We start from the raw sequence: 134,255 nt of genomic DNA on the forward strand, positions 1-134,255 counted from the left end.
GTTTGTTATGGAGAGTGGAGTGGTGTCCGTTGTCACGACTTGTCAGAGAGTGGTGGGGCCACATGAAATCTGTTACAGAGAGTGGAGTGGGGTAGTGGCCATTATCGTGACTTGCCAGAGAGTTCGGATCTGATGGCTGAAGATTGGTTGGGACGTCTGATGGAGCAGAATGGCTCTCTGTCTCTGCAATCTAAGAGAGACCGAATATTTTTGAGGTTGCTGACGAGTCCACTGTTGTCGGGTGCTTAGAGCGCTGATGCTGCAGGTAGAAGTCATCTGCGGTAGAAGCTCAGATGGAAACTTTCTGTTGGAGAAGTCCGATTTCATGAGGAATCCGATAGAGGGTCGACCGACAGTGGAGTTCGGATGGTGTTGTGGAGGTTCGTCTGCTGGAGGAGTCTTGAGGACACTGTGGAAGGTCGAACGTTGGAGGAGTTCGGGATACGGTTCTATGGTAGAAGTTCGAACGGAGTCCAGCTCTCGTAGGAGTTCGAAAGGAGGTCACTTATGGTAGAAGCTCGATCGAAGATCAGTTGTCGTGGAAGCTCGGATGGAGACTTCTCATTGTAGAAGTCCCGCTGCTGGAGAAGCTCGGTCATCGACGAGGTCCGGAAGAAGTTCAGAGTAGAGATCTGGTGGAGTCCATCCGTCGTAGAAGTTCGTCTGGGATCTGGCTCTTATAGGAGCTAGGATGAAATTAGCTCGGATGAAATTTGAAAGGCGGTCGACCATCGTAGAAATTTGGATGGAGTCTGGTTACTGCAGAAGTCCTGTTGTTGGAGAAGCTCGAACATCGACGAAGCCCGAAAGAAGTTCGGAGTAAAGTCATTCGTGGTCGGAAGAAGTCTAGGCTGAGATTCGGAGAATAGTCGATCACTGTAGAAAATTGGTTGATAGTGGAGCTCAGAGGGCGTTTGGAGCAGTCCAGTAGATGAATGAAGGAGCCCATTATTGGAGAAGTCCGGATGGTATTATGGAAGCTCGGACGGTCGGGGGAGTTCGCAAAGACGCCACACAAAGTCGGAAGCCGGAAGAGCCCTGAAAGGGTCGGTCTTTTACGAACTTCGGCTGGGGTTATTTTATACCCAACACCAGTCTCCTTACTTTCGAGTTCGGGCTCCGAATGAAAAAAGTACAGAAAAATTTTCACAGTCGAAGTTGCCTCCCTTAATTTTTGTACTCGGATGTTTTCAGATATTTTGGCGTTTGGCGCGCCGGTGCTGGAGCCTTTTCAAATCGAGGCGATCCGAAAAGATTTTTTCGAAATTTCTGCTGGAGCATTGCTCTAGGTGCGGCGCAATAATGGTTCTGTCAGTGGCCAGCCACTTTTAACCGCCTGCCAAGGTGAGTGGGACATGTGGCGGTCGTAGATTGGTCAGAGGAGATCTGCAATCATTATTGCGTCGGACCTCATCACTTATTTAAACCCGCCTCCCTCCTTCAGGGGTCTCACTTTGCCTGAAAGTTTCTTCGATCCCTCTTTCTTCCTGAGAGTTCCGTTCTTCCCCAGCATCCTTCTCAGCCTTAGACGTTCTTCGAGTCGTCCCCATCTCTGCACCTCTGCCTCCTTCAGACCAGCCTAGGTTAGTTCCAAAACTCTTCCTATTTTCGTGGCTCTATTTTTAAGCCGTGCCGATCTTCTTTCGTTGCAGGTATAGATGCGGATGCAGCTTGGATGCTAGCCAAGAGTCTCAAGGCCCACAAGAGGAAAGGCGCTGCAACTTCTGGGTCGGCGAAGAAGGTGAGGGTAGAAGAGATAGATCCGACCGTGCTTCACCTTGATCATCTAGAGCCCGCGCTCGTGGTACATCTTCGACCGTGAGTACTTTCTGATCTCACGGAAGGGGGAAACAAAAAAAAGAAACTGGAAGAAGAAGTTAAATACCTAAAGCAATCCTCGATGATGGCTGGAACCGAGAGTTCGAAGTTTGAAGAAGCCGAGCTTCTTTAGAGCTTTTTACCTTTTATTCTATGTATTCCTTTCTTTTCTTATTGCTCTTTTTTTTTTGACCTTCAAAGGCTTTGTAACGCGCACTTTACTAATGAAATGAAAAGAAAATTTTTCATTATCTTGTCCATTCTTGCATTAAGTTGTCGTTTACTGAACTTCTTTTGTCTTCTGTCTTATTTGATGTCGATGTTGTTTAAAGATTTCTGGTCATCGCCGTATTGACTCGCCCTTAGGGACTGGAGATTTTCGATAAGGGTTTTCTTTCTCGTTGAGATGAGGTCCCTAGAACCTTGGATGTAGTTCATTTCATTTTTTTTATCTCTAGTGTACCTCGTCACTTTTTTTTCTTTTTTTTTTTGTGTTAGGGCGAGGGTTTTCCTTTTGCTTCTAACGGGATTGTAGGGGTGTAGAGGAGTTGCTGAGGGACTTTTCCCTTCATCCGATCTCAAACGATCAGATCTTCATTTGTGTCAGGATGAGGTTCTCCTCCTGTTCCTGACGTAATCAATTTCAGCTCATGTTAGGACGAGATCTTCCTCCTGCTCCTAACGGGGCTGTGGGGGCACATAAGGGTCGTTGCAAGGGCCTCTCCCCCCATCCGGTCTCTAAATAATCAGGCCTTCGACTTTGCTCATGTTAGGACGAGATTCTCCTCCTATTTCTAACATGGCTGTGGGGGCACATAAGGGTCATTGCAAGGGCCTCTCCCCCATCTGGTCTCTAAATAATCGGATCTTCGACTTTGCTCATGTTAGGATGAGATTTTCCTCCTATTCCTAACATGACTGTGAGGGTACATAAGGGCCTTTGCAAGGGCCTCTCCTCCCATTCGGTCTCTAAATAATCGGGCCTTCAACTTTGCTCATGTTAGGATGAGGTTCTCTTCCTGTTCCTAACATGGCTGTGGGGGCACATAAGGGCCGTTGCAAGGGCCACTCCTCCCATCCGATCTCTAAATAATCGGGCCTTCGACTTTGTTCATGTTAGGACAAGATTCTCCTCCTATTTCTAACATGGCTGTGGGGGCACATAAGGACCGTTGCAAGGGCCTCTCCCCCCATCCGATCTCTAAACAACCGGGCCTTCGTTTGTGTCAGGACGAGGTTTTCTTCTTGTTCCTGATATGCTTAATTTCGATTGTCTGAAGGAGCTACTCCCTGTCATTATAAGCTCATACCAAAAGAAAAGATATGCGAATATGAAAGAAACTTTTATTTAAGGCAAAGTTATCGGTAATACATTCGTAGATTTTTCGAATTCCATGGTCGTGGAAGGTCTGCTCTTCCGAGCTCCTTTAGATAGTATGTTTCAGGCCGACCCACTTCTCTGACTTAATACGGGCCTTCCCAGTTAGGGACAAGTTTTCCTTGATTCTGAGGTTGTGAGGCAGAGGCTTGTCGAAGTACCAAGTCCCCCACTCTGAAGGCCTTGCTTTTGACCCAAGAGTTGTAGTAGCGGGCCACTTTCTGCTTGTAGGCGGCCATCCGAACTTGAGCTGTCTCTCACTTTTCTTCTAACAAGTCGAGGTTGGCCTTGAGATCCTGTGATTTGCACTGCTCATCGAATGCCACAATTCACGCCGACGGAAGCTTGAGTTTGATCGGGATCACGACTTCTGTTCCAAAGGCTAAGGCAAAGGGGGTCTCCCCCGTGGGCAGTCTTTGGGTAGTTCGGTATGCCCACAACACATGATAAAGTTCATCCGCCCAAGTCCCCTTTGCTTTTTCACGTCTCGCCTTGATTCCTTGCAACAGAGTCTTGTTAGTAACCTCGGCTTCACCGTTTACTTGTGGATGGGCTACTGACGTGAAGTTATGGGAGATGTTTAAGTCCTCACAAAATTCAGCAAATCTTGCTCCAGCAAATTGCCGTCCATTATTGGTAACGAGGGTTCTGGGTAAGCCGAACCTACAGACAATTGACTTCCATACGAAGTCCTGTACCTTGGCTTCTGTAATTTTTGCCAAAGGTTCAGCTTCGATCCACTTGGTGAAGTAGTCAATTGCCACCAAGAGGACTTTCATTGCCCGGATGCCATGGGAAAAGGTCCGAGGATATCTATCCCCCATTGTGCAAACGGCCATGGGGCACTCAAGGGTGTAAGTTCGGAGGCGGGTTGCCTTTGGATATTTGCATATCTCTGACACCTATCACACCTTCTGACATATTCGATGGAGTTGTGGTACACAGTATGCCAGTAATAGCCTTATCGGAGCAGCTTGTGGGATAAAGATCTAGCCCCCAGGTGACTTCTGCAGACTCCCTCATGTACCTCCCACAAGGTGAAGTCGGCTTCAGAAGGCCGAAGATATTTCAGAAGGGACAAAGAGTATGACCTCTTTGTACAGCTTGCCTTCATAAAGAATATATCGGGAGGCCTGGTTCCTAAGCTTCCGAGCTTCTTTTGCATCAGGAGGAAGAACCCCGTCCTTGAGGTACGCAACCAGTGGGTCAATCTAGCTGGATTCATGGTTGATCTCCATCATAAACTATGGCTCTTCCATACTTGGGCACTTTAGAACTTCGAAGAAAACTTCCTTGGGCAGTTCAGCCAGAGCCAGTGTAGCTAACTTGGAGAGAAGGTCGGTCCTGGTATTTTCTGCTCTTGAAATCTGCTTGATGTCAAAGCTACTGAAGACAGGGACGATCTCTTTTACCTTTTTGAGATACTTGGCCATACTGTCCTTCCGAGTTTCATAGTTTTCGCTGACTTATCCCACCACCAATTGGGAGTCACTGTAGACTTGAAGCCGATCTACTTCTAACTCTTTGGTGATCCTCAGTCCTACAATCAGAGCTTCATATTCTGCTCCGTTATTCGTCGCAGGAAATTCGAAGTGCAGTGCGTACTCTGCGATAATTTCTTCCGGATTGACCAAGATCAGGCCCACGTCCGGGCCCGACATGTTGGAGGAACCATCCACATAGAGAGCCCAGAAACCATCAGGAAGATCCATTCTTTCCTCAGGGGGGTTCAACTGAAACCCTGAGTTGTCAACTTCACCCTGTTCAAGTTCGACCTCTTCCGGAATAGTGCACTCCACTATGAAGTCTACTAATATCTGAGCTTTAATCGTTGGCCGAGGTTGATAGTTGATGTCGAATTCTGTGAGCTCAACTGTCCATTTCACTATCCTTCCGGAAGCATCCACTCGATGCAGAACCGTCTTAATCGGTTGGTCGGTGAGCAGTGTTATGGTGTGCCCTTGAAAGTAAGATCGGAGCCTTCGAACTGCAATCAACAAGGCGTAAGTTAGTTTTTCTAACTTAGTATACCTGGTTTCGACATCTCTCAGTACTCGACTTATGTAGTAGATCGGTCGTTGAATTTTTGCTTCTCCCTTAACCAGAACTGCTGTGAGAGCCACAGGGGAGACCGTCAGGTGTAGGAACAACTCCTCTCCGGATTCGAACTTTGTCAATAGCGGAGGTGAGCCGAGGTAGTTCTTTAATTCTTCAAATACTTGCTGACATTCAGTAGTCCAACAGAAGTTCTTCGGCTGCTTGAGAGTCTGAAAGAAAGGCAGGCATCGTTCGGCCGACTTTGAGACGAAGCGACTCAGAGCTGCTACTCTCCCAGTAAGGCGCTGAACTTCTTTTATCGACTTTGGGGTGGTCATCTCCTGGATGGCACGAATTTTTTCTGAATATGCTTCGATCCCGCGCCCCGATACCATGAAGCCCAAAAATTTTTCTGAGGTTACTCCAAAAGTGCACTTGGTCGGATTCAGCTTCATCTTATATTTTTGGAGGGCGCTGAAGGTCTCCTCAAGGTCAGTGACGTAGTTCATTGAGGATTTACTTTTTACGAGCATATCGTCCATGTAGACCTTCATGTTGCGGCCGATCTGCTCTTTAAAGATCTTATTCACCACCCGTTGGTAGGTCGCCCCTACATTTTTTAGGCCAAAAGGCATGACCCTGTAACAATAAAGATCACGGTTAGTAATAAAAGTAGTTTTTTCTTCATCTTCTGGTGCCATCCTGATTTGGTTGTAGCCGAAAAATGCATCCATGAAAGTGAGAAGCTCGTGGCCCGAGATTGTATCCACTAATTGATCAATTCTGGGCAGAGGATAACTGTCCTTCGGGCAGGCTTTGTTCAGCTTTTTGAAGTCTATACACATTCTTCACTTGCCGTTCGCCTTCTTGACCAGAATCACGTTGGAGACCCAGTTCGGATAGTTGACTTCTCTGATGAATCCGACTTTCAGGAGTTTATCAACTTTCTCTGCTATTGCCATCTGCCTTTCCGGTGCATGGCTTCGAATTTTTTCCTTCGCCGGCCGATGTTTGGGATCAATAGCCAGACGGTGTTCTATGACTTCAGCATCAATCCCTGGCATGTCCGTCGGAACCCAAGCGAAAACATCCGCATTCTTTTATAGAAAATTGATGAGCTGTGCCCGTACCTTTTCTCCCAAGTTGGAGCCGATCTTCACCACATGCTCCTCATTTCCATCATTCAAAGGAATTGAGACAAGATCTTCAATTGGCTCACCCCGTTCTTCAGCAAGATCATCGCAAGTGTCCAATCCATTAACGGGACAGGGGTCAAACTGACCATTTCTTTGCAGGTCTATATTGTTGCAGTGTCTTGCCAGGGCTTGATCTCCTCTGACCTCTTTGACCCCTTAGCTAGTAGAAAATTTTAGCTTCAAATGGTAGGTCGATACCACAGCTTGAAGGGCGTTGAGGCCAGGTCGGTCGAGTATTGCGTTGTAGGCAGATGGCGCCCTTACTACCAGAAACTCCACTTGCACTCTTGATTGCTTTAGGTACCGGCCTGCAACCACGGTCAACGTTATTACTCCTTCTACTGGCATGGCATCGCCAGTGAACCCCACCAATAGGGAGCTTATCGGCCCTAATCGACCATCCGAAATGGATATTTTTGAGAATGCATCATAAAATAAAATATCGATCGAGCTTCCACTATCAACAAGAATACGGCGTACATCATAGTCAGCAATATTTAAAGAAACTACAATCGCATCATTATGGAAGAATGGAATCTCCCGGGTATCTTCTTCAGTGAAGGTTATAGACTCTTCAGTCCTCTGCCGCTTGGGCGGTCCGGTCGATCCATTGGTTGCTCCCTGCCAGGGACCTCTAGAGATGGTGTAGATGATCCCGATGGGGGCCCGATCCTCAGACTGTTCCTCCTTCCTTGGCGGCTCTGGCTGTGGTAGGACCCTCGATCAATCTTTCCTATCTTCAGGTCGACGTCGGATAAATCTGTCAAGTCGACCTCGTCTGATGAGCTCCTTGATCCGTCGGTTCATCTCTTGGAACCTTTGATCCAGGAGATTTTTTTGACTACGAGTCTCGAGGGTCTCCTGGTGGAACGGAGGTAGGGACCCTCTGGAGGTAGAATCGTGATCGGACGGAGGGCTCTCCGCCTTCTGCTTCCCCTTTTCGGGGAAGACAAGGCGACTGGCCCAAGTGGCCCCCCCGATCGTCAGATTCTGAAACTCTGGTGATGCTCTTTCCAGCTATACTGATGCCTGTGGCTGTTGCGACTGCTGCTTCATGGCCTGCACTGCTTCGGTGAGGCCCCTGACCTGCTGAACCAGCAAGTCGAACTGCTCCATGCCGATTGTCATTGTCGGAGGAGGAGCCTGAAAAACTAGAGACGAGGTCGGAGCTTGCGGGTCTCATTAAGATCTGGCCGCGGAGGTCGTGGATCGCCTGGTGGATGCCTTTCGGAGAGGCATCAGGTAGAGATCTGACGGGAGAAGAAGGAGAAAATGTCGAAGAAGATGACCGAAGACAATCCCGTTGAGTACTCCTTTAAGAATAAGGGTACTGTGAAGACACAGTCCTCTTCCTCTAGCACCAATTCTATTGGTGCAGAATTTTGCCAATGCCGGAGAAGCTGGAGTCGAGGGGATCGCGTCCGCTGCCGGAACCTGCAAGAAAAGTCTAAACCCGAGTTGGAGGTGCTCCGGCAAGATCCTTCGACGCTCAAGTCAGTACTCTGCCTCAACAGAAATGGAGCATTCAAACAAAATTTTAGCAGAGTTTCGAGATATAATTTTTAGCTTAGAGAAGAACATATCTAGGGATCCCTTTTTATAGACGAAGAGCGTAACTGATCGACAGCGACATTTGTAACTGCCTGGTAGTGGGATGTTCATGACCACGTGGAGTTTGTTGCGGAGAGTAGTGGCGTCAGTGGGCTGTTCAGAGTCACGTGGAGTTTGTTATGGAGAGTGGAGTGGTGTCCGTTATCGTAACTTACCAGAGAGTGGTGGGGCCACGTGGAATCTGTTACAGAGAGTGGAGTGGGGTAGTGGCCATTGTCGTGACTTGCCAGAGAGTTCGGACCTGACAGCTGAAGCTCGGCTGGGATGTCTGATGGAGCAGAATGGCTCTCTATCTCTGCAATCTAAGAGAGGCTCGGATATTTTCGAGGTTGCTGATGAGTCCACTTTTGTCGGATGACTAGAGCACTGATGCCGCAGGCAGAAGTCATCTGCTGTAGAAGCTCGAACGGAGACTTTCTATTGGAGAAGTTCAATTTCATGAGGAATCCGGCAGAGGGTCGACCGACAGTGGAGTTCGGATGGCGTTATGGAGGTTCGTCTGCTGGAGGAGCCTTGAGGACACTATGAAAGGTCGAACATTAGAGGAGTCCGGGATACAGTTCTGCTGTAGAAGTTCAGACGGAGTCCAGCTCTCGTAGGAGTTCGAAAGGAGGCCGCTTATGGTAGAAGCTCAGTCGAAGATCAGTTATCGTGGAAGCTCGGATGGAGACTTCTCATTGTAGAAGTCCCACTGCTGGAGAAGCTCAATCATCGATGAGGTCCGAAAGAAGTTTGGAGTAGAGATCCGGTGGAGCCCATCCATCGTAGAAGTTCGTCTAGGATCCAGCTCTTGTAGGAGCTCGGGTGAAATTAGCTCAGATGAAATCTGGAAGGCGGTCGACCGTCGTAGAAACTTGGATGGAGTCTGGTTACTACAGAAGTCCTATTGTTGGAGAAGCTCGGACGTCGATGAAGCCCGAAAAAAGTTCGGAGTAAAGTCGTTCGTGGCCGGAAGAAGTCTAGGCTGAGATTTGGAGAATAGTTGATCACTGTAGAAAATTGGTTGATAGTGGAGCTCAGAGGGTGTTTGGAGCAGTTCGGTAGATGAATGGAAGAGCCCATTATTGGAGAAGTCCGGATGGTATTATGGAAGCTCGGACGGTTGGGAGAGTTCGGAAAGACGCCACACAAGGTCGAAAGCCGGAAGAGCCCTGAAAGGGTCGGCCTTTTACGAACCTCGGCTGGAGTTATTTTATATCCAACAGAAATTATACGTACTTTATCATATCATTTATAAGATATAAATATATTTTTAAAATTTAAATTTATTTTTATTTACAGATTCTTGTGTATCCTAAAAAAGTATGTGCACAATAAAGCATGGCCTGAAGGATCTATAGCGAAAGCATACGTAGCTATAGAGTGTATCACATTCTGCTCGATGTATCTTGACGATATCGAAATAAGATTTAATCACATAGATCGTATGCAGATCGTGAATGAGGTGATAATAAACTGACGTTATTTATATTTAAATGAACGGTTCGACCCATTGGTGGAAGGAGATATGAATTTATGGACGTGAATGAGCTATTCAAGACATACTTCTATATTCTAAATAATTATGAAAAAATTGAAGATTTCATTAAGTAAGTACTATCTTAGCATACTGTTTAATATTCTAAGCAATTTTTTCATGTCGATGTAAAATTAAAAAATATGACTTATCGCAGTGAGCATAAGAGTATACTATGCAGAGAGAATAATACGAATGCTGATGATCGACATAGGAGAGAATTAGCAAAATAATTTGGTGATCTTGTAAGTTGCATTAGTAATACATTATTTTTAATAATTATATAAATAATTATTTGAACTAATATAATTTTTTATATTATGGTGTAGATGAAATATAAGTATTTCAATAAAAAAGAGGGTGCGACCAATGAGTCGTACGATTTAGCATATGGTTTCGATCGAAGGATTAACCACTACGTATCCTGTATTATTGGAGGAATGAGATTTTACACAAGAGAGCTTGAGATGCAATGACAGATCCAGAACAGTCGGATTGCTACGATAGGATATGAAAGAGAAGAAGAGATTGAATATTATGGTGTACTGATAGATATCATAGAACTGAAGTATGGGTCCAGTAATTCTGTATTCTTATTTCAGTGTGAATGGTGGGATATTAGTAATAAAAAAATCGATATTCAAATCGATCCACACTTTATCAGTATAAATTTTACACGAACATAGTACTAGAATGAGCCGTATATATTAGCAACTCAAGTGAAATAAGTAATATATTTGAAAGATCTAAAGTATCGAGATAATTGGCATGTCGTACAAAAATAACACCTAGAGGTATATATGATATACCAATCCGATTAAAGATGGATGAAAATTCAGATTTATATGAAAAAGAAGCTTTTTAAGAGAAAGAACAAACATTTGCCGAGCTTCTTGTTGATGAAGAATTTGTAACAGCTCTTTTGAATAGGGCTGATCTGCCGTCCAACAAAGTTGAAACTGATTTTGTATTTAATCTTGATGAGTCAGAGGGTGACGATCAGTTCATAAATGATGATGAGATAGAAGATAACACATATGTCGATTATTGTGATTCGGAGAAGGATCTATATATCGAGGAAGATATGAATATTGATGAGTAGATCTATATTCTTTGTTCAATCTTCTCTTGCAATAATGGTATGCGATATAATTCTATTCGTTAGAATGTAATTTATTTTTTGTTATTGTTCCATATTATATTTATTTATATATTAAGAATTATAGGTATGGCACTAGGAGACAGACGATGATGTTCGCGTTCGCAATCTACCCCAGAGGCTGAGGCACCTTCATCGATTTTCACTGCCGTACCAGCTCCATCGTCAGAGGATCCTGCACTGGCAGGTCTTAATGAGGCAGATCCAAGTGAGGCAGATTCGAATGGTATTATTATACTTTTTATATAATAAAATTTAATTTTTTTATTTGGATAGCTATCATACTAATGATTTATTTATTATTATTTCAGACCAGTCTCCATCAGTAGTGAGGCAAGGGCAAGATCTATCAAAGAACTTCGCTCTAGAGCATTGGAGATGCGAGCACCCGAGACAGTATCTTCGTATTGAGATACCATCCAGCTACATCAGACCCATTAGAGGATGGTGCGAACCGTGGCAGACCGAGCTGGGCATCATATGTCGCAGCTATGCCTCCATGATGCTTTTCAATTGGTGTTACGTTGTACCAACTCAGAGAGAGATTTTCTACACTCAGTTATAGGTAAAATAAATTATACTGTGAATATTTAATTAGCACGATATTCTTCTAATATTTCTTATTGACAGGGTGTATTTGATATTATTGATTTTGAGGAAGATCGCGTACGGCGAGCTGTGGATACTCATTTATCTTTGTGTTTCAAGGAGTATCGCCACCGCATCCATCAGCATTGGTACTATGTGATGCAGGATTATGGGGTGGAGGCAGCGCGGTAGCAGCTCTATGACAGCATCATTATGGATGAATTGGGCTCTCATGTGCCGGCATTATGAGGATCCGGCATATCAGGTTATACATCTAAACTTTTTTTTAGAGCTTAATGATTGAATTATTTATTCTTAAATTCAGTTTGTTACCTACTAATTTGACTGCTAACTGTACAGAGAAGATGTGTCCAGAACGTCGTGAATCAGACGAGAAGACCGTAGCGCATTATGGGGGTTCGAGATCATTCGCTCGTCACATGGAGCGGATGGTAAGTAATTTCTAATTAGTATATTTTAACTCTCTAATTATTTAATTTTTTTTAATTAATTATTTTTAAATTATAGAGAGATGCAGAGAGTGTCGAGCTTTCTGGTAAGATCGATATCTACCAGCAGACCCATCAGCAACGGTCAGAGGAGTGGATGATGGGGAGCCAGGAGCATTTTATAAATTTTTTTAATTATTTTTTTCATTCGTAGTTTGATTTTCAATACAAAATTAAAATAGATATAATTTTAATTTTTAGGACCGTATGATAGACATCAGATCCCAACCTACCCATGAGAGCTCGATCGCACCCATAAATGATGAGATCTGTGATCAAATACTTGGTACGAGATCTTGTTATGTTAGGGGTCTAGGGCATGGGATCACTGCTTCCTCATTCTCACGTTCATCCAGGACTGATATCCATACTACCTGCGATGCTCGGCTGGTGGAGGTGCAGAGATGGCTGAGCAGTGAGCTGATAAGTTGACTGCATGCGTCGATGAGTACCAACAGCTCTAGATCCAGATGATGGAGCAGATAGCACAGATGGAGCAGATGATGCAGCTGATGAGGCAGCAGCAGGCTGGTCCGAGCTCATCCGAGCACTCCCCTTTCCTAGTCCATTTTCCTTCTGTAGATGTCGACATTTGACGGTCTATTTGTGTAGCATTTTATTTTTATTTTAGATCTTTTATAATTTTAATTTAATATAATAAAATGATAAAATTTATTTATTAGTTTAGTGTGTATAATTTTTATTTTTATTTTTTATTTTTAATTTATAAAAAATATTATAAATTTAAATTAAATTATATATTCATAAATTATTTTTTTAAAATATGTGTAAATTATTAGTGACGGAATTATTTTTGATAAATATTGATCGTTAAAAAATATATTAGCGATAAAAAATTGATCGTAAATAAATTTTTAATAAATTTAAAAATATCAAAATTTTATATTAAATTAATAACGATGATAAAATTTTTATCATAAATAATTAAAAATTTATTATCGATGAAAATTTGCGTCCAAAATTGCTATATTTGCGATGTAAAATGCATGTCGCTAATATTATTTTAAATTTAATTTTTATAAAAAAATTTAATTAAATTAATAGCGATAAAAATATTTTCATCGTAAATAATTATTAGCGATAAAAATTTATGTAAAAAATTATCTTATTTGCGATGAAAAATTTACGTTGCTAATATTTTTTTTAAATTTAATTTTCATAAAATTTTTTTATTAAGTTAATAGCAATGAAAATTTTTTCGTTGTAAATAATTGATAATTTATTAGTGATGAAAATTTACGTCAGAAATTGCCATATTTACGACGAAAAATTTATATTGCTAATACTTTTTTAAATTTAATTTTTATAAAAAATTTTAATTAAATTAATAATGATGAATAATATTCGTCATAAATAATTATTTTTTTATTAGCGACGTAGTATTTCATCGTAAATTATCTTTTTTTATGACTAAAATTTTTCATCGTAAATAGTTTCGAAAAAATAATTTTTTTAATGACAAAAATTTTTCATTGGTAACATCGATTATTGACAATGAAAAATTTTTTCGTCGTTAAAAATTATCAACGACGGTATTATTTACGATCAAATATTAGTGACGATAATTTTATCGCTAATAATTATTAGCGATGAAAATTTATTATTAGCGATGAATTTTTTTCGTCGTTAAAATCTTATTTTATTATAGCGATACTTGGATCCGATTAACTCAAATTAAGCATAGTCAGCTGCCATATTAACAAATCTTCCACGTCAATGACCCCTTAGCCTTAACAACCGACTCTAGATGCCATGTTGGCATCTATGTGTCAGTTGACATGTAGGCACCAGTAGGGCCTTAGGCCATACTAGCCTATCACATCATCTGCCATGTTATCAAGCACGCTAGTTGACACATCATCTATTCTAACCACTTTGAATGATTTTAAGCGCATGAGATCTAGTTTTCACAGCTTACAGAATTTTCAAAACTCAAGCCTTGGATCTATCCATTTATGAAAGTTGCTCCAACCATGCAAAAGTCTTAGCTTAGGTCAGGCGAAGGCGACATCCATGGAGCCAACCACAGAAGAGCGACTGATGTATAGGATGAGATTCTCAAAGACCATCAATCACAAATCCCACAGGCCGAATGCATCTCATAAAGACCACCAACCATGGGCAGAATATCAAACAAGTCTCCCAAAGAACATCGAGAGTACCTTACTCAAGCACTATATATATATAAGTCAGACGAGACTCTTAAGAGGCCATCAGCCTACAAGCAAAGATTCTAATGAGAAAACCCATAAATGACTAGGACCTCCATGCTACCTGCTAAGAGCCAATGAAAGGACCTAGTAAAAATTAGGCTTAGATGGAAGGAAACATGCCCAATCTGATTGCCATGGGTGCTAGCGATCTAAAGAAGCCAACCAATAGAAAACCCGATGAGTTAAGACTTCTAGCAATCTGATCTCTTCAGATTGAGAATGGAGACCAGGTGAGAAGCTGACGTTAGAGCCATGATAGAATGGGCACAACTCACGGACCTAAAAGCACCAACCAAGGGGAACCAAAGTCCGAGCTTACCCCCAAATACTTTAAGGCCTTGCCAAGGCTTACAACTATGGCCTACAAATCTATGATTTATAGGTCTCAGTGACTAGGGAGCTAAATCTCTGGGTACTCTCGACCTATATGTCTACACTTACGAAGAATTGAACTTCTTAACCTTGGCCACTAAGTGAAGGAAAAAATCGTCTTTTTTCTTGTAGGATCTTCCAGATTTCATCAAATCTGAGGCGGAATAATTTTTAAAAAAATTTATCCTACATTTATTTCAGATCTAAATCTCTAGACCTAATTTTATTATCTGATATTAATTCTAAAATAAATCTAAAAATATGAGGAAAAATGAAATACCTCAAGGGTAATCTGATTACCCTATAGATGATCGCAGCAATATCCGAGGTTCAAAAATAGCCACACAGTCGTCTGGTCTCTACCAGTATCCACTCGAGCAGGATCTGGATCATCTTCTTCTTGCAAATCTCTGCTCCAAAAATCAGATCTAGATCTGATCTGGAAGATCTTCAAAAGATCTTCTGAAGCTGGAGCAGTAGTTTTTCGATAAATTTTTGCAGCCTTCTGTTCAGAGAGCCACCACACTTTGGACAAGCACTAGATGGACGTCCAACTTCTTGGACGTGAAGAGCGGAGAGAGAGGACCAGAGGGGGCATGGAGAAGTAGAGGGGTTTCACATTTTTGCTGGGTATTGAGCAGATTCTCTAAACCCTAGGCGTAGACAGGGTTTAAATAGACCCTGCTGTGCCATGCAGTGCCACATCATTCGACCAATCAAAAAATTTCAATTAATTCTGAAAAAATTTTGATTGATGGAATGATGTCATCTGATCATATCAGATAAGAACGTCACCAAACCCTCCTACTATTGGCACCAACACTGGATAAACACAGTGAGATTAGCGCCCAACAGTTTGAGTCGATCAAGGCATAGAGTCCTCATCTCATGGGACTCTATCCTTATTCACTTGGGGCGCACGCCATATCTGATTATGGCACCCACTTTGAAGGTAAAATTAGCAAGTGGGCACTCCACAAAAACTCTCCAATGATCTCTTGCCAAGTGATCTTCAGTCCAAAGTCCATGGATCAGCGTTTGACCGATGTCCTAAACGAAAATGGTAGGTGACAGGAATTAGCAGGTGTTGTCTTAAATTCATCTCATGAATTAAGACAAGTCCTTTCTGAGCTGGACTGGCTTTAGTCAGACTGAGAGAAATCTTTTCAAGGTTCTCTGGGTGAGCCAAATCATATTTGGCTCAGTTGAGATAGAAAAGATTACACAAGGAGAAAGTTAGGCTCAATCGTGTGCTAGCACGATTTTTTTAAACCTAATTGGATCTAATCTAAATCAATCGAATTGGGCTAGCTCAATTGATGACATCCAGATCCTAACTCTTGTTTATGTGATTCAGTTAGGTTCATTTTTGTATGGTAGTGAGACATGTCATGATCTCATCATTGACATCATCGAAACTCCTTTCGATGGACCAGAACTCTTCTGATTCAGACAATTAGAATGATCGATCATCAAGATCATTCTAATTGCTCCCAAAATCTATTAGTGATACCTAGCAGTATATGATGGCAACCCATCAGAAATGAAGACGAACCTCTCGGTGCAGCTACCTGTGTGATTGAGTTCCTCTATCATGAGTCCCGACTGAATCAGGGTTAAGGTAAACTCGTCAAATCCAACATCAGTCATATGAATCAATCGATTGATCCAAGTCCGATGTGAAACCTTAATGGAAAACTCTTTTTCATTATTTCACTCTGCCATGGCCATGGGCTTAAGGACTCAATCTTTCGATCATTATAGGACTACTCCTTTCATCTACCGAGGTTGATAGATCCCATCTTGGTGCATTCTGGTTCCTACAATGAATATGCTATAGCCAACATACACCTTAGGGTTCTGAATGGCTAGGAGATCGAGTTATGATGTAGTCAAACTATAACACACTCAAGGTGAACTATTGATTCACCTCAGGTTAAAGAACTAGACACACAACTGCAGCATCGAGCTAGTCATCGATGAGAAGGTAGACTTCATTATGACTGTTCGAGGTGGTCACGCTCCGTACTCTTGTTCTCAACGAATATCTGTACTCTCGCTTCGATGTCTCCACACCGTAGACTCAAAACACATCTATCCTAAGGAAGCGATTGTACACCAACCTTCCGGATCGATTATCATCCTCATGATGATCCTATGGTCAGGAGCTGTTTATGAGTTAGTTATATAAATTCATGCCTTAAATTTTCAACTCTTGAAAATATGAATTAACATTCCTACTAACTCAAAGGATGTATCACAAACATAATGTACACAATGTGATAGTAGAATAACCCTTTTATTCATTTATAGTCAAAATTATAAATTTGTCCTTATATTTGTACAGGAATGTGTCAACCAATCTGGCATGTAGGGCACATATCTAACAAACTCCCACTTGACCTAATGCCAATTGGCTACATATCTAAGTCCCATCTTCTCAAGGTGGGCTTCGATCTTCTGCTGGCCTAATGGCTTTGTCAGTGGATCTGCCACATTGTCTGTGGAGTCGACTTTCTTAACCTCGACATAACCTTTTTCGAGGTAATCACGGATCAGATAGAATCGCTGCTCGATATGCTTGGACTTCTAGTGAGATCTTGGCTCCTTAGCTAGGACTATGGTGCCATTATTATCACAGTAAAGAGGGATGGCATCCGATGACATCACTCCAAGCTCTGCGGCAAACTTTTTGTACCAGAATACCTCATTCACAGCTTCTGATGCAGCAATATACTCTGCCTCCATGGTGGAATCTGCAATCACCGTCTGCTTGAAACTCTTCCAACTAACTGCACCACCATTGCAAATGAACAGATTCCCAGATGTCGACTTTCGATCATCTATATCAGACATAAAGTCTGAGTCTGTATATCCCTGAATCTGGAGTTCTCCATTCCCAAAGACTAGAAACATATCCTTAGTCCTTCTCAAGTACTTAAAGATACATTTCACAGAAGTCCAGTGCTCTTCGCCTGAATTCGACTGATATCTGCTTGTGACACTCACAGCATGGGCTATATCATGTCGTGTACATAGTATGACATACATGAGGTTCCCTATTGCTGAAGCATAAGGGATCTTGCTCATACGTTCAATCTCCTCATATGTGCTAGGGCACATCTTCTTGGAGAGATGAATGCCATGTCTAAAAGGTAATAAACCTCTTTTGGAGTTTTCCATGCTCAACCTTTTTAGCACCTCCTCTATGTACATCTTCTGTGAAAGTCCCAGCATCCTATTTGGTCTATCTCTATAGACCTTACTACCCAGTATAAAGGATGCCTCTCCTAGATCTTTCATAGAGAACTTCTTAGACAACCATATTTTGACTGAGGTCAACATGAGAATGTTATTCCCAATTAGGAGGATGTCATCTACGTATAATACGAGAAAGACAACTACGCTTCCACTGATCTTTTTACATACACATGGTTCCTCCTCATTCTTGATGAAACTAAACATTTTAATTACATCATTAAAATGAGTATTCCAGCTCTGAGATGCTTGCTTTAAGTCCATAAATGGATCTTTGCAGCTTGCAGACCTTGTGATCATCATCATTGGATGTGAAACCAAGTGACTGTTCCATATAGACATCTTCCTCAAAATGTCCATTTAAGAACGCCGTTTTCACGTCCATCTGCCATATTTCATAATCGAAATAGGCTGTAACAGCAAGCAATATGCGGATGGATTTTAACATGGCTACGGACGAGAAGGTATCCTGATAGTCAATGCCTTCGCACTGACTATAACCTTTCGCGATGAGTCTAGCCTTGAATGTCTCCATATTCCTATCTGCACCTATCTTTCTCTTGAAGATCCATTTATACCTAATAGATACAATACCTTCAGATGAATCTACCAAGGTCCAGACTTGGTTTGAGTGCATCGAATCAATTTTTGATCTCATTGCCTCTAACCATTTCTCAGAGTCGATATTTGATATCGCCTTGTCATAGGTCTTGGGGTCATCACCATGAGCCCCATTTTCCATGAGGAATATTTCCTCTACTTTCTCTTGTATAGTACCTAAGTACCTTTCAGGAGGACAAAAAATTTTAGTCGATCTACGAGGTGGAAGAGGTTGTGTTAGGACTGGTTCTAATTGATTAGGTTCCTCAGGTTCTTTAGCTCGTTGCTCTTGGGAGACATTCTCCTTGAGCTTAATTATTCTTTTGATGCCACTATCTTGAATAAACTATTTTTCAAGAAAAATAGTATGTCGATTCATAATCACATTATGATCTTTCAGAACATAGAAATAGTATCCTAATGACTCTTTAGGATATCCTATGAACCGAGCTCTAAAAGACCTGAACTCTAACTTGTCCGCCTGCTGTCTCTTGACATGAGCCGGACAACCCCAAATTCTGAGATGACTCAAACTTGACTTCTTATCATGCCATATCTCATACGGTGTGGTAGGAACGATTTTAGAGGAAACCCTATTCAATACATATATTGCTGTCATGAGATAATGTCCCCAAAGAAACTCAGGGAGGTTCGTGAAGCTCATCATGGAACGGACCATATCTAATAGGGTCCGATTTCTTCATTCTGAAACTCCGTTGAGTTGTGGCGTTTCAGGTGGAGTCCATTGAGAGACTATGCCATTGTCATTAAGATAGTCTAAGAACTCCTGACTAAGATATTCGCCTCCTCGATCTGATCGAAGAACCTTAATGGACTTTTCTGTTGGTTTTTCTACCTCATGCCTGAATTTTTTGAACTTTTCAAAAGCTTCAGACTTGTGTTTCATTAGAAACACATATCCGTACCTAGACATATCATCGGTGAAGGTAATGAAGTAGACATAGTTGTCTCTAACCGACACATCAAATAGGCCGCACACATCTGTATGTACTGGGGCAAGTAGGTCTGTGGCCTTTTCTCCATGTTCCATAAAAGGGAGCTTGGTCATTTTGCCTTGAAGGCATGATTCACAAACTGGATATGACTCAAAAGTCAATGGACTCAATAGTCTGAATTTTTTCAATTTGTTAATCCTGTCTTCCGCTATATGACCTAACCTTAGGTGCCACAGATACCTATTATTTAGACTATCTCTAGACCTTTTAATTCCTATAGCATTCATATTTTGCTCGATATGAAATACAGATACATCAATATGTAGCTGATAGAGACCATTAATAAGAAAACCATTTATAATTTTATTATTTTTATAAAATATGTTACAATGGTTCTTATGAAAGCTAATCACATAGCCTTCTTGTGCTAAACATGAAACAGAAATCAAATTCCTGCTTGCTGCAGGCACATAATAACAATCTCTAAGAACTAAATCTAATCCTAACGGTAATCGCAGAGGATACATTCCCACGGCCACAGCAGCAACTCTTGCTCTGTTCCCGATGCGTAGGATCATATTTCCATCCCTCAGCCTTCTGCTCTCCTCAAGACCCTGCATAGAAGTGCATAAATGAGCACTAGAACCAGAGTCAAGTACCCAACTGGATGCAGAGAAAATCGTAAGATTAGATTCTATAAAGAGCATACCTCCAGAAGGACCATCCTTCTTGTTCTTCAGGGTGGTCAGGTACTGAGGACAGTTCTATTTTCAATGGCCGTCTGAATTACAGTGGAAATATTTTTCCTTTTCAACAGCCTTCTTCTTCGGTTCCGTCTTCTTCCTTTTTCCATCCACCTTTTGCTTCTTCACAGATTTTTTCTTCTTTCCAAAAGACTTTCTCTTAGAAGAAATCCGCTCCACAGTAAGGACTGAGCCTTTTGAACTTTTCAAAGAAAGCTCAGCCGTAACCAACATGTTCATTAACTCAGCCAAGGTACACTGCATCTTATGCATATAAAAGTTCATGATGAACTGACCATATGCATCGGACAAGGACTGAAGGATCACATCAATCTGAAAATCTTTGTCTAAGATGATACCGAGCTTCTCAAGCTCCTCAAGGTCCTTGATCATTATCAAACAATGATCTTAGACTGACTGCCCATCATGCATTTTAGTCTTAAAAAGTCTTTGGCAGACTTGATACTTGGCTGCGCGACTTTATTCACCAAACAACTCTTGTAGGTGAGCCAACATTTGACGGATAGTCATAATATTCTCATGCTGGTGCTGCAAGTCATCAGACATTGTACCCAACATGTAGTACCTGATTTTGTTATCTTCATCCGTCCACTTTTTCAGAGATGCTCTCTGTTCAGCAGTCGGACGTGTTGTCATGGCAGGTGGATCCTGATTCAAGATATGAGTCAGTTTCTCAGAACCCAAAATAATTCTGTAGTTCCTCAACCAGTCTTTGAAATTAGGTCCAGTCAATCTGTGGGTGTCTAGTATTTTGGTCAGAGAGTTGGACGCAGATATATTTTCTATAGAGAGTCAAAAATTTTTAGTTAGATTTTGTAATCAGACTTAACCAATTTATTTAAGAGTTTTATTTTTAAATAAATTAAGCTCCTACTATTTTTTCAGATTCCTACACTCCCTAGGTAGAGATGTGAAAATCTCCATGATTAGTGATTTCTAGTGGGTGGTGCGGTCTCACCGACTGGCTCACCACCTCACCTAACAGTTATTGGTGATGGGTCAACTGATGAGTGGACAACTCTTGTCCAATGATTCTCTAATCATGGTGCACCTAAAACTTGGTCTCTAATTCATGAAGTTCACCGTATCCGGAATATTGCTCCAATCCTTAGTTAAGTCAGACCCACCATTTGCACAAACTAGATTCCTGATCGGGTCCCTCACCGTATCCAAAATATTAAGTACAACCCATCCTCTAATCCGTAGCATCCAATGCCTAATGGATATGGTTGCATCTTCTCGGTGCAACTGAGCCACTGAAACCAGTCGAGAACAATCAACCTCGGAAAGGACCCGCACATCCACAATGGTTGAAGACCTTAGACTTAATATTTTTTTAGAAAGATTTGATTTAGGTCTCATTAAACTTGACTTGACATAGTCATAACAATTATGACTAACCTAGTGGCATTGGTTTACTTGAATTGTTAGCCACCTCAAATCAAAACTGGATCGACATATATGGCCAGGTAAGTGAGACTGGTGGGAGGAATATGCCATTAACTTGATAAAAATGCATTCAAGTCGAATAGCTCTCAATTAAAAATCAGTCAGTCGCATCTGTCCAACTTACCTTAGACACCAAATTGTCGAACCAGAACTAATTGGATTAGCCTACAATCCAGACTCTAACTACTTAGCCAAATTAGGTCTTAACTTGATCGAGTCACATATGAATGTGATTCGACCTTGACCTAGACTTAATCCTATTAGGCTGGTCAATTATTAGCTTTCATGATCCCACCTAACCAACTTTTGATTCGGTTTGATCAACGGCTAGACCTAATTGAGCTACCCAAGCCCGAATCCAATTTTATGAAAATGACTTAGATATGAAATTTTTAATTTTAGACCTAATTTAATTTCATAAGCTTAATTCATTAATTAAGTCTTAGATTTATAAACAAAACATGTAAAATAAATCATAGGATTTCAGGATCTAGGATTTTGTAGAAAAATAAGTTTGATTTCTGATTAAGGATGAACGCGCAGCACCCCTATACGCCATAAGAACACCCCATTGAATAGGAGGAGAGGGTCTTAAACTCTACTTTGTTCTTATGATCGGATGGCCATGAGAAACATCTTAATCAGAAATATTGATTTAACTACAAAACTAGTTAGATCTAAGTTACATATCACATATATAATTTCAGATCTGACTTATACATGCTTTGCATACATCTCATGTATTAAAATCTGATCTAATTAGTATGCTTTCAGATCTGATACATCATATATAACATCTAAAAAATAAGATTTAAATTGAACTATTCAATATAAAATCTATTCTAGATAGTTATTAGAACAATTCTATAACTAGTCTAGGCATGCAATAGATCAATCTTATGAATTAATTAAATTTTATTTTTTATTTTTTGATCTGAATATAATATTTATAATATCAAAAAATTAAAAAATAAATTAGATCTAATTTATATTTTAATCATATTAAAATATAAAACTTTAAGATTATTCATAGTTTAAACTATTCTTAGTCTAGTCATGCATCTCATACATGTTAGATCTACTTAGATTTAATTTTAAATTTTTTGATTTTAGATTCAATCATATCTGATGTGACATCTAAAATCCATTAATATCAGATAAATAAAAATAAAAATTAAATCTAAATTAGATCTGAAATAGAGCCATCAACCTGGCTCTGATACTAGTTGAAGAAAAAAATCAACTTTTTTCTTGTAGGATCTTCCAGATCTAATAAGATCTAGGACGAAATATTTTTAGAAAAATTATCCTACTTTATTTCAGATCTAAGGTCTATTAAATATAATTTTTATTATCTAATATTTAATCTAAAATTAAATCTAAAACTTGAGGATTAGAGAAATACCTCTAGGATAACTAGTTATCCTGTAGATGATCGCAGCAATGCCCGAGGTTCAAAAATAGCCACACAGTTGTCTGGCCTCTACTGGTATCCACTCAAGCAGGATCTGGATCATCTTCTCCTTGCAAATCTCTACTCCAAAAATTAGATCTGGATCTGATCTGGAAGATCTTCAAAAGATCTTCTGAAGCTGGAGCAGCAGCTTCTTGATAAATTCCTGCAGCTTTCTGTTTAGAGAGCCACCACGCCTTGGACAAGCACCAGATGGATGTCCAACTTCTTGGATGTGAAGAGGGGAGAGAGAGGACTAGAGGGGGCATGGAGAAGTGGAGGGGTTTTACATTTTTGCTGGGTATTGAGTAGATTCTCTAAACCCTAGGCGCAGACAGGGTTTAAATAGACTCTGCCGCGCCATGCAGTGCCACATCATTCGACCAATCAAAAAATTCTAATTAATTCTAAAAAAAATTTGATTGGTGGAGTGATGTCATCTGATCATATCAGATAAAAATTCCATCAAACCCTCCTACTGTTGGCGTCAACACTGGATAAACACAGTGAGATTGGCGCCCAATAGTTTGAGTCGATCAAGGCATAGAGTCCTCATCTCATGGGACTCTATCCTTATCCACTTGGGGTGCACGCTATATCTGATTATGGCACCCACTTTGAGGGTAAAATTAGCAGGTGGACACTCCACAAAAACTCTCCAATGACCTCTTGCCAAGTGACCTTCAGTCCAAGATCCATGGGTCAACGTTTGACCGATGTCCTAAAACAAAAATGACAGGTGACAGGAATTAGCAGGTGTTGTCTTAAATTCATCTCATAAATTAAGACAAGTCCTTTCTGAACTGGACTAGCTCTAGTCAAACTGAGAGAAACCTTCTCAAGGTTCTCTGGATGAGCCAAATCATATTTGGCTCAGTCAAGATAGAAAAGATTACACGAGGAGAAAGTTAGGCTCAATCGTGTGCTAGTACGATTTTTTTGAACCTAATTGGATCTAATCCAAATCAATCGAACTGGACTAGCTTAATTGATGACATCCAGACCCTAACTTTTATTTGTGTGATCCAGTTAGGTTCATTTTCGTATGATAATGAGACATGTCATGATCTCATCATCGACATCATCGAAACTCCTTTCGATGGACCAAAACTCTTCTGTTTCAGACAATTAGAATGATCGATCATCAAGATCATTCTAATTGCTCCCAAAATCCATCAGTGATACCTAGCAGTATATGGTGGCAACCCATCAAAAATGAAGACGAACCTTTCAGTGCAGCTACCTGTGTGATTGAGTTCCTCTATCATGAGTTTCGACTGAATTAGGGTCAAGGTGAACTCATCAAACCCAATATCAGTCATATGAATCAATCGATTGATCCAAGTCTGATGTGAAACCTTAATGGAAAAGTCTTTTCTATTATTTCACTCTGCCATAGCCATGGGCTTAAGGACTCAATCTTTCGATCATTATAGGACTACTCCTCTCATCTATCGAGGTTGATAGATCCCATCTTGGTGCAATCTGGTTCCTACAATGAATATGCTACAGCCAACATACATCTCAAGATTTCGAATGGCTAGAAGATCGAGTTATACTGTAGTCAAACTATAACACACTCAAGGTGAACCGTCGATTCACCTCAGATCAAAGAACTAGACACACAGCTGTAGCATCGAGCTAGTCATCAACGAGAAGGTAGACTTCCTTATGACTGCTCGAGGTGATCACGCTCAGTACTCTCGTTCTCAATGAATATCTGTACTCTCGCTCCGGTGTCTCCATACCGTAGACTCAAGACACATCTATCCTAAGAAAGCGATCGTATACCAACCTTCCGGATCGATCACCATCTTCGTGATGATCCTATGGTCAGGAGCTGTTTATGAGTTAATTATGTAAATTCATATCTTAAATTTTCAACTCTTGAAAATATGAATTAACATTCCTACTAACTCAAAGGATATATCACAGACATAATGTACACAATGTGATAGTAGAATAATCCTTTTATTCATTTATAGTCAAAATTATAAATTTGTCTTTACATTTGTACAGGAATGTGTCAGCCAATCTGGCATCTAGGATACACATCTAACACTAAGAATAGGGGACAAGTGCCTAGTGGCAAATCTTAGGCCATACTGGCTCTCATGCCAGTCTCAGGGGACAACAATCTTGATGAGTTGACCTCTGCCGTCTCTTTGCATATCTGTAAGTGTTTAACTTTTGATTGAATTTTTGCATATAGAGAGGACCTGGATCCTTCCAGGCAAGATAAGCTAACTTCTTCAGGTGGAAAAGCTAATCTTCAGCAAATGACCTATCAAGTAGACCGACGAGTCGCACAGCTTGAAGAGCAAACCTTGAGCAAATCATAGAGTCGATCTTTACAACTCTTAATACAAAAAGCGACCTCGATAGCTTTCAAAATAAAAATAGTTCAGTGGCTTAGATCAATCGAGGTTTACGCACCTGATCACTCTTCCAACCCATGACTTTAAAAGATGCGGCAAAACACAATAAGCTTATGTCTGCATACAGTTGGCTAATTTGACCTTTTTTTACATTTGAATAAAAAAAAAGACTGAAATTCGAAAGTAGGGGATAAGTAATATAGCTCGGATTCACTATCACTAAAATCTTGCTCGCTAGCTCAACCGACCAATAGAAGCCCATCATGTGTCATGCAGAGTCAAGGACCAAACAAGTCTCCAAATGATCAATGCAGGCTATTACATCGTGATGCAATCTCGATACATTAGATAAAGAAGATTGTAATCATTTAGAATGATAGAACATGAGAAGAGCATAATGGCTTATTTGGAGATCATGTGATCCAAATTGCGACAAATTAGCATCCTGCTCTTTATGTAAATCAAGCTAAGGGACACCCAGGTAAGAAACTTATTCGCTTATTCTCACCTTCTTAGATTTTTATTGTTTCTTTCTGAAATTTTATTTGACTTAAGCATCGGAGGATCCTTAGCTGGATATGTTCCAACAACTTATGATTGTCTTTTTTTCTTTGGTTACAAGTTGGCTCTCGCATCATACAGCTTTGCTCCAGCCAATCTGAGTAGCCCAATCTCTGTCAATCAAATCGCCTTACTCTATCATGTTGGATTTTAGGCATCAACAAGCAACGTGAATCTTTTTTCCTCCAATATATTTTGTTTAAGATAATTAAATTAGTTGTCAATGGAAATTACAGAATTCAACTTGCTCTTTATAGGTATCTATATATTCATAATATGTGGAACATGGAACATATCCAATGGGTTGTGTGAATTGCTTAGATAATACATAACTTTCACAATAATGATCTAGATTAACTTTGTGAGCCAAGTGACATGTATATATAGATATGTCATACTCTTTGTTTTTTTGTATAGATGATTAATAGTCATTGCATGACCATCACATTGCTGTTAAGGAGAATTGGAAATCCGTATTGTTATGAAATCTCTCCTGAGCATGGTTTAGCAATTATCACCTCCCCATCCAATTCCATTTTTCTCGCAATATTATTTTTACTAGCCATACGATGATGAAATGATAAAAACCGGTTTGGGGCATATTTGGAAAATCTCATGGGATTGGGTTGGATTTCCAATAGATTTATGGATTGCACGATTTATTTAAGTAAGACCCTTAATAACCTAATTTTTCTCCGGCCCCAATTCTGCAGGAGAAAAAAGATTTCAATATATATATATATATATATATATATATATATATATATATATATATATATATATATATATAATTTTGTAGTCCAATAGACCCATAGATGGGTTTAAGGCAAAAATAGATGAGCCAAAATGGACCGGGCAATCTAACATATTTGATTTTTATAAAAAATTCAGTCCAACTCTATTGGATTTTTCCAAAGAATTTTAATTCGAATAAAGTTGCACAACTAATAAGAAACTTTTATGGAAACCATGGATAACGTAATCTTTCTTGTAGCAGTTTTTCCTGTTCGCGCATTGCAGGTTATCAATTTTTCACATGGCACCTTGATCGCTCGATGGAAAGGTATTGCGAGGGAGTCTCATAAGAGAGCATTTATCAGCACCGACAAAATAGCCCCGCAGCTCCAGACGGCACCATCCACACGAAAGATGCTGAAGATCCACATGGAGGCGAGGCATAGCACACCCTGTTCGACACTGCACGAGGGTCTCCATCCCATCCATGGGCTGGGTGCCTAAAATTCAAGTCATCAGGGGCGTTCCTCTAGCTGGCAAAAGAAGAGGCAAGACACGCATGCAAAGGAGCAAGTGCCCGCTTCTACCTGCACGAAGAGTAGAGAAAGGAGGAGAAGAAGGATTCTGACTGAGAAGTATAGGGCGAGAGAGGGAGAGAAAGCACGACGTCCGGCACCTTCGCCGATTCATTCGAGACAGGCGTGGACTCGCCCACCCGCCTCCTGCCTCCACGACTCGCCCCTTCGATGACGACAACAACTATCTGGGCTATGACCCTCACCTGCCCTCCCAGTGCTTTGACACCGACGACGTCGAAGACTCCCTCCTCGAGGATGACGCCGACCCTCATCCCCCTACACTAACGACGGATCCTTCCCACCCCCTTCCACCATGCCTCTTTCCAGAACTTAATGGAAGGGCTTTTGGTGGGGCCTTCATCATCTCTGATGGGTCGATCGTCAGTGGAGATGGAAATTAGTTTCGATACATATTCTCAAAGTGTTGAGAATTAGAGACATGTATTTAATTCCTAAATACTTTCAGTCAAAGGATCATCATGAGGACATTGATAGATTCGAATAGACTGGTGCATAAATCACTTTCTTCGGGATAGATGAGTCTTTGGTCTACCATGTAGAGACACAGGATGACGAGTGTAGGTAGTTGTTAAAGAATAACTAGTACTGAGCGTGATCATACGAGAGTCATTTGAATTTCTATTCGATCGTCAGTGATTATTTCGATGCTGTAGTTGTGTGACTGGTCTTTTAACTTGAGATGGTACTGCTACTCACAGTGAGGCTGCTGAAGTTTGACTGACACATAAACATGAGTCTCAATGAGCCCTTGTAGTGGATGTTGGTGACAGTTGATCTACTGTAGGAGTGGGATGTGCATCAAGATAGGATCTATCGATCTTGATAGAAAAGAGTAGCCCTATAAGATTTGAGAAGTTAAGTCCAAGATCTGTGGCCACAGCAGTGTGATTGATGAAAAAGAGTTTTCAGAGAAGTCATAATTAGACTTGAGCTAATCGAATCTATCATATGACTGATGTTGAGATTTGACGATTTATCCATAACCTGCCATCTAATCGAGATTCACGATAGAGGGATCGAATCACATGTTAACTACACCTAGAGGTTCATTTCAGTTCTACTGAGTTATTACTACATACTACTAGATGTCACTGATGGATTGTGAGAGCTCACTATGATTGTTTCGGATCGACAATTCTTGCTGAGTTAGAGTGAAATTATTCCGATGCATTGAAAGAGTTTCAATGATACAATGATAGAGATCATTGTATATCTCACTACTAGATAGAATTAAATCTATGGAGTCACACAACAAAGAGATTAGACATGAAATTAGTAATTGAGCTGATGAAGTGTCAATTGAATTTAGAGAAACCCATTGGGTTCATGATAATCTTGCTAGCATATGGTTGGACCCAATTTCTCTTTCAGTTGGGATTACTTATTTGATAAGATAATTTTAACTTAATTACCTGCTAATAACCTATATGAATAAGATTCATGAGACTCCAATTGTTGGATATCTAAGATTATGGATCATATAAATTAAGGTTGCAAGTTTCTAATTAATTTTTTTGATAGTTATTGTTGGGCGCCACCCTGATTTGATCAAGTTGGGCATGTCCATTGATTAGAAGGCTTTTAATTCTCTTATGGGGCATCTCTTAGGTATATTTTGGGGTGTCTAATTATGGGTGCAAGGTCTCTAATTGTTGGTGCCTAAAAGGATTCCTAATCTAAGTTGAATGACTTAAGTTATAAGGATTCCTAATCCAAGTAAGATTTATATTATGAGATTGAATAGGATTCAATCCTTGTACCTATTTAAAGGGACCTCTCCTAAGATCCCTAGAGCATCCAAAACTAGCAAGCCCCACGCCTAGAAGATCCCCCTAAGCCCTCTCTTCCTCTCCCTCTCTCCTCTCCACTTGGGCGTCCCATGCATCCCAACTTTTGGGACGTCCCAAAGCTTAACACGCCCAAGGCGTTGGGCATCCCATCATCTGCTGGTTGCTAGTCTTTTGTAGCAGTACAAAGCAAGAAGAAACTTTAGAGAAGAAAAAAAGAAAAAGATCAAGCAAAGAGATCAAGCATTAATCACGATCCAGGCTTCGTTCAGATTCAGCAGGCTGAATTTTGGAGAACAAAAATTCAGATTTAAAAGGACTGTTCTAGGCTGATCCTGAGTGGATATTTGTAGAGGTCAGATACTTATGCAGCTAAGAGAGAACCTCTTCTCTTTCAGATCTAGATTTGAAGAAAAAGATTGCGAAACAGGTATGTGATTTGATCACAATATGAATTTCAGTATATATCAATTTCAACATATGAGATAGATCCATGTGATTTTATATTTTTATGCATGCATAATTCAGATTAAAAATATTTTAATCTTATTTTTTATTATAATATTTAAAAAATAAAATTTTTGAAATACATATGCATGCATCAAACTCTGAATTCCAACAGTGGTATCAGAGCCATGGATTTTCATATGCTGAATTTTGGTATACATGTTTTTGAAAAGATTTTAAAATCAGATTTTTTTCTTGATATATGAGATGTATGGATGGTTCTTCTAATTTGAAATTTGATTTTGAGTTTAATTTTAGAATATATAGTTGATATGTAATTGCTTGCATAGATCTGAATTTTAATCTAGAAAGAGTTCTAGTTCATGTTTATGTCATACATAGATGCATGCATAAAATCTGAAATTTTTATATGATCTAAATTTTGATTCATATATGTGATATATGATTACATATTTAGATCATAAATTTACTTTTAATCTGATCCATGATTAGTATATGAGATATATAATATCATGCTTAGATCTAAAATTTTGTTTAGATCTGATTTTACATGCGTATATATGATATATGTTAGTATGCCAAAATCTAAAAATTATTTTTATATTTTAAAACTTACTTTCATATAATGAATTTCGATCTGAAATATGATTTTAGAATCTAAAATTTATGTTTGTGCATGGGGGATTTTGGTCATGAAAAAACTATTAATTAGATCATGTAATAGGTTTGCATTTAAGATTTTTGATTTGAGTCATATGAGTCTAATTAGATTAAGTAATTGATCAAATCAAGTCAAGTATTGATTAGGAGCAGATCAGTTAAGTTAATGATCATATAATTATTGTTGATTAAATCGATTGAATTTTATATGTAGAATCGATTAACCTAAAGACCTAATTTGGTTCGTTGGTTTGAGCCCGATTCGCTTGAGCTAACCAATTCTGATCAATCGACCTATTGGTGTCTAAACAAGTTAATGAGACATAGTTATTTAATTGGTTCCATTAGCCGACCTGGCCAATTTATTGATATCTTAGGAAGGCAATGAGGGGACCCCCACCGATCTCCACTACCTGACCAATTTGGAAGATTGGGTCTTGAACTAGGTTGCTTAGCAGTTGGATTTAGCCCATGTCAATTAGATCGATCATATAATGACTGATTAGATGAGACCTAAAACATAAACCTCTTCATAAATATTAAGTCCATAGGTCTCCACTGTTGTAGATGTGTGGACGTGCTATCGGTGTTGATTGTTCTCAGCTGGTTACAGTGGTTCAGGTTTATCGGAAACACGCAACCACTTTATTAGCAAAGAGTTGCTCCAGGATAAGAATGGGGTTGGACCCAATAACTATTAGATGAGGGACCTAATGACGGTCTTGCACCTACTTGTGAATGATGGGTCGGGCTTAACTAAGAAATGTGGACAATAATTGTTAGGTGAGCCCACATGACTTAGACTCCAAGTCGCTGCAACATGCTTAGTGAAGCATCTGGGCAAAGAGTTGCCTATGCATCGGTGTGCATGTTACCAATAATTTGATTGAGCAATGAGGTTTGGATGAAGTCTAATTGAATTGGATTCAATTTGACTTAGATTGAGTTTGATTGGATCAAGTCTGAATGTAAGGGAGACTAATTTTTGATTTCATCAGAATTTAGATTCAGTTAATTCCGAATTAGATTAGGAATTTATTGAGGAGATTGGGTTTCTAATTGGATTAGGTTCTATCCTTTTTTTGGGTCAAATCAAATCAGATTTAGATTGTGAAGAAAAAATTGTTTGATCGCATTGGATGTCGAAAGAAAATTGAATAGATTAGTAATTAAAATTTTCATAACATTTATGAAATCTTATCTTGATTCGTAGTAGAAGTTTTAATCAAGGTTGATTGATTTCTGAATTGAGTTGCTTTGCGAGATCCGGATGTTCAGACCCTCTACTTCGCTCGCATGGCAACCAATGTAGGAAAGAGGGATAAAGCTCTTATTCGAAAGGGGAGGAGAGGAGGGCTTTGAGATCAGATCTCGAAGCCTAGAAAGGAGCCCACATGCCACACCTGAAGGGGTGGGAGGATGCCAAGAGGAGAGAGATGCCCAGGAGAAGAGGGGATGCCCAAGTCCTTGCTCATGCCTAGATTGATTTTCTCCTTCTCCAAACACATCCTTAAATAGATAAGAAATCTTAGATCAAATCAAATACCTTTAGAGGTTAGGAATAGGATCCTCTAAGTTTATATCAAATCCAAACTCTATAAAACAAAAGGTTTCGTAATGGATGTAGGTGAGGTATCAACTTGTGCCTCCCTTTACCATGCTGCATGTCCAAGGGGAGGGGGCTATTTTCAGCACCCTCTCCTCCATCTTGGTCAACCATATGGATGAGAGAATGCATGAGAAATATGACTAAGTGCACCAAATCTAATTTGGTTCAGATTAGATTCAATTCGAATCCAATTCGAATCTGTCTTGAAATAAATTTAAAAAAATTATTAATTCTAATCTAATTAGGATTTAGATCCAAATCTAACTTAGATAATTAACTAAGGACTTTATACTCCGAGAATGGAGGCGGTGCCTTGCTATTATTCTCATCTATTTTGTTGTTCGATCTGATTTCCATTCCGCGTGATCTCATCCATCTCCAATTTCTTTCTTCGGTTTCTTTTGTCTTCTCCTGAACATCGATCTTTTGATCTGGCACCGTGTTAAAAAAGGGGGAAGAAAAAGAACCACTTGAATTAACACCCGAGTGAGGTTCATGCACCTGAATCAAATTCGATCGAAGTGGAAACCAACGGCTAGAAGTTTTTTCTCGACTCCACGATCTTACCTCTGTTAAGAACTTACCACCTCAAGGTAGAGTATCATCACTAGTTTGCCCCGCTGACGGTTTGTGTTCTTCATGTGAGATGTTATATGGTAGTTTCTGTCTATTGTTTTCTTTAGATGTGGATGCCGACAAAGATGATGTGTACTAGCTTCTCCTCCATCAAGTTTTGCTGGAATTTTCCTCCATATGGGACGGGAATTCTGTTTGTTATGTTCATGTAATTACAGCACTTTTTGTGTTGGAAATCTAGTTTTCCGTCCATTGTCAGAGGGGAGAAAGTTGGTATGGTGGCCACTATAAATAAACTTATAACATCCTTATCTTGTTTGTTGACTGGCAGGCAAAATGAGTTTGGATGGTGGCCATGGTGCATAGACTTATAACCTCCTTATCTCATTTGTTGACTGGCGGGCAAAATGCTCTACAGCTTCAAGAAAAAGGAAAGGAGGGAGAAAGAGTTAGTCAACCAAATCAGGGAGGAAGATGAGGATTACAAAATTGATTTCCTGAGGAGGAGAAAAATTAACTGTGAAACTAATAAAGCCAATAACGGGGACAAGTAGAAGGTGAGTGGGATGAATGCTGTTAAATACTATTTCCACAAAATGCTGGAATCAGGTATCTGAATGAAACAAATTCGCGGTTCTTAGGGCACTCTTTTAAGTATCTTTTGCCGAAGTTTTCTGATATTGCATGAGAAATTTGTTCTTGTAAAATCCATCAGTTCTTGCATGTCCTGATGTTTGTAGAAAATTTTCAAATGATGGTTATTCAACAATTATGCACATAGAATTTGACCATAAAGTGGTACATTGCTATTAAGACATACCCTCTACTTGACCGGTTTGTTGGTTATTATCCTTTCTGGCAGCAATTTTTGTATATCTCCTTCCTGTTTTATTTTTCTGTGGTTATTGCATGTTAAGATTATCACCGACATATCCCTCTCTATCATTGATCACTCTCTGGAATTACAAGTTTATCTTTGCAAGTCAGTTGTCTGAGCCTAGTTAGATTGATTTTGTTATTATTCACTTTCCGCAACAAATTGTCTGATACGTGCATGTCGCAGGCCGATGGCTTTATAACGTGTACGTGTGCCCATGGAAAGAGTTAGGGGATGGTCGGCATGGTGGGCCTTAACTAAGGGCTCATCCCATTTATGCTTGTTTTAGATGCAATAAGTCTCGATATTAACTCTGATTCATATTGGTGTTGCTTATGACATTAGGGAAATTTGTGACCAGGAAATTTTGGGAATGCACGAGACTAAAGGAAGAGCAAAAATGGCTAAACCAAGATAAAGAAATATATTCAACTTTGGTGGGTTATGGGAAGAGTTAAAAGTGTAGCTAGTGTTCAGGACAAAAGATTTGAAATACTTAATTTTGATTGCATACCTAGATATGCACAGAAAGTCTCCAATAGGAATAGAACAGGGTAAATGTTGTTCAATGTTGCTGCAAGTTATGAGACTCTCAATTAGAACCAAGACATTTTATTAAAATAATTGCAAGGCCGTTTTAGTGGTAATGATTAGATAGAGGAAGTGGCATACGATTTGAGTTGGTTTTCAAAGACTGGGCAAAACTATGTCTATAAGCTGGTAAGGCTTGTTAATTGCTATGGTACAGTACATATGGTCTGTATAAATTTAACTCCATGTTCATATGTTTCCCGACCAGTCCTGTTTTAGAATTTTGACACTGTAAACTGAAACATTCTGCCTGTTGTTTTGATTGTTTTCTGATACATTTGTTGAATATCCTTGGATGTTAGCTCTTTCTGGCCAATCAAGCAAAATTTCATGCTGAGGCGGAAAAGAATTCTGGAAGGCAATTGCAGAGCTTATCCCTTGTGATGTGCCAGTGCTAGAGAAGAAAAAAAAAAGGGGGAAGAAAGAGGAGAAGAAGTCATTGGTTCTTATAATCCAGCGCCCAAAACATGGGAAGCCTGCTGATCTATCAAGAATGCGCCAGATACTGCTGAAGCTTAAGCACTCCCCACCTGATCCACACATGAAATCCATCCTTGCAGCAGCTCCTACTATGCCGTCTAATGATGTTAAAGCAGCTGCAGCCCCTTCAGCCAACAGTGAAATGTAGACAGAGAGCTCTGAGGGGGAGAGAGAGAGAGAGGAGCGAGCCTGCGTATGTGGGAGAGACGAGCGGATCGATCCCTTGCACTGTTGCCTTCCCCGGTATATATAGCGGAGCACAGTATGGCGCCGTCATTAATGACGCGGACAAGTGAGGAACTGTCAACCCACTGTGGACTGTCAGAGTCGCCGTGAAAACGTCATGTCGCCGTGAAAATGTCACATCGCCGCGGGGGCTGTCAAATCATCAGGGTTGACAATGCCCCTGGCAGGACAACGTCCCAAAATGGCCGTGCCGCATGTTGCTGTCAGAGCTGACAAGGTCTGGCGGCTGTACGGCGGTTGGAGGAGTAGGCCGACCCTAGGTCGGCGGCCAGCAGAGTGGCGTTGGGTTCCTCCGATCGATCGGCGAGCTTTCCATGAGTCGGCCATCAGGCCTCTGGGTTCAGTCGGTCGGGAAAGATGTGCCCGATATATCCCTAGTCGGCGATGGACCGTTGAATGGCCGGTAGTGGCGTCCGTCAGTCGGGCGCCCCCGGCCGTCGGTCGGTCGGCCAGTCGGCCAGTCGGTCAGTCGGCCAGTCAGTCGGTCGGCCAGTCGGTCGGTCGGTCGGTCGGTCGGTCGGCCAGTCGGTCGGTCAGTCGGTATTCCCCAACAGTTGCCCCCCTCCACTCCTAAGTCGGACGGTGAGCTGGCGACTAGGAGTGGATTTGTCGTACGCGAGGATCCGACCGTACCGCCGGTTGATGCGGTGTCAGGCGCCTCATAAATGTCGAGAGGCTTGCTGGCGTCCATCGTCTAGTCGGCGTTAGATGTCTCGTCCTGTCAGCATCAGGTGTCATGTCGGCGCCGGACGCCCCGCCGTGTCGGATGTCCCGCTGGTGTCAGCGATAAAATCGGCGCCAGGTGTCATGTCCCATCGGGAAGTGGAACCGTCTGTTGCCCAGCTATGCAACCCAAGAGGGGGGGTGAATTGGGTTTCTAAAAAATTTTAAGCCCAACAGATTACTTATGAAGAACAAAACTAAGACTTTAAATCAATATTAATTACCTAAAGCAGTATTGCAAGGATATAATAAAGAAATAAGATAAAGCGATAAAGCACACCACAAACACAAGGATTTATAGTGGTTCGGTGCTAACCTTGCACCTACATCCACTCCCCAAGATCCTACTTGAGAATTTCAATCCACTATCCTTTGTATTCAACCCGAATACAAAACGTCGGAAACTCCGACACTAGCTATCCCAAGCTAGATCACTTGTTTTCCGGGTACAAGTAAACCCAAAACACTCCGATTTCAGGTTCGGATCAACCTTTCCTTGTTTTGAAAATCCTCCAAAAACAAGAACAAAAACTCACAAAGAGTTAGAAAATTTTGAGCACAGATTAATACAATAACAGCTCCTTAAATGAGCGAATATAACAATAAAAGCTTTACTCAAATGAAGAACCCCTTTTTCGGATTTTCTCAAAGTGGATGAACGCTTGAATGCTTGAGAAGAGGTTGATTGTTGATTGAAGATCTCTTGAAAGCTTTGAACGATCTCTAGATCAAGGTTGAAACACTAGGTGTGAAGGATTCTCTCCTTGAAAGCTCTTGCTTTTCTCTTTCACACTCTCTCTGGTATATTGTGGATCCTCTCTCTTTTTCTTTTTGGATTTTTCGTTGATCTCAGGCTTTTTCTTGCAAATTTCGGATCCTCTCTTCTGTTCTTCTCTCTTTGATCTGCCGATTGATCTTCATCTTTTTCTCTCCAATTTGATCTGCTATTTAAACTGCAATTTCTTTCACCATTTCAAGCATTTTGTAGCATTAGAAGCAAGAGAAAATAATTTAGGTAGATAAAGAGCCGTTAGAGCAATTTTAGGAAGCATAAATGGCAATTAAAATGGGCAAAAAAATAGCCGTTGCTGATATTTTCCGTCGCAGGGGTCGACTCATGAGTCGACTCATGCATCAGGAGTCGACTCATGAGTCAACTTCTGTTGCACAGACCAGAAGGTCTGATTTCTGGATTTTTCGGCTCAAATCAGCAGAGGTCGACTCATGAGTCGACTCACAGGTCGTGCCAAGTCAAAAATCCAGCGTGCCATGAAAATTTTTTGCGTGCCAATCAGCTCACAGTGCCATGAGTTGACTCATGAGTCGACTCATGCACTTCAAACCTTCATAACTTCAAAAATATAAGTCCAAATACAATGAAATTTTCACCAATAGTTTACAAATCATTTGTTCTATCAAATGATACTATCAAATCAGAATTTTAGTGAAATTACGATTTTGCCCTTGAAGAGCATAAGGACTTTTTCATTTTAAAATTATTTGTATCCCTTCAATCTGCTTTGTAATCATCAAAATCAATCTAGGAGCAACAATCTCCCCCTTTTTGATGATGACAAAACATTTGAACAAAAATATTTATGTTAATGTATTAATTTCAAAAGAATCCATTATAGGTGTATATGCTTGAAAAGAGTATGATTCTTTTGGCATGTAATATAAATGCAAAAATAGTTTGTCCATTTTCTTAAAGATTTGAAAAGGGTATTAGATCATTTTGAGTTTAAGATATATCAGAGCAAGAGAAGATAAATAACTTTTGCAATGTATCAGAGCAAGAAAAAATAATTTTTACAATGATATCAGAAAAGATTTTACAATGTATCAGAGCAAGAAAATTTTATAATATATCAGAGAAAATTTTACACTGTATTAGAGCAAATGTCAGAGAAAATTTCACACTGTATTAGAGCAAATGTTATAATATATCAGAGAAACTTTCACACTGTATCAGATCAAATTTTATCATGTATCAGAGCAAGTTAAAAGAAATTTTAGGGTGTATTAGAGTAAATCAAATTTCTTAAGTTGTATCAAGGTAAATAAAATTTCAAAAGATGTATCAGAGTAAGTTTGAATTTTGAAATATATTAGAGCATATAAAAAAAAATACTTATTTGCATTGTACTTATGATTTTGCTTTTGATGGATGGCTTTTTGTTTAAGTTCTGTCTGATACCAAATTTCGATACCAAATTTCTCAAAGTTTTGTTTAATTTCTCCAATATTTGTTTCCCAATATATATATATATATATATATATTTTAATCTTCCAATTTTTGTTTAATTTCTCAAGTTTGGTTTAATCTTTCAATTCTTGTTTTTATTTATTTTCTCCAGTTTGGTTTAATCTTTCAATCTTTGTTTTTCTTTAATTTCTCCCCCTTTTTTCTCATAATTTAGGGTTTTGCTTTGGGTTTTGCTTTTTTTTTTTTTAATTTTAATTTTTTTTGTTTTTGTTTAATTTCTCCCCCTTTTTGACATCATCAAACATAGTTAACTCTTCCTTTTTCTGAAACATTCTTTAATTTCTTCCCTTTTAGAGTTTTTTACAGATATTTGCTCCCCCTTAATATAGCAATTATCAAGAGCAGACAACAACAAGGAGAAGACAATATTTCCACAAGAAGAAAATATATAACCAAAATATGATCGATATCATTACAAAGAGGTAGAAAAAAAGATGATTCCATTAATATCATAATTGTTTCAATACATAAAATTCAACCAGCTAAATGTCAATACATGGCCCCAAGGTATAGATCAAGATAAGTCAATGATCGGAGTCATCAGAGATAGGGTGAGGAGATGATGGATCAGAAGTGCGTCCTCTACCCCGTCTGCCTCTGGCACGAGCAGGAGAACGAGATGAACTGGGTAGCTGAGAACGCTGAGATGCTAGGGACTGAACAGAAAGGGTGAGTCTAATAGAATCAAGTACGTTCAGTGCTCTGGAAACAGATTGAAGTAGAGCAGTGAACTGGGTGGTAGCATGCTCACTCGATCCTCGGATCTCTTTCCTCAGTAATTCATATCCACCTTCTAGAGCTCCTCTGAGCCTGCCAGCCTCTGCAGTGAGGTCTGCGACCTCAATAGTAGACTCCTGTGGCTGGGGATGGGCCAATGCAAGGACTTGCCCCTGCAAGTCAAAAACTCTGCCAGTCAGTCTCCAGACTGTATCCTCAAGCTGCTGTATCCTGATGGACTGATCTGAAATCATCTGAAACACAGTGGAGATGTGGGGAGTAATGGTCTGATCAGAAGAGGTAGCTCCAGGTGCAAAAGAAGTACTACCCCACTGGCTAGACAGCAAAGAAGCCACACGCTGAGATATATGCTCGATCTGATCGTCAGCCAGTCTGAACTCTGAATGAGGTGCTCTACTCTCTGGCTGATACACTGGTGTGGGCATCCTAGTAAACTCAGAAGGGCCAGCCTCAGTATCAGGAATGAACTGGGTATCCGGTGATGCTTCCCTGAAGTCATGTACAGGAAAAGATGGACCTTCTTCTTCTACTCTGCCTTCAGTTCTGTCTTCAGCTCTTTCCTCAGCTCTCTCCTCAGCTCTTTCTTCAGAGCCCTTGATCCAACCACCAACAGTCTTTGTAATTCCCATTCGGTGCAGGCTGTGTTGGTTGAAAGTGTCTACATGTGAGAGTTTGGTAGGTGTCTCCCCCTCACAGCTAACTCCAAACCTTCTAAATACTCTAGTAAGGGCCATATCATAAGGCAAGTGTGCCTTGGATCTGTTCAAAGTTTCTCTCATGGCCTCTATCATAAGTGCAGAGAGGTTTAGGGGGGTCTGAGTGATGATATGAAACATGACACATACATCTCTGTCAGATAATAGATCATGCCTACCACTCCTAGGAAAGAAGAGTTTTGTTACAATCTGATGCAGGACCCTCATCTCAATGGATAATAGCTTTGCTTCCAATTTGTTTAAACTTCCTGAAAAAGCTTCTCCTAAGATAATTCTGATCCCTTCTTCTTTAATTGGGAGTTCCATATATGAGTATCCTTCACTAGGCAACTGAAGTATATCTCCCAATATCCTAGAATCCAAGCATATGTCAATCCCCTTGACTGTTGAAGTCACTGACCCGTTTCCATAATGTAGGTTCTGGTAGAACTCTCTAACAAGGTCAACATAGGTGACTTCCTTAAGAGAGCAATAGAGTTCCCATCCTTGATTTTTGATCTTGGTAGCAAAAGTAAAGCCTTCTTTCTCAAAGAACCGAAAATCTATATTTTTTCCGGTTTCTACTTTTCTATCAGAAAGAGGATTTACACTGGGGCTTATGGAGAATTGAGAGGGACCTTGAGCAGGTACTGAAACTGGATCGGGAACACTGGAAGACTGAGCATGCCTTTTCTTTCGGACAAATTTCTCAGGCTCACGGATTGATTTCCTTCTTTGGGGAAGTTTCATCTTTGGAGCCATATCCAATAAAGTAGCAGACAAGAAGACTTGAATTGAGAGGAGGGATCACAAGAGAGTAAAGAAGAATTTTAGTGGAGAAAAGAAGTGGATTTTGGAAGTTCGATGAAGTGCTAGGGCACGTTCCAACCGCGCCGAGCAATGCGAGAAATCACGAGAAATCTCTTTTCCAAGGAGGCAATTTTTGGTGGAGAGTAGGAGGGAGAATTGCCTCGAGATAAATCCTTGGTTTTGGAGCAAGAAAGAGTTGGAAAGAACGGCTTTCGGAAGGAAGACGATGAGAAGATGAGTCGTCTCACAAACAGGGTTCCCGTTTAAAAACAATGAGCCCGTGGGGAGTTTGTGGGATTTACAAGTTTGCCATTGAGTCGACTCATGGGGGTCGACTCATGAAGTTCAAAAATTCAGAAAAAATACAAATAAATTCCAGAAAAATTCGAAATTTTGGGAGAAAGAATTTTGCTCAATGATAAGTTTTTAGAGTGATAAATCTGAGCTTTTGGGACCAGGATGGATGTTAAAAATTGAGCTCTAATCAATTCTTTGAAAATTGAGAAATTTTAGGCAAATGGATCTAGAATTCCTAGATTTCTCCTAATTTCACAGAATCTATCCTCACTAAGGGCCTTTGTAAAGATATCGGCTAATTGATTTTCAGTGCAAACATATTCAAGAATTATATTTTTGTTTTGAACATGTTCTCTTATAAAATGATGTCTTATTTCAATATGTTTGGATCTTGAGTGTTGTATTGGATTTTTAGATAGATTTATGGCACTTGTGTTGTCACATCTTATTGGTGTTTCATTAAGTTTGATTCCAAAATCTTCGAGTTGTTGCTTAATCCATAAGATTTGAGCACAACAACTTCCGACTGCAATGTATTCGGCCTCAGCCGTAGACAGTGCCACCGAATTTTATTTCTTGCTAAACCATGAGATTAGGTTAACTCCAAGAAATTGGCAAGTTCCACTTGTGCTTTTTCTATCTAATTTACATCCAGCAAAATCAGCATCTGAATATCCTAACAAATTAATTTGTGAGTCCTTAGAGTACCATAACCCTATAGTTTGTGTACCATTTAAGTATCTAAGGATTCTTTTAACAGCATTCAAATGAGATTCCTTAGGATTAGATTGATATCTAGCACATAAGCAAACACTAAACATGATATCAGGCCTACTTGCAGTTAGATATAATAATGAGCCAATCATACCTCTATAGTATTTTAAGTCTACGCTTTTACCTTCATCATCCTTGTCAAGCTTACATGAGGGACTCATTGGTGTGCCAATTGGTTTGCAGTTCTCCATTCCAAATCTTTTGAGTAGTTCCTTGGTGTACTTGCTTTGGGTGATGGAGATTCCCTCTTTTGATTGTTTGATTTGGAGTCTGAGGAAGAAGGTGAGTTCTCCCATCATGCTCATCTCGAACTCTCCCTGCATAAGCTTAGCAAAGTCTTGACAAAGGGATTCATTAGTAGACCCAAAAATTATGTCATCAACATAAATTTGTATAATTAGCATATCATTTTGGTTTCTTTTAATAAATAGGGTTGTATCTACATTGCCTCTTGAGAAACCATTATTTAGTAGAAATTTGCTTAGCCTTTCATACCATGCTCTAGGTGCTTGTTTTAGACCATATAAAGCTTTATTTAATCTAAAGACATGATTGGAAAAAGCATGATTTTCAAATCCAGGGGGTTGTTCTACATATACTTCTTCAGAAATATATCCATTTAAAAATGCACTTTTAACATCCATTTGAAATAGTTTGAATTTCATAAAGCAAGCATAAGCAAGTAGAAGTCTAATGGCTTCTAATCTAGCAACAGGTGCAAAGGTTTCATCAAAATCAATTTCTTCTTCTTGATTATATCCCTTAGCAACCAGTCTTGCTTTATTTCTAATTACATTTCCATGCTCATCTAATTTGTTTCTAAAGACCCATTTTGTGCCAATTATTGAATAATCTTTAGGTCTTGTTATTAAGGTCCAAACATTATTTCTTTCAAATTGATTAAGTTCTTCTTGCATAGCATTAATCCAGTTATGATCATCTTCAGCTTCTTCAAAAGTTTTAGGTTCAAGTTGAGATACAAATGCACAATGATTAAGTACATCTCTAAGTGAAGAACGAGTTTTTACCCCATGCATAGGATCACCGATAATTAACTCCTTAGGGTGGTTGTGAACATACCTCCATTCCTTGGGTAGGTCATTTGTACCTTGAGGTTGTTCTTGAATTTCTTCACCTCTTTCATTTTGTTCGTCTTCTTGATCCTTATCTTCTGGAGTTGCTGAATCTTTCAGAGTGATCTCCTTCATACCTTCTATTAGTGGATCTGCATCATCAACACCCTCATTCTTCCTTGAAGGAAGATCGTTAGATTCATCAAAGACAACATGTATGGACTCCTCAACTACTAAAGTTCTTTTGTTGAACACTCTAAATGCTTTACTAGTGGAGGAGTAACCTAGAAAGATTGCTTCATCTGATTTTGTATCAAATTTACCAAGTTTTTCTTTGCCATTATTTAATACAAAATATCGGCAACCAAAAATATGAAAATATGCAATATTTGGTTTTCTTCCTTTCCAAAGTTCATAGGGGGTTTTCTTTAAAAATTGTCTAATTAAAGCACGATTTAAAATGTAACATGCTGTGTTAATAGCTTCCGCCCAAAAATATCTTGGAAGATTGCTTTCACAAAGCATGGTACGGGCCATTTCTTCTAAGGTTCTGTTTTTTCTTTCTACTACCCCATTCTGTTGGGGTGTCCTAGGAGCAGAGAAGTTATGGCCAATTCCATTTTCATCACAAAAATTTTCAAAATCTTGATTTTCAAATTCAGTTCCATGATCACTTCTAATATTTTGAATTGAAAACCCTTTTTCATTAGAGACTTTTCGATGAAATTTAGTGAAAATATGAAAAGTTTCATTTTTGTGAGCTAAAAAGAAAACCCAAGTAAAACGAGAGTAATCATCAATTATTACAAATCCATATCGTTTTCCTCCTAGACTAGTGGTTCTAGTTGGTCCAAATAAATCCATATGTAAGAGCTCTAAAGGTCTAAAAGTTGAAACAGTAATTTTGGATTTAAATGATACTCTAGTTTGTTTACCTAATTGGCATGCATCACACATTCTATCCTTTTCAAAGTTCAATTTTGGCAAACCAAGAACTAAATCTTTTTTAATTAATTTTGAGAGAGAATGCATGCTAATGTGTGCAAGTCTACGATGCCACAGCCAACTAGTCTCATTTATTTTAGCATTTAAGGAAACTAGGCATTGCATGTCTAATTTAGTTAAATCATTCAAGTCTACCATATAAACATTGCCATGCCTATGTCCTATAAATTTAATGCCATCGTTAATAGGACTCGTCATAATACAAACAGATGATTCAAAACTTACTTTATACCCTTTATCACAGAATTGACTGATGCTAAGTAAGTTATGCTTTAAACCTTTAACTAATAAAACATTCTCAATATATTTGGAGGGAGTGATACCAATGTTACCTATCCCGATGATCTTTCCTTTGCCATTATCTCCAAAGGTGACCATCTCTCCATCCTTAGCATCAAGCGTGATGAATTATGATTCATCACCAGTCATGTGTCTCGAGCATCCGCTGTCAAGATACCATTTTCTGTTTCCTTCTTGGGATGCTAGACACACCTGCAAGCAAAGGTCACATTTCTGTCTTAGGTACCCAAGCTTTCTTGGGTCCTTTCAGGTTAGTCAGAATGGTTCCTTTTGGAACCCATATTTTCTTTGTGTTTGCATATTTGTTAATAAGACATGTGTATGATTTATGTCCTATTCTTCCACATTTAAAACAAGTAATATTTGTAGACTTGTTACTTGAATAATTTACATAAATATCCTTCAGAAATTTTTGTTTCTTCAGGGGTTTATAACCAAGTCCAGCCTTATCATATATAGCTTTCTGATTTTCAATGATCATATTTAGTTTGTTTGAACTTAAGGTGAACTTATCTACTATAGATTTCAGCTTGTTCATTTCATCCTTTAAGTTTTGATTTTCTTGAATCAAGGTGAATTTTTCAATTGAAAGATTTTCAGCTTGTTTCACTAAGGACTGATTTTTCAATTTCAGCTCTTTGTTTTTCTTTCCTAGTTTCTTTAATTCATCAATTGAATCATAGAATGCTTCATGCAATTCTTCAAAAGTAAATTCACTAGTGGATTCAGAAGTTACCTCATTTTCATGTGCCATCAGGCACAGATTGGCTTGTTCTGTTGAGGTTTCCTCGTCGGAGCTTGAGTCATCACTCGCACTCCAGGTCGCCATCATTGCCTTCTTTTTGAACTTCTTTGGACCTTTCTTCAATTGTGGACATTCGGATCTGAAATGTCCTGGCTTCTTGCACTCGTAGCATATAGGGGGTTGATCTTTCTCCTTTTCTTTGCTTTGATCCCCTTTTGTGAATTTCTTTCTCATCCCCTGTTTCCTTTTTCTTAGAAACTTCTTAAATTTTCGGGTGATGAGAGCCATCTCTTCATCCTGTTCTTCATCTTCAGATTCATCCATTTCATAATCAGGCGAAGTTGTAGATTTGAGGGCAATGGTTCTTTTCTTTTTGATTTCATCCTCTTGATGTTGCTTCATGCTAAGTTCATGAGTCATCAAGGATCCAAGAAGCTCTTCTAGAGGTAGAGTGTTCAAGTCCTTTGCTTCTTGGATGGCAGTCACCTTGGCTTCCCAAGTTCTTGGCAGTGACCTGAGAATCTTCCTTACAAGTTCACTGTTAGTATAAGATTTGCCAAGACTCTTTAAACCATTGATTATATCAGTAAAACGAGTAAACATAGCAGTTATGGACTCATCATGCTCTATTTTGAACAATTCATATTTATGTACAAGCATATTTATTTTAGACTCTTTTACTTGATTTGTTCCCTCATGGGTTACTTCTAACCTATCCCATATTTCTTTAGCAGATGCACAAGTAGAAATGCGATTAAATTCACTTGCATCTAGTGCACAATAAAGGACATTCATGGCTTTGGCATTTAATTGTGCCAATTTCTTGTCAACCTCATCCCATTCTTTCTCGGGTTTGGTTGATTCCTCACCATCTATAATCTTGGTGGGTGTGTGAGGACCATTCACTATGATACTCCACATATTATAGTCGAGTGCTTGTATGAAAATCTTCATCCGAGCTTTTCAATAGGTGTAATTAGACCCATTGAAAAGTGGAGGTCAGTTTGTTGATTGCCCCTCGGTTAGAGAAGTACTAACATGGGTTGCCATAGATCTTTGGCTCTTTGATTATTAGATCAAAGAAGGGCTAGAGCACCTGCTCTGATACCACTTGTTGCCCAGCTATGCAACCCAAGAGGGGGGGGTGAATTGAGTTTCTAAAAAATTTTAAGCCCAACAGATTACTTATGAAGAACAAAACTAAGACTTTAAATCAATATTAATTACCTAAAGCAGTATTGCAAGGATATAATAAAGAAATAAGATAAAGCGATAAAGCACACCACAAACATAAGGATTTATAGTGGTTCGGTGCTAACCTTGCACCTACATCCACTCCCCAAGATCCTACTTGGGAATTTCAATCCACTATCCTTTGTATTCAACCCGAATACAAAACGTCGGAAACTCCGACACTAGCTATCCCAAGCTAGATCACTTGTTTCTCGGGTACAAGTAAATCCAAAACACTCCGATTTCAGGTTCGGATCAACCTTTCTTTGTTTTGGAAATCCTCAAAAAACAAGAATAAAAACTCACAAAGAGTTAGAAAATTTTGAGCACAGATTAATACAATAACAGCTCCTTAAATGAGCGAATATAACAATAAAAGCTTTACTCAAATGAAGAACCCCTTTTTCGGATTTTCTCAAAGTGGATGAACGCTTGAATGCTTGAGAAGAGGTTGATTGTTGATTGAAGATCTCTTGAAAGCTTTGAACGATCTCTAGATCAAGGTTGAAACACTAGGCGTGAAGGATTCTCTCCTTGAAAGCTCTTGCTTTTCTCTTTCACACTCTCTTTGGTATATTGTGGATCCTCTCTCTTTTTCTTTTTGAATTTTTCGTTGATCTCAGACTTTTTCTTGCAAATTTCGGATCCTCTCTTCTGTTCTTCTCTCTTTGATCTGCCGATTGATCTTCATCTTTTTCTCTCCAATTTGATCTGCTATTTAAACTGCAATTTCTTTCACCATTTCAAGCATTTTGTAGCATTAGAAGCAAGAGAAAATAATTTAGATAGATAAAGAGCCGTTAGAGCAATTTTAGGAAGCATAAATGACAATTAAAATGGGCAAAAAAATAGCCGTTGCTGATATTTTCCATCGCAGGGGTCGACTCATGAGTCGACTCATGCATCAGGAGTCGACTCATGAGTCGACTTCTGTTGCACAGACCAGAAGGTCTGATTTCTGGATTTTTCGGCTCAAATCAGCAGAGGTCGACTCATGAGTCAACTCATGCCTTGTGGGTCGACTCATGAGTCGACTCACAGATCGTGCCAAGTCAAAAATCCAGCGTGCCATGGAAATTTTTTACGTGCCAATCAGCTCACAGTGCCATGAGTTGACTCATTAGTCGACTCATGCACTTCAAACCTTCATAACTTCAAAAATATAAGTCCAAATACAATAAAATTTTCACCAATAGTTTACAAATCATTTGTTCTATCAAATGATACTATCAAATTAGAATTTTAGTAAAATTACGATTTTGCTCTTGAAGAGCATAAGGACTTTTTCATTTTAAAATTATTTGTATCCCTTCAATCTGCTTTGTAATCATCAAAATCAATCTAGGAGCAACACCATCGTGTCCCATCGGGAAGGGGAACCGTCATTCCCGTCGTCCCTTCGGGAACACCAAACGTCGCATCCCGTCGGGAACACCAAACGTCGCGTCCCGTCGCTCCACGTGGCGTGTGGCCGTTGGTTCACGTTCGGTGGAGCGGATGGAGGTGACGTGGCGCAATCTGAAGGGGGGTGCGTCGAACTGTCGGACCGTCGGACGGCCCTGATGATGCCACACGGCGAAATCTGGGGAGCCTTCATTGGCCGTGCCTTCATCTCGACCGTTGGGGGGCACTATATATACAAAGTTACCCCCACATGGTTTTTTACCCCTCTCATTTTTACAGTCGAGACTCTGCCCGCTTGAGCCTCCGTTCCAGGTACTTCTCCGCTCTGTCCCCCATTTGCGATTCTTTCCTTCCAAGGGCTAGAGTAGCTTTCCCCCTCTTTCTTTTTCCTTTCTTCCTTGCCATTTCTTTGAGCTCATGGCTAGGACGTCCCCACGAGGTAGTCAGTCGGGAGAGCCGACTGAAGACACTCGGTCGTCCCCGGAGGTGGAGGCTTCTTCACTTTCGGGGCCGAATGTCGATCGGCTCCGGGAGCAGTACTGCGTCCCGGAGCAGTTTCGGCTGTTCGCCCCTGGCGCCGATGGTCGGGTTAATAGCCCGCCCGAGGGTCAGGTGGCCTTCTATTTGGAGGATTTTCGGGCCGGCCTTCGATTCCCGATTCCGGAGTTCGTCCGGAACATTCTGGACTATTACGGGCTATGCCCGGCACAACTTGCGCCGAACTCGGTTCGGCTGATAGTCAGCTTCGCCCTCTTGTGTCGGCTTTTGTCGACCGAACCTCGGATCTCTCTCTTCCGAGTTTTCTTTGTCCTTCGTCCCCACCCTAAAGCCCGAGGGTGGTGGTACTTCATCCCTCGGAAAGGGCTCTCCTTCATCACTGGTCTTCCGACGTCTATTCACGGATGAAAGAACCAGTTCTTCTTTGCGTCGTCCTCTGCCCCTTGGGGGTTTCCCGTCCGTTGGAGGAATCCCCGAACCGATCCAAATGAGAACAGTCGGGTGGAGGCCGATGATCGGGAGGACTTCCATCGGCTAAAGGATATCTCGGTGTCGAAGCAGAGCGAGCTCGTCACCGAGCAGGCCTTGTACGACGCCGGCCTTAGCCCGGTCCCCCGTTTAGGTCGGTTTGCATTCTCCCGACATCTTCATTTTCTTTTCTGCCTTCTTCTTTAGCTCTGACCTTTAGTCGTCTTTTTCAGATATGCCGTCGAGGATGCGACTGTCGGCAGCCGACATACGTCAGCATGCCGTGAGGAAGAGGCCGGCGGTAGGTGCCAGACCGTCGCAGCCTCCCAAGAGGCCCCGCGTGGTTCCGCCGAGCGAACCAGCCGGGTCGGAGGCGGAGCCGGTGATTGCACTGTCGGTGCCGACAGTGCTTGCAGATGTCCCGTCCGAGGGACCGTCAGTCGGGGGAGCTGCTTCGCCCGACCGACGAGCAGCTGACTCCGCAGGGGGCACGCCGACCGCCCAGCAGATTCCGAAGGTTCGGAAGGAGGTCCGCGAACCTGAGCAGCCGACGCGTGCCACCGCCGCGCCGTCGGCCGAGACTCGGTCGGGTTCGAGCTTGCCGTCGATCTCCGACGTCAGGGCCTGGACGGCTAGCCGAGGTAAGGCTCCAATGGCGTCGGGTGACGAAGGTCGGTCGGCGGGCGGGTCGGCCGACTTTCCGCTTCCCGAGGGTGCGTCGGGCCTGGCCAACCACGACTTGGCCAGGAAACTATGCCTAGCACTCCTTCTTCCCGCCGACATCGAAGCGATGAAGAACCAGCGTGTCTCCGACATGCTGTCGTCCTTCTATTCGATGATGATTCGGGTAAATTCTCCTTCTCTCTGTTTTTAATTGTAGCATTGCAAGTTCGGCTTACTAACAGTCGGCTCTTTTTCGTGCAGCTGGTCTTCAACATATCCGAGCTGGAGGCCGGATATCGGAAGTTTGGGGATATGCGTGCAGCTTGGAGAGATAAGGTCGCGGGCCTCGAAGTCGAGAAGGCCATCCTTCTCGACCAATTCCAGCAGTCGGTCGATCGGGAGAACCGACTCGAGGGGGAGGTCTCCCGACTTTCGGAGGAGGTCTCCGGACTCAAGGTGACCAAGGCGTCGTTGGAGTCGGAGCTTAAGTCGGCCAAGGATGACGCGGCAAAGAAGTCCCAAACCATCCGTCGGCTCCGACACGAGCGAGACAGTGTCGGCAAAGAGCTGGAGGCCGAGCGCGAGCAACTTCGAGCAAGTGTCGGGAACCTTGCCAAGGCTGAAGAAGGCCGCACCGTCGCACAGGCCGACGTAGACGTCGCCAAAGCCGAGGCAGAGTCGGCGAAGGAGGCTTTAAGTCGGGCGATTGAGGTCTTCCAGGACTCGGAGGAGTACCGTGAAGAGCTTCTGGAGAGCGGCTACCTCTCGTACCAAGTCGGGTACGAGGATGCTCGGGAAGTCGTTCGGAGCTTGTACCCCGAACTCGATCTCAGCAGTGTGGTTCTGCCAGAGTCGGAGGCCCCAGCTGCGGAGGAGACGGCCGGACCAGCGTCGGAAGGTCTCTCCACCAGGGCGGAAGCCGAAGACGTCGCAGAGCCGGTTGTCGAAGATCAGTCGGCCCCGACGGCTGAAGTCGGAGCAGATCTGCCGACCAACTCGCATCGTCGTCCAGTGGAGGACGTCGATTCCGACGATTAGTCGGTTTTGTTTTGTCTCATGTTTTGTTTTGACTTGTAATCGGGCTTCAGCCTTTTTCTTGTAGACTTTCTTTTATCTATGGACAAAACTTCTTTAAGTCTTGAATGAAATCTTCTTTTACCTTCTCCCCTTGTTTGTAATGTCGAGTACTGCTGTGATGCCGATCGTTAGTTGCTAACTTAAGTAAGTCGCCAACTCACGTAAGTCGGTAGGACTTCGACAACTTGTGCAGCCCCGAAAGTTGAGTGCGTCCCGACTTTAGGTCGGCTTCCAATAATCGAAGTCGTCAGTCGGGCACGTTTGTTGAGTCGGGAGCCGACCGAACTTGGTAAAGGTTCGGTAGTCGAGCTTCCGTAGATGCATTTAGTTGGTCGTCATCCGGCGCAGTGTCGGGGGAACGATAGTAAGTCGGGTTCCCATGCTCTTGCGTCGGGTTCTGTGTCTTCCGACACACGGCAGCAAGCCGAATATCGTTCAGTCGGCCGTAGGTCAGTCGGCAAGTCGTGGATGCGACTAAGGTCGCGTCGTGCGATAGACGGTGGTAAGCCGAATATCCCTCGACCGGCCGTAGCTTGGTCGGAAGTCGCGACAACAGTCGCGTGGGCGTTTAGCCTTTCTCTGGTCGGGGCCCGATCGACCTGTCGGCCGATGGTTTGGCCCGAAAATTCGACCGTAGAAGGAGTATGAACTCCCGTCGCAACAGATGCATCGGCCTTTGTCAGGGGCGGATGTGTTGCCGAAAGTCGAAGGAGTGCAACTCCCATTCATAAGAGTCCATCGGCCCTTGTGAGGGTCCGACGCACCGTCGAAGGAGTGTCAACTCCTGTCATTGTAGATGCATCGATCCTTGTAGGGGTCCGATGCGTTATCGATGATGAGGTCGTCAGTTTTAGGTGGAAGCCGGGCCCACATCGATACGTCGGGACCTGTCCTTGATGAGCACAGATCACTAGTCGAAGAGTTAAAACTCCAAACTTTCAAACTGAACTTGTATTCCGACTATTGAATTACAAAATTCACTGGTAATACAGCTTCAAATTGTCGGCGTTCCAAGTCCGTGGAATAGGCTTCCCCTCAAGGGTCTCCAGTCGATAGGCTCTCGGCCCGAAGGCGTCTGCAACCTTGTAGGGTCCTTCCCAATTGGGAGCCAACTTCCCCTGATCCAAAGGCTTCGAGACTTCTGCCTTCCTCAAGACCAAGTCGCCAAGTCTGAATAGCTTTGGTCTGACCTTGGCGTTGTAATACCGGGCGACTCTCTGTCGGTATGAAGCCATTCGGATTTGAGCCTCGTCTCGTAGCTCGGGGAGGAGGTCCAGGTCGGCCCTCCGACTCTCGGAATTGTCTGGCTCTTGGTACTGCTCGACCCTCGAAGATGGTAGGCCAATCTCGAGCGGGATCATCGCCTCTGTCCCGTAGGCCAAGCTGAACGGCGACTCCCCGGTCGGGACGCGGGGGGTCGTTCGATAAGCCCATAGAATGGAGCCCAGCTCGTCGACCCAGAGACCTTTGGCTTCATTGAGTCGGGTCTTGAGTCCATGGAGCAAGGTCCGGTTGGTCACCTCAACCTCACCGTTGGACTGTGGGTGCCCGACTGAAGTCAATCGATGCCGGATGTGGAACTTGGCGCAGAAGTCTTTGAAGTCTTGGTTGTCGAATTGCCGTCCGTTGTCGGTGATGATGGTGTGCGGCAATCCGAACCTGAAGATGATGGACTTTTGGATGAAGTCCTCCATCTTCCGCTCAGTGATCTGCGCCAAGGGCTCGGCCTCGACCCACTTCGTGAAGTAGTCGATGGCGACAACGATGAACTTCCTTTGGCCCGACGCTGGTGGGAATGGATCGAGAATGTCGACTCCCCACTGAGCGAAGGGCCACGGAGCGACCATGGGAGCGATTTGGCTGGCCGGTTGGTGCTGAATATTGGCATACTTTTGGCATGGCTCGCACCTCCGGATCAATTCTGCTGCATCCTTCTTCATGGTCGGCCAGTAGTAGCCTTGTCGCAGGACCTTGAAGGCTAGTGACTTGTCCCCCAAGTGGTTTCCACAGATTCCTTCGTGAACCTCTCGAAGAGCATAGTCGGCGTCGGTCGGCCCCAAGCACCTGAGCAAAGGGAGGGAAAACGACCTTTTGTAGAGTCGGCCGTCCATGATCACATATTGCGACGCCGACCATCGGAGTCGCTTGGCCTCCACGGGATCTTCGGGACTGATCCCGTCGGTCAGGTACCGGACGATCGGGTCCATCCAACTTGGTTCGGACGTTACCTGCTGCACTTCTTCGACCCGATCGATGCTCGGCTGCTGGAGGTTTTCGACGAACGTCCGACCTAAAGAGTCGTAGGCCGACGTTGCCAATCTGGAGAGGACGTCGGCACGGGCGTTCTCCGACCTGGGGATGTGGGAGATCTCAAAATACTCGAGGCGGGCCACGAGGTCCTTCACTTTCTGAAGGTACTTGATCATGGTCGGATCTCGCGCCTCGAAGTCGCCCCTGACCTACCCCACGATCAGCTGAGAGTCGGAGAATGCCCGGAGGCTGTCGATGCCCAGCTCCTTCGCCATCCTCAAGCCAGCGAGGAGTGCCTCGTATTCGGCTTGATTGTTGGAGGCCTTGAAGTCGAACCGGAGGGCATACTCGATGACCACCCCATCCGAATTCGTGAGCAGGAGCCCGGCCCCGCTTCCCTGAGCGTTCGAGGCTCCGTCGATATGGAGTACCTAGGTGGAGATCGGGTCTGGCTCAGAGACCGAATCTCGTCTAGGGTCTTCAGCTCCCAACCCTTGGTTGGTCGTCGGGCATTCGGCGATGAAGTCGGCCAAAACCTGGGCCTTCAGGGCAGATCTTGGTCGGTACTGAATGTCGAACTCGCTAAGCTTCATCGCCCACTTAGCGAGTCATCCGGATGTGTCGGGTCGGCGCAGTATTGCCCTCAGGGGCTGGTTGGTGAGTACCACAATGGCGTGGGCCTGAAAGTATGGTCGAAGCCGTTGCGCGGAGACGGTCAGGGCGAAAATCATCTTTTTCGTCTCCGAATATCTGGCTTCGGCGCCGTGGAGCACTTTGCTGGTGTAGTAGATGGGCTGATGAGTTCGGCACTCGTTTTCCCGAACGAGCACCGAACTGATCGCCTCGGAAGATGTGGCCAAGTAGAGATACAGGGTCTCCCCGACCTGCGGCTTTACGAGCAGTGGAGGGGAAGCCAGGTACCTTTTCAGGTCTTCGAAGGCCTGTTCGCACTCATCCGACCAAGAAAAACCGTTCGCCTGACGCAGAATCTTGAAGAACGGGAGGCACCTTTCAGCCGACCGAGAAATGAATCGGCTAAGAGCGACGATTCTTCCGTTCAGCTGTTGGACCTCCTTCTTGGTGTTCGGATGACGCATGTCGAGGATTGTCTTTATTTTCTCAGGGTTGGCCTCGATCCCTCTCTGAGAAACGAGGAATCCGAGGAACTTCCCTGAGGTCACCCCGAAAGCACATTTGGTCGGGTTGAGCTTCATTCGGTGACGTCGAAGGGTGCGAAAGGTCTCCTCGAGATCCTGAACATGGTCCGGGATCTGCGTGCTCTTTACCAGCATGTCATCCACGTACACCTCCATGTTACGCCCGATCTGATCTTTGAAGACCTTATTGACGAGTCGCTGGTAGGTGGCGCCGGCGTTCTTCGGTCCGAAGGGCATCACCCGATAACAGTAGAGGCCCTTGGGAGTCACGAACGCGGTGTGCTCCTCGTCTTCAGGCGCCATCCGGATTTGATTGTACCCAGCGAAAGAGTCCATGAAGCTGAGCATTTGAAATCCGGACGTCGCATCCACCAGCTAGTCGATCTTCGGAAGCGGGAAGCTATCTTTTGGGCAGGCTCGATTGAGGTCGGTATAGTCGATGCAGATCCTCCACTTTCCATTGGCTTTCTTGACCATGACTACATTGGCGAGCCAATCGGGATACGTGGATTCCCGAATGAAGCCTGCTTCGAGCAGCTTGTCCACTTCTTCGTCGATGGCCCTCTGCCTTTCTGGGGCGAAGGACCTTTTCTTCTGCCTCACCGGCTTCATCGTCGGGTCGATGTTGAGTCGGTGAGTTATCGTTTCTGGAGGGATGCCCGACATATCCGCTGCTGACCAAGCAAATATGTCGGCATTGGCCGTCAGCAGCTCCGCCAGTCGGCGTCGTTCGGCGTCGGGCAATTGAGATCCGATCCAAACTTTTCTGTCGGGATTTTCTCCTATCGGGATCGCCTCGAGCTGCTCGGCGGGCGAACCTCGTTCTTCCTCTTCCCTTTGGTCCAGTTTGTCGATTGTCAGAGGATCCCTCGTCTCGTCGCTTTGAGCGGAGATTTGGAAGCATCGTCGGGCGAGCTGTTGATCTCCGCGCATCTCTCCGACTCCATTTTTGGTCGGAAATCGAATAAGGAGATGGTACGTCGAGACGATCGCCTTGAGGGCGTTCAATCCGGGCCGTCCGAGTATGGCGTTGTAGGCCGAAGGAACTTGGACGACCGCGAAAGTGAGGGAGATCGTGCTTTGCCGTGGCTCGATGCCGACCATCACGGGCAGGGTGATTTCTCCTTCTGTCGTGACGGTGTCTCCGGCAAAGCCGATCAGGGGCACAGGGACCCTCCGAAGTCGGTCAGTTGATAGTCGCATTCGGGAGAAGGTCGTGTAAAACAAAACATTTGTCGAGCTTCCATTATCAACAAAAATTCGTTTTACATCATAATTGGCTATTGTCGCCGAAACAACAACAGCGTCGTCGTGGGGAGTTTGGATGCCCCGAACGTCGTCTTCCGTGAAGGTGATTACGTCGTCCGGACGTGGCCTTTTCATCGGCTCCCCTCCTACAGACGTCCCCGGGCCCAGCCGTTTGGAGATCATGTTGATGACTCCAGCCGTTGGCTGGTTGGTCGGCGCCTCTTCAGTCGGCTTGGGGCGTCGATCGGCAATCGATCGGGTCGGCGGACCCTTCCGAAATTTGCCGAGGTACCTCCGACGGATGAGATCTTCAATCTCGTCCTTCAATTGGATGCACTGCTCGGTGTCGTGGCCGTGGCTTCGATGGAACCGGCAGTACTTCCGACGGTCGAGGCCTTTTACCTTCAGAGGCGGAGGCCGTCGCAGGTATTCCTTTCCCTCGATCTCCATCAGGATCTGCGCACGGGGAGCGGAGAGAGGAGTGTAGGAGTCATACCTGGGACGCACCGGCCTCGGAGTCTGCCGCCGGGGTGATTTTTGGATCTGTCAGGGTGGAGAGAGCCGACTATCGGTTGGGGCCTGCTTGGTTCGGTGGGCTCCCGACCTTTCCTCCGCTTCTCCTTCGGGCCTCTGGGCTCGGCCAAGCGTCGGTCGGACGCTCCTTCGTCCGCGCGCATATACTTGTATGCGCGCTCCAATAGCTCGGCATAAGTCCGGGGGAGGGTCTTGTCCAGAGAATAAGTGAATCGGGATGCCCTCAAGCCCCGCTTCATGGCTGAGACAGCCATGTCCTCGTTGAGGTCCCGGACCTCGAGCGTGGCCGCGTTGAATCGCGCCACAAAGTGTCGGAGCGTCTCGTTTTCCCCCTGCTTGAGGGAGAAAAGGCTGTCTGACGTTCGCGGCAGCTTTCGGCTAGTGCTGAAATAGGCCACGAATGAATGCTCGAGCTGGCCGAAGGAATGGATACTGCCCGATCGAAGATCGGAGTACCAAGCCCTGACAGCCTTGCAGAGTGTGGCGGGGAAGCCGATGCAGAAAAGAGCGTCGGTTGCCCCTTGAATCGTCATGAGAGCTTTATAGCTCTCGAGGTGGTCGACTGGGTCGGTGGAGCCGTTGTATGGCTCCACGTGCGGCATCTTGAACCGACTGAAAATCGGTTCGTCGAGGACCAGTCGGGAGAGAGGTTGGGCGGTCTGGAAGTCGACGTCGTTCGAAGACTTCTGGCCGTCCATCTGCAGTTGAGCGAGTCGGCGGTCGATTTTCTCGAACCGTCGCTCGTAGTCGTCCGCTCGTCGATGCTGGGAGACCCCAAGGGTGGAGTCTCCGGAAGATTCTGAAAGGGAGACCGACGGTGTGCGCGGCCGCTTCTCCTTCCTTGCCCGTTCCAACGGGGAGGGAGAGGGCCGCTGGGACCGTCGGTCGTTGCGCCGTGGTCGTCCCTCCTCCTCTCCGTGGGAGCGCTGTTGGGAGCGCTCGCATGGAGGCGACGGGGATCGGCGCGATCGTCGACGGCTGCTCCTGGAAGGCATAGGTCGGGCCGCCGGTTGCTGCTGGAGGCTCTTGACTGCATCGGTCAGTACGGTCATCTGCCGTACGATGGCCGCGATCTGGGCCTTCGTGGTCACTGCAGGGCGCGGAGAGCTAGGCTCCGCCGCCGGTGGGGGCGGGGAGGCCTCTTCCCGGCGGGAAGAGCGCCTCGCCGACCCGGTGACTCTCGATCGTTGAGCTCTTGTCTTTGTCATGCTGTATACCCCTATCTGGCGCGCCAATCTGTTGCGGTCAATCGCCTCGTCGCCCGATCGCCGGGAAGCGTGCACCTGCAAAAGGAAGTCCGCACTGACCGGAGGTGGCTCCGGCGGGGACCCTCCGACGGTCAAGTCAGAGAGGTGACTGGGCAACAGTGAAATGTAGACAGAGAGCTCTGAGGGGGAGAGAGAGAGAGAGAGGAGCGAGCCTGCGTATGTGGGAGAGACGGGCGGATCGATCCCTTGCACTGTTGCCTTCCCCGGTATATATAGCGGAGCACAGTATGGCGCCGTCATTAATGGCGCGGACAAGTGAGGAACTGTCAACTCACTGTGGACTGTCAGAGTCGCCGTGAAAACGTCATGTCGCCGTGAAGATGTCACATCGCCGCGGGGGCTGTCAAATCATCAGGGTTGACAATGCCCCTGGCAGGACAACGCCCCAAAATGGTCGTGCCGCATGTTGCTGTCAGAGCTGACAAGGTTTGGCGGCTGTACGGCGGTTGGAGGAGTAGGCCGACCCTAGGTCGGCGGCCAGCAGAGTGGCGTCGGGTTCCTCCGATCGATCGGCGAGCTTTTCATGAGTCGGCCATCAGGCCTCTGGGTTCAGTCGGTCGGGAAAGATATGCCCGACATATCCCTAGTCGGCGATGGACCGTTGAATGACTGGTAGTGGCGTCCGTCAGTCGGGCGCCCCCGGTCGTCGGTCGGTCGGCCAGTCGGCCAGTCGGTCGGTCGGCCAGTCAGTCGGTCGATCGGTCGGCCAGTCGGTCGGTCGGTCGGTCGGCCAGTCGGTTGGTATCCCCCAACACCATCTAAATTGCAGCCATAGTTGTTGGTCCCTGACCATCCTAAGTAATACTGTTCTGTGCCGTAGTTCGTCAAGCAGTCTTTACGTGGAAGAAGATTGCTCGTCACTGTATTATAGTATGCTATTTTAATATCTAGATAAAGCTTGTTCTGGCCTGGTTTATGATACGATCGATTGCCATGCGGCGCAGGAAACAGAGAACGGACTATAACTCGATGCTTTTTAGACAAATCTCGGGGCTCTTATGTTGGAGAATTTCCTTAGATGCTCTCAGAATCGGTGAATAAATTTGCTCTGTAAGTGGATTCAGCAATCCTGAATCCCTCCTCGATCTTTAATCTATATCTTTTTTTTTTTTAATACAGAATAATTTTAGTAGCTTTTGTTCCGGCCTGATGATGACCAAAACTGGCTCTCTATAATTTCCACGGATTCTGATTCACTTTAGTCTTTCAATCCAAAGAAAGCCAGCTGTTAATTGTAGGCGCTATGGAATCCTGAAGTATCATCACATGAGCATCAACCAAGCCGTGGACGGTTACGAAACCATAGAATAGAAAGATTATAAGACCAGATCGGAATCATGCGGTGGTTTGGTGATTGATTTCTGAATTAGGGGGCCAGGGACGGGAAGAAATAAAGCGCTTGGTAAGCGCAAGGCACCCGGGTGAAGAGCGGCAAGGGGCTGTTCCTTTCCTCTGCATCCTATTCCTGGGTCCTGGGAAATGTTTATGCGCCGCAAGAGTTGTTGGACCATCTCCACGTACCATGCAGCAGACAGGTTAGCAGGTCAGCTCAGACACGTCAAATCTGCCAACCTCTCACATTTCTGGAAACATGCAAGGATCGACTTCTGTTCGGCAGTTATGTCTGAAAGTAATGAGCGGCCAACGTAGCAACAAGATATATGTTGTCAAAAATAACTGAGATCCATCAGATGTACAACATGCAGAAAGCAGACTAGCCCTAGCACATGATATACGCTCTAGGCTGCCATGCTTAAATTAAATAAATATACATCAGCTAGAGATAATGGACCCTGTTAACAACACGTTTTTATTGTGTGAAAGAATCAGGTGAAAAAAGGATTCGTAATATCAAAAGAAATTTGGCCATTGTTGGTGAATATGCACAGGACCTGCCCAGAGAGACGGCACAGAATCCTTTAGCAAGTGCCCTGAAATGCCTCGTTAGCTACAGATATCAAGTGCAACTAGGCGCACTTCTCAGCTGCTAACCAAATTAAACTAGCGCAAGCAGGGAACTATCCGACTCTATCCACTGTAGATCTCTCATCTAGGTTCCACCTCAACCATGCTCATGGTAGAGCTGTTCATATTTCTTGTGGAAGTGATTGGTGAAGCTGCATTGGCCAACCGATCGCCTTTTTGCCTCCAAACCCCCCGTGAACTTCCACTAGGATTTCCAGGAATCTGATCTCTGTCTTTAACCACGCCTGGTTGAATTAGGCTTCCAACATCAAGACCGATCTCATCTGACAGCATTTCTACGACCTGTTTCATGGAGGGCCTCTGGTTTGACGTTCCTTGGGTGCAAAACAATGCTACCTTGATGAAGCGCAAGACTTCCTCCTCTGAATACCCCACCAGTTCCCGATCCACTATATCCAACAGCCTATCTTCATCTCGCAGCTTCCATGCCTGCAAAGTGCAAACACAATCAATAGTCAATACATATCCACATGCATTGGAGTGATGAACCGACTGCAGCCAGTGAAAACAATGCATAAAAAGAATCACTTAGATAAACACCTGCTAAATACAGGAGCAAAATTTTCTACAGTTAAGTGAATCCTTCACCACCTATTCTCCCATGGAAGCCCATGTCTGCTACTAAGTGCCAGCCTTTTTCACATCCTTTAATTTTGACAACTCCCATTCATATGTAATCAGGTCCTCCCTCTCTCACCTGCCCTCCTGATCCTTGGCAAAGCTTCATTCAAGGACCTCCTAAGATTCTCTACCGCACAAGCTGATACCTTTCTCTTCTTCTTTAACCAATTTAGCCTAAATTGCCATTAACTCGTATGCTTCTAATATGCTAAATAAAATAAAGATAATTGCCTAAATTTCAAAAAACGAATGAGTTATTGCTCATTGGAAACCAAACCAGCTTTAACTGTACTACGTGGAAGGAGTTAGAGGATTACCCACTCCAGAAGAGTATGCATATCAAGCTCCCATACTGACTTGCTGCCACTCCTACCACTGATTATCTCAAGTACAAGCACTCCAAAACTGTAGATGTCTGCTTTCTTGGTTAATTGCCCTAGTAAGGCATATTCTGGAGCCAGGTAACCCCTGTAGATTCCATATAGATGCAGGATCAGACAGGATCCTTGATGATTTCAAGACCTTATTCCAAATGCTACACCATCGGTTCAAAGTTTAAGTTTCAAATCTATAAGCTCATCAAATGAAACCAGCATGATCAGACAAACAGATCCTCAATGCACAAACAACTTGCAAGATGAGCATGAAGATTCCGGTAATGCTTATCAAACAATTTCATGAAGATGAATTACGTTACACCTTGCGTTCATAGTTTAAGCTTGAAATCTATAAGCTCATCAAATGAAGCCAGTATGATTGGAGAAACAGAACTTGAATGTAAAAACAACTTGCAAGATGCATATCAAGATACAGGTAATGCTAATTATTTCACTAAAAGGAATCAATACACCAAAATTCCTACCAAAATCTAGTAAATAAACAGCTAAGTATGTATCCCCAAAATTAAAACAAAAATGGTCGAGATAACACTTACATAGTTCCCGCCACACGTGTGCTAATGTGAGTGACATTGTTAGGAAAAAGCTTAGCTAGACCAAAGTCTCCAATTTTTGGGGCTAGGTCTTTGTCAAGTAAAACATTACTGGCCTTGATATCTCGATGGACAATATGCGGCTCGGCTTCCTCATGGAGAAATGCAAGACCATGAGCAGTACCCACACAAATAGCAGCTCTTTTGGGCCAATCCAAAGCAATCCGCTTATTCTTTGGACCTGACATTCCAGATGGTTTATATGAGACTATGAATCACAGGTTCATGAAGATTATGAATCGAACTGTTCTAAATGATGATTTCACTACTTAATTACCGAGTAGAGCATTTTCTAAACTGTTATTCTCCAGATACTCGTAAACCAAAATCCTGTTGGTGCCTTCAACACAGCAACCCATCAGTTGAACAAGATTAGGATGCCTAATATTTGATACCATATCAATCTCAGTCAAAAACTCATTTGTTCCTTGCTTTGATTCAGCAGACAGTGACTTTATTGCAACCTGCGTTTCATCCCTCAATGTTCCCTGCGTATGAAATAATAACAATGGCTTAGCATATGGAAAAGAACCATTAAACTGAAATCAGTTTGTTGAGTAGAAAACAAACCATCATAGCAAAAGAATGAAATGATTGTTTGACAACCCAAACTAGCAATAAACAGATGAATAAAATGATAAAGTAATCAACCACAAACAGAACTCCAACGTCTCACTTTATATACAACTCCAAACCCTCCACGACCTATTCTGTTTGTTGGATGAAAGTTGCGTGTTGCTGACTTCAACTCGTTATAGGAGAAAAGCCGCACATTTTTTGGGGCCTGTAATAAACCAACAACTGCCCCAACACCTGCACGTTCGTTCATGTTAAGGATATCTGAATTTTTCTGAAATATCAAAGAGGATCTAAAATAAAGAAAGTATAGGAATAAAAGATAAGAAGCATAATATGAGAACACAGAATATTTCCAAGAAACAAACTTTAAAAAGAAAAAAATAGCAAAAAATAGCAGAATACCCCAAAACCAGAGGGGCTTAAGGTATTAAAGGACTGTTTTCTGGAATATTTAGCCTGCTGTCCTGCTCTCTGACTCCCTTTACTCTCTCACGAACTCATGGCCCTTCCAGAGCCACCCCCAACCATGATATTTCTAATCATATGGACATGAAACTAGAAATACAAAGAATAATTCCAGAATCCAATTTTAGAATGGTGAATGACATGTCTTGCAAATCTTTAGCATGCAATTAACCAGCCATATAACTATTCCATTGTACATAACTGGAGGGATTCCATGAAGAAGACTAAGGTACACAAGGAAAATTATGGTGGTTGTGTTCATAATATCCCAGAAAGCAGGAAGCTCCAGAGTTGTCACGATTCAATAGCTCAGATTGAACATTATGCTCTAGAAGTGAAGATCACAAGACCCCAACTTAAGTTTATAAGTTTGGCATGGTTGGCCAGCGAAAGGCCCAAAAGATCACATTTCTTTTGATGCTTCCAAATATTTTTTCACTTGAAGAATTTCAGTACTCAAAAAGACCTAATTTTGTCTTTCCCAATCCTCCAAGTAACTATTCTCAGGATGATACCCCAGGTGGAATTAAAAAAGAAAAAAAAAAAAATCAAATAAAGGCCTGGATAGCACCTAACATTCAAATGTAGGCAAATGGCATGCATAACACCCCTATGATACTTGGACCTTAAAAACTTTAAAGCTCATAATTCCTCTCTATTTTACCAATAATCTCTCTTGTAACAATAATAACGCTTGCCTACCTCAAATATAGGAGTAGCAACTGTTGGCCTTGGGCCCATTTGGGCCTTGTTTTCTTCCATCCCAACTTTGGGCTTGTGCTGGTCACGTGCCCAACTAGAGGGGGCAACCGATGGATGGGGTTTTACCCCTTGATTTCTCACACAGCAGAGAAGGGGCTGCGGCTTCAAAAAGAAAAAACGGGAAGAAGGGAGAAGAGGGAGGAAGAAAAGAAGAGGAAGAAGCTGCTGGTCTTGCCTTTCTCTTGTGCTCTACCACAGTTCCGGAGATTGGGATTATTCTTTGTGCTCTTCCAAGTGGGTATCCTTTGAAAGGCCTTGATGTGGTGAGGAACTAGGGTTTTTCATCCTAGTTAGGTAATCTCTGTATCTCCCTCTATTTTGTGGATACCTCAAGTTTTTTTTGGACAAAACTTGAGAAGAACTCTTGTATTTGCTTGTTGATATAGTAAATTCCTCGTTGGTTGGCCCCATCGATTTTTCCCCCAATCTTGTGGGGATTTCCACGTAAATTTGTTGTCTTCTTCTGTGGTTTGCTTGGCTCTATCTTATGAGATTATTACTTGCTTGGATTATGGTTGTTTGCTCCGTTGTTATACTCTTGTGGAGGTCTACTTGTTTTTGTGCCTACAAGGTGTTTGTGAAATTGCCTAGTCCGCTTGTATTGATCTTATAGGTTGCTTTCGCATTCCGTATCCATCTCCAAACACTTACAAGTGGTATAAGAGCTTTTGGTTTGTTGTCTGGACTAGATGGAAGGAGTTAGCAACGTGATTAAATTGAAAGCCTCTAACTGGCCTACATGGAAGATAAAGATGGAGGATCTTTTATACTGCAGTGATCTCTATGAGCCAGTTGAGGGTGATAAAAGCAGATCGGCAGACATGAAAGATGATATCTGGAAACAGCTGAATAAGAAGTGTATGGGTCTTATTCGAAGATGGGTTGATGAGTCTATCTTTCACCACATAGCCAATGAGATTAGTGTCCAGTCTCTTTGGAACAAGCTTGAGTCCTTGTATGAGAGAAAGACAGCAGGGAACAAGGCTTTTCTAATTAAGAAGCTGTGAACTTGAAGTTTAAAGAGGACAGCTGCATCTCAGAGCATCTGAATGAATTCAAGAGCTTGGTGAATCAACTAGCCACAATGAGTTTGACATTTGATGATGAGCTGCAAGCTCTTTTGCTTTTGGGATCCTTGCCAGACAGCTGAGAAACCTTGGTAGTATCTGTTAGTAACTCTGCTCCTGATGGAAAGCTGACCATGGATTTGATATCCAACAACCTGCTGAATGAAGAGACTAGACGCAGCTCAATAGAGACATCTACTACACATACCCTTATTGTTGAGGACAGGAGGAGGAGCAAGAGCCGAGGTCCAGGGGACAGAGGTAAGTCAAGGAACAGGTCAAAGTCCAAAAATAGGATCATCTGTCATCACTGCCAGAGACCCGGTCACATTAAAAGATTTTGCAGACAGTTGAAGAGAGAACAGGCTGAGGCAAAATGGAAAAGAACAGAGGATGATAATAACATAGCTGCAATTGTTACTGATGCCATGAGAATTCTTTCTTGTGAAGAGGGACATTGCTTACACGTTAGTGATAGTACTGAGTGGGTGTTAGATTCTGGAGCTTCTTATCACGTCACTCTCAACAGAGATTTCTTTTGCACTTACAAAGCTGGTGACTTTGAAATGGCAACAATAGGTAACAAAACTTGCAAAAAGATCTATGGGATTGGTGATGTCCGTATCCAGACCAGTCTTGGCTACACCTTGATGTTGAAGGATGTAAGGCATGTTCCTGACGTTCGCCTAAACCTTATTTCTAGCTGGGGTTTAGACTTACAAGGTTATCATTCTCACACAGGTGATGGGCAGTGCAAGATCACTTGAGGGCAGCTAGTTGTGGCTAGAGGCAAGGCATGCTGCACCTTGTACAGGATAAATATAAAGCTCTGTTTTAATGGAGTTAATGTTGTTGAAAACTCCAGTTCCCCAGATTTGTGGCACAGGCAACTTGGGCACATGAGCGAGAAAGGGCTATAGGTGCTAGTAAAAAAGTCTCTTATTCATTGTGTTAAAGATACAGCTCTTAGCACCTGTGAATATTGCTTGCTTAGGAAGCAACAAAGGCTCCAATTTAAGATTCAATCTGGGAAGAAAGTAAATATGCTTGATTTGATACACTCAGATGTTTGTGGTCCTATGGATGTTCAATCCTTGGATGGAAACAGATTTTTTGTTAATTTTATTGATGATGCATTTAGAAAATTGTGGGCTTATCCTTTGTAGAGAAAAGACCAGTTTTTCAATACCTTCAAGAGGTTCCATGCTATGGTTGAAACGGAGACAAGAAAAAAGATGAAGTGTCTTCGTACTGATAATGGGGGAGAGTACACCTCCGAGGAGTTTAGAAATTATTGTGCAGATTTTGGCATTCGGCATGAGAAGACAGAACCTGTACCTCATAACTTAATGGTACGGCAGAAAGAATGGATAGAACCATTATGGAAAGAGTCAGATGCACAATGAAAACTACAAATCTACTTAAGGAATTTTGGGCAGATGCCGTAAATACTGCATGCTACTTAATAAACAAATCACCATCAGTTCCTCTGGATTTTAAGACTCCAAAGAATGTATGGACAGGGAAGCCGGCTTCTTATTCTCATCTTAGGGTGTTTGGGTGTAAGGCCTTTGCACTAGGGTTGGGTATAAAAAATCGAATCGAATCGAAAAATCGGTCCGAACCTATCCGAATTTCTTGGTTAACCAAACTGATCGGTTCAATTTTGATTTGGTATTTTTAAAAAAATCGGTTTTTCGGTTCGGTTTCGATTTTATGATTTTGAAATCAATCGGTTAACCGAACCGACTATATATATATATATATATATATATATATATATATATATATATATATATATATATATATATATATATTACTTTTATTTTTAACTATCAGCCAATCCATCTATCTTTTAATACACAATAAATTTTTTTTTTTCATTCTCAAACTTTTTTTCCTTTTCCAAGATGCATAGTTCTCTTTCAGTCTCCATCTCTTTTCCTTGTAAAACATGCATACACAGTACATTTCCTTCCTCAATGCCTAACAGCCCATTGCAATGATGCATCTCTCAGACTCACTCTCTCTCTCACTCTCACTCTCACTCTCAATCCTTATCTCTTCCTCTCTCTGCATCACATATCGTGCATGCAACCACGCACCACCCCTCCCCCCTTCTCTGAGTCCTTATCTCTTCATCTCCCTGCCTTACGTGATGCGCATGCACCCCCCTTCTCTAGGCTCTCTCCAATGGGTAATTGGCCCCTCCATTCCCCTTTAACTCTAAGTCTCCAGTACACTTTCTCCTTTCTCTCACTCTAATAATATTATTTGATTTCTCTGAGATTGTGCATCCATGGAGATCTCTAATGCTCACTAACAGGTCTATTTTTTTTATTTTTTTATCCCCTGACTTCACTTTTGAAATCTATTTTTTTTTTTAATTTCTAAGCATGTTGAGATCGTAGAATCTGATTTTCATTTTTTAAAAAAATTAACTTGACTTTACCTTTTTTTTTTTCTTGGTAGATGTCAAGTATTGGTGATAATGTAAAATCAATGGCGGAGAGTCCTAATACCAATCCTATTCCTACATCCTCTGATATTGCCCATTCGGCAAAGCCTTCTAAGCCTAAGCCTTCAAAAGGCGGTGGAAAAAAGAAATCTTCTTGGGTGTGGGAGCACTTCATCAAGATTGATTGTGAAGATCTAAGTGAGCAAAGGGTGACATGCAACTATTGTAGTAGTCATTTTGCTTGTCCACTTGCTAATGGCACTAGTTGTTTGAATAATCATTTGAGTAGATACAAAAAGTATCCACACAATCAAGTAGATAAGAAGCAAAAGACTTTGTCCTTTCAACCAATAGTAGGAAAGAAGGGGGGCTCTACAAACACACTAGCTGCTTGGGTTTTTTATCAAAAAAAATGTAGAAAGTCACTTGCTAGAATGATTATCATTGATGAGCCGCCTTTTAAGTATGTCAAACGTGAAAGATTTCATGATTTTTGTAATGACATGCAACCACGTTTTGAAGTCCCTTCACGAGGCACACTTTCTAAAGATTGTTATAATCTTTTTTTGGATGAGAAGAAGTTGAAGAACTTTTTTAAAAAATTATCTTCTGGAGTTTGTCTCACCACAGATACATGGACTTCTGTGCAACATCTCAATTATATATGTCTCATTGCTCACTTTATTGATGATAATTGAAAGTTGCATAAAAAGATCTTAAACTTTTGTCAAATTTCTGAGCATTCGGATGAGTAATTGGGAGAGCAGTTGAGAGCTATTTACTTGATTAGGGAATTAATAGGGTGATGACAATATCAGTAGATAATGCTAGCTCAAATGATGTGGAAATTCAATATTTGAAAAGAAGGCTTAATAGTTGGAAAGGGACTATCTTAAAGGGTGATTTCTTACACATAAGGTGTGCTGCATATATACTAAGCTTGGTTGTTAGAGATGGATTATCAAAGGTGGATGACTCTATTGATAGAATCCGTAATGCAGTGAAATATGTTAGATCCTCTTCGGCTAGGTTGCAAAGGTTTAAAAAATTATGTGAAAAAAGAGAAAATAGAATGTAAAAGCATAGTTTGCCTAGATGTAGAAATAAGATGGAACTTTACTTTTTTAATGTTAGAGATAGCTTTCAAATTTCAGAAAGTATTTGAGTTGTTGGAGAGTCAAGATTCTAAATATATGGAGGAACTTACTAATATTGTCAAAAACAAAAACAACATTGGTATGCCTAATGAAAGTGATTAGAATTATACACGCAACTTGCTACCATTCTTTAAAATCTTTTATGATGTCACTACTAAATTGTCTGGCTCACATTATGTCACTAGTAATGAGTACATAAAAGAAATCTTTGGCATCGGAATAATCATCTTTAGGAGGTGCACTTCGAAAGATGTTGGTACAAATTTGATGGCTTCCAAAATGAAGAGAAAGCATGACAAATATTGGGCAAATATTGATAACATCAATATTTTATTGTTCATTACTGTGGTTGTTGATTCTTGTTACAAGTTACAATATGTGAATTGGATAATTAGTGAATCATATGAACTTGAAAAGGCAAAAAAATTGCAGGACAAAGTTCAACAAGTTTTGAATTCTTTGTTTGATTTTTATAGTGCTACACAATCATCTTCTAATGTGCAATCAAGTATTCAATCTCAAAAAACATGTGAGATGGAGGTTGATCGTGTAGAAGATGTTGCAGATTTCATGGATTCATTGTATACAAAGCAATAAATTGGTCAAGAAAATGCAGAGAGCAAAAATGAGTTGGATAAATATTTAGGGGAGGAGTGTGAAGATCATAAGAATAAGTCCTTTGATGTGTTGAATTGGTGGAAACTTAGTTCTTTCAAGTATCGGATCCTTGCATCTATGGCTCGTGATGTGTTGGCTATCCCAGTATCAATCGTTGCTTCAGAATCCGCTTTAAGTACTAGAGGTCGTGTGCTTGATCTATTTCGTAGCTCTCTAATGCCAAGAATGGTAGAGGCTCTTGTTTGTGAACAGGATTGGTTGCGAAGAGCATGTGTTCCTTTTTATATAGAGAAAATCATAGATGATGCGGAGTCAATAGATTCAGGTAAGGTCTTAAACTTTTTTTTTGAATAAATTTAATATTCATTATTATGTTTATGTGTGTATGTGTCATGCTTTTTTTTAGATGCATCATGCATAATGGACGAACATCATGTTATCATCATTGATGATTAAGTATCGCATTTGAAGATAATGTTGCAAGCTTCTAATAAATTTATTAATAATATTATTATTTATTTATTTTATTATATTGCATAAGTTTTAACTTGCATTTTTTTTTTTTATTTTGTAGATTTATCAAGCTTTATTGGATGGCTTCCATTTTAAAGTGACTTATGATAGAAAGATAATATGGAATCTTATTTAGAGTTGTGATTTGTAACTTGTGCTCATGTGATGTTTAAGAACTTAGTTTTTATAATATTTTAGATGTATTGGATAATTGAAACTTCATTGTTGTGTATTTTATTTGATAATTGAGATTGTATTTGATGGTTTTGAGTATTTGTTATTTACTGGCCTTTTATGTCACTCATTTGTAATGTGAAACAGGTTTTACATAGAAAAAAAATCAAGAAACTGAAAAACCAAACTGATCATATCGGTTAACCAGTTGACCAGTTAACCGATCTAACCGATTCGATTTTGATTTGATTTTTTGTAAAACTGATAGGATCGGTTTGGTTTTAAAAATAGAATAATGGTTCGGTTAACCGGTCCGTGCCCACCCCTATTTTGCACATGTTCCTAAGGAGCAAAGACAGAAGCTTGATGACAGGTCTACTCCATGCATATTTCTTGGGTATAGTGATGAGCAGTTCGGCTACAGACTTTAGGATCCAGAAAAGAAGAAGATGATCAGGCATAGAGATGTAATCTTCTTTGAGGATCAGATGTATAGTGATACAAAGAGGATTAAGCAGTCTGAGTAGGTTGCAGATACTGAAGATTCTATATCTATTCTCTTTCCAGTCCAGCAGAATATTGATGTAGAGTAGGCAAAAGATGATATCAGTCATGATGATATGACAGAGGCAGATGCAGATGACAATCCCGAGCAGGAGGTTCCTGAGCAGAGGGAGCAACCTCGACAAATAGATCCTGTAGAGCTTTTGGTTAAGAGGTCTACTAGACAGCAGAAGAAGTCCAAAAAATATTTTGAATCTGAGTGGCTTCTGATTAAAGAAGATGGAGAGCCAAAAAGTTTTGAGGAAGTACAGTTTCATCAAGATAAGCACAAGTGGCTGCAGGCAATGCAAGATGAGATAGCTCATTGAAGAAAAATGATGCTTATGAGCTAGTTAGTCTTCTTAAAGGTAAAAAAGTCTTAAAGAATAAAGGGGTTTTCAAATTGAAAAAGGATGAAAATGACAATGCTGTGAAATACAAAGCTAGGCTTGTGGTAGAGGGCTTTAGACAGAAACAAGGGATAGATTTTGATGAAATATTCTTTCCTGTGTTAAAAATGACTTCCATCCGTACTGTGCTAGGCTTGGCAGCTAGCTTGGACTTAGAAATTGAGCAGCTAGGTGTGAAAACAACCTTCCTTCATGGTGAGTTGGAGGAAGAGATCTACATGCTACAGCCTGAAGATTTTGAAGAAAAAAGCAAAGAACACATGATTTGCAGGTTAAAGAGAAGTTTATATGGCTTGAAGTAGACACCAAGACAGTGGTACAAGAAGTTTGATGCTTGCATGGTAAATCAAGGATACCGCAAGACAGATGTAGATCATTGTGTGTACTTCAAGAGATTTTCAGGTGATAGTTTCATCATTCTCTTGTTTTATGTTGATGATATGCTGATTATTGAAAAAGATATTCAATTGATTGCCAAGCTGAAGAAGAAATTGTTTAAGTCTTTTGATATAAATTACTTGGGTCCAGCATGCCAGATATTGGGAATGGAGATCACACATGACAGGAAAGTCAAGAGGCTGTGATTGTCATAGGAAAAATATGTTGAACGGGTACTCGACAGGTTCAATATGAAGGGAGCAAAGCCAGTTGATACTCCCTTGGTTGGTCATTTCAAACTGAGCAAGAAACAATGTCCTTTTATTGAGCAGGAAAAGCAAGAGATGGCTCACATTTCCTACTCATCTGCAGTAGGAAGTCTGATGTATGCTATGGTATGCATCCGACTTGATATTGCACATGCAGTTGGTGTGTCTAGCAGATTTCTATCTAATCCGGGAAAGAAATATTGGGATGCAGTGAAATGGATACTCAGGTACTTGAGAGGTACATCCAATGCTTGCTTATGCTTTGGCGGCACAACACTAGTTCTGAAAGACTTCACAGATACAGACTTAGTAGGTGATCTTGATCACAGGAAGTCTACCTCAAGGTTCTTATTTACTTTTGCATAGGGAGCCATGAGTTGGCAGTTTAAACTGCAAAAGTGTATTGCTTTATCTACTGCTGAGACAAGTACATCGCAGCTTGTGAGGCAGAAAAGAAAATGATCTGACTTAGACATTTTCTGGAATTGAATTTGAAACAAAATGATTATGTTGTTTACTGTGATAGTCAAAGCGCCATGGACTTAAGCAAGAATGCTGCCTTTCACTTCCAGACGAAGCATATTGGTCTGAGATACCACTGGTTGTGTGATGCTGTTAGTGAGCAATAATTGAAGTTAGAAAAGATTCACACCAAGAAGAATCCATCTGATATGATGATGAAGATGGTTCCTACAAAGAAGCTTGCAGTTTGTAAGGAACTTCTTGGGTTGGACTCCAAGTGAGGAGTCATTGTGGACGGTCTCCCTGTTGGGCTGGAGGAGGAGATTGTTGGTCTTGGGCCTTATTTTCTTCCATCCCAACTTTGGGCTTGTGCTGGTCACGTGCCCAACTAAAGGGGACAGCTGACGGGTGGGGTTTTACCCCTTGATTTCTCATGCAGCAGAGAAGGGGCTGAGGCTTCAAAAGGAAAAAAAGGGAAGAAGGGAGAAGAGGGAGGAAGAAAAGAAGAAGAAGCTACTGGTCTTGCCTTTCTCTTGTGCTCCACCACAGTTCCGGAGATTGGGATTACTCTTTGATCTCTTCCAAGTGGGTATCCTTTGGGAGGCCTTGATGTGGTGAGGAAGTAGGATTTTTCATCCTAGTTAGGTAATCTCTGTATCTCCCTCTATTTTGTGGACACCTCAAAGTATTTTTTTGGGCAAAACTTAAGAAGAACTCTCTTGTATTTGCTTGTTGATATAGTGGATTCTTCGTTGGTTGGCCCCGTGGTTTTTTCCCCCAATCTTATGGGGGTTTCCACGTAAATTTGTTGTCTTTTTATGTGGTTTGCTTGGCTCTATCTTGTGAGATTATTACTTGCTTGGATTATTGTTGTTTGCTCCGTTGCTATACCCTTGTGGAGGTCTACTTGTTTTTGTGCCTACAAGGTGTTTGTGACATTGCCTAGTCCACTTGTATTGATCCTACAGGTTGCTTTCGCATTCCGTATCCATCTCCAAACACTTACAGCAACATGCATCATGCATGAGCTCAAATAAAGTTGATCTATGACATCTGAATATGTCAACATCTCACTAGTACTTGTAGGATTCTTCTGAATATTTCAAACAAAAACAATCTTAAATTTCTAAGAAAGAAATTAAAATCCTCCAACCCAAATCTAAATGAACCAGGTACCTTCTTTTATTCCTTAGCCATGACTAACCCTAACTCAACAAATTGAGAGGCATAAAATGAAACAAAGAAACTCTGAGAAATTAATGAGACAGTCAGGGGACATCCGCTTATGACTTGTATGAATTTATGTTAATGATAGATAAGCTGCCAAATTCTTGTTATGTGGGGTGACAATTCCATTTCTTTGATGTGCATGGTAACAGATGTTTCATTTGTCTGTGTGTTATTTGCCTCTTGACTACCATTAATCTGCAAGAAACAATCGAACATATAGATCGGTAGCTTACAATGGTTCATCTCAACCAAAAAAAGGCAAACATAATAAGAATAATAAAGAATATATGTCAGAGTCCTAGACTTGAAAGAATCCGAGACCCTGTACCAGTGTACCACAGCAAAGCTGGCGAGCTATTAGCGAAGGAACATCGAAGGTAGTGGATGATCTGGAATATAATCGTACCTGAATCTGATTTTGTTCGATGACCATTCTTCTTTTCCCTTGATCGTGGTGCACCAAAGCAGCAGAACCTTCTTCCCATCCGATCAAGCTAATTTTGCTAGTTGCTTTCGATCATGAACCGCTAAGCTGTTGAAAGACAAAAGGGAGAATTCTCTTTAGCGGAAGGCAGTGCATCTTTGTCGCCTGACAAGAAAGAAGCCGAGCTCTGTGTCTCATGAGTTAGTTAGTTTTTTTTTTTTTTTACGCGATCGAAGAATTTTTATAATTTTTGATTCAAGCGTATGAGCTTCTTTTTCATGCAGCGAATTCTTCGAATACGATTGTAAGTATGATGATGAATCACATGAACCAACCAACCAAAAAAAAAGAGAGAATTGCGAGGAAGGAAGCCAAACCTCTGATCTGGAGACGCTGCAAGAGCTATCTGAAAATAGGGAAGTTTCCGCTCCCGCTGTCTTGGAGAAACGAGCGCATGGCCTGATCGACTGTGACGGAAAAGAAGGGACGCCTCTGCCTTTCTTTCTTCTTTTGATGATGATGATTCGCTGTATTCTGGGTGGTGTTGGATCTGCGGATGGTGGGTGGCAAGTTGCTCTCTTAATTTAATTACTCCGAGATCTTTCTTCCTTTCGACTCTCTTCTTCTGCTTAATTACACCCAAGACCCGAGAGGGCGAAGGATGCAGGGAGGGAGAAGCGGAGAAGAAGACAGGGAAAGAGAGCGGGTGGGTGTGGGGAGGCGAAGACTCGGTTGAGTTGAAGTCGGTTGGTGCCGGAGATTTTTATTTAGTTTGACACGGAAAATGGCTCCCGCAAGATAGAGAAACGCTTCGCTTGTCAAACACTCAGCACTCGGGCTATTAGGCAACAAACGAATGGGTTTGACGAGGGATATGCTAGGTTGGATTCTGGGGCTGCCTCTCTTCTCCTCTGTATCCGCTGCCGTCCCGATTTCCCGTTCAGACCGGCGCACCACCCTTGCCCGACGTCCAAGTAGGCGACGGAAAGCGACTTGCACTCAAAAAAACTAAAACCTACATAAAATGGGCCCCAAGAAACTCGTGCACTCGCTCGGCTCTTCCATGTGTTGGTTACCCTGCTTATGGCCTACGATCCCACCCAGGCCTTCTTTCCATCATTCATAACCATACCCTTCTGAGGTAATCAAGATAGAGTCTCCCATGTCACCATGACCGGCCACATAAAATGTGGCCCGCTCGTAACATTGTGGCCCGCTCGTAACATTGCCTTCCTTGTAAATGTGTCTTGCCACATGCAAGGTATAGATAGGTCTAAACGAGCCTCTAAACCTCCACCAGCGAAGCGCCTTAATACTTGGTCCCTACACTAATCCACGATATAAATGTTTCGATATAAATGTTTCGAGACATGTCCTTCTAAACAATTTTCTAGAAGCGGTATCTAAAGCAAAATTACAAGATTAAATAAAAAAATATCTTAAGAGCAGCTTATGGAGCTAGCAGGCTTCATCCAATCAGACCAAAATGAGTATGATTACTTGATAGACTCGAATCTTAATCTTTACTTACCAAGGCAGACTAAGATCTTGCTCATTTTAAACCATCGTAATCTATTATGGGCATGTCAACACGCATTGGTTGCCTCACCATCTCCAAAGGATGAAGCCTTGGCACGGGTGTTTCCATTTGAAATGATGACCCATGTAATGAACATCCCCACAGCGCCAGGGTATTGGGCCGATCAGATTTGCTGGAGCATCACCCGGCTACAGCACGTATCTACAAGAGATCGATTTTACACAGCCAACAGCAGGTGATTCTTCTTCTTTGATTTAGACTTGGAAGTTTGAAATGCCTATTGGAAGTTTAAAAGTCTTCTTTGACGGCGGTGGTCAGCTGAATGACTAACGCATTGGTTTTTGCTTCCCCAAAAATCCTAGGTCAGATTTAGGTTTTTGCTCACCCAAGAAGAGGAAGGACTCCTCTATATTCACACGTCAAAGATGGCCACCTACCCTAAGACCTCACACCCGAAAATGTTAACTCATGGTGAATTAGATCTGATTTCTATCACACAAAAATTAGAGCTTTTTATAGATGGCATGGATGGGGAGATAAAGATGAAGTTTGAATCAAATTCGAAGTTAGATAAGAGTCTGATTTCAAGTGAAATCCAAGTTCAACTTGAATTTAAATCAAATCAGATTTTATCCTCATCTAAGGAGCTTTGAGAGTGGGTGACAAAAGACTTTTGGCATGCATATTTCTCATGCAAATCTGAATTTACGTTGAGAAGTGGGCATGCACACAAGGGTGGTCGGTGGTAGGGAGGAGTCCCAGCTGATTTGAACTCTTAGATTTTATCCAATAAGTCTCCAACCTAATTAAATTAGGTTAGACCTAATTTAATAACTTGAATCCAATCCAATTAGGTTCCAAACCTGATTAAATCAGAATTTAATTGAGCCCAATTCCTGATCAAATTAGAAATCAATCATCGTTAGCAATTAAATCATCTCATAATCTAATGGTGTCAAATCAAATTGAATCCAATTTAATTAGACTTGAGCCAAATTACATTACTCAATCAAATTGAGCTTAATCAGCAATCTAATTGCTTATCAATCCTCCTTTAATTCACTAACCGTTAGTGAATTAATTCATTGCAACTTTTACATTAGGTTAATCATCGAATGAATTGATGATTACACTCTAGAACGATTTTCAATCGTTGATTAGCTATATGATCGGACAATAACTTCTTTTGAGTGTGACTCCATAGATTCGAATCTAAGCCGGTAGTCTAGGAATAACTTTCTGAACTAATCGATGTAATCGTCTAGCAATAGGATCCGACGTCCGTATAGGTTAAATGATTGCAAAGCAACATTCAAGAACCTACTGACGTATAGTTATCGTATAATTCATCTCTTTGACCTTAATGCTCAAGGTGATCTAGAGTTTAACTGTCAATCTTGGAATAGTCAACCACATTATATCTCAACCTTTTAAATCTATCACATAGATTGTCCTGGCCAAGGTTTTACTAAATTGAAATATAGTGATGCATCGACTCTTGAATCTGGAGGAGTCAATCCCATCTTGACTCACACATCAACATAACAAATACTTGACCGTTCATAAATCTTTCGTCACTGAATTAGAAATTCAGATAGTCCGACATCAAAGCACAGTGAGTTACTTGCAAGTCACCATAGTGATCTCAGATTGAAGGGACACTTATACTCATACCCTTTTTAAGCTATTCTTCATAGCAGAGTGCTCCCCAGTTGGCCACGTTCGGTCCAAACGTACTCCTATATTTCACTTGCATACCATATCAGTGTCTCTACACTCCTTGATTAAGAGGACAATCAACCCATATGGCACATAACGACCTATACTTGATATAGCTATCGTCCTTGTAATAGTGTATCATTTGGTTGTGGATAATTTTAAGGACTCAATGATAAATCCTTCTTTATCAATTTAAAATAGTCCTAAGTACTTCATCACAAACAGGAGTTCATATAGAAGATGTACAAAAAATTTATGATGAATAAAGCCAAATAACTTTTATTACTGAAAATTCATATACAATTATAAAAATGAGCTCAACCGTCAACAGACTGACGATTGATTTTAGGACATAATTTTCAATACCCTTTCACCTCACTATCGACAGCACTGGATTCGCCAAGATTTGGGCTCCCTTCCCCATGCGCGCTTTGCCTCCAACGGTGTCGAGCTCCCCTCCTTCAGTCGATGTGCTTCTCCAAGCACCCCTCCTTTGGTCGACGGCTCCTCGGTGCACACTCCTCCCTTGGCCGACGTCATCCTCTGCGTGCATGTGCGCTTCTGCTAGCATCGAGGCCAGATCAGTGACCAACATGTGGTTCTATGACTCTCGCTGGCCCATGTACCCCTCCAGCGGCGCCAAGGCCAAGCCAAGCCAAATAATAAGGAGTCAGATAGACTTCATGGACTCTCAAACAAAAACTTATGATAAAGGGCTCTTAAGCTTTGATTTACTTTTCTCTCCCTTTTCTTCTCGCAGGGTCAGAGGAGAAAATCAAAGCCGAGCAGAAGAGAAAATCAAGGCCAATCAAAGGTCAGATCTAGGCCGATTAGAGCTCAGATCCAGACCGATCAGAATTCAGATCTAGACCGATCAGAGCTCAGATCCAGACCGATTTAAAGCCAGATCTAGGTTGATCAGAGCTCAGATTCAGGCCGATCCAAATCGAAGTCAGATCCAAGCTAATCCAAAGTCCAAAATCAGGCTAATCTGAAGCAAAAATAAGCCCAAATTGAGACAAAGCTCCAGTTCAAACTAAGATAAATAACAGAAAGGAGTCAAGCAAAATCCAAAAGCTCTCAAATAGAGCTTCCAACTCTCATAATAAAAGGCTTTCAGACCCTATCTATTCTGTATCGTTCTCTTTGAGCAACAAATTTTCAAGCACTTAAGTTGAAATAGAGATCGAACCAAGGCCACAAAGATGAGGTGAGGATCAAGATGAAGCCTATGACCTCTAAAAAACTAGCCTCAAAGGATCAACATTACTAGAAGGCTAAGATCATCAGAAGATCAATCTGAGTAAATCAAGGTTGGACTATCAAGCAAAAGGCTAAAAGCTGAAATGAAGGACCAAGTAGAGCTCACCACCAAGATGAAGTCTAAAGTCGATCTGAGAAGGTCAAGCCTCAATGCAAACTAAAGATCAACCTCTAAAGGTCACCCTCCCAAGAGTAAGCTCTCAAAAATCGAACTCCCAAAGGACAACCTCCTGAAACTGAGCTCCTAGAAGCCAAAGTGCCAACCAATGAAAGTTAGTTAGAGAAAAACCAATTGAAATAGGGTAATACAGCTCTAACCATCTATCATTTTTTCTAAAGTTCGATTCAATTTAAAAATCGAAAGGCCCAACCAGAACTGATCCGACGAGTTCTCTTATTTTTTGTGTGCAGATCAGTAACGAACCTCTACGACTAAGAAGTGGGGGATGACCTACGAAGGCCCCCAAAGATCGAACTCTACTTTTCAGCAAGTTAACACCTATGAAGACCTTAGCCATATAAGAAGTGCAGGTTAACCTATGCAGATCTTTAGAGGGATAATCATTAAGGACCTTTAGCCCACTGACCTCGACAACAAACGAGAGATAACCTATAAGGATCCTTAGTCCATCAACTTCAGCAATAAATGAAAAGATGGTCTTTGATCAGCTTAGCCAATCGAAAAGACGGTCTTCGATCGGTTTAGTCAATTGAAAATACGGCCTTTGATCGATTTAGATAATCGAAAAGATAGCCTTTGATCGGCTTAGTCAATCGAAAAGATGATATTTGATCGGTATTAAAAATAAAAGATGACTTTTGATCGGCAAGTCAACTGAAGAAGCCTATTGATCGGCTTTTAAATGAGACGATCTCTGATCGGCCTAATAGATAAGGACCTTCAATGCTCAACGATCCAACTTACATGGGCAGAGATCTCGTCAGTTTGAGAAGCAGGGGGTAACTTATAAGGACTCTCAGCTAGTTATCTTCGGCAACAAACGTAGACCCCTCACTCTTCAGCGAGTAGAGCTGATGAAGACTTTGACGATTAAAAAGTTTCAAACATCGAGGAGATGTGACCCCTCACCTCATCGAAAGCTATAGATATAGTATGTCTTCGGCAAAGCTGAAGTACTCCCTTTGTCCGACTCAATTCTAACTCAGCCTCGAGAGTAGGGGTACTAATGTTGGGGGTAATTTTGTCTTGACTGAAGACGTGAAGCCCACAAGAAAAGATTAACCCTCATGGATCCTCAAAATACGTACCTCTTTCAAAATTAAAACGACCACTGGTAGTAGAGCGGATAAGAAAGAATAATAAATAAAATCTCTTCAAAGAAGGAAAAGATAAAGGTTATATCTCTCCAGATAAGTCAAAGCTAACCGTCTGATTTTTTTTTTCTCTTATAGCTCTTCAGTTTCCATCTATAAATAAAGGCTTACAGGGGATCCCCAAAGTATGAAAACTCTTCTCTCCCAACACGCTCACTCCTTCTCTTTTATTGTTGGATTTCTGACTTGAACGTTGAAGGATTTCCGTTGGAACCACTTCTGATCAGAGATTTTTCTTGCAGGTCTTACCATTGCCGACCTGATATCGCCGTCCAACTCCAGCGGATCCGATCTCGAGATAAAAATCTGTATCAACAGGGTCTATTCAAAGTTTCTCGCAACCATCGCTGTGGAACCATGTAGCCGTTTGGGTTGCCTTGCATGCAGTGGAAAGCAGCTTCAATTGAATGCAGGGGATTCTGTTCCAAGTGCTCTGCAGACTATACTGTCAGCCGATGCATATGGAGTAGAATATCAGCATGCATAATTTTTCTTTTGGGCTCAGCCCCTTCTTATGTACCCCAAAACTAAAAAAAAAAATAAAGGATGAGATGGCAACATACTCAGACTAGTGTGGTTATGTATCCCATATAATTTGGGTTAGAATCATTTATAGTACTTCTATACGGACCTTAGAAAGAAAACATCAGAAGGTTCAATAGAAAACAGAGAGACTAGTTCTCAATTCAATTATTCAAGCGGAACATAACTTGATATGAAAAAGAAAGATGATAGTAAGATTACTATTTAAACTTCCAATGGATAACCTTTCTGGTTCGTTTTCCAACCGAAACAATCTTCCTTATTTTTTCTTAATCTAATATATATAATATAAAATGGAGTAACCGTGTTGGCGCTTCTCCATTTGACATGTGAATAAAGATGGAGCCTCCGTTTTAACGCGTGAATTTTTAAGGCCAAGGAGAAGAAATCGCTCGGCAAAAAAAAAAAAAAAAATCGCCCACCACAACGAGGATGTCTCCCAGACGGTGACACCGGTGAGGTCGAAGGTGCCGGTGGCGAGGCTGCTGGTACAGAAACAGAGCAGCAGGCAGGCAACGATGGAGTCAAGGAGCTGTCGAAAGCACTCCCTCTCTCCCTGCGACGAACCCTACCATCCTTCCTTCTCCACCGTCCCAAAATCTCCAGCCCTCAAATCCAAAGCCCCGATTGCCATTCGCACACAAATTTCCCCTCCATTCCGACCTCCCCTTTGACTTCCACTACCCCTGCTCCGACAAAAGATCATGCTTCTACCAAGATTAAGCTCTCAAATCCTCAAAGGACCAACTCACACCATCACAACTCGCATAAAAATGCACCACCCCAGCTGAAATTAAGAAACCCCCTCCTCAGATATCCTCCTTCCCCACAGATCTCAGGAAAGAAGAATGAAATGAGAAGAAAATGAAGTGAAAAGCAAAAAAAATATCAAAATGTCTTACCTTTCAATTTTTCGATCTTTCCTTCCGTTGATCTTTCGTATGCTTACCCGGTTTTCCCTCTGTTTTTTTCGGTCCTGAAGAGCTTCAATTGGGTGGGAGGCTTGGAGTGCCCAAACTGGAAAGTTTTGACGGTGGCTTGCGTTTTGGGTTGGGTATTTATATGTAAGGGTCTAAAAGGATAAATATATTATTAATTAACCGTGGGAGGCTTGGAGTGTCCGAACTAGAAAGCTTCGGCGGTGGTTTGGATTTTGATTTGGGTATTTATATATAAAGGTCTAAAAGATTAAATATTTAGCCCACTGATTATATCTGTTGATCCGGTTGAGGTTTATATTATTGTAATGTAAATATTATTCATTGAAAAAGATTTATATTGTTATAATGTTTGATAATATATGATAATATATGCGATTGATTCAGTCGATGAAATACTAATTTTGATCAATAAAAAGAAGTTAACTTTAAAATCTCATGCATAGCACAAGGCTCTTGCTGCGGCCAATCTCCTCGTCGCCTGATCGTCGGGAAACGAGCGCCTGTAAAAAGGAAAGTCCGTACTGACCGGAGGCGGCTCCGACGGGGGACCCTCCGACGGTCAAGTCAGAGAGGTGACTGGGCAACAGTGAAATAAAGACAGAGAGCTCAATCGAGAGAGAGAGAGAGAGGAGCGAGCCTGTGGTTTCGAAGTGGAGAAGTGGAGAAGTGGAGATGTGGAGATGTGGAGATCTCCTGCACTGTTGCCTTCCCCGATATTTATAGTGGAGCGTGGTATGGCGCCGTCATTAATGACGCGGACAATTGAGGAATTGTCAACTCACTGTAGACTGTCAGAGTCGCCGTGAAAGTATCACATCGCCGTGGGGCTGTCAAATCGCTAGGGTTGACAATGCCCTCGGCGGGATAATGCCCTTAGGTGGCAGTGCCGCATGTCGCTGTCAGGACTGACAGGCTCTGATGGCTGTACGGCGATCGGAGGAGTCGACCGACCCTAGGTCGGTGGCCAGCTGTGTGGCGTCGGATGGAGATTCGGGCCCCTCCGATGGTCAGCCGGGCATGTTGCGAGAGTCGGCCATCAGACTTCCTGGTTCAGTCGGTCGGGAGAGTGAAAAAGGTCTGTCCGACCGACATATCCTCCGTCGGTAAAGGGCCGTTAATCGGTCGGTGATGGCGTTCGGTCGATCGGTCGGTCGGCCAGTCGGTCGGTCGGTCGGTCGGCCAGTCGGTCGGTCGGTCGGCCAGTCGGCCGGTCGGTCGGTCGGTCGGTCGGTCCGATTATAAGTCGGCACGAGTAGGGTCGGTCGGGGTCGTCCGTCGGAGTCGTCCGTCGGGGTTGTCCGTCGGAGTCGTCCGTCGGGGTCGTCCGTCGGAGTCGTCCGTCGGGGTCGTCGGTCGGAGTCGTCCGTCGGACTCATCCGTCAGAGTCATCGGTCGGAGTCGTCCGTTGGGGTCGTCCGTCGGGGTCGTCCGTCGGAGTCGTCGGTCGGACTCATCCGTCAGAGTCGTCGATCAGAGTCGTCCGTCGGGGTCGTCCGTCGGAGTCGTCGATCGGGCTCATCCGTCAGAGTCGTCGGTCGGAGTCATCCGTCGGGGTCGTCCGTCGGGGTCGTCCGTCGGTATATCCCAACAGTTGCCCCCCCCACTCCTGAGCCCGATGTCGTGTTGGCTCGCGTGAACATGTGGGCGACGGCTTCAGACGAAAGGAGTGGTTTTCCATCTTTTCTTGCCCCGACTCTGGCGATCACATCAACGAACGATCCAATATCGGTCGTCCTGACTGTAGGTCGAGCATGCACGTCGGGTCGGAGGTCGGCCAACCTCCGAACGTTGCTCGTCGACACGATCATTCCGCAGAATCTGAAAGTCGAGTAGCATCCGACGTATTCGGATAGGATAACGATGGCAAGTCGAATATCCATTGTCCGGCCCTTGGTCGGACGTATGCGTCGGGATGTATGATAAACGGTGGCAAGCCGAATATCCTTCGATCGATCGTGACCAGATCGGTATGTCGCGAATACGATTGCAGTCGTCTTGGCGTTTTGCCTTTCTTAGTCGAAGCTAAGTCGGCAAGTTAGCCAGCCGCATTAGTCGAAGCCCTTTGCCTTCAGAGGTGGGGGCCGTCGTAGATATTCCGCTCCTTCGATCTCCGTCGTAGAATCCGATATGTCCTCGACGATCGAGACGTAGATTGAGCAATTGGTTCGGTGATTCGTCGATCAGGCCGACGACGGAGTCATAGATTCGGCGATCGGCAATCGAGCCATGTTGGTCGGGGCCTTTTGCCTTTAGAGGCCGAGGCCGTCGATTTCGGCGATCGGTGATCGAGCCGTTGATTCGGCGATCGACGATCGGCCGTGTTGGTCGGGGCCTTTTGCCTTCAGAGGTCGAGGCCGTCGATTTCGGCGATCGATGATCGAGCCGTTGATTCGACGATCGACCGTGTTGGTCGGGGCCTTTTGCCTTCAGAGGCCGAGGCCGTCGATTCGACGATCGATGATCGAGTCATGTTGGTCGGGGCCTTTTGCTTTCAAAGGCTGAGGCCGTCGATTTCGACGATCGGTGATCGAGCCGTTGATTCGATGATCGACGATCGACCGTGTTGGTCGGGGCCTTTTGCCTTCAGAGGCCGAGGCCGTCGGTTCGACGATCGATGATCGAGTCATGTTGGTCGAGGCCTTTTGCCTTCAGAGGCCGAGGCCGTCGGTTCGGCGATCGGTGATCGAGCCGTTGATTCGGCGATCGACGATCGACCGTGTTGGTCGGGGCCTTTTGCCTTCAGAGGCCGAGGTCGTCATAGATTCTCCGCTCCTTCGGTCTCTATCAGGATCTGCGCACGAGGAGCGGGGAGAGGGGTGTATGAGTCATACCTGCGATGCGTCGGTCTCGGACTCCATTGTCGGGGCAAGACCCATCTATCGGTGGAGGGCCTGCTGGGTTCAGCATGGGCCCGACCTTTCTTCCATTTTTCTTTTCGGCCCGTGCCTTAAGTCAGGCGCCGGTGGGAAGCTCCTTCGTCCGCGTGCATGTACTTGTACGCGCGCTCCAGCAGTTCGGCGTATGTTCGGGGGAGAGTTTTGTCCAGGGAGTTGGTGAATCGGGATGTCCTTAGCCCCCGTTTCATGGCCGAGATGGCCATGTCTCCATTGAGGTCCCGGACCTCAAGCGTGGGCGCGTTGAATCACGTCACGAAGTGTCGTAGAGTCTCATTTTCTCTCTGCTTGAGGGAGAAAAGACTGTCCGAGGTTCGTGGCGGCTTCCGACTGGTGCTGAAATGGACCACGAAGGAATGCTCGAGCTGCCCGAAGGAGTGGATACTTCCCGATCGAAGACCGAAGTACCAGGCCCTGGCAGCTTTGCGGAGCGTGACGGGGAAGCCGATGCAAAGGAGAGCGTCGGTTGCCCCTTGAATCGTCATGAGAGCTTTGTAGCTTTTCAGATGGTCGATTGGGTCGGTGGAGCCGTCGTAAGACTCCACGTGCGGCATCTTGAACCGACTAGGGATCGGTTCGTCGAGGATGAGTCGGGAGAGAGGTTGGGCGGTCTGAAAGTCGACGTCGTTTGAAGACTTCTGTCCGTCCACCTACAGCTGCGCGAGCCGACGGTCGATTTTCTCGAACCTACGTTCGTAGTCGTCTGTCCGTCGGTGCTGGGAGACCCCAGGAGTGGAGTCTCTAAAAGAGTCCGAGAGAGAGGCGGACGGCGTTCGCGGTCGCTTCTCCTTCCTCGCCCGCTCCAGCAGGGAAGGAGAGAGCTGCTGGGACTGTCGGGCATCGCGCCGTGGCCGCCCCTCCTCCTCTCCACGGGAGTGCTGTTGCGGGCGCTCGCGCGGAGGCGACGGGGATCGACGCGGGCGTCGGCGGCTGCTCCTGGAGGGCATCGGACGGGCCGTCGGTTGTTGCTGGAGGCCCTTGACCGCATCCGTCAGCACGGTCATCTGCCGTACGATGGCCGCGATCTGCACCTCCGTGGTCACCGCGGGGTGTGGAGAGCTGGGCTCCGCCGCTGAGGGTGGCGGGGAGGCCTCTTCCCGGCGGGAAGAGCGTCTCGCCGACCCGGTGACCCTCGATCGTTGGGCTCTTGTCTTTGTCATCAGTATCTTTCGCTTGGGAAGGCTTGGTGCCGTGTCCCCCCTTCCTGGCGCGCCAATCTGTTGCGGCCAATTCTCTCATCGCCTGATCGCCGGGAAACGAGCGCCTGCAAAAAGGAAAGTCCGCACTGACCGGAGGCAGCTCCAACGGGGGACCCTCCGACGGTCAAGTCAGAGAGGTGACTGGGCAACAGTGAAATGAAGACAGAGAGCTCAATCGAGAGAGAGAGAGAGAGGAGCGAGCCTGTGGTTTCGAAGTGGAGAAGTGGAGATGTGGAGATGTGGAGATCCCCTGCACTGTTGCCTTCCCCGATATTTATAGTGGAGCGTGGTATGGCGCCGTCATTAATGACGCGGACAATTGAGAAATTGTCAACTCACTATAGACTGTCAGAGTCGTCGTGAAAGTATCACATCGCCGTGGGGCTGTCAAATCGCTAGGGTTGACAATGCCCTCGACGGGATAATGCCCTTAGGTGGCAGTGCCGCATGTCGCTGTCAGGGCTGACAGGCTCTGGCGGCTGTACGATGATCGGAGGAGTCGACCGACCCTAGGTCGGTGGCCAGCTGTGTGGCACCGGGTGGAGATTCGGGCCCCTCCGATGGTCAGCCAGGCATGTTGCGAGAGTCGGCCATCAGACTTCCTGGTTCAGTCGGTCGGGAGAGTGGAAAAGATCTGTTCGACCGACATATCCTCCGTCGGTAAAGGGCCGTTAATCGATCGGTGATGGCGTTCGATCGATCGGTCGGTCGGTCAGTCGGTCGGTCGGTCGGTCGGTCGACCAGTCGGTCGGTCGGTCGGTCGGTCGGTCCGATTATAAGTCGACACGAGCGGGGTCGGTCGGGGTCGTCAGTCGGAGTCGTCCGTCGGGGTCGTCGGTCGGAGTCGTTCGTCGGGGTCGTCGGTCGGAGTCGTCCGTCGGACTCATCCGTCGGAGTCGTCGGTCGGGGTCGTCCGTCGGGGTCGTCCGTCGGAGTCGTCGGTCGGACTCATCCGTCAGAGTCGTCGGTCGGAGTCGTCCGTCGGGATCGTCCGTCGGGGTCATCCGTCGGGGTCGTCCGTCGGAGTCGTCGGTCGGGCTCATCCGTCAGAGTCGTCGGTCGGAGTCGTCCGTCGGGGTCGTCCGTCGGGGTCGTCCGTCGGTATATCCCAACAGTTGCCCCCCCACTCCTGAGCTCGATGTCGTGTTGGCTCGCGTGAACATGTGGGCAACGGCTTCGGACGAAAGGAGTGGTTTTCCATCTTTTCTTGCCCCGACTCTGGCGATCACATCAACGAACGATCCAATATCGGTCGTCCCGACTGTAGGTCGAGCATGCACGTCGGGTCGGAGATCGGCCAACCTCCGAACGTTGCTCGTCGACACGATCATTCCGCAGAATCTGATAGTCGAGTAGCATCCGACGTATTCGGATAGGATAACGATGGCAAGTCGAATATCCATTGTCCGGCCCTTGGTCGGACGTATGCGTCGGGATGTATGATAAATGGTGGCAAGCCGAATATCCTTCGATCGGTCGTGACCAGATCGGTATGTCGCGAATACGACTGCGGTCGTCTTGGCGTTTTGCCTTTCTTAGTCGAAGCTAAGTCGGCAAGTTAGCCAGCCGCATTAGTCGAAGCCCTTTGCCTTCAGAGGTGGGGGCCGTCATAGATATTCCGCTCCTTCGATCTCCGTTGTAGAATCCGATATGTCCTTGACGATCGAGACGTAGATTGAGCAATTGGTTTGGCGATTCGTCGATCAGGCCGACGACGGAGTCATAGATTCGGCGATCGGCAATCGAGCCATGTTGGTCGGGGCCTTTTGCCTTTAGAGGCCGAGGCCGTCGATTTCGGCGATCGATGATCGAGCCGTTGATTCGGCGATCGACGATCGGCCGTGTTGGTCGGGGCCTTTTGCCTTCAGAGGTCGAGGCCGTCGATTTCGGCGATCGATGATCGAGCCGTTGATTCGGCGATCGACGATCGACCGTGTTGGTCGGGGCTTTTTGCCTTCAGAGGCTGAGGCCGTCGGTTCAACGATCGATGATCGAGTCATGTTGGTCGGGGCCTTTTGCCTTCAAAGGCTGAGGCCGTCGATTTCGGCGATCGATGATCGAGCCGTTGATTCGGCGATCGACGATCGGTCGTGTTGGTTGGGGCCTTTTACCTTCAGAGGCCGAGGCCGTCGGTTCGACGATCGATGATCAAGTCATGTTGGTCGGGGCCTTTTGCCTTCAGAGGCCGAGGCCGTCGGTTCGGCGATCGGTGATCGAGCCGTTGATTCGTCGATCGACGATCGGCCGTGTTGGTTGGGGTCTTTTGCCTTCAGAGGCCGAGGTCGTCGTAGATTCTCCGCTCCTTCGATCTCTATCAGGATCTGCGCACGAGGAGCGGGGAGAGGGGTGTAGGAGTCATACCTGCGATGCGTCGGTCTCGGACTCCATTGTCGGGGCAAGACCCATCTATCGGTGGAGGGCCTGCTGGGTTCAGCATGGGCCCGACCTTTCTTCCATTTTTCTTTTCGGCCCGTGCCTTAAGTCAGGCGCCGGTCGGAAGCTCCTTCGTCCGCGTGCATGTACTTGTACGCGCGCTCCAGCAGTTCGGCGTATGTTCGGGGGAGGGTTTTGTCCAGGGAGTAGATGAATCGGGATGTCCTTAGCCCCCGTTTCATAGCCGAGATGGCCATGTCTCCATTGAGGTCCCAGACCTCAAGCGTGGCCACGTTGAATCGCATCACGAAGTGTCGTAGAGTCTCATTTTCTCTGCTTGAGGGAGAAAAGACTGTCCGAGGTTCATGGTGGCTTCCGACTGGTGCTGAAATGGACCACGAAGGAACGCTCGAGCTGCCTGAAGGAGTGGATACTTCCCGATCGAAGACCGGAGTACCAGGCCCTGGCAGCTTTGCGGAGCGTGACGGGGAAGCCGATGCAAAAGAGAGCATCGGTTGCCCCTTGAATCGTCATGAGAGCTTTGTAGCTTTCCAGATGGTCGATTGGGTCGGTGGAGCCGTCGTAAGACTCCACGTGCGGCATCTTGAACCGACTGGGGATCGGTTCGTCGAGGATGAGTCGGGAGAGAGGTTGGGCAGTCTGAAAGTCGACGTCGTTTGAAGACTTCTGCCCGTCCACCTGCAGCTGTGCGAGCCGACGATCGATTTTCTCGAACCTACGTTCGTAGTCGTCTGTCCGTCGGTGCTGGGAGACCCCAGGAGTGGAGTCTCCAGAAGAGTCCAAGAGAGAGGCGGACGGCGTTCGCGGTCGCTTCTCCTTCCTCGCCCGCTCCAGCAGGGAAGGAGAGAGCTGCTGGGACTGTCGGGCATCGCGCCGTGGCCACCCCTCCTCCTCTCCGCGGGAGCGCTGTTGCGGGCGCTCGTGCGGAGGCGACGGAGATCGGCGCGGGCGTCGGCGGCTGCTCCTGGAGGGCATCGGACGGGCCGTCGGTTGTTTCTGGAGGCCCTTGACCGCATCCGTCAGCACGGTCATCTGCCGTATGATGGCCGCGATCTGCGCCTCCGTGGTCACCGCGGGGTGTGGAGAGCTGGGCTCCGCCGCTGAGAGTGGCAGGGAGGCCTCTTCCCGGCAGAAAGAGCGTCTCACCGACCCGGTGACCCTCGATCGTTGGGCTCTTGTCTTTGTCATCAGTATCTTCCGCTTGGGAAGGTTTGGTGCCGTGTCCCCCTTTCCTGGTGCGCCAATCTGTTGCGGCCAATCCCCTCGTCGCCTGATCGTCGGGAAACGAGCGCCTGCAAAAAGAAAAGTCCGCACTGACCGGAGGCGGCTCCGGCGGGGGACCCTCCGACGGTCAAGTCAGAGAGGTGACTGGGCAACAGTGAAATGAAGACAGAGAGCTCAATCGAGAGAGAGAGAGAGAGGAGCGAGCCTGTGGTTTCGAAGTGGAGAAGTGGAGAAGTGGAGATGTGGAGATCTCCTGTACTGTTGCCTTCCCCGATATTTATAGTGGAGCGTGGTATGGCGTCGTCATTAATGACGCGGATAATTGAGTAATTGTCAACTCACTGTAGACTGTCAGAGTCGCCGTGAAAGTATCACATCGCCGTGGGGCTGTCAAATCGCTAGGGTTGACAATGCCCTCGATGGGATAATGCCCTTAGGTGGCAGTGCCGCATGTCGCTGTCAGGGCTGACAGGCTCTGGCGGCTGTACGGCGATCGGAGGATTCGACCGACCCTAGGTCGGTGGCCAGCTGTGTGGCACCGGATGGAGATTCGGGCCCCTCCGATGGTCAGCCGGGCATATTGCGAGAGTCGGCCATCAGACTTCCTGGTTCAGTCGGTCGGGAGAGTGGAAAAGGTCTGTCCGACCGACATATCCTCCGTCGGTAAAGGGCCGTTAATCGATCGGTGATGGCGTTCGATCGATCGGTCGGTCGGTCGGTCGGTCGGTCGGTCGGTCGGTCGACCAGTCGGTCGGTCGGTCGGTCGGTCGGTCCGATTATAAGTCGACACGAGCGGGGTCGGTCGGGGTCGTCAGTCGGAGTCGTCCGTCGGGGTCGTCGGTCGGAGTCGTTCGTCGGGGTCGTCGGTCGGAGTCGTCCGTCGGACTCATCCGTCGGAGTCGTCGGTCGGGGTCGTCCGTCGGGGTCGTCCGTCGGAGTCGTCGGTCGGACTCATCCGTCAGAGTCGTCGGTCGGAGTCGTCCGTCGGGATCGTCCGTCGGGGTCATCCGTCGGGGTCGTCCGTCGGAGTCGTCGGTCGGGCTCATCCGTCAGAGTCGTCGGTCGGAGTCGTCCGTCGGGGTCGTCCGTCGGGGTCGTCCGTCGGTATATCCCAACAGTTGCCCCCCCACTCCTGAGCTCGATGTCGTGTTGGCTCGCGTGAACATGTGGGCAACGGCTTCGGACGAAAGGAGTGGTTTTCCATCTTTTCTTGCCCCGACTCTGGCGATCACATCAACGAACGATCCAATATCGGTCGTCCCGACTGTAGGTCGAGCATGCACGTCGGGTCGGAGATCGGCCAACCTCCGAACGTTGCTCGTCGACACGATCATTCCGCAGAATCTGATAGTCGAGTAGCATCCGACGTATTCGGATAGGATAACGATGGCAAGTCGAATATCCATTGTCCGGCCCTTGGTCGGACGTATGCGTCGGGATGTATGATAAATGGTGGCAAGCCGAATATCCTTCGATCGGTCGTGACCAGATCGGTATGTCGCGAATACGACTGCGGTCGTCTTGGCGTTTTGCCTTTCTTAGTCGAAGCTAAGTCGGCAAGTTAGCCAGCCGCATTAGTCGAAGCCCTTTGCCTTCAGAGGTGGGGGCCGTCGTAGATATTCCGCTCCTTCGATCTCCGTTGTAGAATCCGATATGTCCTTGACGATCGAGACGTAGATTGAGCAATTGGTTTGGCGATTCGTCGATCAGGCCGACGACGGAGTCATAGATTCGGCGATCGGCAATCGAGCCATGTTGGTCGGGGCCTTTTGCCTTTAGAGGCCGAGGCCGTCGATTTCGGCGATCGATGATCGAGCCGTTGATTCGGCGATCGACGATCGGCCGTGTTGGTCGGGGCCTTTTGCCTTCAGAGGTCGAGGCCGTCGATTTCGGCGATCGATGATCGAGCCGTTGATTCGGCGATCGACGATCGACCGTGTTGGTCGGGGCTTTTTGCCTTCAGAGGCTGAGGCCGTCGGTTCAACGATCGATGATCGAGTCATGTTGGTCGGGGCCTTTTGCCTTCAAAGGCTGAGGCCGTCGATTTCGGCGATCGATGATCGAGCCGTTGATTCGGCGATCGACGATCGGTCGTGTTGGTTGGGGCCTTTTACCTTCAGAGGCCGAGGCCGTCGGTTCGACGATCGATGATCAAGTCATGTTGGTCGGGGCCTTTTGCCTTCAGAGGCCGAGGCCGTCGGTTCGGCGATCGGTGATCGAGCCGTTGATTCGTCGATCGACGATCGGCCGTGTTGGTTGGGGTCTTTTGCCTTCAGAGGCCGAGGTCGTCGTAGATTCTCCGCTCCTTCGATCTCTATCAGGATCTGCGCACGAGGAGCGGGGAGAGGGGTGTAGGAGTCATACCTGCGATGCGTCGGTCTCGGACTCCATTGTCGGGGCAAGACCCATCTATCGGTGGAGGGCCTGCTGGGTTCAGCATGGGCCCGACCTTTCTTCCATTTTTCTTTTCGGCCCGTGCCTTAAGTCAGGCGCCGGTCGGAAGCTCCTTCGTCCGCGTGCATGTACTTGTACGCGCGCTCCAGCAGTTCGGCGTATGTTCGGGGGAGGGTTTTGTCCAGGGAGTAGATGAATCGGGATGTCCTTAGCCCCCGTTTCATAGCCGAGATGGCCATGTCTCCATTGAGGTCCCAGACCTCAAGCGTGGCCACGTTGAATCGCATCACGAAGTGTCGTAGAGTCTCATTTTCTCTCTGCTTGAGGGAGAAAAGACTGTCCGAGGTTCATGGTGGCTTCCGACTGGTGCTGAAATGGACCACGAAGGAACGCTCGAGCTGCCTGAAGGAGTGGATACTTCCCGATCGAAGACCGGAGTACCAGGCCCTGGCAGCTTTGCGGAGCGTGACGGGGAAGCCGATGCAAAAGAGAGCATCGGTTGCCCCTTGAATCGTCATGAGAGCTTTGTAGCTTTCCAGATGGTCGATTGGGTCGGTGGAGCCGTCGTAAGACTCCACGTGCGGCATCTTGAACCGACTGGGGATCGGTTCGTCGAGGATGAGTCGGGAGAGAGGTTGGGCAGTCTGAAAGTCGACGTCGTTTGAAGACTTCTGCCCGTCCACCTGCAGCTGTGCGAGCCGACGATCGATTTTCTCGAACCTACGTTCGTAGTCGTCTGTCCGTCGGTGCTGGGAGACCCCAGGAGTGGAGTCTCCAGAAGAGTCCAAGAGAGAGGCGGACGGCGTTCGCGGTCGCTTCTCCTTCCTCGCCCGCTCCAGCAGGGAAGGAGAGAGCTGCTGGGACTGTCGGGCATCGCGCCGTGGCCACCCCTCCTCCTCTCCGCGGGAGCGCTGTTGCGGGCGCTCGTGCGGAGGCGACGGGGATCGGCGCGGGCGTCGGCGGCTGCTCCTGGAGGGCATCGGACGGGCCGTCGGTTGTTTCTGGAGGCCCTTGACCGCATCCGTCAGCACGGTCATCTGCCGTATGATGGCCGCGATCTGCGCCTCCGTGGTCACCGCGGGGTGTGGAGAGCTGGGCTCCGCCGCTGAGAGTGGCAGGGAGGCCTCTTCCCGGCAGAAAGAGCGTCTCACCGACCCGGTGACCCTCGATCGTTGGGCTCTTGTCTTTGTCATCAGTATCTTCCGCTTGGGAAGGTTTGGTGCCGTGTCCCCCTTTCCTGGTGCGCCAATCTGTTGCGGCCAATCCCCTCGTCGCCTGATCGTCGGGAAACGAGCGCCTGCAAAAAGAAAAGTCCGCACTGACCGGAGGCGGCTCCGGCGGGGGACCCTCCGACGGTCAAGTCAGAGAGGTGACTGGGCAACAGTGAAATGAAGACAGAGAGCTCAATCGAGAGAGAGAGAGAGAGGAGCGAGCCTGTGGTTTCGAAGTGGAGAAGTGGAGAAGTGGAGATGTGGAGATCTCCTGCACTGTTGCCTTCCCCGATATTTATAGTGGAGCGTGGTATGGCGTCGTCATTAATGACGCGGATAATTGAGTAATTGTCAACTCACTGTAGACTGTCAGAGTCGCCGTGAAAGTATCACATCGCCGTGGGGCTGTCAAATCGCTAGGGTTGACAATGCCCTCGATGGGATAATGCCCTTAGGTGGCAGTGCCGCATGTCGCTGTCAGGGCTGACAGGCTCTGGCGGCCGTACGGCGATCGGAGGATTCGACCGACCCTAGGTCGGTGGCCAGCTGTGTGGCACCGGATGGAGATTCGGGCCCCTCCGATGGTCAGCCGGGCATATTGCGAGAGTCGGCCATCAGACTTCCTGGTTCAGTCGGTCGGGAGAGTGGAAAAGGTCTGTCCGACCGACATATCCTCCGTCGGTAAAGGGCCGTTAATCGATCGGTGATGGCGTTTGGTCGATCGGTCGGTCGGCCAGTCGGTCGGTCGGTCGGCCAGTCGGTCGGTCGGCCAGCCGGCCGGTCGGTCGGTCGGTCGGTCAGTCGGTCGGTCGGTCGGTCCGATTATAAGTCGGCACGAGCGGGGTCAGTCGGGGTCGTCCGTCGGAGTCGTCCGTCGGGGTCGTCGGTCGGAGTCGTCCGTCGGGGTCGTCGGTCGGAGTCGTCCGTCGGACCCATCCGTCAGAGTCGTCGGTCGGAGTCGTCCGTCGGGGTCATCCATCGGGGTCGTCCGTCGGAGTCGTCGGTCGGACTCATCCGTCAGAGTCGTCGGTCGGAGTCGTCCGTCGGGGTCATCCGTCGGAGTCGTCGGTCGGGCTCATCCGTCAGAGTCGTCGGTCGGAGTCGTCCGTCGGGATCGTCCGTCGGGGTCGTCCGTCGGTATATCCCAACAGTTGCCCCCCCCACTCCTGAGCCCGATGTCGTGTTGGCTCGCGTGAACATGTGGGCAACGGCTTCGGACGAAAGGAGTGGTTTTTCGTCTTTTCTTGCCCCGACTCTGGCGATCACATCAACGAACGATCCAATATCGGTCGTCCCGACTGTAGGTCGAGCATGCACGTCGGGTCGGAGGTCGGCCAACCTCCGAACGTTGCTCATCGACACGATCATTCCGCAGAATCTGATAGTCGAGTAGCATCCGACGTGTTCGGATAGGATAACGATGGCAAGTCGAATATCTATTGTCCAGCCCTTGGTCGGACGTATGCGTCGGGATGTATGATAAACGGTGGCAAGCCGAATATCCTTCGATCGGTCGTGACCAGGTCGATATGTCGCGAATACGACTGCGGTCGTCTTAGCGTTTTGCCTTTCTTAGTCGAAGCTAAGTCGGCAAGTTAGCCAGCCGCATTAGTCGAAGCCCTTTGCCTTCAGAGGTGGGGGCCGTCGTAGATATTCCGCTCCTTCGATCTCCGTCGTAGAATTCGATATGTCCTCGACGATCGAGACGTAGATTGAGCAATTGGTTCGGCGATTCGTCGATCAGGCCGACGATGGAGTCATAGATTCGGTGATCGGCAATCGAGCCATGTTGGTCGGGGCCTTTTGCCTTTAGAGGCTGAGGCCGTCGATTTCGGCGATCGGTGATCGAGCCGTTGATTCGGCGATCGACGATCGGCCGTGTTGGTCGGGGCCTTTTGCCTTCAGAGGCCGAGGCCGTCGATTTCGGCGATCGGTGATCGAGCCGTTGATTCGGTGATCGATGATCGACCGTGTTGGTCGGAGCCTTTTGCCTTCAGAGGCCGAGGCCATCGGTTCGACGATCGATGATCTAGTCATTTTGGTCGGGGTCTTTTGCCTTCAAAGGCTGAGGCCGTCGATTTCGGCGATCGGTGATTGAGCCGTTGATTCGGCGATCGACGATCGGCCGTGTTGGTTGGAGCCTTTTGCCTTCAGAGGTCGAGGCCGTCGGTTCGACGATCGATGATCGAGTCATGTTGGTCGGGGCCTTTTGCCTTCAGAGGCCGAGGCCGTCGGTTCGGCGATCGATGATCGAGCCGTTGATTCGGCGATCGACCGTGTTGGTCGGGGCCTTTTGCCTTCAGAGGCCGAGGTCGTCGTAGATTCTCCGCTCCTTCGATCTCTATCAGGATCTGCGCACGAGGAGCGGGGAGAGGGGTGTAGGAGTCATACCTGCGATGTGTCGGTCTCGGACTCCATTGTCGGGGCAAGACCCATCTATCGGTGGAGGGCCTGCTGGGTTCAGCATGGGCCCGACCTTTCTTCCATTTTTCTTTTCGGCCCGTGCCTTAAGTCAGGCGCCGGTCGGAAGCTCCTTCGTCCGCGCGCATGTACTTGTACGCGCGCTCCAGCAGTTCGACGTATGTTCGGGGAAGGGTTTTGTCCAGGGAGTAGGTGAATCGGGATGTCCTTAGCCCCCATTTCATGGCCGAGATGGTCATGTCTCCATTGAGGTCCCGGACCTCAAGCGTGGCCGCGTTGAATCGCATCACGAAGTGTCGTAGAGTCTCATTTTCTCTCTGCTTGAGAGAGAAAAGACTGTCCGAGGTTCGTGGTGGCTTCCGACTGGTGCTGAAATGGACCACGATGGAATGCTCGAGCTGCCCGAAGGAGTGGATACTTCCCGATCGAAGATCGGAGTACCAGGCCCTGACAGCTTTGCGGAGCGTGGCGGGGAAGCCGATGCAAAGGAGAGCGTCGGTTGCCCCTTGAATCGTCATGAGAGCTTTGTAGCTTTCCAGATGGTCGATTGGGTCGGTGGAGCCGTCGTAAGACTCCACGTGCGGCATCTTGAACCGACTGGGGATCGGTTCGTCGAGGATGAGTCGGGAGAGAGGTTGGGCGGTCTGGAAGTCGACGTCGTTTGAAGACTTCTGCCCGTCCACCTGCAGCTGTGCGAGCCGACGGTCGATTTTCTCGAACCTGCGTTCGTAGTCGTCTGTCCGTCGGTGCTGGGAGACCCCAGGAGTGGAGTCTCCAGAAGAGTCCGAGAGAGAGGTGGACGGCGTTCGCGGTCGCTTCTCCTTCCTCGCCCGCTCCAGCAGGAAAGGAGAGAGCTGCTGGGACTGTCGGGCATCGCGCCGTGGCCGCCCCTCCTCCTCTCTGCGGGAGCGCTGTTGCGGGCGCTCGCGCGAAGGCGACGGGGATCGGCGCGGGCGTCGGCGGCTGCTCCTGGAGGGCATCGGACGGGCCGCCGGTTGTTGCTGGAGGCTCTTGATTGCATTCGTCAGCACGGTCATCTGCCGTACGATGGCCGCGATCTGCGCCTCCTTGGTCACCACGGGGTATGGAGAGCTGGGCTCCACCGCTGAGGGTGGCGGGGAGGCCTCTTCCCGACGGGAAGAGAATCTCGCCGACCCGGTGACCCTCGATCGTTGGGCTCTTGTCTTTGTCATCAGTATCTTCCGCTTGGGAAGGCTTGGTGCCGTATCCCCCCTTCCTGGCGCGCCAATCTGTTGCGGCCAATCCCCTCGTCGCCTGATCGCCGAGAAACGAGCGCCTGCAAAAAGAAAAGTCCGCACTGACCGGAGGCGGCTCCGGCGGGGGACCCTCCGACGGTCAAGTCAGAGAGGTGACTGGGCAACAGTGAAATAAAGACAGAGAGCTCAATCGAGAGAGAGAGAGAGGAGCGAGCCTGTGGTTTCGAAGTGGAGAAGTGGAGATGTGGAGATGTGGAGATCCCCTGCACTGTTGCCTTCCCCGATATTTATAGTGGAGCGTGGTATGGCGCCGTCATTAATGACGCGGACAATTGAGGAATTGTCAACTCACTGTAGACTGTCAGAGTCGTCGTGAAAGTATCACATCGCCGTGGGGCTGTCAAATCGCTAGGGTTGACAATGCCCTTGGCGAGATAATGCCCTTAGGTGGCAGTGCCGCATGTCGCTGTCAGGGCTGACAGGCTCTGGCGGCTGTACGACGATCGGAGGAGTCGACCGACCCTAGGTCGGTGGCCAGCTGTGTGGCGCCGGATGGAGATTCGGGCCCCTCCGATGGTCAGCCGGGCATGTTGCGAGAGTCGGCCATCAGACTTCCTGGTTCAGTCGGTCGGGAGAGTGGAAAAGGTCTGTCCGACCGACATATCCTCCGTCGGTAAAGGACCGTTAATCGGTCGGTGATGGCGTTCGATCGATCGGTCGGTCGGCCAGTCGGTCGGTCGGTCGGTCAGTCGGTCGGTCGGTCGGTCGGCCAGTCGGCCGGTCGGCCGATCGGTCGGTCGGTCGGTCGATCGGTCGGTCGGTCGGTCGGTCCGATTATAAGTCGGCACGAGCGGGGTCGGTCGGGGTCGTCCGTCGGAGTCGTCCGTCGGGGTCGTCCGTCGGACTCATCCGTCGGAGTCGTCGGTCGGGGTCGTCCGTCGAGGTCGTCCGTCGGAGTCCGTCAGAATCGTCGATCGGAGTCGTCCGTCGGGGTCGTCCGTCGGAGTCGTCGGTCGGACTCATCCGTCAGAGTCGTCGGTCGGAGTCGTCCGTCGGGATCGTCCGTCGGTATATCCCAACAGCTCTAAACTAATTTTTTTAATGGCCAACCTCTGTTCTTTTCTTCATTGTGCCGATCCAATTTCAAACAACTTGCCATATTTCGCTGCTGTCGAAATCAGACAGTGCGCCACTAATGCTGCAACTCTCATTGACCTTCGTGAACCTACTCACAGAACAGACTCCCAACATTCGAACCGGTCCTCATCATTAGATAGTGCCGTCCTGACTCCTGACTTCCGATCTAAACACCAACGCCATCAGGCATCAGCTGGTCCTGATCCCAATCAGCCAGCGGAGACCTTTTGAGCCGGCTGCAACTCCTCAACCAGAAGTCCGCGTTCCCCGGGGCCAGGAGCCTTTCCACACTCGGCGGGCGGGAATGTTGAAAGACCGACCGAGGCCGTTGAAATATCGAACACCCCGGCCCCAATCCAGAATACGGCAGTTTGATCTAAGTTGTTGAGCCTTGAGAGATACAAAGACACCTCATTTCTCTTCCCATATGGAAACTCCACATATAATCAACCTATAAATAAACAGACGAGACGTACTTGCTGGCGAGCTATATTAGAAACTAGAAAGCACATCCCACTATTTTGGACAACAGTGACAAACATCGGCACATCACTGACAAACAAGCTTCAAAAAGCAGCCCACGCACAATAATATGGGGTCCTACTCTATACCAGAGGCATGAACACGGTGAAATCCAATAATATCTGCAAGAACTCAAACCTCATCCATGGATTACATCACAAGTAATTTCACATCCAAAGATTAAGCGTACTATAAAAGGGTAACAAGCTGCACATGGTTAGATCAAATCTTTGACAGGTTATCTGTTAATAATTTTCGTGTTGGGAGTGCATATATAACCAAACAAGCTATCAGTATGATCTAAAATCCATGGCCAAGAAAGGTTACAGTCAAAATGGACAGAGAAGACTTCAGACGGCATATTCTATACTTCTTTATGACAGCAACAGGATAACTGAAAAATACAATTTGTCTTTTGCCTACAATCCCGACAGCGTGAATTGGTTGATGTAATAATTCTTCAGAAAATAGCTTGCTTGGAGAGGTTGATGTGGTTCATAGACCCTTTCAAATCTTCAGATAGACTAACAGAGTTCAAATAAACTTGAGTAAACTTTAGAAGATCATCAATGAAAATAACCACTTACAGTTCGTTTGGAGATAAAGTGAGTCATGAACAACTTGGATGGCTCCTCAAATCAAACCTGGTGTTATGATTAATTGATACACAATCATCTAATCCTCGTTATAACAAAGTCCAGTGAAATCCATATACAATATGAGGAAATAAATTAAAATAGAATATCAAAGTTTTATATGTCAAAAAAGATCAAAATGCAAAAAAGAACAATTACTGGAAATCTTGAGAAGCAGAACGTAGATGAACTCCCAACAAACCATCAAAAGATGTTCTATCTATGTGATCTCCTACAATATTCTTCTTCTTCTTCCCTTGTGTAATAATGGGTGGATGAATCTCTGTCAGGCCTCGGCCATCTGCCACTTCCTCGTCTATATGGATCATCTTCTTGATTTGGTTCTAATTTGGACCTTTCGATGTGCCTGTCCCATCTTTGCATTGTGATATCATCTTCTGATTTTCTTTCATCCCTCAGTCTCTCTCCAAATTTCCCACTTCCCCATCTTTCCTGATTTTTCAGCATCAAGTCACTTCGTTCTCACTGGTCATGACTGTACTCTTCAAAGGTATCTGATCTCAAAGAGTGGTGGCCATCTTTATCTGTTGATTTAGACTTTGACCGGCCCTCTATTATCCTACCCTGCCGAGTCTGGTCTGGGGCACATTGGAAGAAAGTTTTCTGGCTCTTCGGATGATCCGCATACCTCTTGTTATCCCATCTCGAATTGCTCTCCTTGGGACCCCAAGCTGAGTCTGCGCATCTCTGAGATTTATAAGACAAACAAATGTAAGCATCTCTGATGATCAAAAAATAAATTAACACAATCGGACTGAAAAAAGAAAAGGAAAAGAACACCCAATGCAGTTCAATATATTTCAATAATCTGGTGCCACATCCCCTTCAAGATTGTGTAGTAACTAATATAACAAAATTATAACCAAGAAGGAAACTAGTCACATTTTTTCAATAGTTACTGCTTGGTAGAAGACATTGGTAAGCGGCAAAGTTTCTAAAGGCTGAGATTTTGGCTCTCAGTATGGGACCAATACCGACACAGACCAAGAACTGCTTATCTCAGCCATAATGGTGCCTAGTAAGAATCCAAACTGGCGGAGATATCCTGAGCTTTCAGTTTTCATATAATACTAAAATACCAATAAATCCACTGATATGGAACTGCAAAAGATTATTGCCATTATAAGTTTATCAAAGGATCTAATTTAGATAAAAATCCCAAAATCATGGGATCCCCTTTCTCTGCGCCTCCTCCAACTTCCACTCCTAGTTCCTACCCTACCCATCTATCCACCACCATGGCTGCTCCTCCACTGATCATTAGCTCTCCACCATATTCTTCCTTGCAAAGAAGACCTTCCACCATTTCCTCATATCCTTCTTTGCTCTTCTTCCTCTCTCTCCTATTTACCTTTCCCCTTTTCCTGTCAGGACTTACCCCAGCATCCTACTACGCCACCTACCATTGCTCCAACAACCACCATCTATGGCCCATCACCCGTCTCTTATGCACAAAGCAATGGTCATAATTAAATGTTTCAAATAATAAGCACTATATCACAGGTTAAGAAAAGATTAAATGATATCATCTCATATATGAATCTCATATTGGCTGATATATTGGAATTTATGGGCCCGTATCTGCCAAAAATATAAGAACAGTGGATATTTCACTTATATCAGATCAGTCAGTGACAGATACAATACAAATCAATATCTTCACCAAAATCTCAGCAAACAAAGAGGAGTCCTCCCCCAATAGTCCTGAACCCCAAACCCCTGGTCAAGCCAAGATTTAACACAGCATACCTAGATAAATCAATCCAGTTGATTGATATTCTCATTCAATCAGGTCTCCCAAAAGTTGACACATGAACTAAGTAGAAACATGGCCTAATCATTTAAACCTAACCTAGCCCCTAAAAATTGTGATTCCTAACCGGTATCTTAAATGCCATTGGGAAGGAAAAACAGAACTTGGGACACTTTGAAAAATATATCTAAACAGTGAAGCATATAATAATTACAAGAGAATAATACTAGTATGAAACAGTGCATTCCAACTCGCACTCACATACATACATCTTAAGAACAAGCAAAGCATAAAGATGTGAAGACTCATTCATGAAAGAAATTCAACTTGCCTGGTATGTTCAATACTAGATGCCACACAATGTCTGCTTGGTGTCAGGAAACTTAGTGCCAAATGACTTGCTTGCAATCCTTAAGTTTTGAAGTACTTCTAAGGCCAAGATGCACATGATTAAGCTATCAAGTGTAAATTGTTTGCACATCATTTACATTGCCCACCTCAAGTAAAACTTAAATAGTTAGGCTGTTTCATAGAATCAGCCATTTTATATTAACAATCTCATACAGCTAACCAAAAATTTGTAAAGATCTTGCATGATTACATACTTTATACAAACACATACAGAACCATGCTATTATTCATTCAAGCCAGATAGTTTACTAGTAATATCATAGTGTCAGGCATCTTATAATGCCAAAAAAAGAAGCAAAATCCCATAAATGCAAACTAATTTACTATATCAATGATATGGACACGCTAAAATTTGAACAAGTCATGACTATCTCATCAAATACCTGCTCATCATGAGAAAATTTGCATGAAGCTCCTCGATGGCATTCACCTCTTTGGTAAGCACGACATACACCCCGTGCCTCCCTCTTTTGTTGCTCTTTCTCCTCATCTTCTTCTTCCTTTTTCTTGTAGTTACTGACATGATCAACCCTTACAATTCGACCAAGAAGCTTGGCCCCATTTAAGTTATCTGAAAAGAAGATTGATGTAAGATTGCTTTTAATCAATACAGCCTGCAAGATATCAAACAAGAGAACATATCCATAGCAGCAATAAATTCGGATCAACTTACCTACAGCAAGAATTGTACTCCTTTGATCTTCATATGCTAAGAAGGCAAAACCTTTGGATTTCCCAGTACTCTTATCTCTAACAAGGTTAACATCAACAATCTCCCCATACCTGAAAGTTGCTCAAGAGCAAGGACACGGAGACCACAAATTATAAAAGCACTGACTCAACATTGCATCGCAGATTGGGAAAGCACCCAGAGAATGCCAAGGCTTTTGACAAATTTGCAAGAAGGTAATCTAAAGTTATCGCAAAAAGACCATGAATGAGGTGCAAAGGATCAGGATGAAACAAGCGGTGAAGACAATTTTAAAAGAGTCGAGCAAGAAGAGATTCAATCACAGCGACAATAGACAAGCAACAAGAGCAATTCCCGGCAAAAAGTAGCAGCCAGGAGTTACGGACTGAAACAACGATAGATGCTAATGAACCATCATATTACGACAATAAGTGCAGGCTTAGAAATAAACAATATTCTAGTTTCACGTTCACATATTAGATGGTGCGAGCTAATCTCGGAACCTAGCAAATCAGAGCTCATGGAGGACGACGAGTCCTGGATCTCATAAACCTACCCAAAAAAACAGGACTTCTCTACTTTTTGGTGGCGGGGGAAATTTCCTTTTTGTTCTTCTGGTCTAATAAATTAGATCGTTGCTGACTAATGAATGAATGCCTGATCCAGCACAATGTTTTTATTCTGAATACAAAACTTTCCATGATTTCTATCTGTCCGACAAATCCTTGCTCTGGGCTAAAGGAATCAAGGAAGTTTAGAATCACCTCGAGGATCGAATGAGTAAGAAGAAGGAAGAAGGAAGATGGGCTCCCGTCCCGGCCTCGATCTCGGCACCCAGGGTGAGGAATCGTGCTCCATCGTTTTGGTTTTACATGGTGGTAAGGGAAGGGAGGGGCTTATCCAAGAAGAGTGAAGAGAGAAGATGTGTGAATGGGAGGAGAGGGCGTACTGGGCGAAGACGGCGAGGAGGTCGCCTTCGGTGAGGTCGTAGGGGATGCCGCCGACGAAGATGTAGGCGGAGTCCTTGTACCTCGTGTGCCACGACGCCTCCTCCGAGATCCCTAATGCCGCCTCCGTCGAATTTATCTTCTGCGTCCGCTTCACCAGCGTCAAAGGATTCATCTCCCTCTTCCTCGAGCGGCCGACCGACTGCGGAAGGCGAGGTCGAGGAGGGTTGCGTGAAGCTGGACAAGGCCGCCCAAACCGAAACCTGGATCCTTTTCTTTTGTTTCTCGGCAAGCTTCGATTCTCAACCGTTGTGATCCTTTTCAAGGCTGATCAAAGTCAATAAACAGCTGCGCTGCGCTCCTTCCCTCTTAATTTATGCACGCACTATTGCTGCTGGTATGTCCGCCGGCACGGATGTTTTATCAGTTGAATTTGACTTCTAATATATAATTTAATTATCATTTAATCAAACTTAATTTTTTGAGCCCAACATATGTTCTGAATCAATTATAATAAATTTAATTAATTAAAAAAAATTATTTTTAATCAAATTTAGATTAAAAATCAATTTTAATCTGAATTAATCTTTTGATGGGATAAGATAAGTGCAAATATAAATATAGAGATATTTTAGTCCTTTCTCCAACTCTCAGAAAAATATGAATGATTCCCATCGATTGTCCATATTAAAAAGAGTGAGGAAAAAGAAGATTAGATGCCTCAAAAAAGAAGATCAGACATCGACTACGAAATCATGGTATTGGATGCACAATGATGCAAGATATAATTTATTTATGATTTTATTTTTGTATGAACATAGGAGCACAATTCAAACATAATAGTTTTAAAATTATCTAACAATACCATGCCAAATGATCACCTTTGACCTGGAGAAACTTCGACAGCCTCCTTCAAACCATAGGAATTAATAATCTTTACAAAGTATGAGCAAACTTCTGCCATCCAAATATTTCCCCCTAACCGAAAAAGCATGCATGCTTGCAAGCATATGATACTTCTTTTCCCAAGGCTTATATTGCTACGAAACCTATATTCAGCAAACAATCTGTTAAACGATTCCATTCACTAATATGTATGCATGATGTAGTCAAGATGGGCAATCTTTTCCATCATTCCCCTGTTGTTGCCCATCTCCGGTGAGATGGTCGGCGGTGAGCCGAGCTGTTGTGCCAGGATGGTGGACAACAGAAAACCTACAAAACAAGTCCTCTTGTTGAAAGTTATTCGATGGAAAACCTTTCGATGCCTAAGTCAGCTCGAGAAAAGAAACAGTAGAAAGCCAAAAAGTGAGAGCCCAAAAGCTTATATTTTGTCCAACTTATCTAGTCTCCTATGGCTTATTGCTTTATATAGAGCAAGGAAAATCGTTACTGTATAACTCCTATTCTCAAATATTCAAAACGTAGGAGTTATGACGTTTATCGGGCAATTACCTCATTAACTACCATTAAGGTCCATTAATGGGCAGCTTGTGGGCGATTATTGCACTCCACATTTGTAGATAGTTAATATTCATGCCGGATAATCATCATTTAATCTCATATATGAAGGATTTAAATAGTCGATATGACGTCGAGAATGTCGTCAGTCGGATGCCGACTATATGTCGAACATTATCGGTCAGATGTTGATCACATGTCGAACCAAGTCAGTCAAATATCGATTTGGTTAGGTCTCGTCGATCTAAGTCAGCTCGATCCATAACATAGTACGCTTAGTCAGTATAGAGATGAGAAAGAGAAATAGTCATCGTGCACTGAGTCGGTAGAGACATGAGGATGATGAATAGTCAGCTAAGCAATGAGGATCTACCCCAAATTTGCCCCTCAACTCCTGGGTCTGATTTTGTAGCTTTAATCGAATAAGAGGAGTTAATTCTCATGCGGATCCGAGTTGCTTTTTTCGATGATTTCCAATTATTGTTGCTTCGAAAGCTGCATCTAGCCAGCAAGCCGTTATTTTATCATTTCAAGAGATATGCGGCAGCTCTATCGCACACAGATCGTGTATAGTAAATATCACAAATCATTCGAAGCGATATTCTATAATGATTATAGAAGATCGGACGGCTGGATAATAATTTATTGAGCAGCCCGTGTCATCCACGTGTCAGCCGACCATTAGCTTGGTTTGTTGTCATGAGGATCTAGTTAATTTGGTGCAATCTCAATGGTGGTGTGTTGAAAAGTCGGAAAGATGGTCGACTGAGATTACTGTCATGTGTCAAAATCTTCGAGGAGATCACGACTTTCCGCATTGATCATGGCCATCGAGTGATTCTATAAATAGGAGTTGTTTTCCCCTCAGATATTCTTCCGACTCCAGAGCCTTCACCTCCAGTCTAGAATTCCCATCCTTAGCTAAGTATAAGATTCGTCTCCCTGGGGTGTCTTAGGCTCTTTCATCATTGACCTTCTCCTTCCTCGCTAGTTTCTTTATCGTCGTCAGTCCCTCCTTTATCATCGTTGGTTGTTTCCTGAGGTTAACTTCTTTCTCCCCTCTCTTTAGGTTTTTGCCTTCTTCTCTTTAGATTTTTGCCTTAGAAATGGTTTCACCTGATAGAGAGTCCGGAGATGAGAACATGGCGGGAGACCAAGGTTCTCTGACTCTAACTGTCCAGAGGGAGATCGAGGATGTTCCTCGGGATGATCCAAAAAATATCTCTTCTCGACAAGATTGGCTTGATCCTGAATAGTTGGATGAACAACCAGCTCCTGAGAATCTTTTCAAACCTCTTCACAAGAGATCCTAATTGTCTGAGGTCATTATTGAATGGCTAAGGGATCATTACCACATCCCTAGTCGGTATCGACTGATGGCGCCTGACGAAGATGGTAGGATTGTTCGCCCTCTGGATAGCTATATTGCCGTCTATGAGGAGTTTCTCTGCTCAGGACTCTAATTTTTCGTACATCCTTTCTTTGTAAATATTTTTGATCTATATGAGATAGTTCCTGCCCAACTCACCTGTTGGGAATTGTGTCCTAAAGTTAATCATGTAGGTTGTAGATGATTGTGTTCCATGTATGTATATGAATTATAAAATGATAAATGTTATCTGGCAGATTCATCATAAGGAATACATCTTCCAAAATAGAACTCATATGTTATGATGAAGTCCTTAGAACTACTACCAAAATGATAAAGGAGGATTTATCATGTGGTTCTTAAATCCTGCTCGCGATCAAATGATACAATTGTTACAAGGATGATAATTGTATCGAGTGTAGGTCGTTGTGTACCATATTAATTGGTTATCCTTTTAACCAAGACATGTGGTGACACGGATATGGTATATGGGTGATTTGTAGGAATATTTTTCACTGAGCGTGATCACTTTCAGAGCACTCTACTGTCAAGAGTTGCTCTAATGGGATATAGATATAAGTGTCCCTTTGATCTGAGGCTGTCTCAGTGACTTACAAGCAACTCACTGTGCTTTGGTACCAGACTATCTGAATTTCTAATTCGATGATGGAAGATTTTTGGATACAGTCAAGTACTTATAAAATCTGAGTACGAGTCAAGATGGGATTGACTGTTCCAAGTAAAATTAGAGATGATGCATCATTGTGTTTCAATTTAGCAAAATTTTGATCAAAGTAGTCCTAGTGAGGAGTCATAAGATTTTTAAGGTTGAGACACAATGTGGACCACTCTTTCTGGGTTGACAGTTTAACCCAAAGTCGTCCTTAAGCATCAAGTGTCAAATAAATGAATTATACGGTAACTATATTCACATAGATTCTAGAGTATTGTTGGGCATACATTCGGCCTATCTGAACATCGGGTCCTATTGCTAGATGATTATATCAATTAGTACAGAAATTATTCTTATGCTACCGGCTTAGGTTTGAACCTATGGGGTCACACACATAGAAGTAACTGTCTGATCAAATGGTTGATCGATGATTATGAATCATTGAAGGATTTAATTATCAATTTGATTGATGATTAATTCTATGCAAAGATTGTAATAAATAATTTATTAATGATCGATAAATTAAAAAAATAATTAATTAATAATTTATTTATTAATTAGTTTAATTTGATTGAGCAATAGAGATTGGATTAGATCTAATTGAATTGGATTCAATTAGATTGATTTTGGATTGATTGGATGCATCCCTATTGAATAATAGGACTTGTTTCAATTGATCTCAGGGATGCAAATTAAAATCTATATTTAATAAGATTCAATTATTTTATATAAATTTTGATTGGATCAAATTTTATTAGATAATAGGCTTGATTGGATCAAGTCCTATTATCAAATAGCTTCCCTGATATCCATCAAGAATCAATCTCTGGATCAATAAAATTTTAATCTAACTAATTTCAAAATTGATTGGAGCTTAATAATTGGGCTAGGACCTAATTAGTTAGTTTATTATAACTAATTTCTAAGTTAGTTAGGATTGGATCCAAGAATTAGTTAGGATTTGATCAAGATCTTGAGTCCTATTTGGAATAGGACTTAACCAACTTGAAACACCCCATGTGATATATTCTCTATGCCCTACTCTCTCATTAATGTGAGATCTCCATGCCCCAGATGTGTGCCCCCTCTCTTCTTTTCGTGAGAGAAAAGGAGGCGTCCCCCTTTCTCCATGTCGCAAAGAAAAACCAAGAAGGGGCGTCCAACCCAATTCCACATGATGCCATCCCTCTTCTCCTCCCCTCTTGAAAGTTTTTTGAGATCTTTTATTGCTTGTTCTTGGGCATCAAAGAGAATTTCTTTTGCTGATTTTACAGCAGAAAATTGGAGAAGAAAAGTTCTTTCCAAAGAGAGAAAGATCAAGGAGGAAGAAGGGTCTTCTTTCTTATGGGCAGTCTTGAAGAAGAAGGAGTTCTTCTTTCAGATTTTTTTTTTATTTTTTTTAAGATAAAAATTAGATTGGATCTAATTTTTAACATGAAAATTTAAAGAAAAAATATCAGAAAAATTTGATTGGGCGTAAGGAGCTTCCTGGAGTTCTAGATCAAGGAGAAAAAAGGAGAAGAAGAGAGAAGAATGGTTCTTCTCTTGGATCTCTCCTTTGGATTCTTCTAGAGCTCAAGATCTCATATGATTTTTAGCATAAAAAATCAGATTAGATCTAATTTTTATTATGAAAAATCAAAGAAAAAAAGTTCTTCTCAAAGGTGTGAAAGGAAGAGAGAAAGTTTCTCTCTTATGCGTGGAAAAATTAAGAAGAAAGGATTTTTCTCTTGATCTCTATTGTTGAGATCAGATGCATGGATCCAGAAAGAAAATGAGAAGATCTCTTTATTCTTCATCTTCATCATGTTCCTCTTAGATCAGTCAAAAGATGGTGCCTTCGCGAGCTAGTACTTTCAAAGAGATCGATCAGCACAAGGGCTTTGTGTGGATATCCATAAAGGCCGGACGTGTGTATGGCTGTCAAGCATCATGAAGAATCAAGTACTATGAATTTTGGATGCGGTGATCTGCTACCTACGCTCAGGTATGAAGTTTTGAATTTAATTAATATTTAGATATAATCTAAATATAAAATATATATGATCTATACTTGCTGAATTTTAGATTTCAGATGTGCATACATGTGTATTAGTTTATGTCATAGATCCTGTATGGTGATTTTAGATTTGATCTATACATGCATTGTTGATTAAATTATTTAATCTATGTATGTTTCATTATAAATTTTTGAAAATGCATGCACATCACCTATCACGCTTCCTTTCAAATGGTATCAGAACCAGGTTCATTATGACATGACCATATATGCATGTAGAGTTGAAATCTAAATTTAGTAATGCATGAGATGTGTTATGATCTAATTTTAGATGTGATCTAATAGAAAATCAGATCTAATATAATTTAGATTAGATCTAAATTTTTGTATATATGATATATAAATTAAATTAGATATTTTGAGTAGCAAAGTACTCAGATTGGGTAATCACCAGGCTGTCCAATCATAGGAGCAAGTAGGGTTACATGACCTTTTCTTCCCATTTAATGGGGTGCTCTTCATGACGTGTAGGGATGCCATTGTGAGATCCCATGAAGAAGAAAGCAAAAGAAGAAAACTTACTTTTCTGTAAAATTCTAGATGTTGAAACCCTAGGATTTGTTGTATGTGATACAAAGCATGAATTGTATGAAAAATAAAACATCTAATCTATATAATTAAAATTATTTTAATCATAAAAATAAAATTTGAAATCATAAAATATTTAGATATGATCTAAAGTTTATTATGATTGATTTTATTTCAGTTTATGCGAGAATTTTCAGATTTGAAATTATGTGATATCTATTTTATTGGCATACCAACTGAGCCGACTAATTTTGAACTGAGTCAATCCAGTCTTCTATTTTTATCAATTCAGTGACTGACTTGACCTAGTTATCTCCGATCAAATAGTAATGGTTACTATTCATGATCAGTTAGTCGATCAAGTATCAGACTTAGTCGACTCACTAAAGTGAGCCAACTCAATTCAGATATGAGCCGACCTAATTTTCAGACTAAAAAAAATTTGCATAAAATTGATGTAAAATTATTTTATAAAATTAAAATTATTTCAATTAATAATCTTAACCTATGTTAATACTATAATTAATTAAGAATTAAGAAATATATTTTAGATCTAAAATTATGATTAGAGATCTAATGACATTGCATAAAACGTGGGGCATGGGTTAGCTCAAATCAGGTCCTTTTAATTGGGTTAGACCTAAGGTTAGAATCAAAGACTTAATGGACTAAAAAGAGTAGTTGATCAAATCTTACCAATAGTTGATTTAGATTAGATAAAGAGTACTCTAGATCGAATTAGAAGGTCAAGTCCATGTCTTTGATTAAACCAAATGAAACTTGATTGGGGCTCAATGGTTGAGCCCAAGTTATTGGACTGATTAGATCTCTAGATGACTTGAGTTGACCCATGTCATTAAGATTAATCAGTATATCTGATTTAGGTGACTTAGACCGACTTGTCTTTAGTCCTTCTCATGACTTGGTGAAGTCAATGGGAGGACTTACGACATGTACCGATTGGATCCGCTAGTCACTAATTCTTTATATGACTTGATGAAGTCAGTAAGAAGATTTATGATTTATAAATCAACTGATATTTTATAAAATAAATTAATCAAATTTTTTAAATTATTAGGTCCATAAAATAATCTAGTTATGGAGATAACTAGATCATAGCCTCCCATTAAGATACGTGATAATGAGTCTAGTATTTTAAATAGACATTGAAGGCATCACACGCTTAGTGTCTATTACGTATTAAAATTATCATCTATTATATGACCATCTTATTGTATCTTCAGATCAATGCTCAGGTTGATCGAGCCACACTCGGACCTAAAAATTCATTGTTAGATGCACTTGATGTTGTCATGATAATGGTTGGACCTAATCAAGATTTTCAGTGGAAGCGCCACAGCCTGCTGAAGGGATGCCTGGGGCAAAATCTGATTGCTAAAAATTATTTGAAAAAATAATTAGTTATGAACCTATCCATGAATGCACTAGGGTTGGTCGAGCCACACTCGGGCTTGAATGCAGTCTGTGTGGATTCTAGCACCCGCTAAAAAATTAAAGTAATTCTTCAGATTAGAAGTAGAGGCTACCAATTCGTATAAAATAATGAGAGAATCTTTAGACTAAAGTCTAAGTCTTTAGACTTAAAATAATTCATATACTAATAGGTTAATTATTCTTTTTTCAGAAATAGCTAGAATATTGTCACTTTATTCATTGTTAGACAGTGACAACGTTATCAGACCTAACTTCGATAGTCAGTATTGGAAGTTGAATATAGTTTTTGAGCGAATTGATCAAAAAAATCTTAGACTAATCCAAATAGGCTTAAAAGAGAAACCAGCAAATCGTTGCTGGTCAAGATAGTTATATGGTAATTCTTTGAAGTTTCTCTATTGATAATACTACTACTTGGGTATAGGATATTGATAGTACAAGTCATGTTTGTAAATAGTTACAAAAGACTTCAGGATAGTAGAAGATTTAAAAACGGCAAGAGACTTCTAAATGTAAGATATGGAAGTCTATTCTAGTCTTAATATTAAGAATCGTCAAATTTATTTTTAATCCTGACCATGTCATTTAAGTGATTATCACTATTGTCCAATCTTATTGATTATGTCAATAAGTATGATTATTGTAATATCATTGTGAATGATACTACAATAATGAGTGGATAATTAAAAATGATATAAACTCAGTACCATAGCCTGTTAGTATAATGTACACGTCTAACTAGCACTCTAGATTAGATAATGCCACTGAAGTCTGCCTTTGGCATAATTGACTTAGTCACCTTTTCTTAGAAAGGGTGAATGAGCCAGCGATATTTTGAATTTGGTATATATTGATATATTTACACTCATAAACATGAGTGCTAGAAGAGGACTTATTATTTTATTAAAATCTCTGACGATCTATCTTGGTATGGGTGCATCTTGCTTATGAAGCATAAATCTAAATCGATTGAAATGTTCAAATGATTCTGTAATGAAGTAGAAAAATAAATTGCAAAAAGTATTAAAACTAATTGGTTTGACCGATGAAGTGAATACCTTTATAGTAAGTTTTGATATATCTAGAAAAGAATTGGATTCTCGCTCAATGGACCTCTCCTGAGATATCATTATTTAAAAAAGATGTCTGAAAGGAGGAATTAAACTTTGTTAGACATGGTTCGATCCACTGTGAGGTTTGCTGGTCTGCTTGAGGTTATATATTAGAAACTACTTAATATGTGCTCGAGAACGTTCTGAGCAAATCGATCACTAAAATTTCATATGAGATATGGACATGGGTAATTCGATACTCTCTTACCTTAGGATTTGAGGTGTCGAACTTGTGTGAAATATTCATAAACTGACTAGCTTGGATCTTGATTTGATAAATATTATTTTAGAGATGTTTCTTCTATCTTTCAAATGGACATGAGATGTTCATGAATTTTAAGACATTCTTTTTGAAAAAAAAAATTTTTGATGAAGGAACTGATGCCGTTAAGAGCAAGGTTGGTGAAGCTTGATAGGTAGAGGAACCGACTCTGACACAAACTAACAGAATCGAAGTTGATTAGATCAAATCTAAAACCCGATGTAAAGACATCTCTCAGTAGATACGGTAGAGTACTGTGTTAACAGATAATTCAATTTTTAAGTTTAGAAAAGAGATTTGATCTTCGATACAGATGCTGTACAGAGATCTAACTTTGAGAAGTAGCTTGGAGCCATTAAATCTGAAATAAAATCCACAAAGATCGATGATGTATGGATATTCGTTGATTCACCTGAATGGGTAAGATCTATAGGGTGTAAGTGGATTTTAAAATGGATAAGAGGCACAGACGAAAAGGTGGAGACCTATTAATTCTATCTGATTGCCAAAAGATTTCATCAAAATTATAGTGTTGACTATGACGAGATAGTTTTCTTGTGACAATCCTCAAGTCCATTCAGATTGAATCAAGCTTCTTAGAGTTGGAACATATATTTTGAACATATGATTTCGTTGAGAATAAAACAGAATTCTGTATGTACAAATGGATTAATAGTTATGTAAAATCATTCTTTGTGCTGTTTGGATGAAATTTTCTTAATCGAAAATGATATTTCTACATTACAGAGAATAAAAGCTTGGTTGTCATCTCCGTTCTCCATAAAAATTTGAAAGGTTATGAGAACCATCCTTAAGTATTTATAAAATACTAAAGATCAATAACTCATTTATGGAGAATCTAACTTAAAACTTGTGAAATACTGATTTCAGTTTTTAATTGGATCGAAATGACAAAGTTGTGTCAAGTTATGTTTTTATCCTAAAAGGAGAGTGACATGCTCAAATAGTTCCATGCAGTATTCAGTAGCCAGTTTTATTTGTGATACGAAGTTCTTTACGGTATTTGATACTGATAAAGAAATTGTTTGGTTATGGAAGTTCATCAACGAGTATGGAGTGGCACCCTCCATTGATGATCTAGTCTTTCTATATCGACAGCAATACTGAAACCATAGCTCAAGCTAAAGAATTTATGTTCTATCTAAGAATCAAATACTTTCTGTATTGCAATCATCCTATTCGATAAGATTGAAATAAAATCAACCTTAGGAAGATCGATCGAAAGGAGAACTTGACCGACCTATTGACTAGAATAATCGGATCTAAAAAGTTCGATGATCACAAATTAAAGATGGATATTTGATACCGATCTGACTGGCTTTAGTCCAAATGGGAGTTATTGAGAATTGTGTCCTAAAATCAATTATCTAGGTTGTAGATGATTGTGCTCCATGTATGTATATGAATTATAAAATGATAAATGTTATCTGACAGATTTATCATAAGAAATACATCTTTCAAAATAAAACTCATATGTTATGATGAAATCTTTAGAACTACTACTGAAATGATAAAGGAGGATTTATCATATGGTTCTTAAATCCTGTTTGCGACCAAATGATACAATTATTACAAGGATGATAATTGTATCAAATGTAGGTCTTTGTGTGTCATATTAATTGGTTATCCTCTTAACCAAGATGTGTAGTGATACGGATATGGCATATGGATGATTTGTAAGAGTATATTTTACTGAGCGTGATCACTTTCGAAGCACTCTACTGTCAAAGATTGCTCTGATGGGATATAGGTCTAAGTATCCTTCTGACCTGAGACTGCCTCGGTGACTTATAAGCAACTCACTGTGCTTTGATGCCGGACTATCCGAATTTTTAATTCGATGATGGAAGATTTCTAGGTATAATCAAGTACCTGTAAAGTTTGAGTGCGAGTCAAGATGGGATTGACTGCTCTAAGTAAAATTGAAGATGATACATCACTGTATTTCAATTTAGCAAAATTTTAACCAAAGTAGTCCTAGTGAGGAGTCATAAAATTTTTAAGATTGAGATACAATGTGGACCACTCTTTCTAGATTGACAGTTTAACCCAAAGTCATCCTTGAGCATCAAGTGTCAAAGAGATGAATTATACGGTAACTATATCCACATGGATTCTAGTGTTACTGGGCATACATTCGACCTATTCTGACGTCGGATCCCATTATTAGATGGTTACATCGATTAGTATAGAAATTATTCTTGTGCTACCAACTTAGGTTTAAACTTATGGAGTCACACATATAGAAATACCTATCTGATCAAATAGCTGATCGACGATTATGGATCGTTGAAGTGTTTAATTATCAATTTGATTGATGATTAATCCTATGCAAAGGTTGCAATAAATAATTTACTAATAGTTGATAAATTAGAAAAATAATTAATTAACAATATGATTGTTAATTGATTCAATTTGATTGAGCAATAAGGATTGGATTAGATCTAATTAAATTAGATTCAATTAGATTGATTTTGGATTGATTGGATGCATCTCTATTGAATAATAAGACTTATTTCAATGGATCTCAGGGATGCAAATTAAAATCTATGTTGAATAAGATTTAATTATTTTATATAAATTTTGATTGGATCAAATTCTATTGGATAATAAGCTTGATTGGATCAAGCCATATTATCAAATAGCTTCCCTGATGTCTATCAAGAATCAATCTTTGGATCAATGATGTTTTAATTTAACTAATTTTAAAATTGATTGGAGCCTAATAATTAGACTAGGACCTAATTAGTTAGTTTGTTATAACTAATTTCTAAGTTAGTTAGGATTGGATCCAAGAATTAGTTAGGATTTGATCAAGATCTTGAGTCCTATTTGGAATAGGACTTAACTAACTTGAAACACCCCATATGACATGGTCTCTATGCTCTACTCTCTCATTAACGTGAGATCTCCATGCCCCAGATATGCGCCCCCTCTCTTCCTTCCATCAAAGAAAAGGAGGTGTCTCCCTTTCTCCATGTTGCAAAGAAAAATCAAGAAGGGGCGTCCAAGAGTTGGATGCCCCAATTCCATATGACACCATCCCTCTTCTCCTCCCCTCTTGAAAATTTTTTGAGATTTTTTGTTGCTTTTTTTTAGGCATCAAAGAGGGCTTCTCTTGTTGGTTTTACAGCAGAAAATTAGAGAAGAAAAGTTCTTCTCAAAGAGAGAAAGATCAAGGAAGAAGAAGGATCTTCTTTCTTGTGCGCAGCCTTCTTCTTTCAGATTTTTTTTTAATTTTTTTTTTAAGATAAAAATTAGATTGGATCTAATTTTTAATATGAAGATTTAGAGAAAAAATATTTAAAAAATCTGGTTGGACGTAAGGAGCTTCTTGGAGTTCTAGATTAAGGAGAAAAAGAGAGAAGAAGAGAGAAAAATAGTTCTTCTCTTGGGTCTCTCTTTTGGATTCTTCTAGGGCTCAAGATCTCATATAATTTTTAATATAAAAAATTAAATTAGACCTGATTTTTATCATGAAAAATTAAAGAAGAAAAGTTCTTCTCAAATGTGTGAAAGGAAGAGAGAAGGGTTCCCTCTTATACATGAAAAAATTGAGAAAAAAATGTTCTTCTCTTGATCTCTATTGTAAAGATCAGATGCATGGATCCAGAAAAAAAAAAATTTTATTCTTTATCTTCATCATGTTTCTCTTAGATCAGTCAAAAGATGGTATTTTCACGAGCTAGCACTTTCGAAGAGATCGATCAGCACAAGAGCTTCGTATGGATATCCGTAGAGGTCGGACGCGTGTGCGGCTGCCAAGTATCATAAAGAATCAAGTACTATAAATTTCAGATGCGGTGATCTGCTACCCATGCTCAGGTATAAAGTTTTAAATTCAATTAATATTTAGATATAATCTAAATATAAAATAGATATGATCTATACTTACTGAATTTTAGATTTCAGATGTGCATACATGCATATTAGTTTATGTCATAGATCCTGTATGATGATTTTAGATTTGATCTATATATGCATTGTAGATTAAATTATTTAATCTATGTATGTTCCACTGTAAATTTTTAAAAATGCATGCACATCACCCATCACGCTTCCCTTCATCACCCCCAACTCTATTAGGAGTTTGTCTTCTTTTGTTGTTCTTTGTCATCTTCTTCATTTTGAGCCATGAATTTTTTTTTTACATTTTTTTTATGTTAAAAAAATATCTTCGAGAGAGAGGATGGTAGTTCTCAGTCTCTGATATTATCATCAATTTATTATCGGACTTCCTTCTTCCATCCACGGATGGAAGAATAAATTCTTTTATGTAACTGCCGGCTACCCTTGGGGTTTTGATTGGGTTTGGACCACACCCAGCCTTTCTTCGAATAAAAATAAAATAGTTCTAGAAAAAGATCAGAAACAATACGATCTCTTGCTCGGCATCCATGTTCCTCCACAATGGGAGCTCCTCGACGAGTAGTCATTGTACGACGCCAGGATAAGCGCAACCAGTCATTTGAGTAGATTTCTTTTTGTGTATCCTTGGAGTCTTTTTCATTGATTCTCTTTTGTGCTTGTAGACTAACTTCTTTTCTTTTTTGACTTGTAGGCATGAGGATCTCGACTGAGTCCATCCGTCATGCCATCAAGAAGAGACCAAGTTTCTAGCCTAGTGGATCTTCTCGAGGTCTATCGAAGAAGTCGAGAGTAGGATCCTCCCCTCGGGTGCCAAGGAGCATGCAGCCGCGGTCCCCACCCCGACCTCCATCAGAGTGATCTTCGCCGCCACCTCCTGCTCCAATTGTCATTGCTAACGGTGATGATGTCGTTGAGGAGGCCCTAACCAGGCTCATCAGTGCGGTCCAAGCCTTACCGATTCAAAGCGAGTTGGGCAGTGACTGAGCAACTGGTCGGGGAGATGCCGACCAGGGGAAGGCTCCAATGCCCCCCACCTTCACCACCAACTACAGTCTCTCGAATTCTTCCAATAAGGCCTACATCACCCTTGGGATGCACATCAAAATAATTGATAGAGCACTCCAAGATCATCGACTCGTCGGGGAGTCGATGAAAATGGTGATGCTGCCTGTCGACTAGGAAGAAAGAAAACCCATCCAGTTGTGGAGATTATCTCGGATTTCTATGCATCGTTGATGTCAGTAAGTCTTCAACTTTTCTTTCTCGACGTTGTATCATCTTTCTTTTGCCAAATAGTTGCATTTCTCGAGTAGGTAACTTAATGAAATTTTTTTCCTTTTTGCGATTGGCGCATGATGCGACAATTTTGTATGAGGGGTTGACCCTCTTTGGGTGGCTCAACTCCCAGCTTGAAGACAAAGCCCAGACTGCACATGCTTGGGTCGAAATCATCAAGGAACTTCTTCATGCTGTCGAGGAGTGGGAAAAGAAATACCAGGAGAGGATTGCTCTATTGGAAGTCGAGTTGGTGTCTACACGGGATAAGGCCGTCAGCTTGAAGTCCCAACAAAAAAAGAATAAGGAAGAGTCGGACATGTTGAGGGACAACTTTCATAAGAAGACGGAGTCGGCAGAAGCCACCCTTAATGAGGAGAAGGGCAAAAGGCAAGAGGCTGAGAAGGCCACCAAGGAGCTAAAGAAACAATTATCGGCAGCAGAGACTAGGGCCTAAGAAGTAGGTTCTCAGGCACTGACCAAGTTTCGAGAGTTTCAGGAGTATGAGGACGAAATTATAGAGGGCTCCACGGCCGCCTACCGACTCAGGTTCGAGGACTGCAAGAAGGCCATCGGTCGTATGTAGCCTAAGTTAGACTTAAGTGAACTACAGCTAGAGAATGCTCTCGGAGAAGAAGGCTCAGGGAGCGATGAGGAAGCAGGCGACATGGAATACCGTCCTCCAACTCCATGAATTTTTGTTTTGCCTTTTGCTTGTATCTTTGCTTTTATGCCTCAGCTATGTACCGAACTTCTTCTTGTAATAAAATAATCTTCTTTTTCAATTCTGACTTGTGCATGTCTATAAATTTTTTTTTACTCACTTATCTCTATGAAATGACTAAGTAAGATAGTCAGTAAGATTAAGTAAGATAATCGGTAAGAAATTGCAAATCCATAATCGAATAGATAGACTTAAAAAATTTTCTAAGTCAAATAATCAGTTTTTGTAGAACATCCCATCGAATACGGTCATCAAATCGGAACATCATCGTAGATCATTCCATCCAATCAAAATATAATCGTAGATCATCCTGTCGAATGGAAACATAGTCATAGATCATTCCATCGAATCGAAACGTAATCGTAGATCATTCCATTGAATCGGAATATAGTTAGTTAAAGAAAATTTTTCTAGTTTATTTCGGATTATTTGATCCTTAGTCAGTCGGGTGAAAGCCGACTAACTACCTTGGCTAATCGAATGTTAGCTTTCATTTTGTTTTTTCATTAATTAGGTGTCAGTCGAATAACATTTCGTCGGATACTAGCCAATGATGCAAGTATATAGTCAGATATCAATCGATCATTTTATTCGTTAAATTTTTGAGTATTTGAACTAGTTGGTGCAAAATTGTAGAAAAAAAACTTTCAATTTATAAGGTAATCTTACTGGTAGTACATCTGTAGATTCTCGATATTTCAAATTCAAAAAATTTTCTTACTATTCAAATTCTTGATTTTGTATGCCCTTGATCGTAGAACTATCGAGATTTTGTAGGGCCCTCCCAATTTGGAGGTAGTTTTTCTTGCTCGATCAGTTTGGAGGCTTCAGCTCTTCTAAAGACAAGGTCTCCTACTCAGAAGGTTTTAGGCTTGACCCGAGAATTATGGTACCGAGCTATTCTTTATTGATAGGATGCCATCTTTAGTTGAGCTTGTCTTCGAGTTTCATCGAGCAAGTCTAGATCAGCTCGTCGTTTGTTTGCTGATGTTTTGAGAAGCTTTTTTCAGTCATCTGCCCCCTAGTCTCGATCCTGTCGAGATCATGTTGATCACGTCTGTCGTCGGTTGGATGTGAGTTTTTTTCTTGGGACACGACTATGATGAAAGATCAGCAGACAACTGCACAGGTCGATCCCGTAGGTGCTTTCTGAGATATCCCCACCTAATCAGAGCTTCTATCTCGTCCTTCAACTAGATGCACTGCTCGATATTATGACTGTGGTCATGATGGAACCGATAGTAGCACTTCCTATTGTGAGATATCGATCGTGACTTCATCGACTGTGGTCGTCGGAGGTAACTCTCTCTTTCTATCTCCATGAGAATTTGCGCACGAGGAGCAGTAAGAGGAGTGTAAGAGTTGTACCTGCTGTCGAAGTTTTTTGACTTTGGATTTGTTCGGAGAGGTGGAGCCTCTCTCTCAGTAGGGATTCTGTTGGGTCACGTGGAGGTTCCATCCTTCTTCATCTTCTTCTGACTTTGCCTTTGGATTGGCATCGATCAGTTACACCCTCCTCCTTTGGATTGGCATCGGTCAGTTACACCCTCCTCGACGTGAATATATTTTTCTGCATGCCTAAGAAGTTTGGCATAGGATCAGGAAAGCATCTTGTCTAGAAAATAGGTAAATCTAGAGAACCCACTCTTCATGGTTGCGATGGCCGTCGATTCATTGAGGTCCCAGAAGGTGGCGACGTTGAAACTCACCATAAAATCTCATAGAGATTCTCCATCTTGCTGTCTGATAGAGAATAGACTGTCAGAGATTCGTGGCATCCTTCTATTGGTGCTGAAGTGCATCACGCAAAATTGTTCAAACTATTCAAACGAATGGATACTTTTCGATTGAAGTTTGGAGTATCAGATTTGAGCAGTTTTTCAAAGAGTAATCGAAAAAGTAACACAAAAGAGGGTGTCAGTCACCCCTTGGAGAAGTATGAGAGCTTTGTAGCTCTCAAGATGGTTGAGTGGATCGGTGGAGCCATCGTACGGCTCAATCTGCGGCATCTTAAACCGTCTGAGAATCAGTTCATCCAGAATTCATCGGGAGAAGGACGGATGAGTGTTGATTTTGAGTTCGCTGGTAGGATCCTGATTATTTATTTGGAGCTGATCCAGCTGGCGATCAAGCTTCCTCAGTTTACGATCATATTCATCCAACCGTCTCTAAGATTCATCTTGATGTTGAGAACATTTTGGGGTAGAGCCCTTCTTAGAAGAACTTGATGGGGACCATGATCTCTTCCCCTTTTATGAGACTCGTTGAGGGAAAGGAGACTGGCGATCTTTGAAGTTCGGCACATGGGGCATGTCGAGAGTCAAGACGAGGTGAGTGTCGGATGGGTCAATGAGTTGTCTGATGGGAGTGTTGACTCAAGTGGTGGGACAGAGGATGGGGCTGGCGGCTGTGCCTGGACGGTAAATCCCACAGCATCGGTTCCTTCAGCTGCTGTTGTTGTTGCACTCCGTAGTTTGCTGGAGACTGTGGATAGCCTCTGTCAGTGTCTTCACCTGCTGCATCAGGACAGTAAATTATTGTTGATCCGTGGTGACCACCGATCGTGAGGTGGTGGGCTCCATGAGGGTCGTTGAAAGTGCATCACGGCGTGATAAACGTCGAGCAGAACTGATGGAAGCATTCTGTACTCTCATCTTGGCTATTATGGTTCTTGTAGAAGAATATTTCTTTTTTTCTACTTGGTGCGTCAAACTATTGCTATCTATCTCCAACGAGATAGTCCGTGGTGAGCCAAACTGTTGCACTTAGGTGGTGGATAGTAAGAAACCTGCAAAATAAGTCCTCTTACCAAAAATTATCCGACGGAGATCTTCTGATGCCTAAGTCAATCGGAGAAAGAGAACCGTAGAAAGTCGAAAAGCGAGAGCCCAAAAGCTTATATTTTGTCGAACTTATCTGGTCCCCCATGGCTTACCACTTGATATAGAGTAAGGAAAGTCGTTACTATATAACTCCCATCTTCGAATATTTAGAATATGAGAGTTATGGTGTTTACCTCATTAATTGTCATGAAGGTCAAGTAATGGGCCGCTCGTGGGCGACTATTGTGCTCCACATTTGTAGGTAGTTAATATTCGTGCCAGATAACCATTATTTGATCCTAAATCTACATGATTTAAATAGTCGGTATGGTACCGAGAATGTCATCAGTCAGGTGCTGACTACATGTCAAATGTTGCCTGTCAGATGTTGATCACATGTCGAACCAAGTCGATCAAATGCAAACTTGGTCAGGTCCCATCGATCTAAGTCGGCTCGATCCATAACACAGTATGCTTAGTCAGTGCAGAGATGAGGAAGAGAAATAGTCATTGCGTATTTAGTTGGTAGGAAGGCAAGAATGAGGGATAGTCGGCTAAGCGATGAGGATCTACCCCAACATCCCCTATAGGTCATAATATGTAACTAAAAGAACAACTAAGGGAGGAAACAAAAACAACGTGGTTCATTTAACTTTGTGGATGCTAACCTTGTTATCAAAAAAGCTCTTCTTTCATATAATAAGAGGAAATAAATTCAACTTTAGATTCAATTAGTTTCTAACCAATTTTAGAAGACTACTTTGGATAGAAAAAAAAAGAAACAAAGAAAGAAAGAAAGAAAGAAAGAAAGAAAGAAAATATTGCTCATAAACTTGGGTTATGGGCGATGTTGGAGTCTCCATTAGTGGCGATGAACATCAAAGGGCTGTAGAGTTTCTTTTTCTCTTTTATTTGAATTGATTTGGAGCTTGGTGGGGAACAAAAAGTATTGTATTTTTAGTATTTGTTGTGGACCATTACCTTGGTCTCAGTCGACTATATGGTTGAGGTAAGCAAGAGTCAACCATAATCACCTTTAAGATTCAGCCTGAACCTCGACCAGAACTGTGGTGCTCTCAGGTCGGCCCGAGCCGACCTTTGGCTATGATGCACAGTAGTACTCATTGACTGATCTCGCACCCCTTTTAACTTAGAAAAGTCTAGATAAGAAAGAATATCTCCATGATTGGATCATACCCCGAATGAAAATAACTCTCTACCAGCCTAATCTACACGCAATAATCGAAAACTAGCCAGACTCAGTGTGTACGACTCTAATGTTGGATATCGATATCACATGACGACAGATATGCATGCAGAAATTTTAAAAATTTTAAACACAAATTGAGTATGTAGCGAAAATAAAAATTTTTATATTACTTCAATATCGTTTTGGGACAACTGTTCAACATAATGTTCTACCGTTATGTCAGGATAACCTTATGTCAGAATGATGTAAAAATAATTTTTTAATTAGATCTAATCTAATCTAGCATGCATATAAATCAAATCTCATAATTCAGGCATCATCACATATGCAAGATAAAATCTAAGAAGAGGATCTGAATTTTATCTTTGTGTGGATAGATCTTTATCGTGATTCGATAATTTGATGATCTGAGGATGTCTTTGAGGTCCCATTATAGTCGTACAAGTATCCGACCTCTATGGATATCCATCAATACTGATCTGATCGAGAGATCTCAATCTCATCAGGATGCTAGCTTCCTTGCAAAGATCTGTCCTTGGATTATTGAATCAGTTTAATCTTTTGATTTTCTTCTCAAGAGAATCAATCAGATCTGTAGGAGAAATTCAAAATCAGATCAAATCTAATTTTTTTCAATATTTTTTCTCAAGAAAAAAATCAAGATCTACAGAAAAAGACTAGAGATCAGATCTCTTGTTCTTCCTTCTTGTCCAACCCTTGGACTAGATCTGAGGAGAGAAAGAGGAGAACCGTCCATCTCATGGATCAAGAAAAATAACTCAGATTAAATTTGATTTTAATTATGTCCAACTCTTGAACATCTTTGGGAGAGAAGAAGAGGGAGACTCTTGGACAAGGGAGAGAGAGAGGGTTACCTTCAAACAACCAACTCTTGGTTGTTAGAAAGAAGGAAGAGGGAGAGGAGCGTTCCATGCTTTCTCTCATTGAAAATCTTCATGCCACAAACATGATCCCAACACCCACCAGCCCTCGTGCCCACCTTTCTTGACTCTATCAAACACTAGGGAGGAGGCCCCTTATCCATCTATTTAAATCCCAAAGTAGTTAGGGTTTAGGATAAGATGGAGTTGTATTAGATTAGAACTCTTCCTTAGGTTGCCGCCCATAACTAATTCTCCTTTTATGTACCAACCAATCTCCTTCCTAAAAATCCCACACCTTCTTTCTCATGCTGAAAACCAACGTAATAACCTCAAAAGCGTGGACTTCCTTTGGGGCATGGTTTGCACTTGGATAAGGATCTAATCCTAGTCCAAGTTAAAATCTGGTTTGAGTCCTATTTGGTTTGGGTTTCATCATAATTCAATCACTTAATTTGGGTCTAAATCTTTTAGACAAATGAAACTCAATTTGAGTCAAACTCAAATCAAATCTAATCAAATTAAATTTGATTTAATTTGATTAGGATCTAATCTCAATAATAATTGTAACAATTGCAATTAGATCTTTTTATAACTTACTAACTTTTATTAAGTCCTTTATGTAACTTTTATATTTTAGTCTAATCATCAATCAAATTGATAATTAAGATCACTTACGATTTATGATTTGAAATCATAATTCGACAGTCCGATCAGTCATGACCTCTTTTATGTGTGACCCCATAGATTCTATAATATCTGATAGTGAAAAATATTTTTGATCTCTATCAAAATATTATTGAAACTTGTTTCAATGGATTGAAATAATTTCAACTCATCAATTAAGAATTATTGACCATCAAAATAATTCTTGTTGGTCCTACAATCCACCAGTGATGTCTAGCAGCATGTAGTGACAATCCAGCAGAATAGAAGGATGAATCTCTAGATGTAGTTACCGTATAATTTAGTTCTTCTATCGTGAGTTTCGACAAAATGAAGGTTGTGAAAACTTGTCAAACCCCATCGTCTGTAATATGTAAGATTTAATAATCTCGAATTCAAATCATGAAATTTCATGAAAACTCTTTTCTCTTATTCACTATGTCGTGGCCACGATCTTATGAACTCGACTTCATAAATTACATAGGACTACTCTTTAACTACTAAGATCATTAGATTTTTTCTAAGTGTGCATCCTATTCCTACAGTGAACCTATTGTAGCCAACATGCATCACAAAGATCTAAATATGTAGGAGACTAAGTTTATGTGCAGTCAAACTACAGTAATCTTATTGTGAGTAGCCGAAGTACAGCAGGTCTAAGAACCACTCACGCAACTACAACATCAAGAATGTCACTGACAAGTGAGTAGACATCCAAGTGACTTCTCATGTTGATCATGCTCAATACGTTATTCTCTAACAACTACCTGCACTCTCGCTTCAGTGTCTCCACATTGTAGACTCGAGACTCGTCCATCCTAAAAAAGCGATCCATGCATCGATCGGATCAATCACTATTTTTATGATGATCCATCGATCGAAAGTAATTTAAAAATTAATCATTAATGACATATGTCTCAAATTCTTAATTCTTGAGAATATATGTCATCATCTTGTTAATTTAGATAATTCATGGACACATACACTACATGAATGAAATTAACTATCTTAATTAATTAGGTCAAGTATAAAATTATATCTTAAAAAAAAATAATATGTTGTTCTAATTGGCTTCTAAGACATACATCTAACAATCTTTCACTTGTATTAAAGTCAATCTGCCATAAACCTATGCCCCATCTTCTCCAAGATGTGCTTTGGTCTTGATTGGCTAAGTTGTTTAGTCAGTGAGCCCACTACGTTTTCGTAGAGTCTATTTTGATCTTTAAAGTCTTACTTCTCGGAATAGTCGTGAGTAATGTCATTTTTATTATGCAAAAAATTTTGATGAGATCTTGATTCCTTAGCTAGAGCTATGCCACCTATATTGCCAAAGAACAGTGTTGTGTCATCTCATAACATTACATCTAGTTCTGCAATAAATTAGAATGCCTCCTTAGCTACCTCATAAGCAATGACATATTCAGCTTTTAAATTTATAATGATTGGTTATTTAAAACTGTTCCAATATACCGAATTTCATTGCTTAAGAAAATACATCCTGATATAGATTCTCTACTATCAATATCAAATATAAAGTCTGAATTGCGAATCCTTGTATCCTCAATTTTTCTTCTCCTCCCAAAGACTATGAATATATCCTAAGTGCTTCTCAAGTACTTAAGAATATTCTTCACAGCTATCCAATACTTTCGGTCTAGATTCAACTGATATCTACTCATGACACTCATAGCAAGAACTATATTGGTTTGTATGTATAAAATGACATACATGAGATTTTCTTTAGTAAAAGTATAAGGGATCTAGCTCATGTGCTGTATATTCTCAAATGTGTTGGAACACATGGAGAGATTGATCTTATGCCTAAAGGGTAGAAATCTTTCTTGAAGTTTTTCATGCTGAACTCTTTTAGCACCTCCTCTATACACATCTTCTGTGAAAGGTCTAGCATCTCCTTAGATCTATCTCATAGATCTTTACTGGATGCTTCTCCAAGATCTTTCATAGAAAATTTATTTAGACAACCAAATTTTAAACTGATATCAGTATAAAAATAACTTTCCTAATCAGAAGGATGTCATCGATGTATAATACGAGGATTGTGACAATACTCTTACTGATCTTTTATAAACACATGTTTTTCTCATTCATGATGAAATCAAACGATTTGATTACATCACTTTCATGTTCCCTATCTCCTATGAGGAATACTTCCTCTCTGTTTTCTATCAAAATACCAAAGATTTTTCAGTAGGATCGAAGATTGAACTGGATCTACGAGAAGAAAGAGAGACTATATATACTGATTCAACATGAATAGGTTCTATAAGTTCTCTGACTCATTGCTTTTAAGAGACTTTCTCTTTGGAGCTCAATTTTTCTCCCATTATTTTTATCTTGGGTAAACTATTTCTCCAAGAATATAGCATATCGGGTCACAATCACATTGTGATCCTTTGAAAAAAAAATAGTATTCCTAAAACTCTTTAAGATGCTAGAGAAACGAGTCTTATAGACCTAACATCTAACTTGTCCGCTTACTGTATCTAGACATGGGCCAGACATCCTTAATCATGCCAATCTCATGCGGCATGATCAAAAAGTCTTAGAGAGAACTCTATTCATTAAGTAAAGCATATTTCTAAAAAAAATAAGAGAAGATCAATGATGCTCATCATGGATCAGACTATATCGAATATATTCCTATTCCCACTCTCGACATCCCATCTAGTTGAGGTATACTAGGAAGAGTCCATTGTGAGACTATATCATTTTTTTGAGATGGATTAGAAACTTTCACTAAGGCATACACCTCTTTGATCTCATAAAAAAATTTTAAAAGATTTTTAATTTATTTCTTTACTTCATATCTGAATTTTGAACTTTTCAAAGCTTCATATTTGTATCTCACACTTGTACCTATATCATAAAAAGTCATCAGCATAAGTAATGAAGTAAAGAGAATCATCTCTGACCATCTCATCAAATAAGTTGCATACATCAGAATGTATCAGGACAAGTATATTAGTGGTCCTCACTCATGTCCTATAAAGGATGGTTTGGCCATTTATCTTTGAAGGCAGAATCTATAAATCAAAAATGACTTAAGAGTCGATCAGCCTAGGAGCTCATATTTTTTTAATTTATTTATTCTGTCTTCTTTAATATGATTAAACTTGAGGTACCATATATATTTGAATCTATCTCATCTTTGGATCTCTCAGATCCAACGGTGCTCACAATCTACTCAGATATCAATATCGAGCAAATCCAACATACCTTTTGAAGGTATGTCCCATGTTGTTTTTTTTTAGGCTCATCGGGCATATAGAAACTCTATCCTTAGAACTCTTCAAGGTCCTATTAGAAGTCACCAACCTATCCAACAACTGAACTGAGGTGCAATTGATCTTATTCATATGGTAGTTTACTAAAACTTTCTATATGAATTGATAAGGGATTGTAGGATCAAATCCATTCTTAATTCCTTGTGCATGGTCAGTCGAGCTTCTCAAGCTCATCTAAATCCTTAATCATTGTCAAATAATGTTCATGAATTTGGACAGTTTGGTAATACAAGGATGTCCTGGTTAGCTCAACTTTTTAGAACTTAAAATCATTTTAGATTCCTGAGTCAATTGTTATAACTTGATCGGTTAGTCAATTGATTCTAAGTTTGTGAAGATTGAAAGTTGATTTTTAATTCTATATGAAAATAGAGATTCTAGTTAAATATTTATACTTGATTTTTAAATTTATTTTAAAAATTTATAAAATAAATGTGCTTCCACTATTTTCTCGAATCTCTCATACTCTTCGGGTGAAGAAATAAAAACCCCTCACGATAAGAATTTCTAGTGGATACTATGGTCCCACCAATATACGTGCACCTCACCTAACAAATATTAATAACATACATATCGATGAGTAGACAACTCTTGTCCAATACTTCTCTAAGTATATTACAGTGATTTGGTCTCTAAGTCATATGGGCTTATCTGACAGATATTGATCATACTCCTTAGTTAAGTCAGACCCACCATTCATCAGTGGGTGCAAGTCATCATTGGATCTTTTATCTGACAGATATTGAGCCCAACCCCATCTCTGCCCCGGAGCATCTAATGTTAATAGAGTGGTTGCGTGTTCTTGGTGCAACTGAATCACTGTGATCCATCGAGAACAATCAACACTAGTAGTATGTCCACATCTCTATAATGGTAGAAGACCACTAGACTTAATATATATGAGGATATTTAATTTAGATCTCTTTAATTTTAATTATTTATTTACATTCAATGTAAATCCACAATCATGGATCTACTAGAGAGATCCTTACTTAGTTCATCAAGATCGAATCAAGACGCAATTGCAACATACATGGTGAACACAAACCTAGGCACCCAATAAGAAATATAATCGATCAAATTAGCTAGATAAGTTCAAGATTAGTGGGAGGCTCTCCGTGTAAATGCAATGGTTTTAATTAAGTAATCACCATTCTATTCCTTGCCTTAAATATCAATCGATCAACCAATTCAAATTGGTTCAGTCCAATTGATTTCCATCACCAAAGATTGCAAATCGCTAACCAAATAATCGTGTATTCATGATACAACCCTACTCCAAAGATTTGTAGTGATTCAAGGTGATCACCACATGTATCCATGAAAGGCATGGGCATAACTATCATATAGTTCTTATGATTATCTCATAATCCTTGTGATTATCACATAATCTTTTATGTTCATGCTACAATTTCTTATGGTATTACATCAATCTCTTTTTATCTTAAGATAACCATGCAATATAATGATCTTCATTATGCCAGGATAACCTTATGTCAGGATGAACTTAGATTGACTCATCAAATTTTATCTTATATTCAATCAAATTTTTTTAATTTGAATACATCTATACTATCATTGATCATATCAAGATAGGTCTCTATCTATGAACATCATCTCATGCATGAACATGTGATAAAGATAAATTTAGATATAATAAAATTCACATCATATAGAAATTAGATTTAAAATTTTAGATGCATGAACATTAGATAAAATATATATCTAAAAATTTTGATTAAGCAAGACATCACATGACTTTCAATAATCATTAATTTTAGATTTATTAATATAAAAAATTAAATTTTTAAATTTGAAAACTAATTTTTAGATCTGAAATATAATGCATGAACATAAATTATTCTGAATTTTATATCTGAAAATAGCTTTTTAGACTTGAAATCCATCGCAAAAATTTCAGTCATTCAAATTTTAGATCTAAAAATAAATTTCAGATCATGAATTCCATCTCCTCGATCATAAACATTCTTAATTTCAGATCTAAAAATTAGATTTTTAGATTTAAAATTATTTTTAGGATCAATTAAAATTTAGATTTTTAGATCAAAAAATAATTTTCAGATATGATATCAAGATCTTAATCTTGCATTAATCAGATGGCTTTGATACTATTAGATGTATGTCCTAGAAGCCAATATGGCTGACATATTATCATAAATTTAAGACATAATTTTATACTTAATATATTGATTTGAATAATAAAAAAATAAATTTATTTTTCATTCAAGTATGATGTGTCTTCGAATCATCCATGAAATTAATCTTCGATATATATTCTCAAAGTATTGAGAATTAGAGACATGTATTTGATTCCTAAATACTTTCGATCATAGGATCATCATGAGGATGGTGATTGATCCGGATAGACTGACGCATAAATCACTTCTTTCAAGATAGATGAGTCTCTGGTCTATAGTGTAGAGACACTAGGCGATGAGTGTGGATAGTTGTTAGAGAATAACTAGTACTGAGTGTGACCATACGAGAGATCACTTGGATTTCTACTCGATTGTCAGTGATCATCTCGATACTGTAGTTGTGTGACTAGTTCTATGACCTGAGATGGCACTGCTGCTCGCAGTGAGGCTGCTGGAGTTTGATTGATATATAAACATGGATCTCAATGAGCCTTTGTAGTAGATATTGACGACAGTTGGTCCACTATAGGAGTAGAGTGTACATCAAGATGGGATCTATCAATCTTGGTGGAAAGGAGTAGTTCTATGAAATTTGAGAAGCTAGATTCGAGAATCTATAGCTACAGTAGTGTGATTGATGAAAAATTTTTTTTATAGAAGTCACAACTGGACTTAAGCTAATCGAGTCTATTATATGACTGATGTTGATGTTTGACGATTTATCCATGACTTGCCATCTAGTTGGAACTCATGATAGAGGGACTGAATCACATATTAACTACACCTAGAGATTTATTTCAGTTCTACTGGATTGCCACTACATTCTGTTAGGTGTCACTGATAGATTGTAAGAGCTCACTAAAATTGTTCTGGATCGACAATCTTTGATGAGTTAGAGTGAAATTATTTTGACCCATTGAAAAGAGTTTTAATGATACTTTGATAGAGATCATTGTATATCTCACTACCAGATAGAATTGAATCTATGGGATCACACAATAAAGAGATTAAATCTGAAATTAGTAATTGAGCTTATAAAGTATTAATTGGATTTAGAAAAATTCGATTGGATTCAAGGTAACCTTGCTAGTACATGGTGGACCCAATTCTTCTTTCTGTTTGAATTTTTTATTTGATAAGATAATTCAAACTTAATTATCTGCTAATAACCTACATGAATTAGATTCAGAAGACTCCAATTATTGGGTGTCTAAGATTTTGGATCATATGAATTAAGAGTACAAGTTCTTAATTAATTTTCTTGATAGTTTATTTTGGGCGCCACCTTAATTTGATCAAGTTGGGCATGTCCTATGATTGAGGGCTTTTTGATCTTATATAGGGCATCCCTTGGGTGTGTTTGGAGTGTGAAATAATGGATGCAATGGCCCCAATTGTTGGCGCCTAAAGGGTCTCTTAAAGTAAGCTGGATAACTTAAGTTATTAGGAAATCCAATATAAGTAGGACTTATATTATGAGATTGAATAGGACTCAATCATCATGCTTATTTAAAGAGACCTCCCCTAAGATCCCTAGGTCATCCAACTAGTAGCCCACGCCCATCTTTGGAGACTCCCACGCCCTCTCTTCCTCTCCCTTTCTCTTCTCTCTTTGGGACGTCCCACACCTTCCCTTTGTTGGGCATCCCACCTCTCTTCCACGCCAAGGCTTTGGGCGTCTTCTCCTTTGCTAGTTTTTGGTGTCCAGCAGCAGCACAAAATAAGGGAGAAAGGATAGAGAAGAGGAAAAAAAAAAGATCAAAAAAAGAGATCAAGTGTTGATCATGATCCAAGCTTCGTTCAGATTCAGCAGGATAAATTTTCTTATAAAAAAATTAATTTCTAGAAGATTATTTCAGACTGATCCTGAGTGGATACCTGTAGAGACTAGATACTTATATGGCTAGAAAAAAATCTCTTCTCTTTCAGATTCAGATTTGAAGAAAGAAATTGCGAAACAGATATGTGAATTGATCACAATCTGAATTTCAGCATATATCAATTTCAGCACATGTACTAGATCCTTGAGATTTTATATTTTTATGCATGCATAATTTTGATTAAAAGTATTTTAATCTTATATTTCACTGTGATGTTTAGAAAATAAAGTTTTGAAATACACATGCATGCCTCAAATCTCGATTTCCAACAGTGGTATTAAAGCCATGGGTTTCATATTGCTGAAATTGTCATACATATTTTGAAAAAAAACTTTAAAATCTGATTTTTTTTTTGATACATGAGATGTATAGATGAACCTTTGAATCTAAAATTTAATTTTGGGTTTGATTTTAAAATATATAGTTGATATGTGAAAGCATATATAGATCTGAATTTTAATCTAGAAAGAGTTCTAGTTTATGTTTACATGATACTTAGATGCATACATGAAACTTAAAATTTTATATGATTTAAATTTTGATTCATATATGTGATATATGATTGCATATTTAGATCATAAATTTACTTTTGATATGATTCATAATTAGTATATGAGATATATGATATCACGTAGTAGATCTGAATTTTATTTAAATCTGAATTTTACATGCATATATGTGATATATGTTTGTATGTTAAATCTGAAAATTATTTTTATGATTTAAAACTTACTTTCATGCAGAGAATTTAAATCTGAGATTTGATTTTAAAATCTAAAATTTGTGTTTGTGTATGAGGATTTTGATTATGAAAAAATCATAAATTAGATCATATAATAGGGTTGCATCTAAGGTTTTTTATTTGAATCATATGGGTCTAATTCGATTAAGTAATTGATCGAATCGAGTCAAATATTGATTAAAATCAGATCAATTAAGTTAAATGATCATGCAACTATTGTTGATCAAATTATTTGAGTCCTATCTGTAGAATGGATTAACCTAAGGATCTAATTTGACTCGATAGTTTGAGCCTGATTCACTTAAGTTAACCTATTTGGATCAATTGACCTATTAATATCTAAGATAAATTAATGAAATATGATTATTTAATTGATTTCGTTCGTTTATTTGATCAATTTATCGATGTCTAAAAAAAGTAACGGGGGACCCCCATCGATCTCCACTGACCTGACCAATTTGGAACATTAAGTCTTAAATAAGATTGCTTAGCGGTTTGGTTTAGCCCATGCTAATTAGATCAGTCATATAATGACTGATTAGATGATACCTAAACCTAAATCTGTCCACAAATATTAAGTCCATAGGTCTTCCACCGTTGTAGATGTGCGGACGTGCTATTGACGTTGATTGTTTTCGGCTGATCACGCAATTACTCTATTAGCAAAGAGTTGCTCCAGGATAAAGATGGGGTTGGGCCCAATAATTGTTAGGTGAGGGATCCAATGATGGTCTTGCACCTGCTTGTGAATGATGGGTCGGACTTAACTAAGGAGTGCAGATAATAACTATTAGGTGAGCTCACATGACGTAGAGACCAAGTCGCTACAACATACTTAGAGAAGTATTTGGACAAAGAGTTATCTACACATCGGTGTGCATATTACCAATAATTGTTAGATGAGGTGCATGTCATCGATGGGACCGCAGCACCCATTAGGAATCTTTTGTCATTTTCATTTCCTTTTCGAAGAGTGAAAAAATTCGATAAATTAATGGGAGTCATTGTTTGCATCTTAAAGTCTCTAGAAGCAAATATAATAATTAAGTACAAAAGTCTAAATTAAATCTCTACTCTCGCAGTTAAACAATGTCAGCCTCGAATCCTCTAGCCCGCATTCTTGAAATCAATTATTTGATCGATACTAATTACAAAGATCGGCTTAGAAATCTCAGGATTGTTCTGACCTTCGAAAAATTAGATCATGTACTCAATCAGGAACCCATAGTGCTACCAAACCATACTATTACTGAACAAAAGGTTGCTTTTGAGAAGTGGACGGATGAAGACAGTCGGGTTAAGTGTTATGTGTTGGCGTCTATATCAAATGAGTTACAAAGCCAGCATGAGCATATGCTTACTGTCAGGATTATGATCACTCACCTGCAAGAGTTGTATAGTGAGCAAAGCCGCACAGCGCACTTTAAGGTATCTAAAAGACTCTTCAATCTGAAGATACACGAAGGACAGTCAGTCCATGAGCACTGTATGACAGTGATCGAGGATATTGAGGAGCTTGAGAAGCTCGGACTAGAAATACAAAAGAAATTATCGATGGATCTGATCCTTCAATCTCTTACGAGTTCATATAGTCAATTTATTGTAAATTTTTATATGAACAAGCTCAATTACACTATATCCGAACTGGTCAATATGTTGGTCACTACGGAGGAAATCTTGAAGAGTTCAAGAGGTATTGTTCTCACTGTGGAGCAGACTTCTTTCAAGAAAAAGTCTATTGGGAAGAAGAAGGCAAAATCCGCTAAGAAGCAGAAAAAAGAGAACAAGCTAAAGAAGGAAGTTTCTAGCAAGACCGAAGCAAAGCAAAAATATTTTCACTGTCATGCTGAAGGCTACTGGAGGAGGAACTATCTAAAATATCTGAAGAGCCTAAAGATCAAAAAGGATGATAAACCTTTCAAAGGTATGCTCGTAATTGAATCTAACCTTATTGTTTCTTCTACTTCTAGTTGGGTATTAGACTTTGGCTCGAGTGCTCATATATGTACCTTAATGAAAGATCTGATAAAAAGTAGGAGGTTAAGGAAAGGTGACATGATCCTTCAGATCGGTAATGGAGTAAAGATTGCTGCAGAGACCGTTGGTACTTATCTTCTTCGATTATCATTTGGTGTTAGATTAGATTTAAAGGATTGTTATTATGTTCCTGTAGTTAATCAAGATTTGATTTTCATGTCTGTGCTAGCACAGGATGGTTTTGAAATTAGTTTCCATAAAGATTTTTATTTTATTTATTTACGAAATAAATTGGTTGCATGAGGTCTTTTAATTGACAGTCTTTATCACTTGCATGTTGATACGAATGCGAACCTAAATGAGTAAATAATGAGTGCTGTAGACCAAAAGAGATCCAGAGATGAGATTAACCAGAAGTACTTGTGGCACCATAGACTAGGCCATATTGGAGAGGACAGGATAAACAAACTGAAAAAGGATGAGATTCTTAGCTCTCTTACCTAGAGTCATATCCAGCTTACAAATCTTGCCTTCGAAAAAAAAGGATCAAGTTGCCTTTGGTAGGATATGGGGAAAGGACCACTGAGTTACTTGTCCTGATACACATCGACGTATGTGGGCCATTTGATGTGCAGGTTAGGAGTGGTTATACCTACTTCATTATCTTTACTGATGATCTATCTAAGTACAGATATGTGTATTTGATGAAACACAAATCTGAGATCTTGAAAAAATTCAAAAAATTCAGACATGAAGTAGGAAAACAAACAGACAAACTCATTAAGGTTCTTCGATCTGATCAAAAAGGTGAATACCTTAGTCGAAAACTTCTAGGATATCTTAAGGACAACGACATAGTCTCTCAATGGATGCCTCTTGGAATACTTCAGCTCAACGAGGTATCCGAAAGGAGGAACAAGACCCTATTAGATATGGTCCAATCTAAGATGAGCTTCACTGACCTATCCTTATATCTTTGAAGACATGCTTTGTTAACTGTAATTCACCTGTTGAATAAGATTTCATCAAAGTCCGTTCCTACCATATCGTATGAGATATGGTTCGATAAGAAATTGAGTCTAGATTATCTTAAGACTTAGAGATGTCCGGTCTATGTCAAGAGACAGATGGCGGATAAATTAGAGGATAGATCTATTATAGTCCAGTTTATAGGGTATCCTAAAGAATCTATGGGATACTACTTCTACTTTCCACAAAATTACAATGTGATTATGAGTTGAAACACCATATTCCTAAAAAAATAGTTTATTCAGGATGGTGGCAGTGGGAGGTTAGTTGAGGTCGAAGAGAAGGTCTCTAAAGAGCCAAGAGCTATAGATCTTCAGGAACCCACTATCCATGAGCTAGTAGTAGATATTCCTTTACTACCTCATAGATCTAGCAAGATCTTCCGACCTCCTGAAAGGTATATGGGTATACTTACAGAAGAAGTAAAGAAAATATTTTTTATGGAAGATAGGAGTCATGGTGATGATCCTAATACCTTTGATGAGATGATGTCTGAAATTGATTTCAAAAAATAGTTAGATGCTATGAAGTCAAAAATTGACTTGATGCACTCGAACCATGTTTGGACCTTAGTGGATCCACCTGAGGATATTGTACCCATTTGGTGTAAATGGATCTACAAAAAAAGATAGATGCTGATGGTAAGATAGATATCTATAAAACTAAGCTTGTGGCTAAAGGTTATAGTCAGCGTGAAGGCATTGACTATCAGAAAATCTTCTCATCCGCAGTCATGCTAAAATCCATCCGCACTCTGCTTGCTGTTGCAGCTTACTATGATTATGAAATCTGACAGATGGATGTGAAAACTACTTTCCTGAATAGATATCTTAAGGAAGATATTTATATGGAGCAGCTTATGGGTTTCACGTCTGGTGATGGTAATCACAGAGTCTGCAAGTTGTAAAGGTTCATATATGGATTAAAACAAGCTTCTCAAAGTTGGAACTATCATTTTGATGAGACAATCAAATCGTTTGATTTCATCAAAAATGAAAAGGAACTATGCGTATATAAAAGGATCAGTAGGAGCACGATAACATTTCTCGTATTGTACGTGGATAATATTCTTCTTATTGAGAATGATATTCTCATGCTGACTACGGGCAAAAAATGGTGGTCCAAGAAATTCTCCATAAAAGACCTAGGAGAAGCATCCTATATTCTCGAAATAAAGATCTATAGGAATAGACCTAAACAGATGCTAGGCCCGTCACAAAAGCTGTACATAGAGAAAATACTGAAGCGATTCAGTATGAAAAACTCCAAAAGAGGACTTTTGCCTCTTAGGCATAGTATTAATCTCTTTAAGATGATGTGTTTGACCACATCTTAGGAGGTACAGTGCATGAGTAAGATTTCTTATGCCTCGATCATAGGAAGCCTCATGTATGCCATGTTATGTACTCGATCTGATATTATCCTTGCTGTGAGTGTCACGAGTAGGTATCAATCGAATCTAGACGATGAGCACTAGATAGCTGTGAAGAACATCCTTAAGTACTTAAGAAGGACTAAAGATTTGTTCTTGATCTTTGGAAGAGATTCTGAGTTGCGAGTCGAGGGGTATACTGACTCAGACTTCATGTCTGATCCTGATGATAGAAAGTCTGCATCAAGATATGTATTCGTTTGCAATAGTGGCACAATTAGCTGGAAGAGTTCCAAATAATCCATCATAGCGGATTCGACCATGGAGGCTGAGTATGTCACTGCTTTGGATGCTGCAAAGGAAGGCTTCTGGTTCAAAAAGTTTATCGTAGAACTTGGAATTATGACATCGAATGCTATACCACTCTACTGCGACAATAATAAAACCATAGCACTTGCTAAGGAGCCGAAGTCTCATAAAAAATTGAAGTACATCGAGCGATGGTATCACATCATACGCGACTACCTTGAAAAGAAACATGTTGAGATACGAAGAGTAGACTTCGCGGATAACATGACAGACCCACTGACTAAGCAGTTGAGCCCACCGAAAATGAAAGTCCACCTTGAGAAGATGGGACTTAGATTTGTGGTCAATTGACTTCAGTCCAAGTGGAAGATTGTTAGATATATATCTTAGAAGCCAATATGGCTGACATATTGTAATAAATCTAAGACACAATTTTATACTTAATACATTGATTTGATTAATAAAAAGATAAAATTATTTTAAATTCAAGTGTGATGTGTCTTTGAATCGTCTATTGAATTAATCTTCGATACATATTCTCAAGGTGTTGAGAATTAGAGACATGTATTTGATTCCTAAATACTTCCAATCATAGGATCATCATAAGGACAGTGATCAATCTGGATAGACTGACACATAGATCACTTTCTTCGGAATGGATGAGTCTCTGATCTACAATGTAGAGATACTGGATGACGAGTGTGGATAGTTGTTAGAGAACAACTAGTACTGAGCATGACTATACAAGAGATCACTTGAATTTCTACTCGATCGTTAGTGATCATCTCGATGCTGTAGTTGTGTGATCGATCTTTTGATCTGAAATGATATTGCTACTCGCAATGAGATTGCTGGAGTTTGATTGACACATAAACATGAGTTTCAATGAGCCTTTGTAGTGGATATTGATGACAGTTGGTCTACTGTAGGAGTAGGATGTGCATCAAGATGTGATCTATCAACCTTGATAGAAAGGAGTAGTCTTATGAAATTTGAGAAGTTAAGTTCGAGAATCTATAGTCACAGTAGTGTGATTGATAAAAAAGAATTTTCATAGAAGTCACAACTGAATTTGAGCTAATCGAGTCTATCATATGACTGATGTTGAGATTTGATGATTTATCCATGACTTGCCATCTAGTCGGGACTCATGATAGAGGAACTAAATCACATATTAACTACATCTAGAGGTTCATTTCAGTTCTACTAGATTGTCACTATATACTGCTAGGTGTCACTGATGGATTGTGAGAGCTCACTAGGGTTGTTCTGGATCAACAATCCTTGATGAGTTAGAGTGAAATTATTTTGATCCATTGAAAAGAATTTTAGTGATACTTTGATAGAGATCATTATATATCTCACTATCAGATAGAATTGAACCTATGGGATCACACAACAAAGGGATTAGGCCTGAAATTAGCAATTGAGCTTATGAAGTGTCAATTGGGTTTAGAGAAATCCGATTGGGTTCAAAGTAACCTTGCTAGCATATGGTTGGACCCAATTCTTCTTTCGATTTGGATTTTTTATTTGATAAGATAATTCAAATTTAATTATCTACTAATAACCTATATGAATTAGATTCATGAGATTTCAATTATTGAGTGTCTAAGATTTTGGATCATATGAATTAAGGGTGCAAGTCTCTAATTAATTTTCTTGATAGTTTATCTTGGGTGCCACCTTGATTTGATCAAGTTAGGCATGTCCTATGATTAGAGAGCTTTTTGATCTTATATGGGGAGTCCCTTGGGTATATTTTGGGGTGTGAAATAATGGGTGCAACGGCCTCAATTGTTGGTGCCTAAAGGGTCTCCTAAAGTAAGTTGGATAACTTAAGTTATTAGAAAACCCAATGCAAGTAAGACTTATATTATG

At 42.2% G+C, this 134,255-nt stretch overlaps 1 protein-coding gene, 1 non-coding gene and 1 pseudogene across 3 annotated transcripts; 1 reads left to right on the top strand and 2 right to left on the bottom strand.

Moving 5' to 3' along the window:
- Nucleotides 1–32,015: 32,015 nt before the first annotated feature.
- LOC105046374 (uncharacterized) lies at nucleotides 32,016–34,347 on the top strand. Its single transcript, XR_012141263.1, has 3 exons — nucleotides 32,016–32,288; nucleotides 32,603–32,828; nucleotides 34,042–34,347. It is a non-coding gene; the product is annotated as an uncharacterized protein (transcript).
- A 23,131-nt stretch (nucleotides 34,348–57,478) lies between these two features.
- On the bottom strand, nucleotides 57,479–72,091 carry LOC105046241 (putative serine/threonine-protein kinase). 2 transcript variants are annotated; one of them, XM_029264909.2, is made up of 7 exons: nucleotides 71,176–72,083; nucleotides 70,781–70,906; nucleotides 59,966–60,102; nucleotides 59,567–59,777; nucleotides 59,233–59,470; nucleotides 58,616–58,766; nucleotides 57,479–58,106 (listed from the first exon to the last, which is right to left on the bottom strand). In XM_029264909.2, the coding sequence occupies exons 2-7, from the start codon at nucleotides 70,857–70,859 to the stop codon at nucleotides 57,738–57,740; spliced, it is 1,185 nt and encodes a 394-aa protein (XP_029120742.1). In that variant the 5' UTR covers nucleotides 70,860–70,906; nucleotides 71,176–72,083; the 3' UTR covers nucleotides 57,479–57,737. The 2 variants fall into 2 exon arrangements, with proteins under 2 accessions (XP_029120742.1, XP_010923072.1); XM_010924770.4 differs by lacking the exon at nucleotides 59,966–60,102 and having other exon boundaries at nucleotides 71,176–72,091.
- Nucleotides 72,092–95,285: 23,194 nt separating this feature from the next.
- LOC105046240 (zinc finger CCCH domain-containing protein 25-like) lies at nucleotides 95,286–99,521 on the bottom strand (annotated as a pseudogene).
- Between the last annotated feature and the right edge of the window lie 34,734 nt (nucleotides 99,522–134,255).

This window comes from Elaeis guineensis, chromosome 5 (genome assembly GCF_000442705.2).
Source record: "Elaeis guineensis isolate ETL-2024a chromosome 5, EG11, whole genome shotgun sequence".
NCBI lineage: Eukaryota > Viridiplantae > Streptophyta > Magnoliopsida > Arecales > Arecaceae > Elaeis > Elaeis guineensis.

Coding starts and splice junctions, on each gene's coding strand:
- LOC105046241 (XM_029264909.2), bottom strand. CDS start 70,859: ATGGGAAGAAGGTTCTGCTGCTTTGGTGCACCACGATCAAGGGAAAAG. Junction 60,103..70,780: donor TCGAACAAAATCAGATTCAG/GTACGATTATAT, acceptor ACGAACGTGCAG/GTGTTGGGGCAGTTGTTGGT. Junction 58,767..59,232: donor ACACGTGTGGCGGGAACTAT/GTAAGTGTTATC, acceptor TGGAATCTACAG/GGGTTACCTGGCTCCAGAAT.